Genomic DNA, 123,214 nt, shown 5'->3' with positions numbered 1-123,214 from the left:
ACGGCAGCTTTTAGCAGCTACATTTGAGCAGATACTGTTGTATTTGTTATCTGCAGACTTTTTATTTATCATCCTTTTTGTTTGGCCTTGCTCCACTTTACTGTCCTCGGTTGGTGTTGTGTTATCTGACATTGCTCTTATCCAAAGCCACTTTCATCCCCCGAGCCTACAGGTGGAAGCTGGGGTGGAAGCTGGGGTGGAAGCTGGGGTGGAAGCGGGTGGAAGCTGGGGTGGAGGCTGGGTGGAAACTGGGGTGGAAACTGGGGTGGAAACTGGGGTGGAAGCTGGGGTGGAAGCTGGGGTGGAAGCTGGGATGGAAGCTGGGGTGGAAGCTGGGGTGGAAGCTGGGGTGGAAGCTGGGGTGGAGGCTGGGGTGGAAGCTGGGATGGAAGCTGGGGTGGAAGCTGGGGTGGAAGCTGGGGTGGAGGCTGGGGTGGAAACTGGGGTGGAAGCTGGGATGGAAGCTGGGGTGGAAGCTGGGGTGGAAGCGGGGTGGAAGCTGGGGTGGAGGCTGGGGTGGAAGCTGGGGTGGAAGCTGGGATGGAAGCTGGGGTGGAAGCTGGGGTGGAAGCTGGGGTGGAAGCTGGTGGTGGAAGCTGGTGGTGGAAGCTGGTGGTGGAAGCTGGGGTGGAAGCTGGGGTGGAAGCTGGGATGGAAGCTGGGGTGGAAGCTGGGGTGGAAGCTGGGGTGGAAGCTGGGGTGGAAGCTGGGGTGGAAGCTGGGGTGGTGGTGGGGTGGAAGCTGGGGTGGAAGCTGGGGTGGAGGCTGGGGTGGAAACTGGGGTGGAAGCTGGGGTGGAAGCTGGGGTGGAAGCTGGGATGGAAGCTGGGGTGGAAGCTGATGGTGGAAGCTGGGGTGGAAGCTGGGGTGGAAGATGGGGGTGGAAGCTGGGGTGGAAGCTGGGGTGGAAGCTGGGGTGGAAGCTGGGGTGGAAGCTGGGGTGGAAGCTGGTGGTGGAAGCTGGTGGTGGAAGCTGGTGGTGGAAGCTGGTGGTGGAAGCTGGGGTGGAAGCTGGGGTGGAAGCTGGGGTGGAAGCTGGGGTGGAAGCTGGGGTGGAAGCTGGGGTGGAAGCTGGGGTGGAAGCTGGGGTGGAAGCGGGTGGAAGCTGGGGTGGAAGCTGGGATGGAAGCTGGGGTGGAAGTTGGGGTGGAAGCTGGGGTGGAAGCTGGGGTGGAAGCTGGGGTGGTGGTGGGGTGGAAGCTGGGGTGGTGGTGGGGTGGAAGCTGGGGTGGAAGCTGGGGTGAAGCTGGGGTGGAAGCTGGGTGGAAGCTGGTGGTGGAAGCTGGGGTGGAAGCTGGGGTGGAAGCTGGGGTGGAAGCTGGTGGTGGAAGCTGGGGTGGAAGCTGAGGTGGAAGCTGGGATGGAAGCTGGGGTGGAAGCTGGGGTGGAAGCTGGGGTGGAAGCTGGGGTGGAAGCTGGGGTGGAAGCTGGTGGTGGAAGCTGGGGTGGAAGCTGGGGTGGAAGCTGGGATGGAAGCTGGGGTGGAAGCTGGGGTGGAAGCTGGTGGTGGAAGCTGGTGGTGGAAGCTGGTGGTGGAAGCTGGGGTGGAAGCTGGGGTGGAAGCTGGGGTGGAAGCTGGGGTGGAAGCTGGGATGGAAGCTGGGGTGGAAGCTGAGGTGGAAGCTGGGGTGGAAGCTGGGGTGGAAGCTGGGATGGAAGCTGGGGTGGAAGCTGGTGGTGGAAGCTGGGGTGGAAGCTGAGGTGGAAGCTGGGATGGAAGCTGGGGGTGGAAGCTGGGGTGGAAGCTGGGGTGGAAGCTGGGGTGGAAGCTGGGGTGGAAGCTGGTGGTGGAAGCTGGGGTGGAAGCTGGGGTGGAAGCTGGGATGGAAGCTGGGGTGGAAGCTGGGGTGGAAGCTGGTGGTGGAAGCTGGTGGTGGAAGCTGGTGGTGGAAGCTGGGGTGGAAGCTGGGGTGGAAGCTGGGGTGGAAGCTGGGTGGAAGCTGGGATGGAAGCTGGGGTGGAAGCTGAGGTGGAAGCTGAGGTGGAAGCTGGAGTGGAAAGCTGGGGTGGAAGCTGGGGTGGAAGCTGGGGTGGAAGCTGGGATGGAAGCTGGGGTGGAAGCTGGGATGGAAGCTGGGGTGGAAGCTGGGGTGGAAGCTGGGGTGGAAGCTGGGGTGGAAGCGGGTGGAAGCTGGGGTGGAAGCTGGGATGGAAGCTGGGGTGGAAGCTGGGGTGGAAGCTGGGGTGGAAGCTGGGGTGAAGCTGGGGTGGAAGCTGGGGTGGAAGCTGGGGTGAAGCTGGGGTGGAAGCTGGGGTGGAAGCTGGGGTGGTGGTGGGGCAGGCGAGCAGCAGCAACATGAAACACAGCAGCAGGAACATGAACGTAACAAAGCAAGTGAACACAGCAGTGCAGCAGCAGCATGAGCGAGGCAGAGGCAGGAAGACCTGGCAGCTTAAATAGAGTGGCATGTTTAGGAGAATGTGTTTGGTTGGTTGTAAGAGGGACGAGGTGCGTCACATGTTAATGTATGATTGGTGCTCGAGTTGACTGCCTGAACTAAACTACTGTTTTATGCAATAAACATGATTTGAAGTTGTAGAAATATAATTAACTGTTATTTAAATAGCAATGTCATTCCTAGTATTAAATCATTGTATCATTATAATAGACTGTATAAAATATGGAGGTATAAGTCGCATCACCCATAGCTTTATGAAAAGCCATTGTGAAGCTCAAAATAGGCGGATTCGGTCTTGGGGTATATTATAAATCTTTACAAACAATAAACCCTTACTCAATATTAGAATAAACAATCTCAAGCATGTGCAGGCGTGTTTTAGTAAAAAGTTGTGTGTTTGTGAAGGAGTGCATAGACTGGATATATGAGACTCAAATGATTCTGCAATACACATATCTTTTCATATAGTGTTTATGTTGTTAAATGCGGACCCAATTACTTCAATTCATTCAATTTTTTACAACACTTGAATGTACAAATGATCAATTTAAGGGTGAACTTAATTTTCAATGTTAGTGAGACTCTCTTGTGGGTAAATAAAATAAAGGTTAATTTATCAACAAAAGTCTTTGCCTTTCATTCCACTCGACCAAGTGTTTTCTTGGACTTTGTTGCACCAGTCATTCAGACCAGAGGAATTGAGGGTGGCTTTTCTTCCTCCTTTTGTCAGCATGGTTACAATTAAGACTCCCAAATTCCTTTATCTGACCTCTGAACCCAGCGTATGATGAACCTATAAAGCAAAGTATTGATCTCTTTATAAATGTTTTACCCTTTTAATAAGATTACACACACGTTTACCCCTTCTCTACTATTACACGGTCACTGAGTGTCAGCCACATGGAGGAAAGTGAACATTTTGATTATCCGGACACTGGGAGGATGGGCTAGAGAAAACAAAGCCCCCCCACCCCCACACCGACCCCCGTGACCCCGCTGTAGGCGAACACTGAGTGGATCTACTCACTGCAGAGTTATCTTCATAATGACATCATAAACACACATTCAGGGACCATTCGTTGTGTTCAGTATTAAAGCCATATTTCACACTGTAAGAGCATTTTAACATTAAGGGATGCACTGTCCATAAATAAATACTGCGGTACGATGAACGTCTGAACACACAGCCATCAGAGTCCAGCCTTTTGGCCTCATCTCTAACCATTTACTCACATTATTATTATAGCTTGAACATAAATTCAGACACACACATTAACCCCTGACCTCTTCAGTGACTCTCAGTACCCTCCTCTCTAAAGCTCACATATGACGGAGATGGGAAATGTTAAAGTATAGGCCTTTAATTATTGTATTATGAGGAAAATCCAATATAAAGAAGTGTTGTCCTGTGAAGTTACAATATATGATATGGATCGGGAGTCAATGGGTCACATGACATGGAAGCTTTGATAAAAACTGATATCATTTTCTATTCAAATATTTATATCAAGCAGTAATCAAAAAATGTTTGCCACAAAAGATACTTTTAATTTCTTTTTGCATAGTTTTCACTAATATGGGCAAGCACGGAGGTATTGAAAATAACATCAGTTTTGGGTCATTTAAATTGTAATTTATTGATGGTCTTTTAGTGAAACCCTGTATGTAACAGCTAGGGGATGTACCATCCTCTGACTGCTGACAATCTGTAAAACTGCTGGTGTTTGGCGTTAAATGCCAATCCTAATAGCCTACCAGGTTTCTAACCAGTAGGCCTACTGTATCATAGCCTAATGCCCAGACTAATATTTAGTTATTTCTAAATCGTCTTTATTATCATGTAATTTAAGACCTAAAAGCAAACTCTGACGTGTAACTGCGCATGTCAAATGTTGTTTGAAGGGTCTAAATGAATACGGGATGATAATAAAGGAACTTTTATAATTAAAATTAGTTCCCTAGGAGGTTTTCTTAGTATTTTTTGTATTCATGTTGAAATCAGAAATCCTTAAAATGCCTTAACAAAATGCTAAATTGTTTTAAGAAAGGGCTTATCAGTCAAATAAATAAATATATACTTAAAATAGGCTTAAATAGACAGTTTAGGCCTGAGCGTCATGTTGTTTGACTCTAGGTTCAGATTATGAAATGGCTTCTTGTCCTTTCACAAAATGGCCCAATAGGCGCCATATTGTCTGCGCAGGGTAGCTTTATATTCAGTCATTTATTTGTTGACAGTAATACGAAGATGTCGGTTCATATTTTGAGTCCGCGACCGCGACCTGTTTTGTTATTAATAAGGTAAAAGCCATCTTGTTGATCGTTATCTGCTGTAACAGTCCGTCCCCCTGTTGGTCTGAAACACTGCCGCCGCCATTACTCTGTTACAACGGTCGAAAGAAACAGACCTTGTATCAAAACGACTACCGGAACAGTCGTTAATTAATGTGTATAAAACTGTTGTCGTTAAACGGTAACCGTCGTCTTAATCTAGAATAAGTAGGAGGAAGTCACCATTGTTTTATATTCCATTTTTCAACAGGCGACATATCCACCACTATGATCGAAACTAACCAAAGCCGATAGGCCTACTCAGTTTAAGGTTCGCTTAAAAAGTCGCCATTTTTGTGGCTATAAAACGTCTCTACGTCCACCTGTTGGTCTGAAACAGTGCCGCCGCCATTACTTCGTTACAACCGACGGTCGACTCGGTTCATAATATGGACAGTTTAGAAACAGACCTTACGAACGAAACTGCCGTTAATACAGCCGACTTTATCTACAGTCAGGAGTCGGAAATCACCATTCATTCAATGTTTCATTATGCGTCATCCCAACCGTTAATTAGCTAGTTTGATCAAAACTAACTAACCATAGCTGTTCGATATCCAGGTTAAGGTTCGCTTATAGCATCCTTTATATATACCATCTATGATAACATCCCATTTTGTGGCAAAAGATCGTCTCTCCGTCCACATTTTGTCCCGAAACAGCGCCGCCGCCATTACTGTTATATCGGTCGGTTCATGCGATAAGGAAACATACCTAATATCAGCCTAATATCCAAACAACAACCGTTACTGCCATTATTAATGTGTGTGAAAACTGGTATCGTTAGACGGACACGGCCGATCCGTATTTATTTTATATTCAGTGTTCAATATGTGACATATCCACCACCATTAATGAGCCAATATGACCGAAACTAACCATAGCCGATATTCAGGTTAAGGTTCGCTTATAACATATCGCATTTTTTGTGGCTATAAAAAGTATTTACGTTCACCTTTTGGCCTGAAACAGCGCCGCCGCCATTACTCTGTTACAACTGTCGGTACATAAGATGGGCCGTTAAAGAAACAGCTGTTATTACGGTTTGTGAAAACTGGTATCGTAAAACGGTTACAGCCGACTTTATGTAAAGTCAGCAGGCAAAGCTAACAATCATGTAATATTTAATATTTCAACTGGCGACATATACACGGTTAATTCGCTAGTAAGACCGATACCAAAGCCCCTCCGATTATAACATCGCATTTGTGTTGCTATAAAGACTTCTCTTCCGTACTAACAAAAATGAAGGTAGAATCAACTATTGTGCTTATCACCATGATATAATTAATTGAAATGCTATTCGTGTAGAGGTGTTATATTCAACATGTTAGGCGAACGTTAGTTTGTATTGGAAGCTGCGAACTTTAAAGTACTCCAACAGCTAGCTCGTTAGCACGTTTGTCAGTTCTGACAATCGGTGTTAGATCAGATGACCGTAAGCTAGCAAAGTATGGACTAGTTCATTATTAATCGGCATCATTGTTAGGGGAGTAACTGCACCTCGGCGATATTTATTTCTTGTTAAGCTAGCATTAACATACATTTGATTAATTATTAAGCAGGCTGTGTTCTTGTTGGGGGCGGGTTGGGAGGGGGGTTTCGTACTCCCGGACGGGGACGTTAGCTAGCGGGTCTCTCTACGGGACAGCCTCCTGCCTCGGTCGTCCAATGGATCATTCCCGGCTAGAGAGGACGTCACAAGGAAAATGTGCTTCGGGAGGAAGCTAATGTTCAGCATCTGTTTCTACGAAACGGCGAGGTGAGTTACATTCGATATTATCTGCTATGCATGCACACAACAAAACCATATATTAAACCGAGGCTCTCTCCTCTTAACGCAGTTTTTGCACGGGTTACGAGCGCAGGATTGTGTTGTTACAGCCTTTATTGTCCTGTGTTGTTGTAAATCCAGCCTTTTGTAGGGTAAAAAAAACAAAGAGCAGCTCAAAGGCGATACAAAAGCAGATTGGATCATTTGACTTCCTAATAATGACGGCAATTTACTTTTAGTTCATTGATTTCCAGTGCTGTAATAACGTGCATATGCAATGATAATCAGCTGTTATTACATTATCTTAAACGGCTGTTTGATTGTGTGACTTTTGGCTTCTTGCTTCCAACGTAAATATTATAAAGACAGGCTACAGCCCCTGCACCATGCATGCAATGTGATCTGCTGTAGACAAACCGGGATTATTGAAACTAACATGCCGGTCGACATGGCAGTTACTGTAAACCTTCCGGTGCATTGCATTTGTTTGTTATTTCTGCACGAAAAGTAGCAGGATCTTATGTTAAAGCTCCTGTTTCCTTGTAAGTGAAAGTTGATTTCACTGGGGGATGTTCGCGGCAAAAAATAGACAACGCGAGATTTCATCTTCTATACATTGAGGAGGAAGGGGAGGAGAAACAGCAGCAGCGTGGCTCTCTTAACACCCAGATCGCTGTTTTAATGTACACACATGGCGAGGAAACAAGATACAACCAAACCACTGAAATTAGATATTTGACAGAAAGCACCCAGTCTTTGTCCTCCACAATCAGACTAAAGGGGATTAGAATAACCCATCCACTGTCCCAGTCTCACCCCCCACCCTATCCCTGGCAGTCAGGCATGAGGGGGGGGGGGGTAACACTGGCTTTGGTAATAATGACAGGCAGCCATGTTTTACGAATGAATAACAATGTGGTGGTGGCCTTTTGTAGTTTGGTTTGAATCACAGAAAGACTCAACTGAAGACTAATGCCTGTCTGTGGGTGTTATATTAATGATATAGTTGCACAGAGATCCGAGTTTGATGTGCTTTACTTCAGTATTTCCATGTCCTGCTACTTTAATCTTCTATTCTACTACATTTCATATGGACATATTTTACGTTTTATATAACTACATGTTCTGCATTGAGGTAAAGCTACCTTTTTTACATCTCCATAAATTATTACTATGCAGTATTACAGATAATAACACAAATGGTAAACAATGGTTTGAGTTTATTAATTAAATACACACATTTTTCTCTCTTCTTTCACTTCATGCATCCACAATCTTGGCATTTTTGCAATCCTGGCTTCAGTAAACATGTAAATGCAATGCAAAACAATTATTTACCAACAAATCCATGATATGAACGGACAAAAAGAAGACTATTAATGTAAAAAGTCTCACAATGGATGGTAACGGTAATATTAATCACAGGAACTGGTTACAGGTTAAACTGGGATTTAATAATAGTAATTGGAATAAAATTGGCAAAACTCCTGCCTGCTGAACTACAGCTGAGCCACAGCCAATGTACAACATTTCGTGATTTAAATTATACCTCACTTTCAAAGTCATGAGCATGTTCAATCGTTAATCTAAGCTTTCTTTTTTCTCAGAGAGCTGCGAGATGGCGAGTCCAGTGCTTGTGACTCCGGAGTCCAACAACAAAGATAAAAGCAGCCGTCACTATCTGGTGGTCTGGATAAACAACCTGCTGAAGACCCAATTCAAAGATGTGCGACAGATGGGTTCAGGTAACTCATCAGTCTGAGCAGATATTATGCCAAAATCAAAATCTTTCTTTGGGGTTAGCCCTTGTTCAGCACAGCGTTATATCCTCACTGCGATGAAAAAACACCAGAGGCCTGTACTACGAAGCTGGATGTTCTCTTAGCGGCTGACTTCAGGGAAAACTCGGGCTTTCCGGTCCTACGACGCTGGTTCTCTTTTTAGCGGGCTAGATCTCCATGGTAACTTATGCTGAGCGGCTAACCTGCTCCGGAGCAGGTTAGGTTGCAGGCTAATGGCGCATTTCCATTGCAGCGCGTAGCTCGCTTTAAGCGTGCCGTGTCGTGCCGTCCCCTTTTTTGGTTGTGCTTCCACTAGGCCTCGTTCCGGCGCGGCACGGCGCGGGGCCACTTTTTCCCCTCTTTTCTGGCCCTAGAAAATTGTGGTTCTATCGGGGCCAACAAACAGGGCTGAGTCGGGCTGAGTATGCTAAACTAGAGAGAGGAGCGCTGGCAAGAGGGCTAGAACTACAACAAGATGGACATATTTGACCGTGATTTAATTGTAATACACGTTTCAAAATGATGCCCGAAGTAACAACATACTGATACCGGTTAGTAAAAACCATGAATTAATGCTTTGTCAAGTCTGCAGACAGACGGCAGGCGAAAAACCTTTTAAAATTCGTGTTTTTCTAGATGGAGATTGGCTAAGCTAACGCAGTATATGCCCCGACCGTCCACACTCACAACAACGGCCTATACAGACATAAATAAAGCAGCGACTGTATTCACCATGACACAGGCAGTCTGTGGTGTGTACTTGTTTAACTTTTGTCGAGTTTCTGAACATATATGAGGAGCTGTGAGCTCTGAGTGCTCACAGCTAACAGCTGTGTTGTGTTTCTGGATTTCTCATTGAAGATGACGTCACGGCTCCGCCTACACTGCGTTACTATAGTAACTACCCCAGTTCCTAAACTGTAATGGAAGCGCAGCATGAAGTGAGTCGGCCCTGTTAAGGCCCAACGCGGCCAAGCCGTACCGAGCCGTACCGAGTGTGGCCGAGGCCGACCGTGTAGTGGAAATGCGCCATAAGAGATCAACTCAGTGAAAGCACCGCCTGCTGACCAATCAGAGCTCCGTGTGCGGAGTTTAAAGCGATCAAGTCATATTACAGGATAGAGGAAATACAGAAAAACTGCCGTTGCAGGAAAGACGGCCGGCAAAAATCAACTGACAGTGTGAACGTGAAAATGAATAGAATATCCCCTCCCATCTTCAGAGCAATCTGACTATTATAACATTAGCGTTAAGAAAGCTTACTTAAATATCTGCCACGACATAAGTAACCGGATCAGAGTAACATTAAGTACAGTCCGCGGCACTGTGAGTGCAGACGTCGATGTGTCCCATTATCATTCATATCATATCACATCATAATGTATCATATATTTCCTTATCTGAGTCAGCTGAGCCGTATCTGGCCGTGCAACACTCACAGTGTCACATACTGTATGCAGAAGTATTATTTTAAGCAACACATTAAATTGACGAAACACTCGAGTCAAATGTAATTAAAGTCAGATCCACTCGTGTCTTGGACGGGGCAGTGATTTCATAAACCTGTTAATGTACGCATTCAAACACTTTTTCTTTTACCAGCTGTATTCACCTTGCAGGTGCAGCTATGTGGCTTTGATCCTGGATAAAGTGTTTAAGTCATGGATGTTTAAAGTTTAACTTCTTCATATTTGACTAATATTAAAGTTCACTTTTCATTCAGGAAGTATGACGCTGCGCTGTCAGAACGCTTGTCCGTGTTTGTGATTGGTCGAATGCTCCAAATACCACCCCTTTCATGTGAACGCGCACCTAACTAGATAGGACACGGCTGGCTTGAGCGATCCACTTGATAACCAGCGTCGTAATACAGTTTAGCGAGAGCGCGTATGTTTTGGATTGGGCCAACCGGCTAACTCAAACATATCCAGGTTAAGTTGAACCAGCTTCGTAGTACAGGTCTCAGTTCTACCGACACCTCTTTCTAACCCATCTGTGTTTATTCTGCAGGTGCGTGCCAATGTCAGATGATGGACTTGGTCGTTCCCGACTCTGTGGACATGACCCAGGTGAAGTTTGATGTGCAAAGTGACGACGACTGTATGCACAACTTCGGTCTCCTCTGCAAGGCTTTCGACAAGAGCAGCATCTCTAAGGTATGCTATCTCTTATTAGTAGAGACACATTACAGTTTCTTGAGACGTGCTGATTGGTAGATTTCATACCTTTGAACCTACAATCTAGCTAACTGTTTCCTCCAGTTTCTAGCCTTTTTGGTGTGGGCAAAATGTCAAACTATTTATAATTTGTTTATTTGTCTTTCTATATCTTATCGAGGGCACCAAATGCTGAAACCATATCAGACTTTAACCCAACAAAAAACAAGAAAAGTGTTCACCTAAAAGTGGGCTACTTGGAGTTCAGGCTTTCTGTTAACCAACATGACAACATATTTTGTTATGTTACACAGAAACGCGTGAACACAATGTTTTGTTTGTGGTCACAGTATCTCTGTGTGTACAATTACGGTTAAATGAGGAATAAAGTGATTGACGGAGGAGCTGTGCATTCCCCCAGATCACAAATAAAACAATACTTGGTGCAGAAATATGAGTTGCTCTCATCTAATGGCGCATTTCCACTACAGCGCGGTTTAAGCGTGCCGTGCCCGGCCCGTTTTTGGTTGCGTTTCCACTTGGCGTAGTTCCGGCTAGCGGGTACTTTTTCACAGTTTTCTGGCTTTCCAAAATCGAGGTTCTTTCCGGGCCAACAACCAGGCTGAGTATGCTAAACTAGTGAGAGAATCGCTGGCAGCTACAACAAGATGAACATATTTGATGTGATTTAATTGTAATACACGTTTCAAAATGATGCCGAAGTAACAACATACTGATACCGGTTAGTAAAAACCATGAATTAATGCTTTGACAAGTCTGCAGACAGACGGCAGGCGAAGAACCTTTTAAAATGCGTGTTTTCTGAATGGAGATCGGCTAAGCTAACGTTGTATATGCTCCGACCGTCCACACTCACAACAACGGCCTATACAGACATAAATAAAGCAGCGACTGTATTCACCATGACACAGGCAGTCTGTGGTTTGTACTTGTTTAACTTGTGTCTAGTTTCTGAACATATATGAGGAGCTGTGAGCTCTGAGTGCTAACAGCTAACGGCTGATGTTGGTTTTGTGTTTCGCATTGAAGATGACGTCACGGCTCCGCCTACACTGCGTTACTATAGTTACTGCCCCAGCTACTAAACTGTAATGGAAACGCAGCATAAAGTGAGCCTGGCCTACCAAGGCCTAACCATACCGTACTAAGCAGTGCGAGGCCCTGCAGTGGAAATGCGCCATAACTCTCTGCTACGAATGCTACCTGCAATGTTAAACTACACCCTTGATGTGCAATATGGAAGTTGTTTTAATTCCTAAATGTTGTCTTTTTGTCTTGGTTTAGACAATTCCAATCGTGGAGCTCATACGAGGGGAGTCTCAAATCAACTTCGAGTTCATAAAGTGGTTCAGAGCTCTCTACCTGGCCAATCAGAAAAGGCAAGGGTACGACCCTGTGAGAGCTCGGGGGGGAAAGAACATCAGCCCCACTGTCGCAACCACTAACCTGCTTATAGGTAACTTATACTTTCTTTCACTGTGTCACCTGTTTAGATAGAGAAGCACTTCAGAGTTTAACTGATGCAGCAGCACTCACAATGGTCTGCTTGTTTAAATAGAATAGAATATATATTTATTGTCATCATACGAAGTACAACGACATTTCTTTGGCAACTCTCACTGCAGTAACAAATAGACACAATAAATGAATGAGAGTGGTAGAAGCAGAGGTCGTAGCGATGACAGCGCAATGAGATCAAATTCAATGTCAATGTGCATATTTACACTTACAGTAGGGCTGTGCGATTATGGCAAAAATCATAATCACGATTATTTTGGTCAATAATTGATATCACGATTATTAAATACGATTATTCATTGACTTTGAAAACATCCATTTATTGAACTTTAAAACAAATACAAATAATAATTTGAACAGTATCTTATAACTGTTGATTACCCTGAACGTATAATTCAACGGAAAAACTTTAAATAAATAATATCAAAATAATAAATACCAATAAACAAGATCAACAAATATTTAGGAGCGCACTTCCAAAAGCTACTTATCATATATAAAAAATATGGTAAATACAAATAAATTAGACCAAAATTAATCAAATATGTTGCACTGTCACAACCTAGCAAAGCAAAATAATTGTTTAATTCGATTATGTTGTTTTCGTAATTGTGCCAGGCCAAAATCGTAATTGCGATTAAAATACGATTAATTGCACAGCCCTAACTTACAGTCTAAAAAAGTGTGTTCATAAAGGGTTTTAGTAACCAAGTGAATATGTCGGCACTGTTCTCGTTGTCCTTAGAGTCAGATAAATGCAATTTAAATGTACTAATTATAACATGACGCAGCACATTGTGGTTTTCACATTAACCGAAATGTTTCTCTCTCGCTTTGTCAGAGGATTTCCAGAGCTCATCCGGTAGTTTCCTTTTCAATGAAAAGTGGATGTATATTTACGACTGGGCCGACCAGAGTCCTCTCGGAGATAACTACACCTACTGCCGCTCCTGCAAACGCAGCCTGAAGACATTAGCGAGAGGCCCTGTTGAACTCCGGCGACATGCGGACACTAACAAACACAAGAAAAGGACTCTAATCTACCAGAGGACCGCGAGGCAGAGCCAGCTGTCCGAAACGCTGCCGTGTAGCGACGCCGCCATTAGCTTCATCAACAAGCACTGCTACACCGGCCCTGCTAAATCTGAACACAAGGCTCGACTCTTTGCTCGCTGTCGTTTGGGGTCTCAGTATCCCAAAGATATCACCTCCGCCTGCCAGCACACGCCTTACTGCCTGTACATCTTCGGAGGGGAACCGCTGGGAAAAGACGACACCGTGTCCGTGGTCCTCGTTGGGTTTTTTGACGTCGACGCCTCCGGGCACTGCTTCCAATTTCTAGATGCTCTTCAGTCGGAGGATAGCGCCGGAGAGAAAAAAACAGCCGCGGCGGTGGTGGAGACGGTGAAGAAGTTCGGGTTGCACACGGATAACCTCGTGGCTGTTTATTCTGATGATGATTCGGAGCAGATCTGCACACAACTCAGGGAACTCAACCCCAATATAGTTGCTATAGGAGGGCTGTACGCCATCGCTGATGCTTCCTGCCACGCTGGGATCAAGGAGCTCTCCAATCAGGTCCAAGAGTTGATGGTAGACATGCACACCCACCACTCCTCCTGCTCTACGAAGAACGATGACCTCGCGGCTGTTTTCGGCTCAGACATCAGTGCAGACGATCCGTTTGATCTCAACTCCGGCTGCCTTAAGTTCTGCCTGTTAGTCACTAAAATATTGGAAGTATGGACGGATCTCATCGTATACTTTAAGTCTTGTGACGGCGAAGATGAGAAAGTCAAGTCCGTCTGCTCCCAGCTGCAGGATCCCAAAGTCAGAGCCACGTTTCTGTTCCTGCAGCACGCTTTAAAACCTCTGCACAGTTTCCAGAGTCGCCTGCAGACGGAGGAGGAAGTGGACCGAGCCGACATGCCGCTCATCCTGCAGGAGGCCAGTAAACTGCTGAGCACCTACACCTCATACTTCCTCCGTCCTGAAGCTGCTGATCGATTCCTCAAGGAACGAGACGCCCAAATCCTTAAAGACAAGCGTTTCCATCTGTCTGGTGCTGAGATCAATCTGGGAGGGAAAGCAGTGGAAGACTTCCTGAAGGAGTCTGAGGCTCTGTTCGAGGAGGAGGCGCTGTCTTTCTACGCCGCACTCACAGGTACGGATCAGATGATTTGTTATCTTATTGCAGATCGCCATAAAGTAATAATAATATGTTTTATTTACAGAGCGCTTTTCGGGCACTTAACATGTTAAAAATCACAAAAACAACACACTTAAAATATATAAAACACAGCAACAACCAAAACTTCACATTTTCTATTGTAAAGATAATCATTAATATGTTCAAGATTACAAATCCGACTTGTCTTTTATTTGAGCATTAAACAATTGATATAGTACGGCCATTGTAGCTTTTTTTTCACATAAAAGGATGTCCACTAAAAAACAGACAATTTGTTTGGAAAATTCAGATTGGCGTGGTTTGCAAGAAAAATAATTATGTCTTTCTAAGTTAAAGTGGTACCAGTGGGTTTCAGTAGTTTTGTTTAAAGGGGACCTATCATGCAAAATGCACTTTTGTACGTCTTTTATACATGAATATGTGTCCCCGGTGTTCCAGGGAACTCACCAAGTGTCAGAAAACACAACCCTCTCTATTTTCCTCCATACCCAAATCTCTAAAAAAGGGGCTGCAACGGATCTGATAAAAACTGATCCAGATTTGAACACTTTCCTGGCGTCAGGACGGTGGCGCTACGGCTATTTGGCCAACTCCACCAATCAGGAGGAGACAGCCACGGCCATTGCCGTTCGAAAGCGCTGGAGACGCTGTAGTACATATGCCAGGCCTGTAGGTGGTGCTGTTCTCACAGAATCAGCCCTTGCTAAAACAGATCTAAAAAATGTCAAATTGAGCAAAATGAGGCATGGCTAAAATGCATGATCTGTTTGGTATTTTGAAAAAAAAAAAGTATAAATATGCCTTATATAGGTATGGTCCTACCCTATATTATTCAAATATAGCATGATAGGTCCACTTTAAAGAACAGTATTCTGATGATTTTCAGGTTAACACTGTGAGTTGCATTTCTTTTCTTTTACATAGTTGTGACATTATACAGTTTTATTGGTAAAGCACTTTAAAACCTCCAGACCAACAGATATAAAATACAAATAAGACCAACAGAATAAAATACAAAAATCACAAAGCTCAGCTCACAAACCATAACGGTACGTCCACACGGCAGCGTCACGTGCTTCAACGGAGACGCTTCCCCTTCACTTTGAATGGGGTGACATCAGGCTTTGCCGAACTGCGTTGTGGTTCCGTCGCGTTGCTTTGCCTCCGTTGCTCGCTTCGAAATCTGAGAAAAGTTCAACTTTTCAAGCTTCGACGGAAGCGCCAGCCAATCAAATCATATGCCAGTACAAGCTCTAGCCAATCAAACCGCATGCTTGTGTGTCCGGGGCGGGAGATTAATGTGATTGGTTGTTGGTCGCACGCCCACCGGCAAGCTTCAACGCACGCTGCCGTGTGGACGTACCGTAAAATAAGTAAAACCACAACAGCCAGATAGTAAAAGCAATATACAATTTAAAAGCTAAAAAGTGTTGAACGCTAAGGAGAAGAGGCGGGTTTTAAGAACAGACTATGTAGAGGCGTCTCTTATTATACATTATAAATGTTCCTGTTACCTGCAGGTTGCATTGCAGAGAAGCTTCCTCTCGGTGAGGAGACTCTCCGGAGCATCTCTCAGCTGCTGAACCCTCGGAGCAGACGGGAAGTGACGGGGAAATCAGTCGGGGAACTCGGGACTTCGCTGGGAATCTGCAGCTCCGAGGAGGAGGTGGAGAAACTCATCGCTGAATTCCTGGAGTACCAGAAGGCTGAGGAGGGGGAGAACTCTGCAGAGGTACACATACTTATGTATATATAATTCATTGTTCAAGGCTTTTATTGTCAATCTCAAAATATGTTTGGACACACAGAAAGATCAAAATACTGTTTCCCACAGTCCCGAGGTATACAAAACTCAGGGCAGATTTTTTTCGGCTGCATACTTTCAAATTCTAGCGCACTCGAGCTGGTTTCTCCATTCTTACCTACCCTACCTTTAAGAAACAAACAAATATATATGTTAGTAATTTAGTTTTTGGGAGAAAGGGTGGGATTAAATAAGTGTAAACTTCTTCCCACCCCTTCTCGGATGTGTAATTAAGTAGATCATCTGTTTATATATAATTTAGAATCAGTCATATTTTTGTATATCAATTTGACACTGATTGATTTTGTATTGTATAATAATTCTCATGTTAGATTTTTGTGTTATTGTTTTACACATTCGAAATAAATCAAATCAATAAAATAGTGCAAGTAAATACAAATAAAAATGTGTAATTCAACATGTATATTTTCTACTTTTTTTTCATAATGCTATTTTATTTCTATTGAGATATTGTACTCTTAATTTCGATTGTATGCTGCTGCTGCTGCAACTGCAAAAATGTCCCAAATGGGTATCATAAAAAGTACTTCTTATCTTCTGATCTTAGGTTCCTCTGGAGGAGCACTGGGCCAGCGTACTGAAAGACACCAAGCCCGGATCAGGGTTCAGGAAGCTGGTTCTGACCCTGCTGTCTCTGCCCTGTCCGCCCCTGGAGGCTCAGCAGGTTTTTACCCAGGTCAGTGAACAGAGGAGCCGTGTCAAAATATATGTTGTTGTCTCATGAATACTTCAAAGCTGTACTCTTAGCATGACATTCGGATGTTAACATTTGGTTGATGGAGCTTTTTCTGTTCTTTTTTGCATGCTTATTCATTGTGTTTCAAAAAAGAAATTCAACCTTTTTCCAGAAACTCTCAACCTCAAAATCTGAGGATTCTCACTTTTTTTCAGAAAAATCTCAAAAATCTGACTTTTATCCAAAAATCGCAAAATTGTCACTTTTTTTCAGGAAAATCTCAGATTTTCTGACTTTTATCAAATATCTCAAAATTCTGATTTATCAGAAAATCTCAGAATTCTGACTTTTATCAAAAATTATCACCTTTTTTCAGGACAATCTCAGATTTCCGACTTTTATCAAAAATCTCAGAATTCTGACTTTTAGCAAATAATCTCAAAATTCAGATTTATCTAAGAAATCTATAAAAAAAAAAAGAATTCTCACTTTTTCTGAAAATATAAGAATTCTCCCCTTTTTTTGTGGAAAATCTCAGAATTCTCACTTTTATCAAAGAATCGCAAAATTCTCAACTTTTTTCTGAAATCTCAAAATTCTGACTTAATTTTTAAGATAGAAAAAAGCTTAGTTTTGATGACGTTGTGTAATACAGCCCATGTTGTGATTGTGTTTATTTTAGTTAATATTGTGCCCTTGCTGTGTCTCAGGCTCTGGGAACTGAAGAGGCCACGCTGTTCTCTGAGAGTGAAGCTTTGACAGAAAGTGATTCTGAGCTCACGTCCGACGGATTTCTCTCTGATAACAACCGCTGCAAGGACCCCCAAATCCACTCTGAAGGTGAGAGGAATCCTATGATCCAGATAATAAATACGCATCTAATTTGATAACTGTACCACGCTGGTATAGTAATTATTCATTTGATGTATATGTTATGCAAAAGTGTTTGAGATCTGGAAATGCTAAAAGAATTTCTGAAATTCTCAGAATACAGTCGCTGCTTTATTTATGTCTGTAGGCCGTTGTTGTGAGTGTGGACGGTCGGAGCATATACTGCGTTAGCTTAGCCAATCCCCATCTAGAAAAACACGCATTTTAAAAGGTTTTTCGCCTGCCGTCTGTCTGCAGACTTGACAAAGCATTAATTCATGGTTTTTACTAACCGGTATCAGTATGTTGTTACTTCGGCATCATTTTGAAACGTGTATTACAATTAAATCACGGTCAAATATGTCCATCTTGTTGTAGTTGTACCCCCCTTGCCAGCGCTCCTCTCTCGTTTAGCATACTCAGCCCGACTCAGCCCTGTTTGTTGGCCTCGATAGAACCACAATTTTCTCGGGCCAGAAAAGACGTGAAAAAGTGGCCCCGGGCCGGGCCGGGCCGTAACTAGGCCTCGTGGAAGCGCAACCAAAAACGGGCACGGCACGACACGGCACGCTTAAAGCGAGCTCCGCGCTGTAGTGGAACTGCGCCATTAGTCTACCTTACCATCATTCAAGGGTAGTTTTCACTATAAGTAAAAAATAATATTTGGACGGACACTATAATTTACAGTTTTTTACTATGTAAAATCTGAATTTTCTTTAAAATAAAAAACATCTATATTGATTCTGACTTTTCTACATCCAACTCACAGGTTTATCATTACTTTGAGAAAAAAGATTATTAATTTAACCCTTTTAGAAGGGAAGATATGGTCATTTGTTCTGGGAATGGCATTCTCGAGCCTGAGACCTGAAAAACAGGCTCAGAGCTTAACAGGTTAAATCTCGAAATTCTCACTTTTTCCTGAAATTTCAGAATTATGACTTTTTCCGGAAAATCGCAGAATTTTTACTTTCTATGGAAATTCTGAAAATGAAAACATTATTTTTTCGAGTCTGAAGATAAATAAATCTGAAAATCTCAGAATTCTGAGTTTTGTTTCTGACAAATCTCCAAACATGTTAATCACACGTTCCTCTCTTTCTCCAGCAATGAATGGCCTCAAAGTAAAGCATTGTGAAGTCCGCCTCACAAAGATAAACGGTACGTAGCATTTCTGTATCAGGTTCAGGATGGCCATCATATTTCTGAAGATTTCAACGCTCAAACTTACTTTATATTTTCTTCAACAGACGATGAGAATGGAGACGATTGCAAAGAGGTACTTCACACATTTTGAGAAAAAAGCTAAAATGTTAAAATTTTTATTATTTGAACATGAAAACTGTCAGCTTTTAGTACATTGCTTTCCCGTACATTTACCACTTTAATCTCAGAGAACTTTCTAGGAGATTTGTGATTTTCCTCCAATACTTTTTCCACAAATAATTACGTTTTTTTTACCACTTTAATCTCTGAAAATATTTGTTCTTTCTCATACATTTATGATTCCCCCCCCCCCCCTATATTTACCACTTTAATCTCAGAGGATTTTCAAGTATTTATCTTTTAAATTTGTGAAATATTTCCGTATATTTACATTACATTTAGCTGACGCTTTTATCCAAAGCGCGTTACAGGGACCAGGGTTCTTACGGTCATTAAAAACCTGGAAAAGTCATGGAAATTCAAAATGCTAATTCCAGGCCCTGGAAAAGTTATGGAAAACAATATTTTCCCCAAAGTTTTGGAAAAGTCATGGAAATTTAACTAAAGTTGCATCAAATATAATTTATATTTGATCTAATCGCCAAAATAGTAATACTATAATGATAATAAATACTGTATCGTATAGTAATGAAACGTAAAATGGCATTTAACTGACGAGGTGTTTTGCTGGTGAGAGATTTTAGTTGCTTTAGCGTGTAGAAGCTAGTAAGCCTATTTGATTTGTTTTCAGATAGGCACAACATGTTTCATATGCAGACCTTATTTTCCTGTTCCATGTTAAAATAAACCATTTTCAGTGGTACCGCTGAGAAAGAGTCATTTCTTTGGTCATGGAAAATTAGGTAAAGGTCATGGAGAAGTAATGGAAAAGTCATTGGTGAATAAGTATATGAACCCTGAGGGACATTCTCCCTGGAGTAACTAAGGGCTAAGTGCCTTACTCAAGGGCACACTAGAGGTGGTGGCGGGATTTGAACTCACAACCTTCCGATCTTCAGCCCACCTCACTATCCATTAGACCACCACTTACCTCTTGAATCTGAGAATTTCAACGTTTTTCTTGAGTTTCTTTCTCATGAAATCCCGCTGCCGTGCTTCTGATTTTTTTTAAAACTACAATCAAGATGCTTTTCTCAGCTTTACACTCAACTAGTAAACAAAGACCAGAACTGTTCAGAAAAAGTATTGTTTCTCCTGCATCATATTTGTTGTTTCCCTCATCTACTGACATACTTTTCCCTTTACTAACCTCATATATTTTCATTGATACGGCCATCATAACCACTTGCATGATAAGGTTACGTTTTCCCTTTATGACGGTGTGTTGTGATGATTGATACGGCCATCATAACCACTTGCATGATAAGGTTACGTTTTCCCTTTATGACGGTGTGTTGTGATGATATTTGAGTGTGTAATGGGAGTGTGTTGTCTCTCAGATGACCACTAGGGGAAGTTATGGCTGGGAGAGCAGCTTGCGGCAGAAACCTCAGGCCCGCGCAGTGTTTCAGGCGGGTGTTAGCACCTGGTCCGCCCCCCAACCTGTTGATCAGGACAGCAGAAAGGGTCTGGAGTCCCAGGAAGAGGGGGTAGGTGTACTCAAGTGTACTGATGTCTCTGACCTCTGAAACACTACAAAATAACTAGCTAAAAGCAGATACTTGTGAGCTCCTTGCACAACAACACATATCTGATAGCGTAATAGAGCCCTGCAGTTATGATGTTTTTCTGTTAGCATAAGATTTCTCCATGTGATTTGATTTATTGAAGAAAATAATCTCTGACAAACAAATATTTATGATACAGACATGTTTTGTTTAGCAGGATAATCTCCACATAGTATTTACACCACTTTATGATTTCTGAAGTAAAAAGATAACCTGACATTTAAAAATCTATTTAGATAATTTAAATTAAAACTACAGTGAAATAGATTCTACTGTTTAGTTTTTTTCTGAAATCTCAGAATTATGACTTTTTACTTAAAAACTAAAAATTCTGACTTTTTACTTAAAAACTAAAAATTCTGACTTTTTTCAGAAAATCCCAAAATGCTCACTTTTTCGGAAATTCTCACCTTATTTCTAATAAATCTCAGAATTCTCACTTTTTCCAGAAAATCTCAGAATTCTCACTTTATTGGAAAAATTCTCACTTTTCTGAAAATCCTATTTTTTTTCCAGAAAATCGCAGAACTCTAGACTCTCTCCAGATGTCAGAATAATGAATTATTCGTAAAATCTATACAAGCAGTATATCTGTCGTCTAAAACACAACAGGGACCTTATCATCTGTATGCCAACCCCAACATTTAAAAATCTATTGAGATAATTTAACACAGGAAATAGATTCTACTGTTTAGTTTTTATTGGATATTTCCAGCTTGATTAGTTGATCAGAGGGAATTGATACATCTTAAGAAAAAAGGGCTCTCTTGTTTTGAACTAATTCTCTCCTCCATGACACCTGAAATGTAATATGTAACACAATGATTTTGGTGATTTGTGGTGCATTTTCTAACTAACTAACATCAGTTATGGCTTTTATTTTGTAAGTACGCAGATCCTCCTCACCTAAACTACTTTTTTTAAATGTTTGACTGAAATGTTTGACACTTATTTTAATGTTTTAAAGTCTCAGGCAGAAGAAACATCTCCGGTCAGTAAACCCACTCCAAGAAATCGCCGGAAACACGTCTACACGGTAATGAATAAAACAGAATCATGTCTTTTAAATTACATTAAGAAGGAAAACTGTTAGAAAAATATCCCTCGTCCCCGGCTTGAGCTTCAATCTCTGGATCCATGTGTCTGTGATCCTCTCCAGAATGGAAGTAGTCACTTTTTTTACTTTTTTTCCTCTAAATTCTGACTTTTTTTTCAAAAATATGACTTTTTTTCAAAAATATGACTTTTTTTCAAAAATATGACTTTTTTTTCAAAAATATGACTTTTTCTCAAAAAATTGACTTTCTCAAAAATTCTGAATTTTTTCTCAAAATTCTAAAAATTCGGACTTTCTCAAAAATATGACTTATTCTCACAAATTCGGACTTTTTCTCAAAATATCGGACTTTTCCCCAAAATATGACTTTTTTTCTCAAAATATGACTTTTTCTCAAAATTCTGACTTCTCAAAAATCAAAAAATTCTGACTTTTTCTGAATACTTCAAAATGTCAATAATCCCTGGTCCCCGGCTTGAGCTTCAATCTCAGGATCCATGTGTTTCTGATCCTCTCAAGAATGGAAGTAGTCATCACATACAGAGCATCAACTAGTTCCTGAACAGTGTCCTTCACATGCTGATATCCAAGAGAGGGAGTTACACAGTCACAAGATGGAGGAATAGAAAGCAGTATTCAATGTTTACTTCAGATTAGCTCCACGTCAGAAATGAGCATGCTTGTCATATGTCTATCTCCATAGAGGCTGAATCATCATGTTAATCACATAGCTATCATATGCCTCAAACAGTCCTGATGCTCTTCTAGGTAATCATACATCCTGTCATGTTCACAGCTACAGTTGGGATACCTTTGTTATCATGCTACTCTCATGTTGGAAGAGTACATTCTGTATTTTCCCAACAAAAAAACGTTTATGATAATCCACGTTTCCCCTGCAGGATGGGAAGGGGTTCCTGCGCGGAGAGTTGATCTGGGGGAAAGTGAAGGGTTTCTCCTGGTGGCCCGGGATGGTGATCCCCTGGAAAAGTAAATCCTCTCCTCCCGGGATGAGGAGGGTCGAGTGGTTCGGAGACGGGATGTTCTCAGAGGTAAGAAGAACGCTTTTCTTGGTTTTTAAACCTATGAACAGAGATGGCAAAAGTACACACATCCTTTACTCAAGGAGAAGTACAGATACTCGTGTTTAAAATACTCTGGTGAAAGTAGAAGTACTGACTAAACTTCTTTACTCAAGTAAAAGTAAAGAGGGCTTTGAAATGTACTTCAGTAAAAAGTACCCATAACTACCATCTGTTTTAAAGAGTACCTGGACAACAAAGTGCTATCTTATCTATGTCACACAGTGTAACATTTGATTGATTGATTGATTGATTGAACACTAAATGTGAAGAAAACTCCACATGTGTTGAATTGCATTTTCCCATCATCTTTGCTTCCTGTTGCAGAGCTACACGGAGGGTCTCATGGTCTTCAGTGCCTTCAATAAGTGCTTCTGCAAAAACTCCTACGCCAGCCTGCCCGTCTACAAGGAAGCCATTTACCAGATCATCGAGGTAAGACCCCAAATGATATCTGTCGCTATCATCTTTACAGTAGGTCGAATGATCTGTTTCTATCACATCCTGTTACTCAAGATTGATTTTGATATCTGTAAATGTTCCCTTCTTACTACGGCTGTTGATTTTGATTCCATAACATGTTTTCTTTCAGGCTTTTGGAAGGAAAACATACAAAATACACATTTAGGTGTTTATTTGACTAGATTGTCTATTTGCGTCTGTAAGTTCACCAAAAGTTAGCAAAATGTCCACTTCAGTAGCACTAATGGCGCGTTTCCACTACAGCGCGCAGCCCGGTTTAAGAGGGCTGTGACGTCAGCGGCCCGTCTTTGGTTGCGTTTCCACTTGGCCTAGTACCGGCCGGCGGGTCCTAATTCACAGTTTTTCTGGCCTCATAAAATCGCGGGTCTAGGGCCAGAGACAACGAGGCTGAGTCGGGCTGAGTATGCTAAACTAGAGAGAGCATCGCTGGCAAGGGGGCTACAACTACAACAAGATGGACATATTTGACCGTGATTTAATTGTAATACACGTTTCAAAATGATGCCGAAGTAACAACATACTGATACCGGTTAGTAAAAACCATGAATTAATGCTTTGACAAGTCTGCAGACAGACGGCAGGCGAAAAACCTTTTAAAATGCGTGTTTTCTAAATGGAGATCGGCTAAGCTAACGTTGTATATGCTCCGACCGTCCACACTCACAACAACGGCCTATACAGACATAAATAAAGCAGCGACTGTATTCACCATGACACAGGCAGTCTGTGGTGTGTACTTGTTTAACTTTTGTCTAGTTTCTGAACAGATATGAGGAGCTCTGAGTGCTAACAGCTAACGGCTGTGTTGTTTCTCTGGGGTCCTCTGAAGATCACGTCACGGCTCCGCCTACACTGCGTTACTATAGATACTGCCCCAGTTCCTAAACTGTAATGGAAATGCGCCATAAAGTGAGCCAGTCCTAACGAGGCCCAGCCATACCGAGCGGGGCCGAGCGAGGCCGTGTAGTGGAAACGCGCCATTACATACACCAAACCTTCCAGTTATATTCCTATCAATATTCTGAAGGTTTTTACTGAAGGGTTTGTTTATATATCATTCATAGTCTGAATTATATAACATTTTATACCTAAAAACATGGCGAAAATAGATATTTTAGGATTGTTGACAGTATTTTCTGATTTATGGAGTGATACAAAGAGATATCCAAAATCCCTTCTGTAAAAACTTTAGCTTCTAATATGACTACAAAATGAAACAAGAATTTTGAACCTGGCTTCATCCAATGTTCAGATTTGTGTTCCTGAAATGTATTAAAATATGCGCATATATAATGAGAGGATGGCTCATTTGCATATTTAAACATGCTATTTCAGAATACTTGTAATACAAAAAACAATTGCCTTAATATAAGTAATTAACTGGAGAAATGTCTTGCTGATATCTTTAAGTTAAAAAACGTACCCTATTCACCTGTAGTGTCTCGCCTTAAACCCCGCGGGCGGGGGCAAAATGCAACATCTTGCAAGAAACAGCGTCCGAGGGCAATCGACTAAATCAGATATTTTGAACCAATTGTCATTACTACTTTGTACGCTTCCCCTTGGTAACTCTTGTCTGTTACTTAACCTGTAACCAATACCTTCTGCTTTTTCGGACTATTCTCCTGTTTAAATCTACCTACCTGTGTTGTGTTGACTCAGATAATGTTTGTGTTGACTCAGATTTGTTTTTAAATATTGAAGTTAAATGCATCAATCTGGTGCACTTTGAGAGCAACATGAAGAGATCTATGGATACCTCTCTCAACACCCATATGAAGCAGAACTGTAAACAGATGTACTTTTTCTTTATGGATATTTTACTAATCACTCCCCTTTTAAACTCTATTCTTGTTTTACTGCCATATAGTATTTCATAACTGTTTTTCCTTTATTCTCTTATTTTTTAATAACTATAATGATCATATGAACGTGTGCCACGGAAATAATCTTTTGAATAATTTGTGACCAAACCGTTTGAGACCCACTGAGATAACTCAGACTAAAGTTAACTATCTAAACACTCAGAGAGTCCTTTAGCTCACCTGAGTCTCTCAGTCTGAGAGGAGAGGACTCTCCTCCAGCTTCTTGTGGAACAAACAGCTCCTTATGTCCGTTAGTGCAGCTAGCTAACCAGATGCTAACAACACGGTCCATGCTGGCACGGTCCCTCTCTCTCTCTCTCTCTCTCTCTCTCTCTCTCTCTCTCTCTCTCTCTCTCTCCTCTCTCTCTCTCTCTCTCTCCTCCTCTCTCTCTCTCTCTCTCTCTCTCACACTAAATGCGCTATTGCCACACACACACACACACACACACACACACACACACAGAGCCGAGCTTGAATGACACAAGCACACGTTTATTTTCCATGCAACTCTCTGATTGGTCTGGTGTCATGCCTCTGTTGCATTCACTGAACACGGGAAATTACAGTGCTGCCGTCCTCTCTTGTGTCGTGATGAGGTTCACGTAAAGCACGGTTAATGTATTATATTATTGGAGGGAGAATTGTCCGGGGCTACATAAAAAACATTCGGGGCTAAAGCCCTGAATGCCCAGGCCAGGCGACGCCACTGGTGTTGACTCAGATAATGTTTGTGTTGACTCAGATAATGTTTGTGTTGACTCAGATAATGTTTGTGTTGTGCAGCTGGCTGGTGAGCGCTGTGGGAAGTCTTTCTCTGGAAAAGGAGGAACTAAGGAGAAGGAGCTGAAGCTGATGCTGGACTGGGCCTCTGAGGGTTTCCTGCCCTCCGGCCCTGAGGGACTCCTGCCTCCTGGTATGAGCACTGTTATCAACATTTACTTTATTTCTCTACCTATAGAGCGGTGCAGGGATGACGTATTTTTGTAGGCCGACCCGGAATTAAACTGCTCATGGGTTCCCTCGACAAAAAGCAACAGGATCTCTCCAGAGGATTTAGGAAAATAGCTCGAAATAAGATCTGTGGAAAACGAACCTGCACGTTTTGTTCAGCCGGATAATCTCCACATGTCTACGCTACTTTTATCATTTTCAAATCATAAATCGAATCTCCAGAAGCAAAATGCTAACGTCATGCTATAAAGGAACTACAGGCGAGTACAGCAGCACGACTTCAACGTCACGCCAACTTCAGATCCATATTCAAACACACAGATTCTAAATGGTACGAGTTGAAGCGTTTGTTTGAACAGTTAGCAGGAGGCAGGTACTTGCTTTCAAGCAGAACAGGGCAAACTAACTTAGAGGAGTGTTTACGTGTTCGGCGTAATGTCGTACAACGTCCTCCACGACTTCTGTAGTCCTATTCAGCCACTTGGTAACAACCATCGTTTCTCAGACACGTCAACTCTTCAGAAATCACCAGTGGGGTCACTGCTGATGGATTTAATGTCCTAGAACAAAACGTGACCCGTCTCTTCAATGTGTCTCAACCTCAGACCTTATTTACAGATATTTTACAAAACTAGTTCAAAAAACCCGTTGACTCTGAGACGAGGGGACAGGAAGTGGTAACATGCTGACTCACTTCCGGGTTTTAGGACTCATTCCTGCACCACTTTATTAGGAGTTTAAAGGTCTCCTATCATACAAAATGCAGACCCAGAATCAGCACTTTAGTAACAGGGCTGAAACAGAGGGATATGAGGGATTTCTAAAATGCTGTTTGGTATTTTGAGCAAAACACATCATAGATATGTTTTTAATATATTTGTATATATCTAAGACCCATAATATATGCATAAAGATAGTAAGATGATCCATAATGTTTTGTCTTTGCTCTGTTAGTCGTTACATATCCAGCTTTTTCTTGATTTTCTCCTTATTTCGTCTCTTCCTGCTTCTTCAAGATGCCGCCGCTCTTCAGGAAACTTCTGACTCGGCCCTGTCCGACTACCAGCCTCCGCCAAAAAGGAAATATGTTTTTAAAAACAAGGCAATCACACCCGCCATCATCTATAACCGAGGTACACAATATACCACATTTAGTCCAAAACACATGTCTTCAAGAGTAAACGTTCCTCACTAGATTTGGTCACAGAGTATAATCTTTTTCATTCCTTATGTGTGATTTGTTTTTCTACTTTTCTACAGAATTGATAAGAGAAAAGGTCAAAGAGGCGGGCAAAACAATTGAAGGTAAGTTGTGTGTGAGTGTGTGGAAGACGTGTGATTTTATATAAACGAACAATCCTTCATTTTAACTTAATGGTTTGTTATTTCAGATTTCTGTTTGTCTTGTGGATCCACTGAGCTTCAGGTGCAGCACCCGTTGTTCGAAGGTGGTCTTTGTCTCAGATGCAAGGTAATTTAATGATAAATACGTCTTTTTGACGTGTTATTTGGTCTGCTTCCCTCTAGGGCTGTATCCGAATATCCGTTCGTTGGAGTATTTCGGGTTTCAATTTCGTTATTCGGATATTCGTTTTGTTTGTTTTTTCGTTTTCTTCCCGTTTTTTTTTTTCAAATTGAATTTATTGAAATCTCCAATATCAACGTAAGAGCTTGTGCCTCTTCGGGGGGTGCTAACACTTAACCATAAACGTTATCGTTTACTTTCTCCGTCTTTATATGTAGATATTACTTTTTCTCCGTTAATCTCCGTCACGTTGTTTCCATAGCAACAACAACTTCCTGTCAACAGCGCTAACTCTCCTTCAAAATAAAAGCATGTCCATACAAAATAGGAAGCCATGCCAAATTACACTTAAGACGTATACAACTGCAACGAAAGTAACAAACACAATGCGATATCCTTTTCAATTTCAAAGAACACAAATTGGGTTACATTAACAAATAACTATAAAACAACAATACTGTAGAATAACAAAATGAATGCTGTGAATAAACCGAAATACACGTGTTGAAGGGGTTCGCTGCTGATTACTACACCCCCCCCCCAAGTTTTGTGATGCCGCCATTGTATTTGCTGGCATTAGCATTATTAGCATTAGCATTAGCCCCGTGCACCAATGGAGAGAGAATAACTTATGGCAACACAAAAGAAAACATGGGAGCGGTGGAGATGAGGAGGTGTCGGCGCTTCTGGCGATTTACTCGGAAGGCTTCAGTAGAAGCTGCTGGGAGTCCCAGCAGCTTCTACTGAAGCCTTCCCCAACTCCGGGGACTTCCGGCCGGGGACTTCGGGTGGCAGTATACGCCGTGAAGTTGTTTGCGGCCTGCCAGTAAACCCAAAGCAGAAGAAGACGAAGTGACGTCAGCGGCTTCATTTGCCTAATCCTCCCTCAGGGAACTTATTCCGGTGTGAACGCGATCTGCTCTTTAGTGCCATGGGGGAACTAAGTGCTGGCCACTAAGTACGGCAAAGTACTTGGTGTGAAAGCGGCTAATGTATTTTCCAATTCCCAATGTCTAACCTCCATCTGAAACTCAGCTGCTCCTAACACCCCTTCACGTCTCTTTCTGCAGGAGAACTTCACAGAGACGCTGTTCCGTTACGATGAAGACGGATACCAGTCGTACTGCACCGTGTGCTGCGCCGGACAGGAAGTCATTCTGTGTGGAAACGCCAGCTGCTGCAGGTAAACGTCACCTTTACTTTCGAATAATTTGACCTAAAGTGCATTTTCTTTTACGCTCTGAACTCTCTGCTCCACAGCTTCTCTTGGACTTAAAATCACCCTTTACATGTATATATTCAGTTTAATTGGGATCAATAAAGTACTTCTTATCTTATCTTCTTATCTCCTCCAGGTGTTTCTGTAAGGGCTGTCTGGAGATCCTGGTGGGTCTGGGGACCTTCGACATTCTGAAGGATATGGATCCGTGGAGCTGCTTCATGTGTAAACCCTCTCTGTGTGCCGGGAACCTCAAACTGAGGCCGGACTGGAGCGTCAAGGTCCAGGACTTCTTCGCCAACAACAGCGCCATGGCCTTCGTACGTGTTAGAAATATCTCCCTGGTCCCCGGCTTGAGCTTCAATCTCAGGATCCATGTGTTTCTGATCCTCTCCAGAATGGAAGTAGTCAAAACAAAAAAAGAGAATTCGTTGGTATTTTTCTCAAAATCTCAAAATCCTGACTTTTTCCTCAAATATCGGACTTTTTCTCAAATATCTGACTTTTTCTCAAAAATCTGACTTTTTCCCTCAAAATCTGACTTTTTTTCTTTAAATTCTGACTTTTTTTCAAAAATATGACTTTTTCTCAAAAAATCTCAAAAATATGACTTTTTCTCAAAAATGTGACTTTCTCAAAAATTCTGAATTTTTTCTCAAAATTCAAAAAATTCGGACTTTCTCAAAAATCAAAAAAATATTACTTATTCTCAAAAATCTAAAAGATATTACTTATTCTCACAAATTCTGACTTTTTCTCAAAATGTCTGACTTTTCCCCAAAATCTGACTTTTCTTTTCTCAAAAATATGACTTTTTCTCAAAAATGTGACTTTCTCAAAAATTCTGAATTTTTTCTCAAAATTCAAAAGATTCGGACCTTCTCAAAAATAAAAAAAATATTACTTATTCTCAAAAATCTCAAAAATATTACTTATTCTCACAAATTCTGACTTTTTCTCAAAATAACTGACTTTTCCCCAAAATCTGACTTTTCTTTTCTCAAAATATGACTTTTTCTCAAAATTCTCACTTTTCTCAAAAATCTAAAAATTCTGACTTTTTCTGAATACTTAAAAATGTCAATAATCCCTGGTCCCCGGCTTGATCTTCAATCTCAGGATCCATGTATCTGTGATCCTCTCCAGAATGGAAGTAGTCATCGCATACAGAGCATCAACTAGTTCCTGAACAGTGTCCTTCACATGCTGATATCCAAGAGAGGGAGTTACACAGTCACAAGATGGAGGAATAGAAAGCAGTATTCAATGTTTACTTCAGATTAGCTCCACGTCAGAAATGAGCATGCTTGTCATATGTCTATCTCCATAGAGGCTGAATCATCATGTTAATCACATAGCTATCATATGCTTCAAACAGTCCTGATGCTCTTCGAGGTAATCATACATCCTGTCATGTACACAGCTGCAGTTAATACACGCACAACTTAATGTGAAATAGAGTATTCTTAACACTTTTATCCCCTCATTAAATAGTGAAACAAACCTCCGGTCGGTTCACAACAACTGTCTCTTGCACAAAAATGCTGAACACTCAGTCTTTACTGAAACTTGTGTATTTTCTATTTAATCCCAGGAGCCTCACAGAGTTTACCCCTCCATCCCCGCTGATCAGCGCCGACCAATCAGAGTGCTCTCGCTTTTTGACGGCATCGCAACAGGTTGGTTATCTTTTTTTGTCTATACTTACTATTGAAGAGGAACCGGGAGCTCCAGTCTGAATACAAATGAGACTTTTATTTGAGTTACAGTGCATGTAATGCGTTTATTCTTCCCCACAGGCTACCTGGTGCTCAAAGACCTGGGCTTTAAGATCGATCGCTACATCGCCTCAGAGATCTGTGAGGACTCCATCGCTGTGGGGCTGATAAAGCACGAGGGAAAGATCGAATACGTCAACGATGTTCGAACCATCACCAGGAAACACGTGAGTTCACCCTGACCTTATCTAGAGTTGTTTTTATTGCTTGTTCTTAACAAAAGAGTTTTCTAAAATATGTTTTTTTTAATTCTGGTGGAAAATAGGTTTTGTCTTTTAAATATGGAGATGTACTGCTTTATATCTTAATAAAAGTGACTATCTTTGGACATTGAAACACATACTTGGACTTTCAGAAACTGAATGTGACATTTTTCAATATGTTCTTACGGTTTACAGATAAAGGAATATTTAGAAAGTAAACAGGGCTTCCCCTTCTCCTCTGTATGCTGATAGCTTAAAGGGGACCTATCATGCAAAATGCACTTGTGTACGTCTTTTCTACATGAATATGTGTCCCCGGTGTTCCAGGGAACTCACCAAGTGTCAGAAAACACAACCCTCTCTATTTTCCTCCATACCCAAATCTCTAAAAAAGGGGCTGCAACGGATCTGATAAAAACTGATCCAGATTTGAACACGTTACTGACGTCAGGACGGTGGCGCTACGGCTATTGGGCCAACTCCACCAATCAGGAGGAGACAGCCACGGCCATTGCCGCTCGAAAGCGCTGGAGACGCTGTAGTACATATGCCAGGCCTGTAAGTGGCGCTGTAGTCTGCCACAAAAGCAGCGAAGAAGACTTCCCGCCCATAGTTACCATGGTTACCCTTCTGTTTATTCTCCGCTGTGGCTTTCTTTCTCCCTCCCCGAGGCAAGCGTTTGCTCCCGCTGCTTTAATTCAATGCAATCCCTCCCCGTCGAGGCAAGCACTGTAATTCTCTCCGGTTAGTCCACCAGCAGATGACAAACACCCACCTCTCCGCCTCTTCCAAGGAACGAGGGGACCGTGCGGCAGAGTTTTAGTTTCAGTTTCTTTCGCGGGTCAAGATGTCCGTTAAAGTTTAAATCTTCCGGACAAAATTAGAAAAGTGCCGGTCAAATGTCTTCTTTGTTATTTATTGAGCTTTAAAACAAATGAATAACAACTCTATATAATAAAACACGGAGGACGGAGATCTCTTTTTCTCCCCCTCTTCTGACAGCCCAGCAGCTGATCAGAGCATGGCTCCCCTCTACTGCAGGGGGGCGTGGTCAGCAGAATCAGACCCGTAGACAGCAAACAGCACATAGAGCGAAATGAGGCATGGCTAAAATGCATGATCTGTTTGGTATTTTGAAAACAGAAACGTATAAATATACCTTATATAGGTATGGCCCTACAATATATCATTTAAATATAGCATGATAGGTCCACTTTAAGTTAAAAGTGTGAATCTGAGGAAAACAAAACAACACAGAAACATGAAGATAATTGTGTGTGTGTGTGTGTGTGTGTGTGTGTGTGTGTGTGTGTGTGTGTGTGTGTGTGTGTGTGTGTGTGTGTGTGTGTGTGTGTGTGTGTGTGTGTGTGTGTGTGTGTGTGTGTGTGTGTGTGTGTGTGTGTGTGTGTGTGTGTGTGTGTGTGTGTGTGTGTGTGTGTGTGTGTGTGTGTGTGTGTGTGTGTGTGTGTGTGTGTGTGTGTGTGTGTGTGTGTGTGTGTTGCAGCTGGCTGAGTGGGGTCCGTTTGACCTTCTGATCGGAGGCAGTCCATGCAACGACCTCTCCATGGTCAACCCGCTGAGAAAAGGATTATTTGGTATGTTATTCCAGACATGTTGGTAGCAGTGCGTGTGGAACAGGAAACAAGTGGTTGCTGATGAGTTACTGGAGAACAATTATTATAAATCTGGCCTTTTTAGGGCATTTGTGGGTAATAAAATAAGTAATTAGAGCCGGGTAAGATTATTATTCCCAGATAAAACATTAAAGAAAATAGACAAAATTCTGAGATCGAAGTGGTAGATGTAAGACAATAAACAACGTACAACATTTTACAATCAAAGTATTTGATTATTCTCCAAGATTATGAATTCCCTAATGAATGAAAAAAAGGTAATTTTTAGGAGAAAATGTTAATTGGTTTGTTGTTTTCGTCTCAATAGTTTCAATTCAAGGAGACATTTATTAAAATCTGCAGAGTTATGATAATATGGTGATTCTGGGACTAAATCAGGAGTATTCCCCCATTGCCAAATATATATTATTGTACATTTTTGTACAGAGAATTCTTAGTTTTGTCTTTGTTTTATTTATTTTCTGAATATAACCCCTCCTGTTCACCGGCATTGAGAGCGGCTGAGTGCATCCTCTTCACACATTATCTCTCCCTGGTGATAACCCTCTCTGTGTTCCTCTCTCTCTCTCTGTGGTGCAGAGGGAACTGGACGTCTGTTCTTTGAGTTTTACCGCCTGCTGACGCTCATGAAGCCGAAGGACGGCGACGACCGCCCGTTCTTCTGGCTGTTTGAGAACGTGGTGTTCATGAGTGGCCACGATAAATCCGACATCTGCAGATTCCTGGAGGTGATTATATTATTTATTATAGTTAGGATAATCTCCCTGGTCTCCGGCTTGAGCTCCAATCTCAGGATACATGTATTTGTGATCCTCTCCAGAATGGAAGTAGTCAAAATCTAAAAAATCTGACTTTTTCTAAAAAATCTAAAAGATCTGACTTTTTCTCAAAATCTCAAAAATCTGACTTTTACACACAAATCAAAAAAATGCTGACTTTTCTAAAAAAATATGACTTTTTCTCAAAAATCTCAAAAGATTTGACTTTTTCACAAAAATCTCAAAAAATTTAAATTTTTCTCAAAATTCTGACTTTTTCTCAAAAATCTCAAAATTCTGACTTTTTCTGAATACTTCAAAATGTTAATAATCACTCGTTCCCGGCTTGAGCTTCAATCTCAGGATCCATGTATTTGTGATCCTCTCCAGAATGGAAGTAGTCATCACATACAGAGCATCAACTAGTTCCTGAACAGTGTCCTTCACATGCTGATATCCAAGAGAGGGAGTTACACAGTCACAAGATGGAGGAATAGAAAGCAGTATTCAATGTTTACTTCAGATTAGCTCCACGTCAGAAATGAGCATGCTTGTCATATGTCTATCTCCATAGAGGCTGAATCATCATGTTAATCACATAGCTATCATATGCCTCAAACAGTCCTGATGCTCTTCTAGGTAATCATACATCCTGTCATGTACACAGCTACAGTTGGGATACCTTAGTTATCATGTTACTCTCTATTGGAAGAGGACGTTCAGGATTTTCCCAACATTTATTTACGGGTGTGTGGCAACTAAACTCCCAATAGTTGCTTATAGGCTTAACTTTGCTCTTACAATATCGTATGGATTAAATTACCTTCGTCACACCCATGTGATACGTGCCAGAAGTGACCAATTACGACTATAGGATGTAAACAAATAATGATAATAAAATAAATAATAAGCAATGACAAAATACGCTTTTTGGCTCCTACATGTTGTAAGAATCCTCTCAATTCAATGGCAGAGTTTGTTCTTATTATTATCTTCATTTCTTCAGTGTAATCCGATCCTCATCGATGCAGTGAAGGTCAGTCCTGCTCACAGAGCGCGATACTTCTGGGGAAACCTCCCCGGCATGAACAGGTAAATAATTCAAATCAATATTCCCTTTCTTCAGTATATGCTCCTTAAAAACAGTTCTTTTGTTTAAATGCCTCTGTGTGTGTTTCTCTTTAGACCTCTGGCTTCGGCTCTGGATGATAAAGTCGGCCTGCAGGACTGTTTGGAACGCGGACGCATGGCAATGGTAGGAGCTTAAAGTTTCCTGTGTGAGAAAGAGGATATGATATAGTGCTCTATAGATATATTTGGTAACATTTTTGCATTTAAAATGTCTTAAAGGGGCCATATTGTAGGACTCTTTAAAGTCTCTACTTTAAAGGGTCCTCCCCTGCTGATGTTCAGGTGTATATCAGCAGGGATGCAAACTTGTCACCTTTCGGCGAAATTCGCCGTTTTGATTCCAAAATAGGTCGTTTGTGTGATTCATGTAGATCTGCAATAAAAATATTTTTGGGGTATGGGGGGGGGGGGGGAGGGGGGTCTGGGACCCGGAGTAATCTGCGGCCGCGAGCTGTTATGTGCCATCATGACACGCATGGTGTTCTTTTTTTATATATTATAATGAAGCGCGAGCTGTGTGCTCGAGTCTTCCTGCCTGTCGGCTCTGCTCATGGATGTATAATAAGGCTCTGCTGCTCCGTGATGATGGTCTAGCTTCAGCAGCTACATTACCTACGGGTGCGTTCGTTAATATTAACTGTGCAGTCCGGAGTCACTGTGGCACAGACTGCACCGCTGGTGAACAGCTGTTAGAACGGGCCGTTCAGGTGTTCAGATCAGAGCTCCCTGTCGGAGCGGCAGAGCGTGATGTGCACTGAAAAGTGTTCCTGTCGCAATATTATCGTTGAGCTAGCTAACTAGCATACATTGTCACTATCTGCTAACGTTAGCTTTAGCCTTCGTTTTCCAATAGTTTTTTTCATAGGCTATAAACAGAGGTGGTATAAGTATAGATCTTGTACTTGAGTAAAAGTAGAAGCACTCAGATCTTGTACTTGATTAAAAGTAGAAGTACTCAGGTTTGAGTAAAAGTAGAAGTACCAGAGTGTAGGAACAATCCTGCAATCAAAATGTTCCTCAAATAAAAGTACAAAAGTATTATCATCAAAATATAGTTAAAGTAGCGACAGTAAAAGTAGAAGTACTCAGATCTTGTACTTGAGTAAAAGTAGAAGTACTCAGATCTTGTACTTGAGTAAAAGTAGAAGTACTCAGATCTTGTACTTGAGTAAAAGTAGAAGTACTCAGATCTTGTACTTGAGTAAAAGTAGAAGTACTCAGATCTTGTACTTGAGTAAAAGTAGAAGTACTCAGATCTTGGACTTGAGTCAAAGTAGAAGTACTCAGATCTTGTACTTGAGTAAAAGTAGAAGTACTCAGATCTTGGACTTGAGTCAAAGTAGAAGTACTCAGATCTTGGACTTGAGTCAAAGTAGAAGTACTCAGGTCTTGTACTTGAGTAAAAGTAGAAGTACCAGAGTGTAGGAATACTCTGTTACAGTAAAAGTCCTGCATTCAAAATGTTCCTCAAGTAAAAGTAGAAAAGTATTATCATCAAAATATAGTGAAAGTAGCGACAGTAAAAGTAGTCGTTGTGCAGATTGGTCCATTTCAGAATAATATATATGATATGTTTTATAATGATTGATCATGAAAGTGTTCTCAAAGCTGGTAAAGGTGCAGCTAGTTTGAATGACTTTGTATACTGCAGGGTAGCTTGTGGATTTACTCCAGGTGGAACTAAAGTCTGATTTAACACTTGATTATATTTCACATCATTCATCCACATCTGTAAAGTAACTAAAGGTATTAAATACATGTAGTGGAGTAGAAGTACAACATGTACCTCTGAACTGTAGAGGAGTAGAAGAACAAAGTAGCAAAACATTGAAATGCATAAATAAAGTACAAGTATCTCAAAATTGTACCCAAGTATAGTACTTGAGTTTATGAACTTAGTTACTTTACACCACTGGCTATACAGATATAAAGACTAAGCTTTGCACAGAGGCATGAAAATACATTTTCAAAATGCTCAACAGTGCTGCCAAAATTATAAACTGACTGCTACACAATTAAAATAAATGCTTTTATATATTTCTATTAGATGTGACTCTTTGGCGTTTCTGTTATTATTAACTGCTTTAGTTGTTCTGACTGCTATAATCCTGTTATTCCTCATTTTAAAGCCGATATTCCGTGGGGTCGGTGGGCTTGGATCCTTGTCACCTTTTTCATACCTGATGAGTTTGCATCCCTGATCAGTATGTAGTGTCTCTACTTTAAAGAGTCCTCTCCTGCTGATGTTCAGGTGTATATCAGTATGTAGTGTCTCTACTTTAAAGAGTCCTCTCCTGCTGATGTTCAGGTGTATATCAGTATGTAGTGCCTCTACTTTAAAGAGTCCTCTCCTGCTGATGTTCAGGTGTATATCAGTATGTAGTGTCTCTACTTTAAAGAGTTCTCTCCTGCTGATGTTCAGGTGTATATCAGTATGTAGTGTCTCTACTTTAAAGAGTCCTCTCCTGCTGATGTTCAGGTGTATATCAGTATGTAGTGTCTCTACTTTAAAGAGTCCTCTCCTGCTGATGTTCAGGTGTATATCAGTATGTAGTGTCTCTACTTTAAAGAGTCCTCTCCTGCTGATGTCAGGTGTATATCAGTATGTAGTGTCTCTACTTTAAAGAGTCCTCTCCTGCTGATGTACAGGTGTATATCAGTATGTAGTGTCTCTACTTTAAAGAGTCCTCTCCTGCTGATGTTCAGGTGTATATCAGTATGTAGTGTCTCTACTTTAAAGGTCCTCTCCTGCTGATGTTCAGGTGTATATCAGTATGTAGTGTCTCTACTTTAAAGAGTCCTCTCCTGCTGATGTTCAGGTGTATATCAGTATGTACTGTCTCTACTTTAAAGAGTCCTCTCCTGCTGATGTTCAGGTGTATATCAGTATGTAGTGTCTCTACTTTAAAGAGTCCTCTCCTGCTGATGTTCAGGTGTATATCAGTATGTAGTGTCTCTACTTTAAGAGTCCTCTCCTGCTGATGTTCAGGTGTATATCAGTATGTAGTGGTCTCTACTTTAAAGAGTCCTCTCCTGCTGATGTTCAGGTGTATATCAGTATGTTGTGTCTCTACTTTAAAGAGTCCCTCTCCTGCTGATGTTAGGTGTATATCAGTATGTAGTGTCTCTACTTTAAAGAGTCCTCTCCTGCTGATGTTCAGGTGTATATCAGTATGTAGTGTCTCTACTTTAAAGAGTCCTCTCCTGCTGATGTTCAGGTGTATATCAGTATGTAGTGTCTCTACTTTAAAGAGTCCTCTCCTGCTGATGTTCAGGTGTATATCAGTATGTAGTGTCTCTACTTTAAAGAGTCCTCTCCTGCTGATGTTCAGGTGTATATCAGTATGTAGTGTCTCTACTTTAAAGAGTCTCTCCTGCTGATGTTCAGGTGTATATCAGTATGTAGTGTCTCTACTTTAAAGAGTCCTCTCCTGCTGATGTTCAGGTGTATATCAGTATGTAGTGTCTCTACTTTAAAGAGTCCTCTCCTGCTGATGTTCAGGTGTATATCAGTATGTAGTGTCTCTACTTTAAAGAGTCCTCTCCTGCTGATGTTCAGGTGTATATCAGTATGTAGTGTCTCTACTTTAAAGAGTCCTCTCCTGCTGATGTTCAGGTGTATATCAGTATGTAGTGTCTCTACTTTAAATAGTCCTCTCCTGCTGATGTTCAGGTGTATATCAGTATGTAGTGTCTCTACTTTAAAGAGTCCTCTCCTGCTGATGTTCAGGTGTATATCAGTATGTTGTGTCTCTACTTTAAAGAGTCCTCTCCTGCTGATGTTCAGGTGTATATCAGTATGTAGTGTCTCTACTTTAAAGAGTCCTCTCCTGCTGATGTTCAGGTGTATATCAGTATGTAGTGTCTCTACTTTAAAGAGTCCTCTCCTGCTGATGTTCAGGTGTATATCAGTATGTAGTGTCTCTACTTTAAAGAGTCCTCTCCTGCTGATGTTCAGGTGTATATCAGTATGTAGTGTCTCTACTTTAAAGAGTCCTCTCCTGCTGATGTTCAGGTGTATATCAGTATGTAGTGTCTCTACTTTAAAGAGTCTCTCCTGCTGATGTTCAGGTGTATATAGTATGTAGTGTCTCTACTTTAAAGAGTCCCTCCTGCTTCAGGTGTATATCAGTATGTAGTGTCTCTACTTTAAAGAGTCCATCTCCTGCTGATGTTCAGGTGTATATCAGTATGTAGTGTCTCTACTTTAAGAGTCCTCTCCTGCTGATGTTCGGTGTATATCAGTATGTAGTGTCTCTACTTAAAGAGTCTCTCCTGCTGATGTCAGGTGTATATCAGTATGTAGTGTCTCTACTTTAAAGAGTCCTCTCCTGCTGATGTTCAGGTGTATATCAGTATGTAGTGTCTCTACTTTAAAGAGTCCTCTCCTGCTGATGTTCAGGTGTATATCAGTATGTAGTGTCTCTACTTTAAAGAGTCCTCTCCTGCTGATGTTCAGGTGTATATCAGTATGTAGTGTCTCTACTTTAAAGAGTCCTCTCCTGCTGATGTTCAGGTGTATATCAGTATGTAGTGTCTCTACTTTAAAGAGTCCTCTTCCTGCTGATGTTCAGGTGTATATCAGTATGTAGTGTCCTCTACTTTAAGATCCTCTCCTGCTGATGTTCAGGTGTATATCAGTATGTAGTGCTCTACTTTAAAGAGTCCTCTCTGCTGATGTTCAGGTGTATATCAGTATGTAGTGTCTCTACTTAAAGAGTCCTCTCCTGCTGATGTTCAGGTGTATATCAGTATGTAGTGTCTCTACTTTAAAGAGTCCTCTCCTGCTGATGTTCAGGTGTATATCAGTATGTAGTGTCCTCTACTTTAAAGAGTCCTCTCCTGCTGATGTTCAGGTGTATATCAGTATGTAGTGTCTCTACTTTAAAGAGTCCTCTCCTGCTGATGTTCAGGTGTATATCAGTATGTAGTGTCTCTACTTTAAAGAGTCCTCTCCTGCTGATGTTCAGGTGTATATCAGTATGTAGTGTCTCTACTTTAAAGAGTCCTCTCCTGCTGATGTTCAGGTGTATATCAGTATGTAGTGTCTCTACTTTAAAGAGTCCTCTCCTGCTGATGTTCAGGTGTATATCAGTATGTCGTGTCTCTACTTTAAAGAGTCCTCTCCTGCTGATGTTCAGGTGTATATCAGTCTGTAGTGTCTCTACTTTAAAGAGTCCTCTCCTGCTGATGTTCAGGTGTATATCAGTATGTAGTGTCTCTACTTTAAAGAGTCCTCTCCTGCTGATGTTCAGGTGTATATCAGTATGTAGTGTCTCTACTTTAAAGAGTCCTCTCCTGCTGATGTTCAGGTGTATATCAGTATGTAGTGTCTCTACTTTAAAGAGTCCTCTCCTGCTGATGTTCAGGTGTATATCAGTATGTAGTGTCTCTACTTTAAAGAGTCCTCTCCTGCTGATGTTCAGGTGTATATCAGTATGTAGTGTCTCTACTTTAAAGAGTCCTCTCCTGCTGATGTTCAGGTGTATATCAGTATGTAGTGTCTCTACTTTAAAGAGTCCTCTCCTGCTGATGTTCAGGTGTATATCAGTATGTAGTGTCTCTACTTTAAAGAGTCCTCTCCTGCTGATGTTCAGGTGTATATCAGTATGTAGTGTCTCTACTTTAAAGAGTCCTCTCCTGCTGATGTTCAGGTGTATATCAGTATGTAGTGTCTCTACTTTAAAGAGTCCTCTCCTGCTGATGTTCAGGTGTATATCAGTATGTAGTGTCTCTACTTTAAAGAGTCCTCTCCTGCTGATGTTCAGTGTATATCAGTATGTAGTGTCTCTACTTTAAAGAGTCCTCTCCTGCTGATGTTCAGGTGTATATCAGTATGTAGTGTCTCTACTTTAAAGAGTCCTCTCCTGCTGATGTTCAGGTGTATATCAGTATGTAGTGTCTCTACTTTAAAGAGTCCTCTCCTGCTTGATGTTCAGGTGTATATCAGTATGTAGTGTCTCTACTTTAAAGAGTCCTCTCCTGCTGATGTTCAGGTGTATATCAGTATGTAGTGTCTCTACTTTAAAGAGTCCTCTCCTGCTGATGTTCAGGTGTATATCAGTATGTAGTGTCTCTACTTTAAGAGTCCTCTCCTGCTGATGTCAGGTGTATATCAGTATGTAGTGTCTCTACTTAAAGAGTCCTCTCCTGCTGATGTTCAGGTGTATATCAGTATGTAGTGTCTCTACTTTAAAGAGTCCTCTCCTGCTGATGTTCAGGTGTATATCAGTATGTAGTGTCTCTACTTTAAAGAGTCCTCTCCTGCTGATGTTCAGGTGTATATCAGTATGTAGTGTCTCTACTTTAAAGAGTCCTCTCCTGCTGATGTTCAGGTGTATATCAGTATGTAGTGTCTCTACTTTAAAGAGTCCTCTCCTGCTGATGTTCAGGTGTATATCAGTATGTAGTGTCTCTACTTTAAAGAGTCCTCTCCTGCTGATGTTTCAGGTGTATATCAGTATGTAGTGTCTCTACTTTAAAGAGTCCTCTCCTGCTGATGTTCAGGTGTATATCAGTATGTAGTGTCTCTACTTTAAAGAGTCCTCTCCTGCTGATGTTCAGGTGTATATCAGTATGTAGTGTCTCTACTTTAAAGAGTCCTCTCCTGCTGATGTTCAGGTGTATATCAGTATGTAGTGTCTCTACTTTAAAGAGTCCTCTCCTGCTGATGTTCAGGTGTATATCAGTATGTAGTGTCTCTACTTTAAAGAGTCCTCTCTCTGCTGATGTTCAGGTGTATATCAGTATGTAGTGTCTCTACTTTAAAGAGTCCTCTCCTGCTGATGTTCAGGTGTATATCAGTATGTAGTGTCTCTACTTTAAAGAGTCCTCTCCTGCTGATGTTCAGGTGTATATCAGTATGTAGTGTCTCTACTTTAAAGAGTCCTCTCCTGCTGATGTTCAGGTGTATATCAGTATGTAGTGTCTCTACTTTAAAGAGTCCTCTCCTGCTGATGTTCAGGTGTATATCAGTATGTAGTGTCTCTACTTTAAAGAGTCCTCTCCTGCTGATGTTCAGGTGTATATCAGTATGTAGTGTCTCTACTTTAAAGAGTCCTCTCCTGCTGATGTTCAGGTGTATATCAGTATGTAGTGTCTCTACTTTAAAGAGTCCTCTCCTGCTGATGTTCAGGTGTATATCAGTATGTAGTGTCTCTACTTTAAAGAGTCCTCTCCTGCTGATGTTCAGGTGTATATCAGTATGTATGTGTCTCTACTTTTAAAGAGTCCTCTCCTGCTGATGTTCAGGTGTATATCAGTATGTAGTGTCTCTACTTTAAAGAGTCCTCTCCTGCTGATGTTCAGGTGTATATCAGTATGTAGTGTCTCTACTTTAAAGAGTCCTCTCCTGCTGATGTTCAGGTGTATATCAGTATGTAGTGTCTCTACTTTAAGAGTCTCTCCTGCTGATGTTCAGGTGTATATCAGTATGTAGTGTCTCTACTTTAAAGAGTCCTCTCCTGCTGTGTTCAGTGTATATCAGTATGTAGTGTCTCTACTTTTAAAGAGTCCTCTCCTGCTGATGTTCAGGTGTATATCAGTATGTAGTGTCTCTACTTTAAAGAGTCCTCTCCTGCTGATGTTCAGGTGTATATCAGTATGTAGTGTCTCTACTTTAAGAGTCCTCTCCTGCTGATGTTCAGGTGTATATCAGTATGTAGTGTCCTCTACTTTAAAGAGTCCTCTCCTGCTGATTGTTCAGGTGTATATCAGTATGTAGTGTCTCTACTTTAAAGAGTCCTCTACCTCTGCGATGTTCAGGTGTATATCAGTATGTAGTGTCTCTACTTTAAAGAGTCCTCTCCTGCTGATGTTCAGGTGTATATCAGTATGTAGTGTCTCTACTTTAAAGAGTCCTCTTCCTGCTGGATGTTCAGTGTATATTCAGTATGTGTGGTACTCTACTTTAAAGAGTCCTGCTCCTGCTGATGTTCAGGTGTATATCAGTATGTAGTGTCTCTACTTTAAAGCGTCCTCTCCTGCTGATGTTCAGTTGTATATCAGTATGTAGTGTCTCTACTTTAAAGAGTCCTCTTCCTGCTGATGTTCAGGTGTATATCCGTATGTAGTGTCTCTACTTTAAAGAGTCCTCTCCTGCTGATGTTCAGGTGTATATCAGTATGTAGTGTCTCTACTTTAAAGAGTCCTCTCCTGCTGATGTTCAGGTGTATATCAGAATGTAGTGTCTCTACTTTAAAGAGTCCTCTCCTGCTGATGTTCAGGTGTATATCAGTATGTAGTGTCTCTACTTTAAAGAGTCCTCTCCTGCTGATGTTCAGGTGTATATCAGTATGTAGTGTCTCTACTTTAAAGAGTCCTCTCCTGCTGATGTTCAGGTGTATATCAGTATGTAGTGTCTCTACTTTAAAGAGTCCTCTCCTGCTGATGTTCAGGTGTATATCAGTATGTAGTGTCTCTACTTTAAAGAGTCCTCTCCTGCTGATGTTCAGGTGTATATCAGTATGTAGTGTCTCTACTTTAAAGAGTCCTCTCCTGCTGATGTTCAGGTGTATATCAGTATGTAGTGTCTCTACTTTAAAGAGTCCTCTCCTGCTGATGTCAGGTGTATATCAGTATGTAGTGTCTCTACTAAGAGTCCTCTCCTGCTGATGTTCAGGTGTATATCAGTATGTAGTGTCTCTACTTTAAAGAGTCCTCTCCTGCTGATGTTCAGGTGTATATCAGTATGTAGTGTCTCTACTTTAAAGAGTCCTCTCCTGCTGATGTTCAGGTGTATATCAGTATGTAGTGTCTCTACTTTAAAGAGTCCTCTCCTGCTGATGTTCAGGTGTATATCAGTATGTAGTGTCTCTACTTTAAAGAGTCCTCTCCTGCTGATGTTCAGGTGTATATCAGTATGTAGTGTCTCTACTTTAAAGAGTCCTCTCCTGCTGATGTTCAGGTGTATATCAGTATGTAGTGTCTCTACTTTAAAGAGTCCTCTACCGCTCTTAATCCTAACTTTTTATATCAGAGAGAGCAGGAGACCCGTATTTGTAGAAAATGTAATATTGTGCATTTAAATGTCCTTCTCATGTCCTTCAAGTCGTCTCAGTTAAACTCGGTGCTTCCTGATTCTGATTGTCGTTTCTTCCTGCAGTTTGAAAAGGTCCGCACCATCACAACAAAGTCCAACTCGATCCGGCAGGGGAAGATGGGCCCGCTGCCCGTCACCATGAACGGAAAAGAGGATTACCTGTGGTGCACGGAGATGGAACAGTAAGATATTCTGAAGATGTTTTTATCCTGGGTCTAGTCCTTATACCCAGAAGTGGGAAGTAGTGGAGTACAAATACTTTGTTACTATACTTAAGCACATTGTTCTGGTATCAGTACTTTACTCCACTACTTATTTTTTGGACCACTTTTTACTTTCTACTTCTTACATTTTCAAAACAGGCTGGTTACTTTAGTTTTTTGAAACCACAAAAATACATTTGGTACAGCCCTAATTTCTACGACTAACCAATCCGACTTTACACCACAAGTTCCTGACCAAGGGAAGTGGTAAAAAGCTGACTCATTTAGGACTCATTAGCCGCGTTCACACCGGAGTACTTTTCGCGTTTAGTTCCGTTAGTACCCCTTATGTCGCGTTCACTCCAAAAAGAGCACTTCAAGCCGGGAACTTTTACCCCCATTTTTAGTGCCTGCTGAGAGATGGTACTTTCCTGGGGGAGAAAAGTGCCCCAGTTCTGATTGGCTGGGCGAATTGCAAACCACGCCCGTACAACTCTGAAATGTTTTGAAGAGCCGCCATTTTATTATGCTCGCATTAGCATTATTAGCATTAGCATTCGCCCAGCGCAGAAACGCAGAGAGACTAACTTATGGCAACACAAAATAAAACATGGGAGCAGTGGAGATGAGGAGGTGTCGGCGTTCTGGCGATTTACTCGGAAGGCTTCAGTAGAAGCTGCTGGGAGTCCCAGCAGCTTCTACTGAAGCCAGTCCCCAACTCCGGGGACTTCCGGCCGGGGACTCCGGGTGGCAGTATACGCCGTGAAGTTGTTTGCTGCCTGCCAGTAAACCCAAAGCAGAAGAAGACGAAGTGACGTCAGCGGCTCATTTGTGTAATCTTCCCTCAGGGAAAAGTACTCCGGTGTGAACGCGATCTGTACTAAGCACCCTGGGGTCATAAGTGCCGGGACTAAATACGGCGGCTATTCCTGCACCACGGGTTCAAATATCCTAATTGTGGGAATTGAAAAGAAAAGTGTGTTTAAAGATCAAAGATGGGTTCAGGTAACAGTAAAACAGGAACATGTGTTGTCTGGGGATGCAACATGATTGAAAAAGAAGGATGAAAGGAATATAAAGAGGTTAGAAAAGTGTCAGAAGAACTATAATTTCACAGGAAGACTAGGGGTCAGCGTTTCCGCCAGGGGGGCGTCTTGCCGTCATTTGACGCCCTTATTCAGCTCGGAACGCCCTGAACTCGAGCCGAGGGCGTCCAAAAAAAAATTCGAGAGAAGATCGAGAGTTTTTATCGCTTGTAATGACGAAAAGGAAAAAGGACAAGGACATCCCTCTGTTGGAGCAAAGGAGTCTGGTGGGATGCTTTTCGCCGCCAGCAAAGCGTGTTCCTGTGACGGAAAGTGTACTGCCGGCGAGCCTTGGCGGGGGGTGCAAGTGGAGCACGCGCGTGAACGTCGGAGCCTCGCAGCGGCGAAACTGAGGCTCCGTGGTAAACTGTGGTAACATGAAGAGCTCTTTAGGAGCCGAAAGATTCCCATCACTAATACGTAAAGAGATCGTATCTATAAGGGACGGCTCAATTATGATGTTTCTAATGTGCTCTTAATGTCTTTCATTGTTGTAAAGCACTTTGAATTGCCTTGTGTTGAAACGTGCTGTCTAATTAAACCTGCCTCTCACTCACTCTGTATTTCTTCTTCCTCCTCCAGGATCTTCGGCTTCCCCAAACACTACACCGATGTGAACAACATGGGTCGAGCTCAGAGGCAGCGAGTGCTCGGGAGATCCTGGAGCGTCCCGGTGATCCGACACCTGTTCGCCCCGCTGAAGGACTACTTTGAATGTGAACAACAACTGTGAACAACAACTGTAAACAACAACAACTGTGAACAACAACAACTGTGAACAGCTGATCCTGCCTTACAAACACCACAGTATTTAATCTGTCCTGATTCACTGTTTGACTTTTAGACGTGTTTTTATCATCGTTTTTATCCGCTCTCACCAGCAGGCACCGACATTTCCGGTTTTACTTACCTCCTCTCGGTGCGTTGATCAAACTATAATCTACTCCTGAACCACAAGGCGAGATTAACGAGGGGTTAACTATCTTTCTTTTGGGCTAATCTCAGGTTATCTGTTGTCACAAAGATGGTTAAAAAAAACTTTTCCTGACCGATCAGCTCAGGTGTAAAAAGTCACAATTCCTACAGGAATCACTCGGTTTTTAACGAAGCAGTTAAGAAATGTTTTTGCCTACCATTATAATAAATAATCAGGTTAATTGAGGCAGAGCTTTACTTCTATCCATTATTGTTGGATCATCATTAGAAAAAAGCCTTAGTAATACTTATGCGTCTTGGCCATGTGTCGCACTGGAACACACCGCAAAGACTTCAGCCGAGCACGTACGAACTGCGCATGCGTGAGTGGCAATAACTCTCCTTACCAGCAGGCGGCGGTAGTGTGTATTCGTCATTCAAAATAGGCAACAACCGGAAGACAGAGAAGAAGAACAGACTGCGTGATATATACAAACAACAAATAGCGTGTGCGTTCCATTTTCACTCTCGTCCATCGAAAACATGTTTCGTGCGGTACTGGAGCTATCAGCCATTGGAGTGTTGCTTGTGGAAGACATTCTCAAGCAACCGTTTCGCTTCTCATGCACTGATTCGCTAGCTGAACAGCCAATCAGAGTGATTTCTTTGTCCGACTGCCTGCCACGGCCGATTCAACGTGTTGAATCGGCCGTGCGTCGGCCATGAAAGGCCAAATAAGGCGTGTCACGGCCGACGGTGCGGGACACACCAAATTGAGTTTGGGCGACAGGGCACGCTTCGTCGTCCGACTAACGGAAACGGCCTTTTTTTAAGACCTCATCGCCACTTTGAGTTTTAACCGGTTACCTTGGCGACACACTTTACCTCACATTTACTATATACAGTATTGATTGTCTTTCCTCCTTATCTTCCAACCATTTGGACGCAAACTTGCATTTCCCCATAACGATGTTGTTTACAGGCAAACTGTAGAATACAACCTCTTTGGACAATTTATATACTTATTGAAAACAAGCTACAAAATGTAATACCTTGGAAAATTTCGTTTAATACTTTTTAATAGCCTTCATTTTAAACTTTTAATGCTTGTTAAGACCCCGCGGACACCCTGCCTAAAACCCTAAAAAACAACATTTTCGTTAAATAATTTGTTTTTTTAAAGCTTGTAATGTTAAAGTAGGAACTTGTGTAACCATTCATAGCTGGATATTTGGATTATAAATTAACATTTAAATGCTGCAAATGTCTATTAAATGTGCTTAATGTAGATAAGACTACACTAGTATTATTTGTTGACATTTAGCCTTTTTAAAACAACATTTTCTTTAAATACATTTAATTTGAGAAAAACCTTTCAAAGAATCATTTGAATGTGAAAACTAAAAGACATTCAGTACAGCCCTCATTTCTACGACTCCCTATTTCATTCTCAAGCCGATCACGTTGAATACATATAATATATATTTAGTGATTATCTGGTATTCAGCATCATGTTTTATCCCGTTGATCTCGCTCTGTGCTTCAGGCTCTACCTCAACATCCATCAGTCAGTATTTCTGTATTTTTACCGTAATATTTGACCAGGTTTTGATCCAAACATGTTCATTATCAGCTGATTTTTGTATACGTTTTATGCAAATGACATTCATCTCTCTGGTTCTTTACAGAATCACTCACTGGTTGGTGCTAAACTCTTATTATCCTCCATTATTCTATTATAATGTCTGCTTTTAATACCAAAAATATGTTCTGTCTAATCATGGAGAACAAACCAAGGCGTGTTAAAGAGCTTTTTTATTAAAGTGAATATTAAAGACCAGCTCGGTTCCACCTCAGGAACAAACCATTTCTACTGGAAGATACCAACTAATACAGTCATGTGTCTCTTTTTGTTTTTTTGAAGCCATTTGGCACGATTGATTTTGTTTTAGATAAAGAGGGTGAAATGTAAAAAAATTAATTAAAAAAAAACACAATATGAAAAAGAAAGGAAATAAAAATGAGGAAAAATAATGAATAAAATGCTAAAAATCTCGTAAAAAAATATTATATTAGTTTCATTTTTAGAAGTAGAGAAACACCAGCAGCTACTGTAATAAAAGTACAAGGTAAATAATCTGAAGAAATAATTGAAATAACAATTAACGCATTTAACTTGACCTCTTTACGTTCAGTTTTCAGTCATTTCTGGCGTTAAATTAACCAATAATGTGTAAAACTACAAAAGATACGGCTCAAATATGTCTATGCTCGTTGGACAGCATGAAGACATCTGATGCACATTTGTTATTAAAGTAAAATCCCCAAAATACTTTGACTATTTGCAGCTTTGATACAAACAAAGTAGGAGCTTCTTAAGGGCCGTGGCCTTATTCGCACTGAGAATCACAATTGAATGTTGATTTAAAGGTGGGGTAGGTAAGTTTGGAGAAACCAGCTCGAGATCGCTAGAATTTGAAAATACACAGCCGGAAAAAATCTGCCACTTCCTTTCAGAGCCGGGCCGGCTAAAATGATTGGTCGTGCTTTTTACAGTACTACAGCTTCCACAGATGACATTTTTTTATGGATTTTTTTGTCAAAGCACTTCAGATATTCGTTGCTATCGGGATGTTAAGAGCATTCCATGGAATATAACAAAAAGTGTATCTCGAGCCGGTTTCTCAAACTTACCTTTAAATGCAAAAAAAGACTTAATTGGATCCCCTGAATGCCTTTCATTCAAAATTAAGGATTTTGATATGATGACAGTCCTTTATAGAAGCTTTGAATGTGACATCCAAAGCCTTAATCTTTGTTTAAACCCGTAATAACGTTTATTTAGCAAAAACAAACACTGATATGGTCTGTGAGAAATACAACATGTGTGTTTTAACTAACTAAAAGTCTTATTTTAGCCTTAAAATTAACTCTTAAATCATCAACAGTGCTGCTCATCTGTGCCTGATTTAGGGTTTTAATGTCACTTGTGTTTTTGTCGTTATATTAAGATATTTGCGCTGCCTTCAGTGTGAATCTGGGATTTCCCCTGCAGTGTTTTCAACATTTTAACTGGAGTCAAATTTCTGAGTCTCTTTTTACCTCATTCTTTTGGGTGTTTTAATTCCTGATGGTGCTAAGCTAACGGCGCTAAGCTAACGGTGCTAAGCTTGCATGTACAGTTTGTTTTTTAATGGGCCGCAGCTCAAAATGAATTTCTTGTAGTTTGTTGTTGTTTTTCTGTGTGTTGATTGTTTGTTTTTTATGAAATGATAAAGTGATATCAGTAAATATTAGTGTGATGTAAACAAATTGATGATTAAAAGTGCAAGAGGGATTTTCATGGGATCTGTTTCCTGTTCAGGACTTTATTGTTTTTACTGTGACTAATTAAACACATACATGCAAGATGGAGTTCCCCCAGATGTTTTTTCTTATTTCTCTTTATCATATTGTTCATGGAGTTAATTTATGTATCAAGTGCAATGTCATGATTCCACCACAAGAGGGCGCCGTTGTGCTGCAGTATATCATTGTGTCATCTTCCGGTAGATCGTGTGGATCCGGGGTGTTTCTCAATGTCGAGGAAGGCTGCTCCAGAGCCACTATTTCAAGCATACAGTGGCGACTGGTCATTAGGGGCAGGTGGGGCACAGCCCCACCTAGTGTCAGCAGAAAGTATTACAAATAATGATTACAAAAATGCAAAAAAAAAAAAAAAAAAATATATAAAATATATTTTAAGATCATGTTTAATCATCTGATTCGTCTGTACATTGCTGTTTTAGTCTGTGTTCTTCTAATTAGTGTCTACAGTCACAGTGTGTGCCTATTGAGCTGTTTAGAGCCATGTGGGACAAAACCTGATTATGCCCCTTCCTCTCGCTGTGAAGTCAACGTGACTGTAAAAACTACACTGCGCATGCTCAGAGTATTTTGTAATGTAATGTGTGTGGCAAAAAAATAATGACCAGAGGGGCATGGAGCTACCATCCCCACCATACGTCATCTCAAATCATTCAGAGCTGATTGGCTGTAAGTACGTGTGCCGCGAAAAGTGTGCTGTGTGAAGAGGAGACGAGAGAGCTGCAGTGACGCGTCCTAAAACCAGGAAGTAAGCACAAAAAAGCAATGAGATTTCTCCAGAGGATTTTAGAAAATAGCTCAAAATAAGATCTGTGGGAAACGTACCTGTTAGATAAATGCACGTTTTGATTAGCCGGATAACATCCACATGTCTACCCTACTTTTATAATTTTTTTATCATAAATCTATGGATTAGATTTATGATAGACTTTTGAAACTACAAGAAGATAAGGAGGACTTTTACAAAAAAGTAATAGAAATGTTTGTCCAGAAGGATAGGAAAATGGACTTCATCTTCAAGTCAAGGTAAGACCGCCATTTTATTGAAAATGGGATCTTACTAAGAGAGAACAATTCAATATTTAAATGATAAAATTACATTTTTTGGGTATCCTTTTGTTGAACTGTCTGTTTAAAATTAATCGAAGCATCAGACAAAAAAAGCTTTTGAAAATAATATTATATTTTGGTTTAGGTCAAAATATAATATTTGTAAACCTGAAGAGTCAGTGCCAGTGCCTCACCAGCCATGAACCTCACTGCACGTCACTGCAGAAGCTTATATATAGACATCTAAGTTTTTTGTGCCCCACCACTTTTGTACATATAAAAACGCCACTGCAAGCATACTACGTCATCGAGTCCCGCCGAAGGACTGTTCCAATGTCCAGCATACTTGGAATTCTACCGAGGCCGGCGTACTTCGTAGCGAGAAATTTTGAGGCTGCAAATGTGTAGACTCTGCGGTCTTAAAATCCCCACAATGCTTTGCGCACGGACCAATTTCCAAATCTTTGGCGGAAATCGCGCTCCATTCAAGGCGGGGCCTCGCATATGACGCACACCTGCTAGCCTGTTCCACCATTCTTTGTTTTCCGAGGCTAGGAAGGATTCTTGCCTCGCTTCTGAAGCAAGTGACTCGGAAGCAGTGGCGAGCCGTCAGGGCCCTCTAGGCCCTCTGTGAGGGCCTAAGATATTCTAAAAAATAATATTTAAAAACATTTTAAAAATATATATTTTTTTTAAATATATATTTTTTTAATATTATTTTTGTTATATTTTTCATTAGTTTTACCGAAAAAAAACTTGATTTAATTGTATTTAAAATAACATTTCCAAAGAAATAAATCCTTCGAATCTGCCTGTTCAGTCTCTGTTGAATGTGAAGACATGAAAGAAGCTCGTCTGGCCCTCTCTGCGATTCACAGAGGGCCCGCTATAGTAACTGAACGAGAGAGTAATGTCAAATGACAGTACAATTGACCAATCATATCTTCCCTCTAAATGGGTGGGTTTTATTATCGCGGACTTTATGACTAGTTCCGCCCGCTGTGAAACTTTTCTTGTTTCCATAGCAACAACAACTTCCTGTCAACAGCGTGAACTCGCCTTCAAAATAAAAGCATGCCAAATTACACTTAAGACATACAACTGCAACGAAAGTAACAAACACAATGCAATATCATTTTCAATGTCAAAGAACACAAATTGGGTTCACAGGTGTTGTTTTGTGTGGTAGAGGGTCGCTGTCGTTGATGCGTTTTGCACCCTGGGCCGTTGTTTTGATATTTCGCTGAAGTATACGCTGTGACGTAATAACTATTTTTTTCTTCTTTTTTTCGAGGGAATTGGTGGGGGTCAGAGGGCCTAGGTATAAAGCTCACGGCTCGCCACTGCTCGGAAGACATGTGCTACCAAGCAAGCGTCCTCGACATTGAGAAACACCCCGAGTCACACCAAGCCCCCAGGAAGTGCGCCGGACTCTGATGAAAATATTCGTAGTGTCCAAACGGCGGTACTACAATTTGACGTCACTGGGCCCAGAAAGACTTTTGCCCATTTACTAACATTGGGAAAGAGACGTCTGTAAATCAGCGGATACTTTTTTTTTTAACTAAATAAATTACCCAGTATGAACTATTTTATATCCCTTATTAGAATCATTCGGTCCTTAAAGTTGTAAAATGCACTAAAAGCCGAATCTAGATTTATTTTCTGTCTCCATTCATTCCACTGAGCCGAGAGTGGGAGCTCGGGGGGCGGGGCTTAAGGGGCGCATGCTCTGTGAGCGCACATACGGGTTCTTCTGCTCTGACAGCTAGGCATGATGGGTAATCTGTGACGTTTCGCTCTCTCAAAAGTGCCTTCATGCGCCAATGAGCAGCTCTCATAGGCAAGAACGAGACCCCGCCTCTGACGTTGTATCCAGTTCTTATTAAACATCCATGAGTCACACCTGCAAGTGTTTAAGATGGAAGCATGATTGAAGGGAAACGCGTTTGTTTGAAGCGTCTAACGGGTCATTTGGTCTCTGAATAGTCATTTTGTGTTATTTTCTAGTCATTTTCTGTGCCTTTGTCAGTTTATTTGCTTTATTTTCTCTTCAATGTAGAAATATAAGGTTGCATGAGACAGACACACTCGTGTAAAATACAAATGGAAAGTAGAAGCTCAATTATTAGTCAGTAAATAATTATTCTGAGGTGACATTTACCTGGTTACTGATCTCTATTTACATGTCATTGAGTCGGAGAAGTTCACGCTTCATAACAAAAATACTGATTTTAAAGTTCAAAGTCACTCAAACTGTTTACGTCTCCCAGGGTTTGAGCCTCCTCTCCATCTGAGAGGCAGTGGGACTCTTGTTCGTTGGTTTTATTTCCAGGTTGGCGGCTCCGGGCACTTCCTGTCCCGCCTGAACGAATCGCATCACCTCGGCAAAGGAGAGCTGCTTCTCCTCCTTCGGTCCAGATGTTTCTGTGGATCTTTCTCCTGGTTCTCCAGATGTTCCTGTGGATCTTTCTCTTGGTTCTCCAGATGTTCCTGTGGATCTTTCTCTTAGTTCTGCAGATGTTCCTGTGGACCTTTCTCTTAGTTCTGCAGATGTTCCTGTGGACCTTTCTCTTAGTTCTGCAGATGTTCCTGTGGACCTTTCTCTTAGTTCTGCAGATGTTCCTGTGGACCTTTCTCTTAGTTCTGCAGATGTTCCTGTATATGTTTCTCTAGGTTCTCCAGGTGTTCCTGTAGAAGTTCCTGTGGATGTTCCTGTAGTAGATGTTCCTGTAGTAGATGTTCCTGTAGGTTCTCCAGATGTTTCTCCTGATGTTCCAGTAGATGTTCCTGCAGATGTTCCTCCTCTCTGCTCCTCGCTGTTCTCAGAGTCCTGGTGTTTCCTCCACTCTCTGTATCTCGTCCGGTCGATGGGCTCCACAAACCTGCAGACAAGCATCACATTTAGTCAGGTACTGCACCGTGTGTGTGTGTGTGTGTGTGTGTGTGTGTGTGTGTGTGTGTGTGTGTGTGTGTGTGTGTGTGTGTGTGTGTGTGTGTCCAATTTGAGTTGTATAAAGAAAAAAAACAGTATTTGCATCAAACTCTAATGTTCATCTAGTCTTTTTTCTCTATAGTTATGTCCTTAAATGTTGCATTACCTCGCCTCTTATTTGTTATATTTGTATATATATATATATATTGTTAAGCACTAAACACCAAGGTAGATTATTTGCAAGTGAAGACATCTGAATGTATAAAGTAACTGAAGCTGTCAGATACATGCAGTAGAGTAATTAAGACAGAACTATACATGTGTACTTATTGGCAGTACTTTAGTAAATGCAGGTATTTCCTCTCAGGTGCAGAAGAGCTTCTCCTCTCTGCAGTTTTCATTGTTATTGTAGTTTTCTTCTCTATAGTTAAGTTCTATTTGTATATGTATGTTATGCAACAAACACCAAGGTAGATGAAGGATTTAAATACATTTCAGCCAATAGATTCCTTGCAAGTAGAAAGTATTTTTCTGCATCATTCTGAATGTATAAAGTAGCAGCAGCTGTCAGAAACATGCAGTAAAGTAGATACAGTGCATGTGTACTTAAAGAGAGTACTTGCAGGTGTTTCCTCCCAGGTGTGTCCTACCTGTTGTAGAAGAAGAGTTTCAGCTGCAGCAGTTTCTCCTCTCTGCAGGTTTTATTTAAATCCTTCAGTCCCTCCTGAAACCTCTGATCAGACTCAAAGTCAAACGAGTGAAACCTCAGGAAAACCGGCTCCATTTCATCTGTGAATTACTTCAATTTATGTGATAATGTTTCATCAGAATCCGGTGTCTGTGTGCAGCAGCCTGGCTCTGTTGTTATTCCGCTCTAACAAACGTGTTAAAGCAGGAAAATCAGCGGAGAGAAAAGTATGCAGCGCCCCCTGCCGGACGGGAGGGTAATCACACCCTGTATTTTAATTAAAAAAATAAATGTCGTTTAAACATTTTATTTCTTAATCGTGGAATATATTTAAAAACACACACAAAAATTGAAATATGTTCTCTTTTAGTTTCAGGACTCATAATGAAGTTTGCATGTTAAAAAACAGTGAATATTGTCAGCCATTGTTGGTAACTTTTGCACATCCATTATTCTTTAAATACAAGTAGTATTTCTCAGAGGTTGTGCAATTTAAGTTGTTCTTTAATAGTTTAATTATTGGTTTTCAGTTTGCAAATTGCACTAAATTAAACAGGGAAACCAGTTATATAAAAGAAAGCAAACATTTCCCCCTTTCTGCTCTCCTTTTTACCATTTTTAATTAAAAACATCTATTGTATATAATTGAGTATACACAAAAAAGGAGTCCATAAATAATGATAACAATATACATAATGTTTTTTCAGATCAATGTGCAAGATCATAATGCTAAAAATATATGTGTGTGTGTGTGTGTGTGTGTGTGTGTGTGTGTGTGTGTGTGTGTGTGTGTGTGTGTGTGTGTGTGTGTGTGTGTGTGTGTGTGTGTGTGTGTGTGTGTGTGTGTGTGTGTGTGTGTGTGTGTGTGTGTGTGTGTCTGTTTCTCTGTGTATGTGTGTGTGTCTGTGTGTGTGTGTTTCTCTGTGTATGTGTGTGTGTCTGTATGTGTGTGTTTCTGTGTGTATGTGTGTGTGTGTGTCTCTGTGTATGTGTGTGTGTCTGTGTTTGTCTGTGTGTGTGTGTTTCTCTGTGTATGTGTGTGTTTCTCTGTATGTGTGTGTGTCTGTGTGTGTGTTTCTTTGTGTATGTGTGTGTGTCTGTGTGTGTGTTTCTCTGTGTATGTGTGTGTGTGCATTTCTCTGTGTATGTGTGTGTGTTTGTCTGTGTGTGTGTGTTTCTCTGTGTATGTGTGTGTTTCTTTGTGTATGTGTGTGTGTCTGTGTTTCTCTGTGTATGTGTGTGTGTGCATTTCTCTGTGTGTGTTTCTTGTGTGTGTGTGTGTGTGTGTGTGTGTGTGTTTCTCTGTGCGTGTGCGTGTGTGTGTGTGTGTGTGTGTGTGTGTGTTTCTCTGTGTGCGTGTGTGTGGCAGAAACTTGACACTGTGTTATTGTGTGACAGACAGCTGCTGCCAGGCGCCACCAAAAGATATTTCAGCAGCACTCAAAGAAAAATCTTTACCATCTCACATTTAAAATCACAAAGTCAGGAAACTACTTCAGGTTTATTTATATATGTTTTGAGAGAAAGTGGAGAGGCTCGTGATCTCAGAGAGGATCTGACAGGAGAGGAAATCTCATCTCATTATCGACTCAGCCCTCACTCTTCTTTTTTGAGCGTTTGACGTAACAGCTGATCTCTGCACGGTAAACAAGGCTCTGCAGATTAGCTTAAGAGACAAAGGGCCCACACACACACACACACACACACACACACACACACACACACACACACACACACACACACACACACATTCTGTATCGCTCTATAGTTCTTATGTGAGTCTTTAGTAATTTTGTGGTAATTTTGAGTCTCTTTGTAGTTATTTTGTGTGACGTGGTAGTCGTTTTGTGTCTCTTCTGTCATTTTATGAATCTTTTCTAGTCATATTGTGTCTCTTTCTGGTCATTTGGAGTCTCCTTGTAGTTGATTTGTGTCTTTTTCTAGTCATTTTGAGTCACTTTGCCCTCGTTTTGAACGTTTTGGTAAAAAAATGTGTGTCTTTTTCTGGTAATTTTTAGTCTCTTTCTAGATGGTTTTTTTGAGAGTTGGGTTTGTGTGTTTTTATGGTAATTGTATGACCCTTAATAGTCCTATTCTGTCTCTTTCTGGTCATTTTGAGTCTCCTTGTGGTAAGTTTGTCTATTTTTGTTGTTGTTTTGCTGTCATTTAAATCATTTTGAATGCATTTGGAGTGTCTTTTAGGTTCGCATGTGTCTTTTTTAGTGACATTTTGAAGGTGAAGGCCAGAGGGTCCCTGACATTTCTTTATCCATCCACGATGAAGATGAATAACATCACAGTTCATTTTGTTAATCAGATGTTAAATGTTTATTCAATAAATACATGAGGTTACTCTCTATGAAATACTACAAGGATAATATAAAGTACATTTGCAGTTTACAATATAAGTGCAAAAGCAGTTTTAGAAAAAGTTGAAACACTGTGTTATGCATTGCCATTGAAGATTTGTCCATTTGTAAAGAGATAAAAGTATAAATTGCACCAAAACATAAATACTGAGATATAATTCCTAAAACATCCCACACAGTTCCACCATCCTGAGAAAAGCAGGTTTACATTTGGATATTATATTTATATTTAAATTTCCTTCCCGCTCTCAGTTTTCCAGAAGTTTCCGTGTTTCTCATTCAGTCTGCAGCGACGCTCGATGGCGGGGAGAATCTCTGTCTCTGCAGTTTGTTCTGAGTCAACGTTTGTTTCTGAGACGAGCGGGACGGACGAGCGAAGCAGAAGGTCAACGAGCCGCCGGAGCTGCAGTCGTAGTTTCCCTCCTGGTCAGAAAGAAATATATTAAACAAATGTTTTCATACATTTTTGATGTTCACAAACATTGTCCCCAATGCTAAGCTAAAGGCAGCTAATGTTGGGCTATAAAGGAACTACAGCACGGTCACATGACTTCACGTCACCACCGCTAAGCTAAAGGCGGCTAATGTTGGGCTATAAAGGAACTACAGCACGGTCACATGACTTCACGTCACCACCGTTAAGCTAAAGGCGGCTAATGTTGGGTTATAAAGGAACTACAGCACGGTCACATGACTTCACGTCTCCACCGCTAAGCTAAAGGCGGCTAATGTTGGGTTATAAAGGAACTACAGCACGGTCACATGACTTCACGTCACCACCGCTAAGCTAAAGGCGGCTAATGTTGGGTTATAAAGGAACTACAGCACGGTCACATGACTTCACGTCTCCACCGCTAAGCTAAAGGTGGCTAATGTTGAGTTATAAAGTAACTACAGCACGGTCACATGACTTCACGTCACCACCGCTAAGCTAAAGGAGGCTAATGTTGGGCTATAAAGGAACTACAGCACGGTCACATGACTTCACGTCACCACCACTAAGCTAAAGGCGGCTAATGTTGGGTTATAAAGGAACTACAGCACTGAAAATGACTGTCTTGCTCACCTCTGATGTCCCGGTACTCGGACTCTGTCGGACGCCGTGGTTTATCCCACCACTTTTCTCTTCTCGCTGCGTCATGAACCTCTGGTTGACGATCCGGGTCACGCTGTCGTTCCTGTGCAGCGAGGCGGCGGCTGGAGGCCTCGTTGGGATCCTCTCCAGGTTTTTCAACCCGGTCTTCGTCTTCTGTGCTAACCCTGGCACCGGTTTCTCCACCCGGCCACTCACCCTGCGCAGGAACTCTGTCACCATGCCGTACCTGCAGAGGTGGGAAGAAGTGGAGTACAAATATTTCGTTACTGTACTTAAGCACATTTTTCTTGCATTTTCCAAACAGGCTGGTTCCTTTAGTTTGAATGTGTGTTTGGTGGCGTGATCATTATCATTTAGAGTAATTGCGTGCCTATTGATTTGAACACGATCCGTGTATCCATCATTTCCTGGTCTTCTCTAAAGAAGAGGGACCAATGAAAATGAGCATCTGTACTTCTACTTGAGTAAAGGATGTGTGTACTTTTGCCATCTCTGCGTACCTGTTACCAGCTGCAGGTTTAGTGGGAGGCTTGGCCCCGGGGTTATTTCCTGATGCGGGTTTTTGTCTGGTCCACGTGAGGCTGGTGTTGCTTTGCGAGTTCGGGCTCCACAGGCCTCGATCTCTGGACGAAGTACACGAGGAGTTGGCGGAAGAAGACACTCCGGATGTAGAGTGTCTCCGGTAGAGTTTTGGTGAAGAGGACGATACGGTGGATCTGATTCTTCCCGGGACTCCATCCAACGAGGTGGAGATGTGGTTCGATCTGTTGGAGACCAGAGAGGAGCTCAGGCCTCGAGTCGGACTCCTAACGCTAACCACACCCTCCGTTTGCAGAGCGACGCTCACCATCTTCGGCTTCTTGGTCGTCTGAGTGCCGGAACAAGCAACATCGACATCCTGATACTGAACCTTCCTATCCGACCTCCAACCTGCCGTCATCTCCTTCATGTCGTCGCTGAGGTTCGAGCACCAGGGCGAGATGGAGGTCACGGACTCGGGGTTGTGCTTTAGCTGAGACTGATGGACCCTTCGTGCCGACGGCGGGCTGAAGTAGATGCGTTGAGTCGACTTTTCCGGGGCGGTGTGGCTTCTCCCCGCAGATATCTTCTCGAGGTCAAAGTCTGGGAAGCTACGCGGCATGATGAGGTGATCCCAAGTCTTCACGGGGTTTTCACGGTCCAGCTGCTCGGCATCCGCACTCAGATAACACCAGTTCTTCTTCTTCTTGCAGCCGCGTGGAGAAAACGGACGCCTGAGTCTTTTAGAGATGCAGGTTCTGTGAAAAACACGAATGGATCAGAACTGGAGGACTTTAGGGACTAAAGAGATGTGAACGCTTGATAAACACTCACCTGATAGCTTCATGGTGAGAGATGCCACCCTGAGGAAAGACAGAACACATGTTAGGTAGGTAGGTAGGTAGGTAGGTAGGTAGGTAGACAGGTAGACAGGTAGGTAGACAGGTAGACAGGTAGACAGGCAGGTTGACAAGGCAATGTACATAAGAGAGTCCAACATATTTCTGATATAGAAATGAAATAGCATTACAAAGTTAAAAAATATATATATACATGTGGAAATACAAATGTCCAGTAACAAGTATAATGCAGAATTATATTATATTATATTATCAAATTTAAGACCTTTTTACGACTACATTTCATTGTAAACATCCTAACACTTTACCCAGAAACCCAGCATTACATTGACGATTATTTTAGTTTTTTTTGGCTGTTCTGTATCATTAGAGTGCCAACTTTGATTTATCGGAGATTTATGAGAAATATTTTAGATGGATGTTGATATCAAGGCTACACCCTGTAATATGCAAACTAAAAGATAAGCCGATCTACAGGGAAATAATCACAAAAACAACATTTAAACGGGAACGCCGGACGTCCGGGAGATCTTCACCAACCCCGACCTCATAATCCAGAATGGGTGCCCAGTGTGAAAGCTGTAGTTACAAACTATTTATTAGCACTTCTGACTACTTTGTTTACAATTATATCAGTCATTTCAACATCTCTGTCCCACTATCTATGGACATGTTTCTACGGTGCGTTATGCGTTGTTATCCACTTACATTGCAAACATTTTTTACGACTTGTTGTACTTGAACAGGTTCATTTCTAGCTCTGATTGCAGACCTTTGATGGAAAAGCCACCCACCATTTGTACAGACTGAAGACTCCTGGCATATTAAATGTGCCTCAAGACGGATTACAGTCAGTGGAATAAGGAGGAAAAACACACATTAAAGAAATAAATCCGGCCCTGATCTGATCATGCTGTGCAAAGAAAGAAAAAGACTAAAAACTTGACAGTGCTGACATCTCAAATATGAGATTAAATTGACTTTTTGTCGTGCATTTGAACTTTTGCATTTACAGCTTGACACACTGTTCTCACTTCTCCCGCACGGTGCGATGCAGAGAGTGTTTTCCTGCAGCAGATCTGATCACGCCTGACCCGTTTGGCTGCAGCCCCGACGAGAGATTAGCCTAAATACTCCGTCCTGAGTCTGTTTCATGATGCCCGAGTGAGACGAGGCCAGGGAGACGGATCATCGTGAGAGCTCTACAGATCCCTGCAGGAGAAACACACTCCTGCCGAGTCAACAGTGTGTTTACCTCGGCTGCCCTGCTGTGTGTCGCTTTCGCCTCGCCGTCCAGATCAATCAGCTCGTCCTGAAGCTCTGCAGCGAGGTCCTGAAGAAGACCCTGCAGCACAAACCTGGTTCTGTCTGCACCCTGTAAAGAAAAACAGATATATTTAGAGACGGTGTGCTGATTTAAAGGTCCCCTATTATACTGTTTCTCATCAATATCTCACAGGTCTCAGATATATACAGAGCCTGTCTCTGATTGGCTGAAACACCAAACAGATCATTGCAGCATTACCCATAATCCCCTCTGTTTCAGCCCTGTTTCCAAAGTGCTGATTCTCTGTCTGTTACTTTAGATGAAAATAAGGAGCCCCTCCCCACGCCCCTCTGAGAGACATTTGGTTACAAAGAACACAATGGTGCTCTAGGAGGAGATCCAGGTGATAAAGGGGGGGGGGGGGGGGTTACCTTGGTTGCTGATTGGCTAATGGTTACACAAGACAAAACATCGTTATGACATCATCAAGTGGCCAAAATCTGATCAGCTCGTTTTCTGACAGGTTTTTATATAAATGGATCAAAAAGAGAGAGAATCTTTGTTCCTGAAACTTTCAGAGTCTCTTTCCACAGAGGGGACACATGCTGATGAAGAAGAGACATGAAGAAGAGGGGACACATGTTGATGAAGAAGAGACATGAAGAAGAGGGGACACATGTTGATGTAGAAGAGACATGAAGAAGAGGGGACACATGTTGATGTAGAAGAGACATGAAGAAGAGGGGACACATGTTGATGAAGAAGAGACATGAAGAAGAGGGGACACATGTTGATGTAGAAGAGACATGAAGAAGAGGGGACACATGTTGATGTAGAAGAGACATGAAGAAGAGGGGACACATGTTGATGAAGAAGAGACATGAAGAAGAGGGGACACATGTTGATGTAGAAGAGACATGAAGAAGAGGGGACACATGTTGATGAAGAAGAGACATGAAGAAGAGGGGACACATGTTGATGTAAGAAGAGACATGAAGAAGAGGGGACACATGTTGATGTAGAAGAGACATGAAGAAGAGGGGACACATGTTGATGAAGAAGAGACATGAAGAAGAGGGGACACATGTTGATGTAGAAGAGACATGAAGAAGAGGGGACACATGTTGATGTAGAAGAGACATGAAGAAGAGGGGGACACATGTTGATGTAGAAGAGACATGAAGAAGAGGGGACACATGTTGATGAAGAAGAGACATGAAGAAGAGGGGACACATGTTGATGTAGAAGAGACATGAAGAAGAGGGGACACATGTTGATGAAGAAGAGACATGAAGAAGAGGGGACACATGTTGATGTAGAAGAGACATGAAGAAGAGGGGACACATGTTGATGTAGAAGAGACATGAAGAAGAGGGGACACATGTTGATGTAGAAGAGACATGAAGAAGAGGGGAAACATGTTGATGAAGAAGAGACATGAAGAAGAGGGGACACATGTTGATGAAGAAGAGACATGAAGAAGAGGGGACACATGTTGATGTAGAAGAGACATGAAGAAGAGGGGACACATGTTGATGAAGAAGAGACATGAAGAAGAGGGGACACATGTTGATGTAGAAGAGACATGAAGAAGAGGGGACACATGTTGATGTAGAAGAGACATGAAGAAGAGGGGACACATGTTGATGTAGAAGAGACATGAAGAAGAGGGGACACATGTTGATGTAGAAGAGACATGAAGAAGAGGGGACACATGTTGATGTAGAAGAGACATGAAGAAGAGGATTTTGCAGAATAGGTGAGCTTTAAGAACCAAAATGTAACTCAACCCCTTCCAAAAAGTATTTTCAAAGAAAGTCCAATGCACTTGTCAAGGTCTTTCTCAAATGCATCAAGAACACTTTGTTCAGGTATTGTGGAAGAAGTTAAATCTCGCAAAGAAACTTATTTATTTAGTTTGTTTCGAAAATTTGAGACACAATATAGCATGCAGTTGAACCTCCTCATGTTTCGTCTGTCGGTTTGTCAAAAGATTACATAAAAACTATTGTCCCGATTTTCATAAAACTTGGTGGATGGGTATATCTTATGCAAACAAAGAACCCACAACAATTTGGAGCGGATCCAAATTACGGTGGGGAAATGTCAACTAAGTTTAGCTTTCTTTATCATCAGGGGGAACAGATGGGACTCTAGTGCATTCACAAGACTCAGAAACTGGACTTGGAAATGTAAGGAAACAGATCAATAATCTAAGCAATGAAATACAACACATCTTCTTTATAGCGCCTCGTTGTTTCCACATTAAAGCTCAGGAACACACCAACTCAGAAAAAAGACTTCCCAACTCTGGAAATGGGACTATTATGGCGCATTTCCACTACAGCGCAGAGCGCAGTTTAAGCGTGCCGTTCCGTGCCGTTCCGTGCCGTGCCCGTTTTTGGTTGCATTTCCACTAGGCGTAGTTCCGGCTAGCGGGTACTTTTTCACAGTTTTCTGGCTCTCCAAAATCGTGGTTCTTTCCGGGCCAACAACCGGGCTGAGTATGCTAAACTAGTGAGAGAATCGCTGGCAACTACAACTAAATGAACATATTTGACCGTGATTTAATTGTAATACACGTTTCAAAATGATGCCGAAGTAACAACATACTGATACCGGTTAGTAAAAACCATGAATTAATGCTTTGACAAGTCTGCAGACAGACGGCAGGAGAAACACCTTTTAAAATGCGTGTTTTCTGAATGGAGATCGGCTAAGCTAACGTTGTATATGCTCCGACCGTCCACACTCACAACAACGGCCTATACAGACATAAATAAAGCAGCGACTGTATTCACCATGACACAGGCAGTCTGTGGTTTGTACTTGTTTAACTTTTGTCTAGTTTCTGAACAGATATGAGGAGCTGTGAGCTCTGAGTGCTAACAGCTAACGGCTGATGTTGGTTTTGTGGTGCTCATTGAAGATGACGTCACGGCTCCGCCTACACTGCGTTACTATAGTTACTGCCCCAGCTACTAAACTGTAATGGAAACGCAGCATAAAGTGAGCCTGGCCTAACAAGGCCTAACGAGGCCTAGCCATACCGTACTAAGCCGAGCGAGGCCCTGCAGTGGAAATGCGCCATTAGAGGAGTACCTGAATGCACCATTGGTTGGATTTTCATTATGCATTGCCTTTTGAAAGAGTTGCACGAGTAATTGAACATGCTTTTAGCTTACCTCAGTTAAGTATAAACAATGGTTTGCAATATTGATGTTTACAATGCGTACTCCGATCATAGAAACCATCACATGGATGCATCATTGGGTTTGGGGGAAGTCATTCTAGCTATTCTGTTCTTTAATTGCTTTCCAGATTGCTGTTTCCCGACATAACACATAAAAATAATTCTTGTCTTTGTACCAGCCTATTTTAAAAGGAGAGTATATTTGCATTTGACACACATGTTGAATACTTCTGCAAAAGGAGAGAAGAATTACCTCGTTCCCCTCCTCCAGTCCTTTGACTTGGCACCACTGATGGAGGATCCTCAGAATCTGAAGGGACAGTCGCATCTTCGGGTCCCTGCAGCTTTGCATCAGATCCAACTGGAAACAAGTCGATTGTCTCGTTTGTTTTTCCCTCTCCTTAACCTCCGAGGTGCGGAGATCTTCTACGAACTCCTGCTTACTTTGAGACTCTTGGATGTCAAAATCTCCACAGAGAAAGGATAACGTCTGGGAATCCCAAGCATCCTTTTTCCCCAAATCTTCTGCTGACAGAAGCGTCTCCACGTGTCCGATGAAAGCCGACAGCATGGCCTGCAGAAGCTCCAACGCATCGTAAAAACTCTTCATGTCGAAATCCTCCGTCTGAGAAATAAAGGTAGGCGATCGGTGGCTGTTCTTTGGCGTCATGAGCAGGATGGCCGAGCCCAACATGGAGGAATGATCCCTGAGAGCGAGAAGAGTTTCATATTCCTTCACTATCACCCCTCGTCTGTCGGGGTTTTTCTCGTTTTCCTGAGCGTCTGCCGGGTCCCACTCCCCTCCCACAGGACCCTCTCGTGTAATCTGAATATTCTCCTCATCGCTTCTACCTTCCTCTACCTGCTTCAAACTTTCCTCTCTTTCCTTCCACGCCATTTCCTCCTCTTCCTCGCCCCCTCTTCCTGTTTTCTCCCTCATGTCGCTCATCTCCGCCCTCAGTCCTCGGTTCTCCACCTCCAGCTCCACGATGCGTCGGCTCAGCAGCGTGGCCTCCTCCTCCACCAGCCTCAGGTGAACTTTGACCTCGGCCTCCCTGCTGTGAGCGGAGGTTTGTCGGCCCTCTGGTGATTGATATCTGCAGAGCTCCTCCCGAAGGATCTCGCTCTCCGACACCAGCTTGGAGAGCTTCTTGCACATCAGAGATAATTCCTCTTTGGCAAAGTGTAGCTGGCAGCGGAGATCAGCGCTGTCGTCCTGCAGCGAAACAATAAAGGATATATGAGTCAGACGAGGAGGATAAGTACATTTACTGCAACTTTAAAGGTGGGGTAGGTAATTCACTTCAGAAACACTTGTTGTTATATTCCATGGAATGCTCTTAACATCCCGATAGCAATGAATATCTTAAATGCTTTGACAATAAATCCATTAAAAAATATCATCTGTGGAAGCCGTGGTACTGTAAAAAGCACGACCAATCATCTGAGCCGGCCCGGCTAAAATAACTGGATGGCCTACCTGCCTGTCAGCCTTCCATCTGTGCACAAACTTATCTCGTGCCCTCATTGGTCATGTGCGCGTTCGTGTGTGTTGGAGGAGGGGCTCTATAAGGAAGTCTGAAGGAAGGGGCAGATTCTTTTCGGCTACGTACTTTCAAATTCTAGCGCACTCGAGCTGGTTTCTCCATTCTTACCTACCCTACCTTTAAGGGTTTAACAATAAAAGATATCAGGATAAATACATTTACTGCAACATTAAGGGTTTAGCAATTACTTTAATATGCGTCAAAGAGGCCCTATTATGCTTTCTTAGCGTGTTCCCTCTCCTGTTCTATAGATGTTAGTGCATGTAAATGGTCTGTAAAGGCTAAAATCCCTGTGTTTCCTCAAGATGGAGTTTCTCTACAGCTTCTATTGGCTAGGATACAAATTTGTCACATTGTACGTGATTGGCTAAGGGGCGGGACATCTGTCTAAGCGGTTGACCAATCCCAACAGAGCCGGCCAGCTAACCAATCAGAGCAGACTGGGCTCTGGTTTCAGATTGTGACAACCCAACGCAACATGCAGCTTTAATTTATTTTCCATATTTATACTTACTTGTACATCAAAAATGTCCCAACTTGTGATCAGTAAAGTACATCTTATCATCTTATCTTAAAAGGACAATAGTGTTCCAACAACAACAACAACAACAACAACAACAAAATAGATTCAAACTGCTTTGCCACAAGATTTGCAATCAGATTGAAATAAGAAACGTATCAAACCTCGATCTGCTGAGAGAGCCTCTTCTCTGCTCGGCTGGATGAAGATCGGAGGCTCTTCCTCTTCAGAGTGCTCTGAGGGATCAAAACATATTCAATTATTTATAAAGAATCCTAAAAACTAACAACACAGATCCCAAGGTCATCCATTATGCCCAAAAAGTATACTGGAGTACAATTAAGTCAAGAAGACTTCATGGATCAGCTCTACTAGACTCGGCTCTTCTTTGGGGGGTTTCCACTAGTATGTCCTTTAATATATATACATATAGTAGAAGCATATTAAAGGTCCCGTGTCATGGCCATTTCCACTGATCATAATTCCATTGTTGAGGTATACTAGAATAGATTTATATTGTTAAATGTTCCAAACTCACATTGGATTCTCATACAGCATCTCTGTATAGTATGTGTATTCACTCTCTGTCCTAAACGGCTTGTTGGAGCTCCCCCCCCCTCCCTATGAGCCCAGTGGCCGTCTGCGAGACAGCGAGACACAGCGAGACACAGCAAAACCCAGCCCGAACACACACACCGACTCACAGCCTCGCCGCGTCCCGCCGTCTCAGGGAGGAGAAATCGGCGGAGATGCAGCTGAGAAAAGATTGAGTGTGTGTGTGTGTGAGGAAGTCTTAACGGCTCTGCGGACGTAATGTAACGGCTCCACGGATTGGTCCATTTGGGTATGGGCACGTCACTGTACCCAGGAAGAAAACAATGGAAAAAGAGAAATCTCCAACGAGGCGTTCTGAGGCAGCATAGACCGGTATTTTCTGTGTTAGAGTTGTACTCGCTACAGGGTGTACTTTGAGGGTTTGAGACTCTGCAGACCGTTTACATGCAGAAAAAGCTACATAACACAAGGGGACGGGTAATAACCAGAAAAGCATGACATGGGACCTTTAAGTACACCTAAAACAAATTAAGAATGTGTTTTATTGTTGAGCTTCAGAGGTGCAAAGACTAGCTGTTTCCCAGTCCTTATGCTAAGCTAAGCTAACGGACAGCTGGCTTTCTCACTACACGCAAAAGTGTATTTCCCAAATTATCAAACGATTCCTTTAAATTAATATATTTTGAGCTGATCATCATGCCCTGGTGCTTTCAGAGATGCTTAAAATACCCAAAACAGTCCTAACGTTTCCTAACATCCGAGCCCTTCTGGTCTGAGCATGAGAGGAATGTGAGTTTCTATCTGCAGCTTTGTGTCCAGACAGGATGTCACAGCGTTAATAATATCTCCTCCAGACGAGAGGTGGGAAACGTAAAGAGTGCACGGTCAAATTCTAGTCATGGGTTTTCAATTCAAGGTCAGTGGGCTTCACTGTGGTCAATCTGGGTCTCCTAGTGGTTGATTTTCTGACTTTCTTAAGAGGTTTTTTACTTTTTTGTGGATGTTTGATGTCTCTCTATGCTCATTTTGCGTCTCTTGGTAGTTGTCTTCCGTCATTTTATATCTCTTTGTAGTCATTATTCCTCTCTTTAGTTGGCTTGTGTCTTTTTGTAGTTCTTTTGCCGTCTCTTTAAGGTAATTCTTACGTCTCTTTTAAATATTTTTGTATCTTGTGCCTTTTTGTGGCCAATTTTCGTCTCTTTTTAAAGTGACAAACACAAAAAGTGCCAACAGTGTTTTCTAAATGAAAGGTCAGTGAGCCTGCAGGCTGTATAGTTACTATCTTGTGACCTTAGATGTGATAAAAGTAAGAGAAAGAACTCCATATCGGCCTTTCTCGAACTAAAATGTCCATAAATTGTGTGGATTATCAAAATAAAAGTGCGGTTTGAGTCTTATTTGATAGGTTTCTGATTATTCATGAATCTGCAGGTCACAGACAGTCACAGACGGACATGTTTCAGTTTCTGAAGCGTCCCTCCCTCTCCACATCCATCAGACGTGTGTTTTCTAGCTCTAGATTAGTCAATCTAAGTGGATTTCCTCACTGGGATCAAAGGGACGAGCAGCTGAGCCGAAGTCTGAGCTCACGCCAAGGCAGGCAGCGAATCCTGGATTAAACCGAGTCACAGAGTGCAGAGAGGAGGGGGCGCGAGAGTGGCTGACATTCACTGCTGGGGTTTGGTAGTTTCATCAAAGCAAAGGACGGCCGTGGGTCAGTGTGTCTGAGCATAAAAAACACTTTGAATGCCAGTGATGTAATGTCACTAAGTTCATTTATATTTGTGTTATAAATTATCTTCACATATTAACACCACTTTATTAATTCTGAAGTAAAAAGCTGACGTTAGGCTATAAACAAAACTACAGCAGGGGTCACATGACTTCACGTCACCACCGCTAAGCTAAAGGAGGCTAATGTTGGGCTATAAAGGAACTACAGCACGGTCACATGACTTCACGTCACCACCGCTAAGCTAAAGGAGGCTAATGTTGGGCTATAAAGGAACTACAGCATGGTCACATGACTTCACGTCACCACCGCTAAGCTAAAGGAGGCTAATGTTGGGCTGTAAAGGAACTACAGCACGGTCACATGACTTCACGTCACCACCGCTAAGCTAAAGGAGGCTAATGTTGGGCTATAAAGGAACTACAGCATGGTCACATGACTTCACGTCACCACCGCTAAGCTAAAGGAGGCTAATGTTGGGCTGTAAAGGAACTACAGCATGGTCACATGACTTCACGTCACCTCCGCTAAGCTAAAGGAGGCTAATGTTGGGCTGTAAAGGAACTACAGTACGGTCACATGACTTCACGTAACCACCGCTAAGCTAAAGGTGGCTAATGTTGGGCTATAAAGGAACTACAGCACGGTCACATGACATCACTTCACTACCGCTAAGCTAAAGGTGGCTAATGTTGGGCTATAAAGGAACTAGAGCACGGTCACATGACTTCACGTAGCCACCGCTAAGCTAAAGGTGGCTAATGTTGGGCTGTAAAGGAACTACAGCACGGTCACATGACTTCACGTCACCACCGCTAAGCTAAAGGCGGCTAATGTTGGGCTATAAAGGAACTACAGCACGATCACATGACTTCACTTCACCACCGCTAAGCTAAAGGCGGCTAATGTTGGGCCATAAAGGAACTACAGCACGGTCACATGACTTCACGTCACCACCGCTAAGCTAAAGGCGGCTAATGTTGGGCTATAAAGGAACTACAGCACGATCACATGACTTCACTTCACCACCGCTAAGCTAAAGGCGGCTAATGTTGGGCTATAAAGGAACTACAGCACGGTCACATGACTTCACGTCACCACCGCTAAGCTAAAGGCGGCTAATGTTGGGCTATAAAGGAACTACAGCACGGTCACATGACTTCACGTTACCACCGCTAAGCTAAAGGCGGCTAATGTTGGGCTATAAAGGAACTACAGCACGGTCACATGACTTCACGTCACCACCGCTAAGCTAAAGGCGGCTAATGTTGGGCTATAAAGGAACTACAGCACGGTCACATGAACCCTTTTACTTATAGAAATATCTGAGTACTTCCTCCACCCCTACACAATACGCAATGATCCAGATTTAGCCTTTAGCTTAATAAGAGCAGAAAGTCTATTTAAGATTCTCTGTTTCTCTGAGGATGTCAGCTGCCCCCCCCAACCCCCTAATATTTGACCCGGGTCATGTGTCTCTGAGGCGACAGCTGGCTGCAGCTGTGGGTCAGCAGCTCTTTGTGAAGCATCTTTGGGTGTGTCTCATTTCAGTTTGAGTTTGTGGGGTCTCGTTTTGTGATTTGGTTTCTGTCCCTTGGCATCTTATTCTTGTGTTATTCAAGATAAGATAAGATAAGAAGATAAGTAAAAGTACTTTATTGATCCCAATTTGGGAAATGTTTGCATTGCAGCAGCATACAAAGACATGGAATTGTACAATACAAATTAAAAGACTAGAAATCACAATAATTTCTTTTTGAAAATATACATGTAGGACATTATATATACATATATATCTTGTTTTGCGTCTCTTTTTGCTTTCCTTTCTGTATGTAATAAAGTGTATTTCACCTCACTGGAAAAAAATGCTGCTCCAAAAACAAGTTAAACAATAATAAAAACAAGGTGTTTTCACTTGAAATAAGTAAAAAAATCTGCCAATAGAACAAGTGAAAGTTTGCTTGGTAAGATTTCTTGAAATAAGAAGGGATATTTAGATAAATCACATCTTGTAATCAGCTGGAGAACTCATTCTGAACTATATTTCACCAGAATCAGGAATTGTTGTGTTATAAAATAAGCCGCTAATGCTCAAAGGTGTTTCTGTGTTCTGATGTTAGTTGATGATTTTCTAATAAATACGTTAGTAAATATGTGTTTCATGTGAGATACGACTCAAAATAAGATTTTTTTGACTTAACAAGATGATGCATTGTCTAAAAACAAGACCTGATATCTCACTGCAGTGTTACTTCTGAAGTTATGATGTCTTACGGTACGTCCACACGGCTCCGTCACGTGCTTCAACGGAGACGCTTCCCATTCACTTTGAATGGGGTGACGTCAAGCTTTGCCGAACTGCATTGTGGTTCCGTCGCGTCACTTTGCCTCCTCCGTTGCTCGCTTCGAAAGTTGAGAAAAGTTCAATTTTTCAAGCGTCGACGGAAGCGTCAGCCAATCAAATCATATGCCAGGACAAGCTCTAGCCAATCAAACCGTGTGCTTGTGTGTCCGGGGCGGGAGATTAATGTGATTGGTTGTTGGTCGCACGGCAGACACGCCCACCGGCAAGCTTCAACGCGACGGAGCCGTGTGGACGTTCCGTTATAGCAAGTGTAGAGACATATTCTGACTAGATATTAGACAAATGTACTTTGTAAGATTTCGAGTTTTTGTAGTACTTACTTTCAACTCATTTTACATCTTGTTTTGTGTCTAGCTTGGGTCACGTTTTGAATTTCTGAATCAATAAACAGATTGACTTATCACCCCGTACAAAAACCCTCATCATTCTTCATTACAATGAAGCACATTAAAGTGTATGGTGTCTTCCCATTTCGCCCCTTTCCATTTCGCCCCTTTTTTACATTAGGCCAGATAAGAAATGATACTTGTTTTGCTTGGTCGTGGGTCTTCGGGTTAGGGTTACGGTTAGAGTTTATAGATCTAATGATGCATCCCATGAAGCATTGCAGGAAGTCTGTTGACGAATCAGAGGCTGTTGTTGGGGCTGCATGGGACAGGGGGCGAAATGGGAAAGGGGTGAAATGGGAATAAACCAAAGTGTATTTACCTCTCTGGTTTTGTCCACCTCGGCTTGCAGCACTTGTTTAGCGACCTCCAGCTCTTGAGTTTTCTCCCTCAGCGCCTCGTTCTCCCACTGCAGCGCCGCCTCCTTCTTCTGCAGCGCCTCCAGCTCGCTGTACAGCCGCAGAGACACGCTCTTTGCAACCTGACAACAAAACCAGCAGACAGTGGAGATTATGAGACTACGAGCACCTTGTTGGGAACATACTGAACGGCCTCTTCCAATGTGAGAGTAACATGATAACAAAGGTATCCCAACTGTAGCTGTGTTCATGACAGGATGTATGATTACCTAGAAGAGCATCAGGACTGTTTGAGGCACATGATAGCTATGTGATTAACATGATGATTTAGCCTCTATGGAGATAGACATATGACAAGCATGATCATTTCTGACGTGGAGCTAATCTGAAGTAAACATTGAATACTGCTTTCTATTCCTCCATCTTGTGACTGTGTAACTCCCTCTCTTGGATATCAGCATGTGAAGGACACTGTTCAGGAACTAGTTGATGCTCTGTATGTGATGACTACTTCCATTCTGGAGAGGATCACAAATACATGGATCCTGAGGTTGAAGCTCAAGCCGGGGACGAGGGAGATTTTTCTAACAGCCCTCGAAACAGAATAACTTATTTTTTAGTCTTTTTGAGGAAGTTTTGAATCTCTAGTCTTTGATGTCTGACTGATGTTTTGTATCTTATTGGAGTTTCATTTTGAGTCTTATTTAGCCTTTTTGTAATGCTTAATGTTTCTTTGTAATGTTTGGTCTCTTGTTTTATGTCTAGTGTCGTTTTGCAGCTCCTTTTGAGTCTCTTTTTGTCTCACGTTGCCATTTCTAGCTATTATGCATCCCTTTTTAGTCGTTTTGCATGGTGTCTCTTTGTCTCGTTTTGCTTCTCAGATTGCACCCCGTCAGACCTGTTCTTTGTTTCTTTTGTGGCCTTTTGCTCCTGGTTTGGCCTCTCGTTTTGTATATCCTTTACGATGTTTTCTGTTTCTTACGTCTGGTTTGCCGCCTCGTTCTAAACCATCTCTTTTGTTTTCCTTTGTGACTAGTTTTGCTTCTCATTTTGTACCTCTTCATACCTTCTTTCTGGCCTCATTTTTTAGTCGTTTTGCCCCTTTTTTGTATCTTGCTTTCTCCGTCTCTATTTGCATCGCTTTGCAGCTGAACTGTGTTTGTTCGTGGCCTTTTATCACTGGTTGTATATCTCCTCACTGAAGTTCTTTGATGCCTCTTAAGTAGTTGTTTGATCTAATTTCCTATAGAGATGTTAACACTCACTTCAAACACACACACACACACACACACACACACACACACACTCCTGATCTCTGGCTCCAATCAGGCAAAAACATCAGCACAAGGCTTTACAAGGACAAGCCTGTGACAGGAATTCACCATATGAGTGTGTGAGAGGGTGAGGCTGTTGGGAATCCTACACCACACACACACACACACACACACACACACACACACACACACACACACACACACACACACACCACACACACACACACACACACACACACACACACACACACACACACACACACACACACACACACACACACACACACACACACACACACACACACACACACACACACACACACACACACACACACACACACACACACACCCTGAGTCCGGCTGCCACCTCAGAGCTGCCGTGATTCAGATTTCTCTTTCCATTTTAGTTTCCTGCTGAGGGAGAAAGCTCACCACATAATTACACCAGAGTACGACTAAAATAAAAGCAGCTTGCGTGATGAAGACACTTTGAACTAATGGCGCTTCTGTGGCCAGCGGGAAGTGTTTTACAGCTCAGTGAGTCAGGCTGCTGTCGAATAAATACAGTCCGACGGGAATCGCAGTCATTCAGTCCAAAGCCAGACATTAACCCTTCGTGGCCATTTGGCCTCTAATTTTCCGCCTCTTGCTCGATCGCTTCATTTCGCATCCGTTTGTACTCGTTTTGCTACCTTCTTCTAAACGATTTGTTACTTGATTTGCGTCTCTTTTTCAGTCCTTTTGCATTTTGTTCTTCAGTCTCATGTGAGCTTAGTTTTGCCCATTCTTCTAGATCTAGAAGCTTCTCATTTGCCTCCCTTTCTGGTGGTTTTGCATCTTGTGTTGGAGTTTAGGTTTTTGAGTTTTGCGTCTCATTTTGCTTTTGTCTCATTTGAGTCCCCGTTTTGCGTTTTTTTTCTAGAGGTGTTGCATAATATTTTCTACTTATTTCTAGACCATTTTTCAACTAGTTTGCGTCCCTTTTCAAGTCAGTTTGCAACTTGTTTTTTATTCTCATCTGAGTCACATTTTTGCGCCTTTTTTCTAGATATTTTGTGTCAACTTTTCTTTGAACACAAATACCTGTACTTTCTACTTCTTACATGTTGAACACAAATACCTGTACTTTCTACTTCTTACATGTTGAACACAAATACCTGTACTTTCTACTTCTTACATGTTGAACACAAATACCTGTACTTTCTACTTCTTACATGTTGAACCCAAATACCTGTACTTTCTACTTCTTACATGTTGAACCCAAATACCTGTACTTTCTACTTCTTACATTTCCCAAACAGGCTGGTTCCTTTAGTTTGAATGTGTGTTTGGTGGCGTGATCATTATTATTTAGAGTCATTGCGTGCCTATTGATTTGAACACGATCCGTGTATCCATCATTTCCTGGTCTTCTCTAAAGAAGAGGGACCAATGAAAACGTTGTCATGTTGCCGTTGTTCAGCATGGAAACATTCATTAGCTAACAATGACATGATTGTTCTATTAATATAAAGGGAGGTCAGGTACTCTTTAAAACAGCTGCTAGTTATGGGTACTTTTTACTGAAGTACATTTCAAAGCCCTCTTTACTTTGACTTGAGTAAAGAAGTTTAGTCAGTACTTCTACTTTCACCAGAGTATTTTTAAACACGAGTATCTGTACTTCTACTTCAGTAAAGGATGTGTGTACTTCTACCATCTCTGTTTGTTTGTATTAAGTCCTTTGCAGAGGATAAACTAATGACCTCTGACCTTGTTGTCGTGCTCCAGGCTGCGCACCAGCTCCCCGTCCGCCCCCCCGCTCTGGGCCACTCGGAGGCTGCGGCGCTCGGCCTTGCGGAGCCGGTACTGCAGGACGCGGCAGGTCTTGCTAGTTTGGTCCAGCTGCAGCTTCAGGCTCTGCAGCTGGTAAACCTCCTCCTCCTGGAACAGGTCGCGCATCTCCAGCATCTCACAGCGCAGCTCCTCCACCTCATCCTGCAACACAACAACAACTTTCATTACTGCACACAAGACCTGAGGGAGAAAGAGGAAGATTCAAGATTCAAGGCTTTTATTGTCATGTGATCATAGCTACAGATATAGCAATGACAATCTGAGGTCACAGGCTCCTCCTCCAACAGTGCAACGCAATAAAACAGATACAATAGAGCAAGGAGAGTCTATATACAAGTAATTGGAATATGATATATTAGATAAATAATGCGACCAATTGGACTCAAAATAAAGGAAGTTTTGCTTCTTTGTGGTTATTTTTTGCGTCTCATTTTGCATCCCTCTTTCGAAATTTGATCTACTTTCTTTGAGTCTGTTTTGAATTTGTTTGGTATCTCCTTTTGTGTCAAATGTTGCTTACCTTCCCTTGGTGGTAGTTTGTCTAATTGTCTTCTCAATTCTCATCTGGTTTTGCAGCCCATTTTGTGTCCTCTTTTCTTTTGTATCTCATTTGGCATCCCATTTGGGTGATTGTCTCATTTTGCGTCCATTTATGCTAATTTCTAATTGTCTGGTGTCTTGTTTTGAGTCAAATGTTGCTTACCTTGCTTCAACACAGTCTCGCGGCATTTCGTGTTATAGTCACGAAATTAATCTATTGATTCGTGTCCACCAACACGATTTCGCCATTTTTTTCGTGTCACACAGAACGATTTTAAAAGCAATGTAAATAATAACAAATTAGAAGGAAAAACAGATACAAAAAAATACAGATTTAAGTATTCTGACACAGAACGATTTTAGAAGCAATGTATTTATATTGGTAGTATGTTTCGTGCCTGCATCAAATAATAACAAATTAGAATCTAAAAAAGATGACATAAAATACAGATGTCAGTATTCTGAGGCTCTGAGCCATTTCTTTTCCTCACTGACGGCAACAAAACTCAGACATTATACAATTTAAAATAAAAGGGATAGGGTTAGGCTTAGGGTAAGATATTGAGTAAGAACATGTTTTTATGAACCACACAGCTTCTGGTCTTCCAAGACCCGACCGGACAAAAAGACGTGTTGCAGGCACGAAACATACTACCAATAGAAATACATTGCATTTAAAATCTTTCTGTGTGACACGAAAAAAATGTGAAAATCGTGTTGGTGAACACGAATCAATAGATTAAATTAATTTCGTGACTAATACATGAAATACCGTGAGACTGGGTTGCTTGCTTATTGTTTTGCTATGTGGTAGTTTGCCTCATTTTCTTCTGAATTCTCGTCTCATTTGTTTGGCCATTTGTTTTCTTTTTTGCAGCCCATTGTATGTCCTGTTCTGTATCTAATTTAGCCTCCCAATTGGCGGGTTTTTGTGTCTCATTTCGCGTCCCTTTTGGAAATTAGATCTAATTTTGGTGGGAGTTTATAGTTTAATTTTCTTCTTACCTTAAAGGTGGGGTAGGTAAGTTTGAGAAACCGGCTCGAGATACACTTTTTGTTATATTCCATGGAATGCTCTTAACATCCCGATAGCAATGAATATCTGAAGTGCTTTGACAATAAATCCATAAAAAATGTCATCTGTGGAAGCTGTAGTACTGTAAAAAGCACGACCAATCATCTGAGCCGGCCCGGCTAAAGTAACTGGATGGCCTACCTGCCTGTCAGCCTTCCATCTGTGCACAAACTTATCTCGTGCCCTCATTGGTCATGTGCGCGTTCGTGTGTGTTGGAGGAGGGGCTCTGTAAGGAAGTGGCAGATTTTCTCCGGCTGTGTATTTTCAAATTCTAGCGATCTCGAGCCGGTTTCTCCAAAATGACCTACCCTACCTTTAAGGCTCATTTTAAGATAAGATAAGATAAGATGGTACTTTATTGATCCCAATTTGGGACATTTTTGTGTTACAGCAGCATAAGAAGACAAGGCAATGTACAATACAATAACACTTCAAAGAAATAATCAAGAAAGTACAAAATATATATGTTGAATGGTATTATATATACAAATATATATATACATAAATATATGACAGAAGGAATATTAATATTAAATATTAAATATTGAACAGATTTCTCACCTCTTTCTAGTCTTTGTGAGTTTTGTTTTGTGTCCATCAGTTGTGTGACTTGTTTTGGGTTAGGGTCATTTTGCATCCCTTTCTGACTGATTTTGCATTTGATTCTATGTATTTTATTTGGTAACCTTGGTTGCTCATGTCCTTTAACCCTGCTGATGGTGTCAGAGACAAATATACATACTTCATCTTTTTAACAGAATCATTGTACTCGTTAATTTAAGTCAAAACTCTAAATACTTCTCCCACTTATATTTACGCAAACAGAATAAACACCTTAAATCAAACTCACCTTCAAATACTCGTTCTCTGATCTCAAATCCTCCACCTCGCGCACCAGATCCTCGGTGGTCTCCCCCATCATGAGATCCATAAAACCCCCCGGAGACTGGAGCATGCTGAGCGGCTGGGAGTCTCCCTTTACGCACGGGTTCCCATCACTCCTCCACAGATAAGCTCCTCTGTCGATCCAGCTTAAATCTCTGCTCGGAGACTCTTTACTGTTTCCCTCCGAGGGGGAAGAATCCGAGATCTCAGAGCTGCTGTCCGAGGAGGAGGAGAGTTTCCCGGACGCACAGCCGGAGTCTTTGCTCAGATCCTCCGAGGTGTTGGAGGCGTCGGACAGCTTCCTCTCTGCGGGGCAACCGGAGGACTCTTTCCCCTCTTTCCCTGGTCCTTTCCCTGGTCCTTTCCCCGGTGCTTTCCCCTCTTTCCCCTCCTGAGAGCCACTGTGAGCTTCTCTGGAATAATCTTTCTTCTTCCTCTGCGCGTAAACCGGCTGCTGCGCCTTGGGTTGTTTCTGACTCCGGAGCGCAGACATCACGACTTGTTCCTACTTCTTCTTTTAAGTTATTCAGTTACTTTAGTTAAAAAATGATCATTATGGTTCCACAGCTCTATAAAAGGTGTTGAATCAGAAGCTTAAGCGTGACTGAGAGACATCCGACTGGTTGCTCTCCATCCCGAAGACTAAAACTTTCCCAAAATGCGCAGAGAGTCACCGGCAGTGTGGGAGTAACCTGGCTTTTTAATGACTTCCGGTCCCCAATTCCAAAATAAAACTCTGTCATTCACTCTGGATGACGCTGTCTAACTTCTTTATTGTTTTCACATTAAACCACATTTCCCGCACTATTCTTCTTTTTCCAAACTGTTTATTTTATAAGATAATAAGAAGAAAACAACAAATTATTTTCATTTCGTTTTCTAGAACTGGACCAATTTGAACAGAAACCAACAGGTTGATTGTTGACATCTATGGTAACTTAAAATGGAATCCTATAGTATAATGTTTTCTATATTTGCCAAGCATCTTTATAATGTTACAACTTAATCCCTAAATATTGACTCGTGTAAGTAAGGGGTAATTGTTAAAAGGTCCAAAGCTGCCACCTTGTGGATTCATAATGGAACTACAGCTAAATACAAAACCCTCTGTAATGGTCACACATGCAGAGCACCCAGCACACAGTGACATGTGTTCTCTGCATTTAACCCATCCTAGTACCAGGAGTCTAGTAAATCGCGAGTAAAGCTGCTTCAGAGCCACTATTTCAAGCATACTACGTCATCGAGTGCCGCCGAAGTACTGTTCCAATCTCCAGTATACTTGGAAATCTACCGAGCCCGGCGTACTCCGTTTGGAGAAATATCGAGTGTGTGCACATGAGTAGACTTCGCGGTCTTAAAATCCCCACAATGCTTTGCGCACGGACCAATTTCCCCAAATCTGTGACGGAAGATGTAAGGCACACCTGCACACTTGCTAGCGTGTTCCTCTCTTTGTTTTCCGAATGTCAGGAAGTATTCTTGACTCGCTTCTGAAGCAAGATGCTCGGCAGACATGTGCTACCAAGCAAGCGTACTCGCGATTGAGAAACACCCCATATTTAGGTCTGGTCGGGGGACTTGAACCGGCGACCCTACGGCTCACAGTCCAAGCCCCTACTGAATGAGCCACTGCCTACATTTGTTACATCAGTGTGTTCAGACATAAAATAAAAAATAGTTAAAAAGTGGAACAGAGAATTAATAACAACAAATTAAAAGTACAAATAAAATGAAAAAGATTATATCAAATATTAACAACAGTATAGAGAGGCGAAGTCCCTCCCTTTCCCGGGGACCTCCATGGGACCTTATTTCAGAAAAAGTATGTATTGAAGTCAATGGGGTGAAACGATCCCGTTTGAATTGTGCCACGAATCACACATATGATGTTTGTCAATTTAAAAGATAATTTTACAAGTCAAAAAAATTAAAATGTGTCGTAAAACTGTGAAGTAACACTTTTTTGTGTGTGAATCCGCTCAATGAACTACATCTCCCGTCTCGCACCACACACCAAGACGGCCGTCACGTTGGCACATTTCACTTCTTTCTTTCAGAATGAGGCGAAAAGTATTAAAAGAGGTGAAAATCACTCCAAGTCTGGGCATGTTGAGAGCTGTACATACACACAAGGGGAGTTAGTCGGTTCCTAAGAGCCAGCATGCAGGACTGGGATTCTGGGATTTGTAGTCTTTCTAGTTGCGTATTTTTCATAGTCTTATATTTCAACAGTTTTACGACAAACTGTGACTTTTTTGACATGGAAATTATTTTTTAAATTGACAAACATCATATGTGTAATTCATGGCACAATTCAAACGGGATCGAAAGATAATCTTTCTCTCTCCAGACTTCAATACATAATTTTTCCGAAATAAGGTCACATGGTGGTCCATCGGAAAGGGAGGGACTTCGCCTCTCTATAAACATTCTGGATAATTAAAATGTTCAAAACAAGTCAAAAATACTGCAGTTAGTAGCAAGAGTAGAACATAAACAATTATACACATCTCAAAATAGAAAAAATAAAACAACTAAAAGTAAAAATATGTAAATTATCTGACGAATAAAACTCTATAGACGGTTAAATTAGAGCCAACACAATATAAAAGTGGGATATTATTCACATTTAGTGTGCAAGACCATGCAATGAAGCAGATGCTAGTTTATAGGACAGAAAACTGATCCCAAAGCTTCTTTATTATAATAAACAAACATAGTGTAGACATAAGAAGAACACACAATAACAACTAATAATACACTCTTTTGTCAGGAATCCTCAGCCTGTATTTAACTATTGTTTGTATATCTGATTTAAGGTCATATTATTGAATCTGATTAAAAAACATCTATTTTTAGAACTTTTTTTCATTTGATTCAGTGACATAAACAATGGAGAACAAGACAGGCCGGAAGTGGGCGGAGAGGACGCGCTGATTGGCTGCTGGATCTGTCAATCACGGTGTCCTTCCCGCCCACTTCCGCTCTGTTAGACACAGTTTACTCTTCGATTGAGTTTACTCTTCGATTGAGCAATAATTTGACCTTTATTCACAGGTATATTAAATCAAACGATGTTCAAATCTTCTCTACAGTATCTATGTGTATATTGTTAGCTTTGTTTGCAGCACTTCCTCCAGCTAAATGTTTAATTTAGCTTAGAAGCAGCTATGCTAACGGCTGGTTAGCTAATCCGAGCTAGCAGCTAGCTGGTTTTGTTTTGGTTAGCAAAGCTGCTGACAGGGAGCCAAACAGCTGCTTTTTGTTAGTTTTTTAACATGCATTTGCTGGTGTTTTGCTGCCCCTGCTTGTGTGTAACGGGTCGCTGCTGTTGCAGGTGTTTCTGGCCGGATGTGATGCTCGGTGCTGCAGAAACAGGTGACTGATTTACTGTCAGGATGAACAGCGAGGAGGAGTTTTACGATGCTGAGACAGGTGAGAGGCGTCTGCATTCAGGAACATAATCACATCCTTGTGCCTGTGGTGTCTTTCCTTTCTTTTATTCACACTCCCGCTTCATATTGTATCACTGGTGGAAACTGAGTAACTAGGTACTTTAAATTACAGTGGTTTAAAGTAACTGAATACATGTACTCAAGTACTGTACTTAAGTACAATTTTGAGATACTTACTTTAACAGAGGTGGAAAAAGTACTCAGATCTTGTACTTGAGTAAAAGTACAAGTACTCAGATCTTGTACTTGAGTAAAAGTAGAAGTACCAGAGTGTAGGAATACTCTGTTTCAGTAAAAGTCCTGCATTCAAAATGTTCCTCAAGTAAAAGTAGAAAAGTATTCTCATCAAAATATAGTTAAAGTAGCGACAGTAAAAGTAGTCATTGTGCAGATTGGTCCATTTCAGAATAATATATATGATATGTTTTATAATGATTGATCATGAAAGTGTTCTCAAAGCTGGTAAAGGTGCAGCTAGTTTGAATGACTTTGTATACTGCAGGGTAGCTTGTGGATTTACTCCAGGTGGAACTAAAGTCTGATTTAACACTTGATTATATTTCACATCATTCATCCACATCTGTGAAGTAACTAAAGGGATTAAATACATGTAGTGGAGGAAAAGTACAACATGTACCTCTGAATTGTAGTGGAGTAGAAGAACAAAGTAGCATAACATGGACATACTCAAGTAAAGTACAAGTATCTCAACATTGTACTTATATTAAGTACAGTACTTGAGTAAATGTACTTAGTTACTTCCTACCTCTGCTTCTGACACTGTTGTAATTTTACGAGTAAATTATCTCACCACTTTATCCCGTAGTGTGTACGGGTCTGTTGCATTGAGTCATCCTTCTTTTCTATCTATGTAGGTAATATTTAATTAATGATAATGCTTTTTCACTTTCTTTTACACACAGTGCTTTTATAAATATATGTATGTAGGGCTTTATATATATTTAGATTAAAGACATACCGACATCCTATTGTCATTTTTTAGCTTTCGTTGTAACCCTAAGTAGGACAGTGAAACTTAAACAAACAAAACATTTTTATATTTCCAGGTTTTGTGTATAAAATATCGAAAAATAGTGAAATCTAACCTCCCAGTTTCTCAAAGTCCAAGGTAATGTCTTCAGAAGTCACTTTTTGTCAGTTCAAAACCCAAAGAAATGTCATTAAAAATGATATTTAACAGAGAAAAGCAACAAATCTTAATATCTGAAGGTGAAAACAGCATTTCAAGGCCTTTTTATATATAAAAAATGACCAAATAATGTGTCTCTCAAAGAACTAATTACAAGTCAACCTGTTCCAGTAAAACGTATCTTGTTTTCTCCGTCAGGGCTGGAGTCCGATGATTCCTGTGAGGTCAGTTTTAAAGACGCCCTGGTGTTCGAAAACAAGCAGGTGACGGACGGCGAACAGGAGAATGGAGTTTGGGAGCGCAGGTGAGGAAACGTGCACAAACTCACCTCTTCAGTCTGGCTTCTAACGTGTGGTTGTTGTATCGCTTGATTTTAATTTGACTTTAACTATATTTATTTGTTGTTTCTTTTCTTTTCACTATCTCTGTAAAGCGGTTTTAAATAAATGTTCCGTCATGTTCAAAAGGAGCAAGAAGAAGAAGCTTTGCTGGTCCTCCCTCTAGCGTACATTTTTCTTGAAAATAAAAGATTAGGTCATCGTCATCCGTGATATTGGCTTCATTGTCTTAACCCATAAGAAGCCGGACCCATTTCTACTTTTTGGGAAATTAAGAGGAACTTAATTTAGACTAAATAGACCACGTACAACACATTTCTGACAAGTAACCCCCCCTAGGGTCAAATATCTGAAAAGTGACGTATATGTCCCATTGGGCTTTAAGGCGAGACACTACAGGTGAATAGGGTCATTTTTGTAACTTAAAGATATCAGCTAGAAATGTTTCCAGTTAATTACTTACATTAAGGCGCCGTTTACACGAGGAGAAAACTGCTTGTATCTGCATAGTTTCGCGTGCGTATAGCCCTATTATTTACACGAGGCCGATAGAAACTGACCCCACAAACAATAACGGGTCCCAAGGTGGATAGATTTGCAAACGAAACGCTCTGGGGGGTCAACCGAGTCCGTGTAATCACCTCTATACGAATATTTCCTCGAAAAATAGGATAGCCCCGCCTCTCCTGCTCACTGCTGTAGCAACTATCAAAAATAGCTGTGTTAATTAAACGCACAAGGGATTCTTGAATGAAATAATATTATAAAAGGCAAACCAGAATTGTTAACGCCCAATATACTCCTTAAACAAAATAAACAGAGTCAGATTTCATGCATTGATCCATTATATTGACAAAGGTGCATCTCACCCGGTGTTTGTAGAGAATATCTCTCTTTCTGAGCCGTCCTCTCGATGCAATATCCACAGAGACGTGCTTCTTGGTTTCTTTCAGTTAACTTCCCCGTTGCATTTATCCATATGCTGAGGAAATGACTATATCCCGCTGAATACCAGCAATCGCCACACACACTGACTTCCTCCTGTCAGTAGCTACTGCTAGTGCTACTGCTACTGACCATGCTACAGATATTAGTGCAAAAATATACAGCTCCTCTACCACAACCATCAGCAACAACAGATTCGGTTTCTTTCAGTTTCAGTTTCAGGGCTTAAACAGAAGGGTAGCCATGGCAACATTGCTGCGGGGCTGCTCCAGGCTGCTCTTCTTCGCGGCTTTTGGTGTATTTTGGCGGAAGTTACAGCGCCACTTACAGTCCCAGCATATGTACTACAGCGTTTCCAGCAGCCTCGTTTAAACAGACACGTTAAATGAAACAAATGCATGTGAACGGAAGACTTTTTTGAATACGCATACTGTGCAGAAACGCAAACGGTCCCGTGTGAGCGGGGCCTAAGACAATTGTTTTTTGTATTACAAGTTTTCTGAAATAGCATGTTTAAATATGCAAATGAGCCATAATCTCATTAAATATGCGCATATTTTAATACATTTCAGGAACACAAATCTGAACATTTGATAAAGCCAGGTTTAAAATTCTTGTTTCATTTTGTAGTCATAATAGAATCTACAGTTTTTACAGAAGGGATTTTGGATATCTCTTTGTATCACTCCATAAATCAGAAAATACTGTCAACAGCCCTAAAATATCTATTTTCGCCATGTTTTTAGGTATAAAATGTTATATAATTCAGGCTATGAACGATATATGAACAAACCCTTCAGTAAAAACCTTCAGAATATTGATAGGAATATAACTGGAAGGTTTGGTGTATGTAACTGCTACTGAAGTGGAAATGTCTCACTCCGAATAGGAGAAAAAACTCATTTTGAGAAAACCATGGTAAAATAACTCTTATTTATAACTTCATTAATGATTTTTGAATTGAAGAATAAAGAATATATTAACTAAATATAATTGAATCAGCTAAATTAACAGATCGTAATCATATTTCTAATTGTGCATATATGTCACTTTGGGTTTACTGTGAAAGTCCCGATCAGTGTCACAGCGATGTTTGTCTCATTTGTTTCATATCAATTTGATCAATAAATGTTTCCACAACAGGTTCAATGTGATAAAGGACATGTTATGTAAGCATTTTAATTATTAAATAGCTTGAATTTGACCTTTAGCAACAAAAAAAAGCTTTTGAAATGTTGCTCGTTCGGTCACATGTGTTAGCATCGCACATGGACATCTTGGACATGTTGTCATGGGAACACAAAGTCACATGACCTGGACCAGGACCCAGCTGACTGTTCAGTGTGTTGGGACTTCATGAGATAAAATAAAGACTAAAGCTGTAGAAGGAACTTTCCAGAACATTGAAAGGTCATGTGACACCTGTGGGTCCTTATGGGTTTAAAGTAACAAATACTTTCTTTGGTACAAAACAACCAAAAATAAATAACTTTTACAATGACAAGAAATAGCAAGCATGAGTTCACCGCTCCTGCTCATAACTGTGGGGGAAACTTCTGAAGCAATGGAGACTCAGAGAGACACGAGGAGAGCTGGAGCTTTGACGTCAAACATTGAGGGTTTACACAAGACATGTCACGGGCCAGAGGTCTGACCACACGGTAGAGATGCCACAATCAATCCTCAAGAACCCCCCTGTAGCTCCAGGTTTGAACTAGTTCAGAGTAGTGATGGAAAAATGAAGCTTTGAATGAAGCATCGAACCACTTGGACAATTGAGTCGGAAATAGGTTCATTTCTCGAAGCTTCAGTTACAGCGACCTCTCCTGGCGAAGTGCAAGGCTGCAGTGGGTTTAACGTATCTTTGCCTTGAAAAATATTCGATGCACACACACAAGACTGAATATCATGTTCTATTTGCAATTAAAGATTGATAATTGTGTGTATTGGGTTATTGAGAAGAGACTAGAGAGTGCTGGACATTTTTTTTTTTGGGCGGAGAGGGCCTTTTATCAGTTATTAAAGTATTAAAGTTGAAAAGGAATGATTAAAAGTTCATCTGTTCCGGGCTTTGAACCAGCTGCGCGGAGGACATCGCCGCTTCGGGCCGCCGGCTCTATCCACTGGGCTATCTATACCTTAAGTTATTTACATGTTTTTTATATTAGTGTTAACTGTCTTTTTGTTCACAAGTTCTCCACATTTCGAAGTGTTTCCCGAGCCAGAACGACCTATCTTTCTTCCTGGCTTGCTCTCTAATGATCCAATTAAAATGCAATACCAACAACAACTCAACAGCAACAACGCAAACAACCCACACATTGCGCATTGTTTAGAGCGGTTATAAAGTGTTGAAGCGCTCAAATTCTAAACTGTTTCAACCTGTCACCTGTCAGAATAGAGACGAGGCAGTGCATTGAATCGCCTGATTGGACCGCGAACCAGTCAAGTGATTCATTCAGGAAATGAAGCAGTTGCTGGTTCGGACGTCACATGTCACGTGATTTGAAGCAGTTGCTGGTTCGGACGTCATATGTCACGTGATTTGAAGCAGTTGCTGGTTCGGACGTCACATGTCACGTGATTTGAAGCAGTTGCTGGTTCGGACGTCATATGTCACGTGATTTGAAGCAAGCTTCGAAGCACTGCTTCTATGGAATAAGAAGTCCAGGGTTGAAGCTCCGTTCAAAGCTTCAGTGTCAAACTGCCATCACTAGTTCAGAGTGTAATAATCAACATTCTTCAATAGAGACTAAACAGCTGAGGACACTGAATCACATTTGTTGTCTCTTATGGCTCGGGGTCATCTACACCCCGAGAAGGATGTGTTCCAGGTGTCCCACAACAATAACTATCTCTGACCGAGAGCTGCCCGGTCACAAACTGGTAACATCAACAAAATGCTAGGGCAGCCCCTCCTTATGGGAGATAGCGGCTGCTCAAGGGTTAGGGCATCTGCGTCAGAGGGCGAAGGAGGAGGACATGCAGGGCAAAGGATTCCCTGCTCATAACCATTCAGGATTTGGTTTTTAAATAATAGTTTTAGTTTAGATAAAGTTGCACAGTATGTCAGCTCATCGGTTCAGTTACTCATCAACACCTTTTGATGAGATGCAATGAAGTTTGGAATTTGTTCGTATGGGTGGTTTTTAAAAGAAATGCAGTTTCCTCTCAACACGTGTATGTTTTCTCTCCGTGTGAAAAGTCCCTGGACATTATGAGGTAATCGTTGATTTGCAGCTTTGAACATCATTTGGATAGTTTTATAGCATCATGCTTTAGGGTGAGGGGCTTCAGGGGGTTATTGTGCCTGTACTAACACGTGGGAGCAGAGCGAACACATCTCTGTGCACTGCCTCCGCAGAGCATTTGTGAAGCTAGTCAGGACTTTGATTCAGCTTTAGAAACATCTGGACTTTGATGCGGCTCTGTGCTCTGTGATGATACTCTGCCACTTTCTAATGGAGTAATAATGAAACGTTTGATCTTATTTCACATTATTTTTTAATCTCTCTCCAGGAAAACCCTGCCTGCTGAGATGATCTCCAGAAACAACTTCAGTGTGTGGAGCATACTGAAGAAATGCATCGGCATGGTGAGTGATGATACCTGCGTCTAATTTCATCTGAATGACAATCTTCATATCTCCCACCAACACGCTGAGGTCTGATTCTGGGTCCAGTTGTTTTATAATTAAATAAGTGCCTAAGCTTTCATCGAGCTGAGACAAGATGAGTCAGTTCTTCTCTCTGCGATGCTGGCTATTATTAGATTGCATTTTCTTTGTCATCTGAAAGAAAATAGCTTACATAAACATAGGGATGGGTATCGTTAAGGTTTTAACGGTACTACTACTTATATCGATACCGCTTATCGATCCGGTCCTTTAACGGTACTCTTATCGGTTCTTTTGAAGACGTGCGTGCGTGCGTGCGTGTGTGCGTGTAAACTGCCCCTACATTTTGCGTATTAGAAACGGAGTTGGCGACACTAAAACTGCAATATAATGTTTGTGTAGCAATAATACATATGACATATATTTGAAATGTCTCCAGTACCGATAAAAAGACCGATAACGTCAGAGCTTAACGGTACCACTGTCTTTAATAATTCAGCCCCGGGGCCCGTTTAATACCGGGGCTCGGTAACCACCCCTACTCAAACATGACACTTACGTTTATCTGAAACACTTGTCTTACAGCTGAAAGGCAGAGAATATTTGTTTTGTATTTTGTCCAACATTGTCACACTTTAAATCTGATATTGAGATATATGTGTCCGTTCTTCTCTGTGTTTGTTCCCCTGTGCTCTCGCAGGAGCTTTCTAAAATCGCGATGCCGGTGGTGTTTAACGAGCCGCTGAGTTTCCTGCAGAGAATCTCAGAATACATGGAGCACACGCAGCTCATCCACCAGGCCTGCAGCCTGTCGGACTCCATGGACCGCATGCAGGTAGGACTCTGAATGGATATCTCAAACTGCCTTGTTATAACACACCTGGGCAGCTTGCATTGATTTCATGGCTAAAGATACATATATTTTCTAGGTTTTGTGGATAAAATGTCCAAAAATAGTGAAATCTAACCTCCCAGTTTCTCTAAGTCCTAGGTAATGTCTTCAGAAGTCACTTTTTGTCAGTTCAAAACCCAAAGAAATGTAATTTAAAATTATATTAAACAGAGAAAAGACACAAATCTAAATAGCTGAAGTATTTTTATATAAAAAAAGACCAAATAATCGATTTTAAAGATGGAAAGATTGGAAATGACTATCTCTCAAGCAACTAATTATAAGTCAACGTGTTGCAGCAGCTCCTCAGCTAACAATTATCTTCTTTATTGATTAATTGGTTCTTAAATTGGTAGAAAATTGTGATCATTAAACATAAAGTCTCCTATAAACTGAGCGGGACATATTCAACCAAGTTCAGAATCTAAATATATTCAGTAAATCTGCAAATCATCCCATTTGAGAAGTAAGAACATTTCATATATATCTCAAACTGCCTTGTTATAACTCACCTGGGCAGCTTGCATTGATTTCATGGCTAAAGATACATATATTTTCTAGGTTTTGTGGATAAAATGTCCAAAAATAGTGAAATCTAACCTCCCAGTTTCTCAAAGTCCAAGGTAATGTCTTCAGAAGTCATTTTTTGTCAGTTCAAAACCCAAAGATATTCACTTTAGTATGATTCAAAACACACAGAAACAGGAAATCTTTATATTTAAGAGGTTTTAAGCGGCATTCTTTTCACATTTTCTCATGAAAAATACATTTAATTTATTGATTAGTCTGTGATTATTAGATTAGATTGGATTAGATTCAACTTTAAGTACATTGCACAACGAAAGGCAGTTTGCCAGAAAGTGCAAAGAGTAGATCAAATGCATGAGGAAAACTTGAAACTAGTAAGCCGATAACCAACTATTAATTTAACAGATAATAATAATAATAATTCTTTATGGAGTAACTGGTCGTTAAAAGCTCAGAAGTAAAACAAAATGAAGCATAACCTTTCTATAAACCAAGTTCAAATAGCCTGCTTTTACATTAGAAAAAAGGGTACCACTTTACAATAAGACTACCCTAATAAAGGGTTTATAATTAGGTTATTAATTAGGTTGTAAACACTTTATTGATCATTAAGAACCATTTATGAACCACTTCTAACATAGTTTTCATACATCAACACAGGCTCACTATTTGGCAAGATGACTAAGCCTTATATTGGCTACTTAGCGAGAATCAACTCAGTGAGCAACAGATACCAAGGATGCTGGCTGATGACGAAGTAGCTAGGTAGCCAATATAAGGCTTAGCAGTACAGATAAATGTGGGTTCACTATTTGGCAAGATGACTAAGCCTTATATTGGCTACTTAGCGAGAATCAACTCAGTGAGCAACAGACACCAAGGATGCTGGCTGATGAAGAAGACGAAGTAAGCTAGGTAGCCAATATAAGGCTTGGCAGTACAGATAAATGTGGGCTCACTATTTGGCAAGATGACTAAGCCTTATATTGGCTACTTAAAATGTTTTGCTTGGTTCTGTTGCATCTTACTTTGCATTTCATGTGAAAAATGTGTATTAGGTAAGCGTGAATGTTATAACTCATTCATAAATGGACATGTGTATTAAACTTAAAAACAACGCACCCTTTCAGTCGTTATAAATGTTAGTAACTCATTCATAAATGGTCATAAGAGATGTCAAGAAACATCAAGATGGATGGGGGGGGAATCAACTTAGTGGACAACAGACACCAAGGATGCTTGCTGATGAAGGAGACGAAGTAAGCTAGGTAGCCAATATAAGGCTTAGCAGTACAGATAAATGTGGGCTCACTATTTGGCAAGCAACCGGTCACAGTCGCCCTGTTTATCTCATGTCTTATAAAAGCTTATTAATGATTTATAAAGTGTTCACAACCTAATTAATAAATGAATTACTAACTATTCGTAAACCCTTTATAAGGGGCTTAGTGTAAAGTGGTGCCGAAAAAATTGATAAGATACAAGAAGGACATCTTTGGTATTTCAGGGTCCATGAAAACGATTATTAATGTTATCTCTTGATGACTGTGTGACAGGTTGTTGCTGCGTTTGCTGTGTCGGCAGTAGCATCTCAATCGGAACGGACTGGAAAACCATTTAATCCTTTACTGGGGGAAACGTACGAACTCATGAGGTATCCGAGAGCACTTCTTAACACTTTATAGAACATTATCTCATTGGCTTCTGTTACTACTTGAGATGTGTGTGATGTGTTCTGCTCTTATGTTTGTTCCTTTCGGGAATCCACGTGGTCTGTGTTTTGTTTTTATGTTAACCTTCTGGTCTTAATTTTAACTTTTGTTCTTACTTGTGAAGCACTTTGTGAATTATATGTCAAAGTCAACTTTAATGTCAATCTTTCAGTTTGTGTGTACAGACAGAGAGATCGAAATAAAGTTTCCAACAATCCCGAATACAAAAATTCAATTATACAAATATACAAATATGTATAAAATATGTATAAAATATGTATATCCTATAGGGGTGGGAATCACCAGGCTCCCCACGATACGATAGTATTGCGATACTTAAGCCAAGATACAATAGTATTGCGATTCTTAAGCCACGATACAATACTATCGCGATACTTAAGCCACGCTACAATAGTATTGCGATTCTTAAGCCACGATACAATAGTATTGCGATTCTTAAGCCACGATACGATACTATCGGCCACGATACAATAGTATTGCGATTCTTAAGCCACGATACGATACTATCGCGATACTTAAGCCACGATACAATAGTATCGCGATACTTAAGCCACAATACAATAGTATCGCGATACTTAAGCCACACTACAATAGTATTGCGATACTTAAGCCACAATACAATAGTATTGCGATTCTTAAGTCACAATACGATACTATCGCGATAATTAAGCCACAATACAATACTATCGCGATACTTAAGCCACGATACAATAGTATCGCGATACTTAAGCCACAATACAATACTATCGCGATACTTAAGCCACGATACAATAGTATTGCGATACTTAAGCCATGATACAATAGTATTGCGATTCTTAAGCCACGATTCAATAGTATTGCGATTCTTAAGCCACAATATGATACTATCGCAATACTTAAGCCACAATACGATATTATCGCGATACTTAAGCCATGATACAATAGTATTGCGATACTTAAGCCACGATACAATAGTATTGCGATTCTTAAGCCACGATTCAATAGTATTGCGATTCTTAAGCCACAATACGATACTATCGCAATACTTAAGCCACAATACGATATTATCGCGATACTTAAGCCACGATACAATAGTATTGCAATACTTAAGCCACGATACAATAGTATTGCGATTCTTAAGCCACGATTCAATAGTATTGCGATTCTTAAGCCACAATACGATACTATCGCGATACTTAAGCCATGCTACGATGGTATTGCGATTCTACGATATGCTAAGTATTGCGATACAATATATTGCGATATTGCAAATCACATGGCTCATATCCATGTCAGTCTTCCCTTCCTGGTTAAAAAATGTATTTGCAATATGAATAGTTTATGTAAATGTGTTATGTTTATGTTTAACCATCTTTCGGAGGGATATGCTACAGTTTATATAATAAAATATCGATACAATATCGCCACGCAAAGTATCGCGATACTATGCTGTATCGATTATTTCCCCCACCCCTAATATCCTATATATATATATATACAATCAACAGACACATATGCACACATTAAGATGAAAACACAACAATCAATATATACAAAATAACAGTCACTTCCATATCTTTGGGAATGTACGTTAGTGCAAGATTGTCCATAGCAGCGTAGAAAAAAGTGTCTGGTGCTGGAATTGAGTGTCTGAGTGTGTGGGGAGTTATAGTCCAGTGGGGGCATTATTTCTGTGAAAAGGTAATATAATAATAACACTTGTGTTTTTCACAGGGAGGAGGAGGGCTACAAGTTGATCTCGGAGCAGGTGAGCCACCACCCCCCCCGTCAGTGCTTTCCACGCTCAGTCTCTGAAGCACGAGTTCGAGTTTCACGGATCCATCGACCCCAAACTCAAGTTCTGGGGAAAAAGTGTGGAGGCCGAGCCCAAAGGCACCATGACCCTGGAGCTGCTCAAGTGAGTGAAAAGTACACGCATCCTTTACTCAAGTAGAAGTACAGATACTTAAAAATACTCTGGTGAAAGTAGAAGTACTGACTAAACTTCTTTACTCAAGTAAAAGTAAAGAGGGCTTTGAAATGTACTTCAGTAAAAAGTACCCATAACTAGCAGCTGTTTTAAAGAGTACCTGACCTCCCTTTATATTAATAGAACAATAATGTCATTGTTAGCTAATGAATGTTTCCATGCTGAACAACGGCAACATGACAACGTTTTCATTGGTCCCTCTTCTTTAGAGAAGACCAGGAAATGATGGATACACGGATCGTGTTCAAATCAATAGGCACGCAATGACTCTAAATAATAATGATCACGCCACCAAACACACATTCAAACTAAAGGAACCAGCCTGTTTGGAAAATGAGAGAAGTAGAAAGTACAGGTATTTGGGTTCAAAATGTAAGAAGTAGAAAGTACAGGTATTTGGGTTCAAAATGTAAGAAGTAGAAAGTACAGGTATTTGTGTTCAAAATGTAAGAACAGACAGGTTTGCCATCTGTCACTTCAGAGGAGGTGGCGTGGGAATTGTAGTCTTTTATACTCTGGTTGACTACAGACGTCACGATTAGGTGGCCTTTCTTATAAAAACAAAATACTGGCTCTAACGGTATGTATTTCCTGCAGACATAAAGAAGCGTACACGTGGACGAACCCGATGTGCTGCGTGCACAACATCATCCTGGGAAAACTCTGGATCGAGCAGTACGGAACCGTGGAGATAATCAACCACAGGTGAGCAAAGATAAATGCAGAATCACACACTGGTCCGATTATTGGTTGTTTACATGACATATTTTCATTTTGTACTTCATCAGCACGGGAGATAAGTGTGTGTTGAACTTCAAACCGGTGGGCATGTTTGGGAAAGAGCTGCACAGAGTGGAGGGTCACATCCAGGACAAAAGGTAACGGCACAACAACACATGATCTGCACAACTCTTAACGTCAAACGCACAGCGATGCAGACAGAAAACAATAAAGGTCGAAGCGACTCACACACAGTGCTAAGCATCTCAAGACATTCTGAACAAATGGAAAAGATTTCATGTAGATCTGAAAGATATCAATTCACTGAGCTGGTCTGCAGAGGAGATGAAGTTTATAAAACATAAAAATCACAAGTTAAATACCAATTCATAGAAGGTTGACAGCAACTACTTAAAGGGGACCTATCATGCAAAATGCACTTTTGTACGTCTTTTCTACATGAATATGTGTCCCCGGTGTTCCAGGGAACTCACCAAGTGTCAGAAAACACAACCCTCTCTATTTTCCTCCATACCCAAATCTCTAAAAAAGGGGCTGCAACGGATCTGATAAAAACTGATCCAGATTTGAACACTGTCCTGACGTCAGGACGGTGGCGCTACGGCTATTGGGCCAACTCCACCAATCAGCCACGGCCATTGCCGTTCGAAAGCGCTGGAGACGCTGTAGTACATATGCCAGGCCTGTAGGTGGTGCTGTTCTCACTGAATCAACCCTTGCTAAAACAGAGCTAAAAATTGTCAAATTGAGCAAAATGAGGCATGGCTAAAATGCATGATCTGTTTGGTATTTTGAAAAAAATATATATATAAATATGCCTTATATAGGTATGGTCCTACACTATATTATTCAAATATAGCATGATAGGTCCACTTTAACCTAATAATTCACATGTTGATGCAAATGTACTTGCCGCTTGCATGTTGTCAATGATGTGCCATTTCAAACGAAACATGGCAAAGGTGAGCTTAAAATCAAATCAAGTAAGTGCACAGTTGATTTAGAAGTTCCAGTTTGAATTGAAACCAAGCGTATCTATTGATGTCCGTTTTTTTGAGCAACAACAAAGGCAATTAGCCTGCAACTGAATAGGTTTGCTTGATATTAGTTTAGTTAATTGCCAGAAATATGTTTTCCTACAGAAAGCATGTGTTGATCACTTAAAGGTGGGGTGGGTAATTCACTTCAGAAACACTTTTTGTTATATTCCATGGAATGCTCTTAACATCCCGATAGCAATGAATATATTAAATGCTTTGACAATAAATCCATAAAGAAATATCATCAGTGGAAGCCGTAGTACTGTAAAAAGCACGACCAATCATCTGAGCCGGCCCGGCTAAAATAACTGGATGGCCTACCTGCCTGTCAGCCTTCCATCTGTGCACAAACTTATCTCGTGCCCTCATTGGTCATGTGCGCGCTCGTGTGTGTTGGAGGAGGGGCTCTGTAAGGAAGTGGCAGATTTTCTCCGGTTGTGTATTTTCAAATTCTAGCGATCTCGAGCCGGTTTCTCCAAAATGACCTACCCCACCTTTAAGGAGAAAAGACTGAGGAGTCAGCATTCACTTATGGTAAAAAAACGATCAATTAAAATCTTTTTTTTACCAAAAGTTGATATTTATACCATAAATCAGTGCAATATCAGCTGCGGACACAATCAGTGCATTTGTAATTCATAGCCAATGGTTGAGATGAATTACCTCCTAACTGATGTTGCTCTCTGCAGTAAGAAGAAGAGGCGAGTTCTGTACGGGAAGTGGACAGAGTGCATGTACAGCATCGACCCCAAAGTGTACGACGCTCACAAAAAGTCTGAAAAGAAAACGGCGGCAGACTCGAAGAAGCTGAAAAAGGTGAGAGACGCTCTGAGATAAAGCTGCTCAGTCTTTAGGATCCCTGTTAGCATGAGCTATTCTTCCTGGGGTCCGCACACACACAGTCACACATCAATAATACATATTCCCACAGACACATTTTAATTATGCTTTATGATAAGAGGATGTTTTTTAAGCAAACTTTTGAAATATACTTGGGGGTTTTTCCTGAGTCCAGCTGACCATGTCTCTGATGTGTTTATCTGTCCTCATGAAGTCAATGTGTGGCTCTAAATCCTTTCTCTCAAATGGTTTTCCTTCCACGATAACATGCAGTGCATTAGTGGAAGATAAGGTGCAGTTTAGTGTGTGTGTGTGTGTGTGTGTGTGTGTGTGTGTGTTGTTATCAGTGCTGTTAGTGTAGAGCATTGCACTCAGCCGTCCTGCAATGACTCGCACTGTGTTGAGTCTGTGGCAAAGTTGTAGTTCTGCACATACTGTGAGACACACATCGTTAGGCCGTTAGACTCATTGTGTGTGTGTGTGTGTGTGTGTGTGTGTGTCTGGTGTGTGTGTGTGTGTGTGTGTGTGTGTGTGTGTGTGTGTGTGTGTGTAGGGACGTAGTTGTGAAGCTGAGGAGGCGGACGAGATGCCGGACGTCCAAGAAACTGTGACTGTGATACCAGGAAGTGCCTTACTGTGGAGGATATCACCGAGACCTGCTGACTCTGCACAGGTCAGTATCCAACACACACACACACACACACACACACACAGACAGACAGACAGACAGACAGACAGACAGACAGACAGACAGACAGACAGACAGACAGACAGACAGACAGACAGACAGACAGACAGACAGACAGACAGACAGACAGACAGACAGACAGACAGACAGACAGAGGGGACACATGTTGATGTAGAAAAGACGTGAACAAGTGGATTTTACATAATAGGTGACCTTTCATGTCAAAAAGAGAGTTAAAAATATCACCGTTATTTGGATCGGTTGATTCTCCCTCCTGCTCGTTCACCTTCTGATCCTCCATCTTGTTTCTGTGTAGATGTATAACTTCACGAGCTTCGCCATGACTCTGAACGAGATGGAGCCGGAGACGCTGCTGCCGCCGACCGACTGCCGGCTGAGACCGGATATCAGAGCCATGGAGAACGGAGACATGGGTAACACATTTGAATACTTTATTTGGTTCCACAAATTATATTACATAAGACAGGGAATCAAATATATCGGGGCTAAGCAGCACAGAACACTTAAGGGAACACATAGCATCTCCTTCTCCACACGGCTAAGCTGCCAATAATAGCTGAAACAGAGCAATATTTGGCAATTTGTTTGGCTTTTCTCTTTGACATTCCAGCAATTCTCAGACCAATCATGGTGTATTTATATACATGGCCAAGACTTCCGAATATGAGTATGCTATATCTACACTTGTACCCAAAGCTGGTTATGACATGGAGCAGTGGTTGGTATTTGATATACTTGTCCTGGAAAGCCTGGTCCATGTACAGGTCAAAGGCACAGCCTACTTCTAATATTAGCACCTCCCTGTGGTTGGTGTCAACAAAAACAACATCAGGTGTATTTGGGATGTTAGCAAAGACATCATTGGTAAAACCAAACCATTCTGGTAACACTCTAGTGTGCTTGTACATTGCTGCACTAGATGGTAAGATGTTTTGTACCGCATCAGACACAATGTCCACAATGCGGTCAAGACGGGCTATGTACAGGCGTTTGTATGCATGACATCCATTTGTTATGTGTGCAATGGATTCTCGGTGTTGTTGTGAATCCTGGTGGTTTAAACAGAATGGAGTGTGAATGTGAGGGTACCAGGTGGACAGATTGTACTTAGTGGGTAATACCTGCAGTCTTGCTTTGATGGTAAATGTCAGAACATCCTCACCAACAGCGGCGTTCTTAAACACTGAGTGTGAGACTGAGTGGTCAGCAAACCCCAAACAGGCTAGCTTTCCCTGTAATCTGAGTCCACACCAGTGCTGCTTGATCTCAGACTGCTTCATGCTGAGCAGAACCCTCCTTGCAGACACACACACACACACACACACACACACACACTCACTCACTCACTCACTCACTCACTCACTCACTCACTCACTCACTCACTCACTCACTCACTCACTCAGACACTCAGACACTCAGACACTCAGACAGACACTCCTTACACACTTGTAAGTGTACGAAGCAACACGAAAACCTGTTGTTCTTAAAATAAAGGTGGTTTAATGATATCTCAAATGATAGGGCATACAAGCAGCATTTAAATACAAAACAAATGGGTTGCATTGTCTCTGAATATGAATTCTTACAAATGTACGTTGTGTTTAATGTCTGTTACCCTGTCTTAATATTTGTCTTTTGTTAATGTTGCAAATGGAGCTGCTGTGATGCAAGACAAAACAGTACTACACAGACTATAACGTGTCGTCTCATATCAACATATCATTTCATAGAATTATCGAATTCAGAGAAAGAGCGGCTAGAGGACAAACAAAGGACGTCGCGCAGAGATCGCTCCGTGGAGGAGGAGGAGTGGTGCACCAGGTGAGAGATTGATTCTTATATGAAATGAATGTGTGGTGTCAACAATCTGTAAACTCTGGAAGAGGATAAGAGCCCGTGTGACTGTTATTTTGAGACCTCGTGGACAGTCCCCATTAATCAACTGTCTGTAATATTGTGTTGCATTGCTGGAGAAGCCTGTGACTTAAGAATTTCATCGACATAACTACTCTGTAGCTATGGTGGTATGACTAATAAAGAACCTTGAACCCCCTTGTCACAAAAAACTGTAAATGGGGCATTAGCTTTAGGTGCTGTTTACACGAGAACGCAAACGGTGGTATCTGCTACTTTTCTCTTTCGTATAGCCCGTTCGTTCACACGAGGCCGTAACGGAACCGCGGAAACGGACCCCTCAAACGATAACGGGTCCCAAGGTGGATAGATCTGCAAACGGAACGCTCTGGGGGGGGGGGGGCTCCGTTTGTACTCCCTATAAGCAGGGCTCGAGCTTAAGGACGTCCCGTCGTCCCGGGGCCGAAAAGAATCGGGTCGGGGAGGATACAAATGAATTTTGGGACGAATTTGGGACGAGAGTTAAAATAAAAATACCCTGCTAACTCTACTACGAACGGCGATGAAAATGAAACTGACTGCACGTTTTGTGTAGCACACAGTTATTAAACCTCCTTGTCAACATAAACACACACAAAGCATTTAGCAACCCGCGAAATACACACACACACAGTACTTAGCTACAGCTGTCAGCCAGCCGCACAGCTGTGATGTAACTACCATTTTTTTACCCCGGAGTGGTGCGGAGAAACGAAACTTAACTTATGAAGCAGCTTTTGACGGCGCGCTATGCATAGGGCACCCGAGAGGGGGTTTCCAGACATGTCATTGCAGCTGAGATGAGAACTCTCCATCGCATTTAGTCCTTAGCAATATGCTGCGCCTCTCCCCATGTAGGGATGGGTACCGAGCCCCGGTATTAAACGGGCCCCGGCCGGAATTATTAAAGACAGTGGTACCAACAGTGGTCTTTTTATCGGTACTGGAGACATTTAAAACATATGTCATATGTATTACTGCTACATGAACATTATATTGCAGTTTTAGTTTCGCCCGTCTGTGTGCGAGGGGGTGGTGCAGTTTGTAAAGGTCTCCTGACTGTGTTACAGACTGTCATCCTGGTTAGTGGTTACTTCTGGGTTCTGTCTTCAGGACAGAGTGTTGGATTTTGTTGTTAATCGGATGGGACTTGATTGGATTCAATATTAGAGCAACTTTCTCGCTTGTGTGTTTTTTTTTAATATATTTGGCCTTTGTTTATGTGTTTGACTGATTTACTCAAATAAAAAGGTTGATGAATTATCATCTAATGATTTGTATGATGTTTTATTTATGTTAAAGGTCACTTTGAATGATTTTAACTAATGATAATGTAGAAAAACAAATATTTTAAATTCGGGACGGTCCACATTAATTTCGGGACGGTTCCGGGAGGATGGTGAAAAAAGTTAGTTGAGAGCCCTGCCTATAAGATCATATCCTGATAACGATGAAGCCATAGCCCCGCCTCTCCCCACCTCTGCTGCTCACTGCTGTAGCATGGTCAGTAGCTACTGTCATTAGCTACTGCTAGTGCTACTGCTACTGACCATGCTACAGATGTTAGTGCAACATCTACAGCTCCTCTACCACAACCATCAGCAACAAGTGGACATGGAGAACTACATGAACTACATGTTGCTAAATCCACCGCGGGGCATAAACAGAAGGGTAGCCATGGCAACCATACTCGGGGGGTCTTCTTCGCTGCTTTTGGTGTATTTAGTGGCGGAAGTACAGCGCCACTTACAGGCCCGGCATATGTACTACAGCGTCTCCAGCGCTTTCTGTAAAGGATTACTTTTTTGATATCGTATTCGGTTCGTTTGCGTTTGCGTTTGCGTGTAAATGGGGTCTTAGCCAACATTGCTAATTTCCAGCTGTTGTCCCCGGCCCAGATGATAATAAACACCTTTTTAAAATCACAAAACATCAACAGTTAGTTAAAGAGAAAGAATGAAAGACAAGTAGATAGAGGCGAAAGGATAAAAGAGAACAATAAAATGCAAACAACACACGTTACTACACACATGTCAGGATTCCTACTTTCTAAGAATTAAATAATATTTGGGGAGGGCAAAAAAAAAGTTTATGATTGACGATTTCTTGGCTGACGGAATAGGTGGAACTAACGCTATTTGTTATTCTAGTCGGACCCATTAGAGCGTAAAACTATAAGTATCTGAAATAAATATGTGTACTGAAACAAATAGCAATAACTGTATTGCATTGTTTTCTTATGCGCAATTACTTCATACTGTCTTTGTCTTATTCGTCCTGCATTGATTGTGCCCCCCTCAGAAAACAACTGGTCCCAGCCTGGCCCCCCCAGTCCAATTGGTCTGGAACCGCCACTGCTGCGCTCTCAAACCAAAATGCAGATTTCCCCTGTAAAATGTGCTGCCAGAAAACAATATTTCTGTTCGTTAAAAACTGTATAATTAAAATATGAAGATGGTGAGAGCTCCGCCGTGTTGTTGTTGTTTACGTTAGGAGACATCTTGTTTACGAGCGTCATGTTCTCGGCAGAATTGATATATCTTATGAACAAGATCAGCGCCACAGTACTCGTACTATATCATCGAGAAAAAAACCCTGATATATAATAAGGTCTGGATTCTGACTTTAATCCCAAATGTCTTCTCTGAACATCTCAGAACCCAGTGTGTGTGTGTTTCCTCCTCAGGTGGTTCCAGTTGGGAACGAACCCTCACACGGGAGCGGAGGATTGGCTCTACTCAGGTGGATACTTTGACCGAAACTACTCGGACTCTCCCAACATTTATTGACACACACCTCCTCCTCCGCAGATCTAATGTGTGTGTGTGTGTGTGTGTGTGTGTGACGTCCAGACGCTCACGGTTCTGTGTGTGTCCTGATTTCAAATCGACCGACTGTGAACCACGGGAGAAACGTTACATTTAGTTTACTTACTGTACATGACATCTTTAATAATGATAATAGTCCACATGTGTGTCACTCACAAACGAGGGGTTTTTAAACAGTCACCTGTGTGTGTGTGTGTGTGTGTGTGTGTGTGTCTGTGTGTGTACGTGAACGCGTGTGTGTGTGTGACGTCCAGACACTCGGTTGTGTGTGTGTGTGTGTATGTGTACGTGAACGTGTGTGTGAACGTGTGTGTGTGACGTCCAGACGCTCACGGTTCTGTGTGTGTGTGTGAACGCGTGTGTGTGTACGTGTGTGTGTGTGTGACGTCCAGACACTCTCGGTTGTGTGTGTGTCTGTGTGTGTGTACGTGAACGTGTGTGTGAACGTGTGTGTGTGTGTGTGACGTCCAGAGACTCTCGGTTGTGTGTGTGTCTGTGTGTGTGTATGTGAACGTGTGTGTGAACGTGTGTGTGACGTCCAGACGCTCACGGTTCTGTGTGCGTGTCCTGATTTCAAATCGACCGACTGTGAACCACGGGAGACACGTTATATTTAGTTACTCACAAACGAGGGGTTTTTAAACAGTCACCTGTGTGTGTGTGTGTGTGGACGTGTGTGTGTGTGTGTGTGGACGTGTGTGTGTGGACATGTGTGTGTGTATATGAGAGAGAGAGTGTGTGTGGTGACCATGCTGCTGCAGAACACAAAGCTCTTGACTGTCAATCCTTTTTGGTTCGGGTTCGTCGTCTTTCCAAACACTTCTCACCCGTTAGCGTTCAGATTTCAGGGGTCGTTTAAACACATCTGCTTCTTGTATAGATATATAAACAACAACAATTTGAATATTAGATGTGTATTTTCACCCTTTCTCTGAATGGAGACGTAGGGATGAAAGCTGCTTATAATAATAATAATAATAATAATCATGTTTACCGACACAGTAAACACCGTATTCTCCACTGTTACATAGATACTGTATAATAATAATGATATTTGGTGCATGCATGAAGAGGATTATTTAAAGCCATATTTTCTGCACTAAATATAAATCTGTAAACACAGGAGCATTTTGTGTTTTTCTAACACTATGAGAATATTGATGCGACACTCTGAGCCATACAGTCTAAATAATAATGAATATATTAACAATATTAAAGCATTTTATAACTCCTATTATTATTCTTTGTCTATCTCGAAAACACACTAACTGTAAACAGGAAGTATAATACTCCCAGGAAGACACTTAGGATGTGTTATTTTAACGTTTATTTGCTTATTTTGGCAAATGTACTCCGTTATAGGTTGCCGAATTCCCTTCGTGTTTGCATTGTACGCGTAAACATCTGCAGATATCTTTCACTGAGTGACTTTTATACTCGAGAGAAGTGGAAAACATGATGATTCTCAGGCAACGTTTATAAGGAGGGTCTTTTTACTTTAAGCGTAATTTATATACAAAATATATATATTTAATTTGATTTTGGCTTTTTTGAGGGATCCAGAGGCCCAATGCTGATGCACATTTAGATAACTTCTTATTTAACCCTTTTGTGCCCAAATACTTCATTAAAGGTGGGGTAGGTCATTTTGGAGAAACCAGCTCGAGATCGCTAGAATTTGAAAATACACAACCGGAGAAAATCTGCCACTTCCTTACAGAGCCCCTCCTCCAACACACACGAACGCGCACATGACCAATGAGGGCACGAGATAAGTTTGTGCACAGATGGAAGGCTGACAGGCAGGTAGGCCATCCAGTTATTTTAGCCGGGCCGGCTCAGATGATTGGTCGTGCTTTTTACAGTACTACGGCTTCCACAGATGACACTTTTTTATGGATTTTTTGTCAAAGCACTTCAGATATTCATTGCTATCAGGATGTTAATATAACAAAAAGTGTATCTCGAGCCGGTTTCTCAAACTTACCTACCCCACCTTTAAGTATGATCATCAAAAACGTGGTTTAAAAAGTCTTTAAATCTGGTACGGAAATACTCGAGGCAAATATTTAACTGTACATTTTTCTTTACATTACAGTTCAGTACAAAAAACACCATTAAGGGAAAACGCTTTTTTGAAGGTGTTGCATTTAAAATAAAAAATGTGTGAGAAATACAGAAGAGGTGTAGAGCAACATGTGAATATATTACATCTGACAGAAAGTGATTTTTTTTTGTTTAGTTCTGAAATTAAAGTCAGAATTCTGAGATTTTCCGGGAAAAAAAGAGAGAATCTTTTTAATTCATTTTTGGGAAATGATGCAGATTCCTTTCCTCTTTAAGGAACGTTTTGGGTACACATGGGTTAAAGAGAAGTCTGTGTTTGCTACTGACTCTGGATCAAGAGGGTGATTGTTTTCACACATAGTGAGCAACTCATTTAACTCATTTCTCATCCGTCCAAAAATCATCAAAACCCAGGACTCTGAACTATGCAAATGATCCGTCCATTAAAAGAAAAACAGGAGAGGAAAATAGTGAAAATAATTCTGGTGATCCATTTTGTATGCGTGTACTTTTGGGTCCAGCTGTCGGCTGTGCGTGGTGATGAAAAGCTGGTTCGAGGGGCCCCCAGTGAATGTTTGCCTAGGGCCCCCACCGACTCTAGGATCGCCACTTGGTCCACCACTACGCCATGTTCAAAATGAGACTAAAAGACGCGGATGACACTCGATTACAAATAGATTTCTAGCTGAAAGAAAGCTTGCATCTTGTGTTTAGAGATCATGGAGATAACATGAATCTTGTTTAATATTTAAAACATGGAGCCTCTTGTGACGAATATGCTAGTTTTATTGAATTCCTAAACACAGGAGAGCAAACTCTTTGGATCAGATTTCTGAAATGGATCACCAGATGTGGTTTTATCATCCTCTCCTGAAATGTGAAGCGTAGTCTGTATCCTGTTTGTGCTGCAGACTCACCTGCGCTGAAGATAAGACGCTCGTTAGACGGCGTAAAAAGGTGTGTTTTAACCACGTTCAATTAGTCCACATCTTGATTGATTGATTGATTGATTGATTGATTGACACCTGTAGATCGATATGAACCCTCCGTTGTGTTTGTACTCAAAGCACCTCCTGCTCTGACTTCACCCTCTCTCCCCTCGTGTTTAGCATCTCAAATGTTTACATGTTTGTTCGCTGATCTGACCTCTTGTTGTTGTTGTTTATTTGTTCTCTCCTCATTCTGTTATCAACGTACAAACATACGTGCCATATTTGAGAAATAAATTATGGACTATTGAAAAGAACCAGCCCTGTCGTTGTTTGAAGAATCTCTTTTAACTCTTTAAGAGCCCGATTATTCTGCTTTTTGGGGGGGTTTTCCCCCTCTCTCCTGTGGCGTGTTATGTTTGGTGTTAGTGCATGTAAACGGTCTGCAGAGGCTAAAATCCCTGTGATCCTCCAGAGGGAGTTTCTCTGGGATATGCAAATGGTATAATAGAACCCTTTTAACAGCCTTTTCACATGGTGGTGCTTAAAGAGTAGAAAACAACCCCACATTCTCCTTCTATAATCTTATTTTATCTCTTGTGAAAACTGGGGACCTTTTACCTCTTTGGACCTCAATAGAGAGGTGCAGGGAGGACGTATTTACCCCGAAGTAAGCTGCTGGTTCCCTCGACTAAAAAGCAACGGCATTTCTCCAGAGGATTTTGGAAAATAGCTCAAAATAAGGTCTGTGGGAAACGAACCTGTTTGATAAATGCACGTTTTGTTCAGCCGGATAATCTCCACATGTCTACCCTACTTTTATAATGTTCGAATCATAAATCTAATGAACAGAAAAAATTCTAATGTTATGCTATAAAGGAACTACAGCCGAGTCCAGCAGCACGACTTCAGCGTCACGCCAACTTCAGATCCATATTCAAACACACAGATTCTAAATGGTACGAGTTGAAGCGTTTGTTTGAACAGTTTGCAGGAGGCAGGTACTTGCTTTCAAGCAGAACAGGGCAAACAACCTTAGAGGAGTGTTTACGTGTTCGGCGTAATGACGTACAACGGCCTCCACGACTTCTGTAGTCCTATTCAGCCACTTGGTAACAACCATCGTTTTTCAGACACGTCAACTCTTCAGAAATCACCAGTGGGGTCACTGCTGATGGATTTAATGTCGTAGAACAAAACGTGATCCGTCTCTTCAATGTGTCTCAACCACAGACCTTATTTTCAGATATTTTCAGAAATCCTATGGAGAGATTGGCTCTGAGACGAGGGAACAGGAAGTGGGGAAATGCTGACTCACTTCCGGGTTTTAGGACTCGTCACTGCACCACTCTAATATTCTCTGATTTGGGAATATACACCATTAAATCACAATGTCCTCTGACATGATATGAGCTTTAAAATGTCTCCTGCTTTGCCACCTCATGATTTTATCCTAATTTGAATGAGAAGCAAAAGCTGGAAGAAAGACCCTCGTTATAATACCACATTTTGACTGTTTCCTAATCTATTTAGCTTGTAAACATTAATGTACAATAACCTATATGACTGATCACATAAAATAGAAAAGTAGTATATTTTTAATTAATAATCATTAAAATAAATCTGAAATATTGAAGCAAATATATAATTGAATTACATATAATAGAAATAGGTTTGTACTAAAAAGCAAGAGAAATATTAAATATAAATAATATTTATTAATGTTGTCATAACATTTACCATAACTAAAACTATTTAAAAAAATGACCTTAATCATAAAACAAATATGTAACAAATATATAATATATAATTACAATTACATTTAATTGTATTGGTATAACTGTTTCAAAATGTATGAAAAACAGAGCCTGCTGAAATAAAAAAAATGCATTCAGTAGAATAAACCTGCTGTGTCATCTCTACCGAACATACTCATGGACATTTAAACCCCTCCCGATTGACACACGGTTCGACCAATCACAGTCAAGCACCGGAGCCAGTCAGCCAATCACAATCATCCTCCGCGGGTTAGCTTGTTCTCCGGCGGAACGGCATCTCACTCAGTAAATGTAAGTATTAATATCTTTATTTCTGGTTCATGTTTATCCTTATTAACATATTGACCAGGTGTGTGTTTAATCCAGGTGTGTGTGAGGTTAAAACGAGGCTCTGTGTGAGCTCGTGGAGCATTTAAACCCCTCCCGATTGACACACGGCTCGACCAATCACAGTGAAGCCCCGGAGCCAGTCAGCCAATCACAATCATCCTCAGCGGGTTAGCTTGTTCTGCGGCGGAACGACATCTCACTCAGTAAATGTATGTATAAATATCTTTATTTTTGATTCATGTTCTTCATTATTAACATATTGAACAGGTGTGTGTTTAATCCAGGTGTGTGTGAGGTTAAAACGAGGCTCTGTGAGCTCGTGGAGCCGGAGAGAGGTTCATCTCGACAGGATGCAGAGTCATCTGTTTATCATGGAGCGTGGTGCGCTACAACCTGCCCTTATTATGGTCTCTGTTTAATACAGACTAATAAACCCTGAGTAGCGCGTGAGAAAATAACATATGATTACCTGTACATATTTAATATGTTTCTTTCTTTTAGTATTCTATTTTTCTTTGTTCTATATTATAATTTAGTAAATAATTCATTATAGGAGCCGTGTGCTTTTATTATAGGCTCTGCTTTATTTGTTATTTATTAAGAGCGTACCCACTCCCTGGAAGCCAATCATATAGCTATGTAGACATTGCTATTGTATTTTATTGTCATTTTTCTATATTTCTTTTGGCTTTTGCAGTGTTTTGCATGTATTTGTATTGGCTGTATATGTTAATATGTTAATTACACAACAGCCCTCGCCTAACAATAACAACAATAACAATAACAACAACAACAAAATAGACAAAAAACGTATACAAAGAAAACAATACAATAAAACAAATAAATATGTTAAAAAAGTAGGAAATAAATCATATTAAAGTATGTATACAATATAATAATTTCCTCTCCCTCTATCTCCTCCTCCTCCTCCTCCACCCCCCCCCTCCCCCCTCCTCCTCTTCCTCAGCATGGCGTCAGGTGCTCTGTTCCCCTCCATGGTCTCTGGCTCTCGAGGTTCTTCCAGTAAGTACCTGGTGGAGTTCAGAGCGGGGAAGATGACGATGAAGAGCAGCACGGTGACTCCGGACAAGAGGAAGGGTCAGGTTTACATCCAGCAGACGGACGACTCGCTCATCCACTTCTGCTGGAAGGACCGCACCACGGGGAACGTGGACGACGTACGTGTTGTTATAATTATCATATATTAACATCCCTTTTTTAAATAAAACATATTTCAACATATGGGTTACCATAATTAAAGGTGGGGTAGGTAAGTTTGAGAAACCGGCTCGAGATACACTTGTTGTTATATTACATGGAATGCTCTTAACATCCCGATAGCAATGAATATCTGAAGTGCTTTGACAAAAAATCCATAAAAAATGTCATCTGTGGAAGCCGTAGTACTGTAAAAAGCACGACCAATCATTTGAGCCGGCCCGGCTAAAATAACTGGATGGCCTACCTGCCTGTCAGCCTTCCATCTGTGCACAAACTTATCTCGTGCCCTCATTGGTCATGTGCGCGTTCGTGTGTGTTGGAGGAGGGGCTCTGTAAGGAAGTGACAGATTTCTTCCGGTTGTGTATTTTCAAATTCTAGCGCACTCGAGCTGGTTTCTCCAAAATTACCTACCCCACCTTTAAAGGATACAAGACAATACAAACACGGACAACCTAACAAAAACAAGACAAAACACATTTATTTGCATTATTTTATTTATGATATATACAAAAATTTAATTTCTGGAACCATACAGCTTGTTGTTTTAAAAAGTTTTATTTTCATTCTCTGTTAGTGTTTCTGCACTAACTGTATTTGGCCACACAAGACAACATTTAACTGAAATGAATCAATAGTAATAACACTAGCATATCAATATAAAACAAAACATTGGTTGCATGTCAATTATATTGGATATTCAGTCCAATATATAAGAATATATACATACTGTGAGGGAAACTTCTGAAGCAATGGAGACTCAGAGAGACACGAGGAGAGCTGGAGCTTTGATGGCAAACACTGGCGGTTTATTTGGAGCTTCGGCCGGAGAATTCACAAGACATGTCACGGGCCACGAGTTGACCACATGGTAGAGATGCCACAATCAATTCTGAAGAGCCCTCCTGTCGCTCGAGGTTTTAACCCTCCTGTTATATTCGTTTTTTGTAACAGCAATAATATTCGTGGGTCAATTTGACCCAGTGCATGTTTAATTATCCAAAAATGGTCAGAAGCCCCAAAATCCAGATTTTTTTTGGTACATAGTTTGTACCTTTTATTACTATCAATGAAATCAATATTTAGTGCAATTGTGTTATTCACCTCTCACAGATCATGGTTCCATTAGAATAAGTCACTCGTTTTTCACAAAACATATACATTCAAACACATTTTTCTATTTTCTTTTTTACATTGGAAAAACCTTGATATAAAATACATTAGTTTTGCATAACATAACATTTTTTAAATTACTTTTAAAATGTTCCAACTTTTTTTTCCAATTGGTTGATGTTGATAAATAGAGACGAGACACCTCTTCTGTTCAGGGTCAAATTGACCCGTTCACTTAGAATCAAGCCAAATGAGTCATAAGGATTTGTAGTGTGTGTGTGTGTGTGTGTGTGTGTGTGTGTGTGTGTGTGTGTGTGTGTGTGTGTGTGTGTGTGTGTGTGTGTGTGTGTGTGTGTGTGTGTGTGTGTGTGTGTGTGTGTGTGTGTGTGTGTGTGTGTGTGTGTGTGTGTGTGTGTGTGTGTGTGTGTGTGTGTGTGTGTGTGTGTGTGTGTGTGTGTGTGTGTGTGTGTGTGTGTGTGTGTGTGTGTGTGTGTGTGTGTGTGTGTGTGTGTGTGTGTGTGTGTGTGTGTGTGTGTGTGTGTGTGTGTGTGTGTGTGTGTGTGTGTGTGTGTGTGTGTGTGTCCTTTTAGCCTCCACTTGCACTGCCGGGTCAGATTGACCCAAATACCATCTCTGTGATATAGACATGTAGGGGGGGGTTCCAAATGCATGACATGAACCATTTTAATTGTACTTGTTTATTGCACTAATTAAGGTAAGGAGAAGAAGTTTCATACAAAAAAATACTTTAAAGTATTTTTCGTAGATTTTCAAACTTTCAAACGGGTCAATTTGACCCTGAATGTAACAGGAGGGTTAGTTCAGAGTGTAATAATCAACATTCTTCAATAGAGACTAAACAGCTGAGGACACTGAATCACATTAGTTGTCGCTTATGGCTCGGGGTCATCTACACCCCGAGAAGGATGTGTTCCAGGTGTCCCACAACAATAACTATCTCTGACCGAGAGCTGCCCGGTCACAAACTGGTAACAACAACAACTTGCTAGGGCAGCCCCTCCTTAAGGGAGATAGCATGCTGCCCAAGGGTTAGGGCATCTGCGTCAGAGGGCGAAAGGTAAACATGCAGGGCAAATTATTCCCTGACACATTATTTATTTAAGATATGATATCTATTTTGTTTCCAACTCACACTGTATGTACTTCACGTGCAGTCCAAATGATCCTTAAATGACCAATTCCAATGTTCCCCCATGAATGTGTGTTTGAATATAAAGTTATTGTTTCTTAACTGTTTAATATTCCCTCTTCTCCTCCAGGACCTGATCATCTTCCCCGATGATTGTGAGTTTAAACGTGTGAGCCAGTGCACCACCGGACGGGTGTTTGTTCTCAAGTTCAAAGCTGGATCCAAGAGACTGTTCTTCTGGATGCAGGTACACACACACACGCGCGCACGCGCGCGCGCGCGCGCACACACACACACACACACACACACACACACACACACACACACACACACACACACACACACACACACACACACACACACACACACACACACACACACACACACACACACACACACACACGCACTGAGGGTCCGCCACATTAAGTGCTGTTCCAAACCAACGAGTGTGGAGCGGTGTGGAGGGGGAGCCCTCAAACAGCGAGTCTGCATCGGTGCTGACTGGAGACCGGTCTCTACCTGACCGGAGTCAACACACACACACACACTCACTCACTCACTCACTCACTCACTCACTCACTCACTCACTCACTCACTCACTCACTTTCAGAGTCTCTGAAGGGGACACATCGTTTGTGTATAAAAGACATGAAGAAGTGCATTTTGCACAAAAGGTGTCTTTGAGTTGATTTCCTGAGTTTTGTGTTTCTGATGCTCAGGAGCCGAAGAGTGAGAAAGACGAGGAGCACTGCAGGAAGGTGAACGAGTTTCTGAATAACCCACCCATGCCGGGCGCTCTGGGCAGCGGGGGAGGCGGGGGGCATGACCTCTCCGCCCTGGGAGGTAAAACACCATCACATGAATCATATAAAGTGTTGGGAAAATACTGAATGTACTCTTCCAACATCAGAGTAACATGATAACAAAGGTATCCCAACTGTAGCTGTGAACATGACAGGATGTATGATTACCTAGAAGAGCATCAGGACTGTTTGAGGCATATGATAGCTATGTGATTAACATGATGATTCAGCCTCTATGGAGATAGACATATGACAAGCATGCTCATTTCTGACGTGGAGCTAATCTGAAGTAAACATTGAATACTGCTTTCTATTCCTCCATCTTGTGACTGTGTAACTCCCTCTCTTGGATATCAGCATGTGAAGGACACTGTTCAGGAACTACTTGATGCTCTGTGTGTGATGACTACTTCCATTCTGGAGAGGATCACAAATACATGGATCCTGAGATTGAAGCTCAAGTCGGTGACGAATGATTAGAAAAAGTCATAATTTTGAGAAAAAGTCATAATTTTGAGATTTTGAGAAAAAGTCAGAATTTTTTGATTTTGAGATAGTCAGAATATTTTTGGAAAAAGTCAGAATTTTTTGAAAGTCAGATTTTTTTGAAAGTCAGAATTTTTTGAAAAAGTCAGAATCTTTTGAAAAAGTAAAAAAAAAATGAAAAAGTCCGATTTTTTTGAAAAAGTCCGATTTTTTTGAAAAAGTCAGGATTTTGAGGCAAAGTCGTCAGAATTTTGAGAAAATCAAAATTTTGCGAAAAATTCAGAATTTTGAGATTTTGAGGCAAAGTAATTTTTTTTGAAAAAGTCCACATTTTATTGAAAAAGTCAGAATTTTTTGAGAAAGTACGAATTTTGTGAATTTCAGAAAAAAAGCACATTTTCAGGAAAAAGTCAGAATTTTGAGATTTTCTGAAAAAAGCCAACATTTCGACAAAAAACTCTTTTGAACGTGACAGGATGTATGATTACCTAGAGAAGAACCGGTATTCCTCCATCTTGTGACTGTGTAACTCCCTCTCTTGGATATCAGCATGTGAAGGACACTGTTCAGGAACTAGTTGATGGATCCTGAGATTGAAGCTCAAGCCGGGGATATTTTTCTAACAGAAAGGATGCAATTTAATTTGTATTCATTTCCAGGTCTCAATCAGATCGGAAACACGGATCAGCTTCAGAATTCCTGTTTAGGTTTTCATATAAGAGCTGTTTTTAGAGCGAGCTTGTTTCAAATCTAAGCCGAGCTGCCGTCCTCAGAGCATAAATGAACTAATATAAATCCATCTTTTTACTTGGTCTGAAAAATCTTCCAAAAAAGTGACAGAAATAACCCTAACCCTAACAAAACATGTACACTTATACTGGTTGTTTTTTCAGTTTAGTTTTTATAGCGCATGGTGGAAAGGAGCAGGGAGAAGTACATCTTATTTTACCTGCCCCTTCTTAAAAAAGAAAAAAATGAAATAACCATAACAAAGTAAAATAAAAGCATTATTATGTCACAGTTACAAATACTGAAACATAAAACCATCAAAAGTCAACTTCATACTGTCTAGTTACGCTTTCTTTATACATTTTCTTAATTGTCATGCTGGATTTTCTTGTTCTCCCGTGCAGGTGAGGGCGGCCTGCAAAGCCTTCTGGGTAATATGAGCCACAACCAGCTGATGCAGCTCATCGGACCGACTGGACTGGGCGGGATCGGTACGGAGGAGAAACTCACAGAGTGTATCTGTCGTGGCTTCCTTCCTTGTTTATCTATCAAGCCACTAGACGCTTTAAACAGACATTTTATAACTTACATTACTTACAGTTGAAGAGACGAGAGATGTGTTTGCTCAAAATAAAATAACAAACTTTTACACATGCAAGAAAGAAAAGAGGGCTTTACAATAGTCAAAACAAAGAGGCAAATAAAATAACAAACAACTTAGGTATTCTTTCTGTCTTGATAAGGCTTATATAACTTCATAACTTAAAGGGTAATCGAACGGTTAGAAACTGTTCCTCGACGCCGTCCTTCTGACAGGTTTCCCATCTCTGTCACTTAAAGGAGGCGACGTGGGAATTGTAGTCTTTTATACTCTGGTTGACTACAGACGTCACGATTAGGTGGCCTTTCTTATAAAAATGAAATACTGGCTCTAACAATATGTCATGAATGTTATTTATGTTTAGTTTCTCTCAGATGATAACGTGATGTTTCGCCCTCAGGGGGCCTCGGGGCCCTCGCTGGCCCAGGATTGGCTAACCTGCTGGGCAGCAGCAGCTCCAGCAGCGTCCCTGCAGCCAGCAACTCCTCCACCAGGTCACTTTAAATACACATCTTTTTATAACACTACATTTACTCCAAACAGCTGCTGACGGTGTGTGTGGACTACTTGGTGGCATATTATTATTATTTTTTAACGTACACGGTTTTGATTTAATTATGAAAGTGTGACCTCAGCTCCTATCAAAAGTCCATAATAAGCGTTTAGCCGAATAAAATATGTTCCATTCTAGACCCATTTTTATAAAATCCATCCCTGTATAATAGACTTGCTTTATATCTTGTTATTGTTCATTTGTAAATTCAACATGTATTTTTTCTACTTTCTTGTATTTTAATTTGTATTGTACAATGCCATGTCTTTTTATGCTGCTGCAACACAAACATGTCCCAAATTGGGATCTATAAAGTACTTCAGGGCCCTGGCTTTAGAAATGAACTTGCGACTATTCTCCACCAGAGGGAGACATTTTCCCATATTACCTTATGGGGGAAAATACATGCTATGGTTTCCTGCACAAAATAATTAAATGCCAAATAAAATTAAGAAAAGTGTTCAGAAAATACAGAACATTTTTATAATTTGAGTTATTTTATTTTGTTGAAGTGTGTGGAAGTTAAAAATCCTAACAGATGTTTGTTAAACATTTTATTCAGTGGATATTATAGTGATAGGGATAGTGGTGGTCTAATGGATAGTGAGGTGGGCTGAAGATCAGAAGGTTGTGAGTTCAAATCCCGCCAGGAACACCACCACTAGTGTGCCCTTGAGTAAGGGAGTTACTCCAGGGAGAATGTCCCTGTAATTGGTCATTGTAAGTTGCTTTGGATAAAAGCGTCAGCTAAATGAAGTGTAATGTAAAATATTATATATTTATTTATAATGTCATGGCAGTATTTGATGCAGATAATACACAGGAGAATAATAAAAGTAAATACATTTAAAAAATATAAAAAAATGTACCAGTGATGTTCAAGTAAAAACAGTTGCAAGAATCCTGACAAACATCAGATGAAGCCATACAAATTACAATAATATAAATAATAATGATGGAACAAAATTATAATAATTAGTACAAATACAAAAATAATACATTGGTGAATAAAGAAAAAAAATACATTTAAAAAAATAATAATATGTAATAAATATAATAGAAATACAAGATTACATGGGTAAATAAATAAATAATATATATATATAAAATGACCCACTGATGTTCCTCTCTCTCCTCTCAGCCCGTCCACAGCCGTCACCCCCACCTCCTCCTCAGCCTCCAGCCGCCTCGGCTCCGCCCAGGTTCCCACCACCCCCATCACTCCCGTCACCCCCACCAACACCTCCGTCACCTCCCCCACCGCCTCCTCCCCCCCGGCCTCCTCCCCCGCTACCGCCGCCGGGACCCCCAACGCCTCGCAGCCCATCCAGCTGAGGGACCTGCAGAGCATCCTGGCCACCATGAACGTCCCCTCGGGGGGGCAGGGAGGTGAGCGAGTACACCAGAAGTACTGAGAGGAAGTAACTAAGTACATGTTGATGCAGGGGGGGGTGAGAGAGTACACCAGAAGTACTGAGAGGAAGTAACTAAGTACATCTTGATGCAGGGAGGTGAGAGAGTACACCAGAAGTACTGAGAGGAAGTAACTAAGTACATGTTGATGCAGGGGGGTGAGAGAGTACACCAGAAGTACTGAGAGGAAGTAACTAAGTACATCTTGATGCAGGGAGGTGAGAGAGTACACCAGAAGTACTGAGAGGAAGTAACTAAGTACATGTTGATGCAGGGAGGTGAGAGAGTACACCAGAAGTACTGAGAGGAAGTAACTAAGTACATGTTGATGCAGGGGGGTGAGAGAGTACACCAGAAGTACTGAGAGGAAGTAACTAAGTACATCTTGATGCAGGGAGGTGAGAGAGTACACCAGAAGTACTGAGAGGAAGTAACTAAGTACATGTTGATGCAGGGAGGTGAGAGAGTACACCAGAAGTACTGAGAGGAAGTAACCAGAGGTGGCAAAAGTACACACATCCTTTACTCAAGTAGAAGTACAGATACTCGTGTTTAAAAATACTCTGGTAAAAGTAGAAGTACTGACTAAACTTCTTTCCTCAAGTAAAAGTAAAGAGGGCTTTGAAATGTACTTCAGTAAAAAGTACCCATAACTAGCAGCTGTTTTAAAGAGTACCTGACCTCCCTTTATATTAATAGAACAATAATGTCATTGTTAGCTAATGAATGTGAGTACTTCTACTTTTACTCGAGTACAAGATGTGAGTGCTTGTACCTTTACTAAAGCACAGATGTGAGTACTTGTACCTTTACTAAAGCACAGATGTGAGTACTTGTACCTTTACTAAAGCACAGATGTGAGTACTTGTACCTTTACTAAAGCACAGATGTGAGTACTTGTACCTTTGCTAAAGCACAGATCTGAGTATTTGTACCTTTGCTAAAGCACAGATGTGAGTACTTGTACCTTTACTAAAGCACAGATGTGAGTACTTGTACCTTTGCTAAAGCACAGATCTGAGTACTTGTACCTTTGCTAAAGCACAGATCTGAGTACTTGTACCTTTGCTAAAGCACAGATCTGAGTACTTGTACCTTTACTAAAGCACAGATCTGAGTACTTGTACCTTTACTAAAGCACAGATGTGAGTACTTGTACCTTTGCTAAAGCACAGATGTGAGTACTTGTACCTTTACTAAAGCACAGATCTGAGTACTTGTACCTTTGCTGAAGCACAGATGTGAGTACTTGTACCTTTGCTAAAGCACAGATCTGAGTACTTGTACCTTTGCTAAAGCACTAATCTGAGTACTTGTACCTTTGCTAAAGCACAGATCTGAGTACTTGTACCTTTGCTAAAGCACAGATCTGAGTACTTGTACCTTTACTAAAGCACAGATCTGAGTACTTGTACCTTTACTAAAGCACAGATGTGAGTACTTGTACCTTTGCTAAAGCACAGATCTGAGTACTTGTACCTTTACTAAAGCACAGATCTGAGTACTTGTACCTTTGCTAAAGCACAGATCTGAGTACTTGTACCTTTGCTAAAGCACAGATGTGGTTTCTGCAGTGGATCTGTCCAGCGTGCTCACCCCGGAGGTCATGGCTCCCATCCTGTCTCACCCCGAGGTGCAGCAGCGTCTCTCTCCCTTCCTCCCCTCCGGAGAGTCTCTCCCTCAGAGCAGCGAGGAGCTGAACAACACTCTCAGCTCGCCTCAGTTCCAGCAGGTATCAATATCATCCTCAATACGTCTGATTGAGTTCAGTGCCAACATGTTGCTTCCTCATGTTCATTTAACACCGCCATGTTTACGAGAGATACGGACGTTTGTATATAAAATACTTCTACCTTTTTACTGTGTGTGTGTGTGTGTGTGTGTGTGTGTGTGTGTGTGTGTGTGTGTGTGTGTGTGTGTGTGTGTGTGTGTGTGTGTGTGTGTGTGTGTGTGTGCAGGCGATGAGTATGTTCAGCAGTGCGCTGGCCTCAGGTCAGTTAGGTCCTCTGATGAATCAGTTTGGTCTCCCTGCAGAAGCCGTGGACGCCGCCAACAAAGGAGGTGAGTTTCACATCTACTGAGGAAAATCACCTTCATGGTTTAGGTTCTTTTTGGACATTTATACTGTGACTTATTCTACGATTCTGAGGATTTAGGATCGTTTTACACTATACTACACAGTATTGCCAAAGCATTCTGCACAAAGCGTTATAACACACTACGATTATATGACTTTTTCTAATTTCTACACATTTTCTGGGATTTTTCACAACACACTACGCAGTGGCGTTTTTATATGTACAAAAGTGGTGGGGCACAAAAAACTTAGATGTCTATATATAAGCTTCTGCAGTGACGTGCAGTGAGGTTCATGGCTGGTGAGGCACTGGCACTGACTCTTCAGGTTTACAAATATTATATTTTGACCTAAACCAAAATATAATATTATTTTCAAAAGCTTTTTTTGTCTGATGCTTCGATTAATTTTAAACAGACAGTTCAACAAAAGGATACCCAAAAAATGTCATTTTATCATTTAAATATTGAATTGTTCTCTCTTAGTAAGATCCCATTTTCAATAAAATTGCGGTCTTACCTTGACTTGAAGATGAATTCCATTTGCCTATCCTTCTGGACAAACATTTCTATTACTTTTTTGTAAAAGTCCTCCTTATCTTCTTGTAGTTTCAAAAGTCTATCATAAATCTAATCGATAGATTTATGATAAAAAAATTATAAAAGTAGGGTAGACATGTGGATATTATCCGGCTGAACAAAACGTGCATTTATCTAACAGGTACGTTTCCCACAGATCTTATTTTGAGCTATTTTCTAAAATCCTATGGAGAAATCTCATTGCTTTTTTGTCGAGGGACGCCACGCGCAGCTTACTTCCTGGTTTTAGGACGCGTCACTGCAGCTCTCTCGTCTCCTCTTCACACACCACACTTTTCGCGGCACACGTACTTACAGCCAATCAGCTCTGAATTATGTGAGATGACGTATGGTGGGGATGGCAGCTCAGTGCCCCTATGGTCATTATTTTTTTGCCACACACATTAAATAGGAAAATACTCTGAGCATGCGCAGTGTAGTTTTTACAGTCACCGTTCACTCAGACAGTGAGAGGGAGGGGCATGATCAGGTTTTGTCCCACTTGGCTCTAAACAGCTCAATAGCATAGACTGTATATACAGTGGCGACTGGTCATTAGGGGCAGGTTGGGCACAGCCCCACCTAGTGTCAGCAGAAAGTATTACAAATAATGATTACAAAAAATGCAAAAAAAGAATTAAAAAAAATATAAAATATATTTTAAGATCATGTTTAATCATCTGATTCGTCTGTACATTGCTGTTTTAGTCTGTGTTCTTCTAATTAGTGTCTACAGTGTGTGCCTATTGAGCTGTTTAGAGCCATGTGGGACAAAACCCGATCATGCCCCTTCCTCTCACTGTCTAAGTGAACGGTGACTGTAAAAACTACACTGCGCATGCTCAGAGTATTTTCCTATTTAATGTGTGTGGCAAAAAAATAATGACCATAGGGGCACTGAGCTGCCATCCCCACCATACGTCATCTCACATAATTCAGAGCTGATTGGCTGTAAGTACGTGTGCCGCGAAAAGTGTGGTGTGTGAAGAGGAGACGAGAGAGCTGCAGTGACGCGTCCTAAAACCAGGAAGTAAGCTGCGCATGGCGTCCCTCGACAAAAAAGCAATGAGGTTTCTCCATAGGAATTTAGAAAATAGCTCAAAATAAGATCTGTGGGAAACGTACCTGTTAGATAAATGCCCGTTTTGATTAGCCGGATAATATCCACATGTCTACCCTACTTTCATAATTTTTGAATCATAAATCTATGGATTAGATTTATGATAGACTTTTGAAACTACAAGAACATAAGGAGGACTTTTACAAAAAAGTAATAGAAATGTTTGTCCAGAAGGATAGGCAAATGGACTTCATCTTCAAGTCAAGGTAAGACCGCCATTTTATTGAAAATGGGATCTTACTAAGAGAGAACAATTCAATATTTAAATGATAAAATTACATTTTTTGGGTATCCTTTTGTTGAACTGTCTGTTTAAAATTAATCAAAGCATCAGACAAAAAAAGCTTTTGAAAATAATATTATATTTTGGTTTAGGTCAAAATATAATATTTGTAAACCTGAAGAGTCAGTGCCAGTGCCTCACCAGCCATGAACCTCACTGCACGTCACTGCAGAAGCTTATATATAGACATCTACGTTTTTTGTGCCCCACCACTTTTGTACATATAAAAACGCCACTGTGTATATATAAAGCTCAATAGGCACACACTGTAGACACTAATTAGAAGAACACAGACTAAAACAGCAATGTACAGACGAATCAGATGATTAAACATGATCTTAAAATATATTTTATATATTTTTTAATTCATTTTTTGCATTTTTTGTAATCATTATTTGTAATACTTTCTGCTGACACTAGGTGGGGCTGTGCCCCACCTGCCCCTAATGACCAGTCGCCACTGACACTACGTCATTTTACCGTGACCTTTTTTAGTAGATGCTATACTCTGACCCACTTCATTGACTGGTATTTCTTTAGACTGTGTTAATAATAAAACCATCAGTTCTCGCAGCAGTAATTCATGATCTCTTCTCTCTCTCTCTGCAGACGTCGAAGCTTTTGCCAAAGCCATGGAGACGGAGACAAAGTCGGACCAGGACGGAGACTCCAAGGACAAGAAGGACGACGACGAAGACATGAGTCTGGACTGAGAGCTTAATATTTAACTTATTTATTTAGCTGTTCAGCTGTTTTGTAACTATTACACATTAAGGATGAAGATCTAAGATGAATATAGAAACTGTCGCTAAGACCCTCCCTCCCCCCGCCGATTAATATAAACTGAACAGTTATTAAACCTGCATGACAACTGTACATCCTGAGAAATAAACTCTCTGCTGTGTGTTTATTGGTTTTGTGAAGGATTACTTTATTGTAGACTCAACAGCTTCATGAACTCTATTCACTATTAGACCCCATTTACACGGGAACGTTTGCGTTTACGCGCCGTATGCGTTTTCAAAAAAGTCTTCCGTTCACACGCATTCGATTCATTTAACGTGTCCGTTCACACGAGACCGCTCGACCCGCTGGAAACGCTGTAGTACATATGCCGGGCCTGTAAGTGGCGCTGCTGCCGCCACAAAATACACCAAAAGCAGCGAAGAAGACCCCGGAGCATGGTTGCCCTTCTGTTTATGCCCCGCGGTGGATTTAGCAACGTGTAGTTCATGTAGTTCTCCATGTCCACTTGTTGCTGATGGTTGTGGTAGAGGAGCTGTAGATTTTGCACTAACATCTGTAGCATGGTCAGTAGCAGTAGCTACTGACCATGCTACAGCAGTGAGAAGCAGAGGTGGGGAGAGGCGGGGCTATGGCTTCATCTATCGGGAAATGATCGTATAGGACGTACACACGGAGCCGTTTGGCCCCCCAGAGCGTTCTGTTTGCAGATCTATCCACCTTGGGACCCATTATCGTTTGCGGGGTCCGTTTCCGCTGTCCGCTACGGCCTCGTGTGAACGAACGGGCTATACACGAGAGAAACTATGCGGATACAACCCGTTTCGTCCTCGTGCAAACGGGGCCTTAGATGTTTACCTTAAAAACAAACACAAAACTCAGGACGACTGTGGTGTTTCTGAAGATTCATTTTACAATATGATGATGATGAATATCCACCCGTTTGACGCCATACAAGGAGAACAGAACCATGTATTTTGTAATTTAACACAGTATTTTGTACGATATACGATACAATAATAATGTAATGGTCAGATCAAGTCTGACATTTTACATCACAGCAGCTCCATTTGCAACATCAACAAGGACAGATATGAAGACATGATATTATTTAGATTCCTTGACATTTCGTTATACTATGTTGAAAAAAAGTCATACTGTACTATGACTTTTTTTTAAAAAATACTGTACAATGAGGTTTTTTTAAATACTGTACTACGACTTTTTTTTCAAATTGTATCGACACACAACACTATTTATTTTAGATACTTTATGAAGTCGCTTTTTCTGATATTTGAGACATACTGTACTATGACTTTTACATATTATATAATATGAGCTTTCTTTTACACACTCTATTACGGAAAATGTTCGACATACAATACTGGGACTATTTATTCGAGATACTATACTAAGTCGTTTTTGTCTGATATTTTCAACATACTATAGTATGACTTTTTAGTTAATAACATATGCAGTGATGTTTTTAAACAGACTTTAATATGGACTTGAAACACTATGATTTTTAAAATGTTTTTTTCAGACTTTTTTTATAGTTGATATACGATACGATAATATTGTAATGGTTAGATCAAGTCTGACATTTTACATCACAGCAGCTCCATTTGCAACATCAACAAGGACAGATATGAAGACATGATATTATTTAGATTCCTTGACATTTCATGAAAAAAAGTCATAGTATGTCACGGAAGATGATTGACTTTAGATCAATGTTTCAGACATACTGTGTTTTTTTTTCTTGGAATTTTCATAATATTTTCTGAAATGTCAAGGAATCTAAATCATGTCTTCATATCTGTCCTTGTTGATGTGTCATAAATTACAGAGTATAGTACGTCTAATATTTAAAAAAACGACAGAGTATAGAATGTTGAATATTTCTATATCCCTTACTTATAGAGTTTGCTAAACCAATATCCTAATCCAACCTAGAATTAGAGTAAACCGTTGTTGTGTATTTTGGGTTTGGGATACCTTAGAGATCTAGAATTAGACACTATAGATACTGAAGCCATCGTTAGCATTACAGATCTCCTACCAGCAGGGTAAGGCTTCATAAAGGGTTACACTAGCAATGCTAATTAATGCTAACTGCTAGCTAGCTGGTGAATCTGATAACATTTAAATATTGTCCTCTTGCTGGAGCTTGACTCACTTTTTATTTGGATCATTCCAGAATTGGAGGACATTTAGTCAAAACATTGGATTAAATTAAGCCTTTTTTTGTTTTCTTTGTATTCAGTATATTTGAGAAAATATTAAGCCATCAGAAAATGGATCAGTCCAGCTCAGGCATCAATGGTTCACTTTTGTATCTGATGTTGTATTTGTTGCTTTTTAACAGCGCTCAATGGTGGGTTGAAATCACTAGAAATCTATGTATAAAAAGGTCTATTAAACTCTTGATCTAACATTTAAACACAGTTGTGTTCGTCTGGTGCCAATAACAAAAAAGTCCATCCATATTATGGGAAAATAGAGTAATATGCAATAAATGCAGCAGGGTTATTAATCCAGAAACAAATATATATATATAATAGGGAACAATTTAATGCACCATTACCACTAGAGTACTTAAATACCTACACACTTTAACTAAAGTAAGGTTTTGAATGCAGGATGTTTACTGGGTGATTTTCACACTGTGGTTTTAATATGTTTATTTCAATAACTTTGTTGAGCTTGTGTTTAGCTCTATTTCTATCTCACTGAACATAGTCCCTGTTTGTGAACTGGTTCAGCTGATAAGGCTGGTTATGAATCAAGAGGAGGAGCTGCAGACAGGGAGGGAAGTTGAAAGTGGAAGTATGAAGTCAGACTTGTCAGAGTGCCAGAAGCCATTTTACAGCTGGACGGAGCTGGAGGACAACAGGGTGAGTGTTAACACCAGTATCTGCTTTTTAACACATGATTTACTCTGTTTTACTGGATGTCAGAACATCAGCGTCCTAGAGTCCAATGAGACTTCTACAAGTGGTGTAAACTTTTATTATTTCCTGTTTTCTGATTCATCAAAGCAACATACCATGCGACAGCGCAGCGCAGTCAAAATGGAGAACGGCCTGTCTGAAGTCTGACTGATTTGATGTATTCTAACCTAACCAGGCCCGCCCCTCCCTACACGCAGATCACGCAGACTGCGTGGGGCCTCGCCTCACCTCGCGGAGGGGACCTCACCTCGCGGAGGGAGCCTCATCAATCTCAAATGCGCCACAATTAGGCGCGTCGCAGTTGCTCGCAGTTCACGCGCGTGCTCCACTAGCGCGCCCCCCCCCCCCTCCCCCGTCGACGTTCGCGACACAGAGGGCCTCATCACAAAACTTTGGCCCAATTCCAAACCACACCCTACCCACTCCGTGACGGAGTGAACTCCGTGGCGGAGTGACACTCGCAGCTCAACGAGGCTCCCTCCTGTCAGATGGAGGGAGTAAATACAGCAGCAAGCTTTGGGACAAACTCCCCTCTCCGGCAGAAACAGGAAATGCCGTAACTGTATGTAACAACGGTTTCAAATCAGCTCTTGGACAAAAAATAAAAAATAATAACTCAAATAAAACTCCAAACATCTTTAATTGTGTTACTTTTTTGTAAAGCTCTTTTAGTTTTAAACCTGATGTTTATAAGCTTCTTAGTTTTTGCAACAGTCTGTAAATATACACAACTTTATAACAGGGTTGCCAACTCTCACGCATCTGGCGTGTGACACGCTTTCACTCTCAATCTCACGCTCTCACGCTGTCCAAACTATTCTCACGCCAAAAACAAGAATACCGAAGACTAGAAACGGTTTTGAAAACTTTTGTCACGTAGTGATCGTCTTCTCAATAGACCATCTTTGATAATGTCTTCTGGCCAATCAGAATCACGATAACGGCGTGGTGTTGTTGCAGGAAGTCCCGACGGAGAATACTTTTGCGGTAGTACATCTCTATATAACATTACGTGTTGATAGAAATCAACACGTAATGAAAAAAGACCCCACGGTTTGATGATAGGTGTGTGGGCTGTCTTTCATTTTGACACACAGAACAATGGGGGCTATCCACCCTTATCCACAATGTAAAGTAATTCACACAGCCTCTTCCCTCTTCTCTCTGTGAGGAGCAGGTTCAGCTTTCAGAACAAAGTAACACAAAACTAATATGGCATTCATTTTTTTAAATATGTCGTGTAGTAATAGATTTATTTATTTTTCTTCTCAAGAGTGTACCAGAATGTGTATTTTATGTTAGTATTTCAAAAAATCTCCTGGGGTAGAATCCCCCCAGACCCCCCTGCAGGGGTTGGGTTTTCAGCATGTCAACTCTTTCACCTGTGGGGAAATTGCAGGATTGGCTCCAGGTCGCCCTTTTTATTTACTACAAGACAAATGTGCCTTTTTATTTCATACAGTTCAATTTGGATTGAGACAGGGAAATAATCTAAACCTCACGCGTGGCGTTTCACTGTCGGGGGGAGCGTGTATGTAATTACATTGCAAATACTGACTTGAGCCCCACCACTGTATGGGTTAGCCCTACCATAGATTACCCAACAAAAATACTCTGGAGCCGCAACTGCCGACCCGTATTGCGCATGCGCAGATCTAAGATCCAGTAGAAATGATAAAAAAGTAAAAGTCTGCTGCTTATTGTTCTACTAGGCCAAAATAGAGTCAAAGAGTATATGAGAGTGAGTGTGTGTTAATTAATATATTTGGCAGTTTGGAGTAAGTCTGTAGATTTGTTTGTGTGTGTGTTTCATGTATAGGCCTCTCACGATAATTAATTTTGTTGGATACATTTTCCCGGAAATTATTGCGATAAACGATAATATTGTCGGCACCGTTGTATGACCATTTTAGACCACTGACATAATGATAATATATAATAATAATTCAAGTACATCCTTTCAAACTGCTAGTCACATCCTCATGTAAATGGCAATTTATCGAGGTCAGAAAAGTTATCGAGTTCATTTTTATTTATCGTACGATAAGTCAATTAATTGCTTATCGCGACAGGCACACAATAAAACAGTGGAAACAAACATGTTTGACTTTCATTAGTGAATGAAACTGTGTGCCCTTTATAGTCTGTGTCCATTATTGTGTATTTGTATATATTGTATATATATCCTATTATATGCTAAGGTCCCGCTGCTGACACGATAGCAGTCATTTCGTGTGCATATGTGCAATTAAACCGAATTAAACCCATGATATCAAAATCTCACTCCAGCCAGGTACCCAAAGTTGGCAACCCTGGTGAAATAGATCGCTGCAGTGAACACGACTTTATGTATTTGTTTATGGTTTATTTTATATGGAGGGATGCAGTATACATAGAAGTTCAGAGAAGAAGCAACCCCTATATATTGTTTATTTCATTTCATTTTGGCACCATGGCAGAGGCAAATATAGAGTTAATGTGCGGAGATTATAATGTCCCTGGAGCAGAGAGGAGCTGTGGATTATTGTTATTGTAATCGTACAGTAACAAAGTATTTGTACATTAAAAAGTAATAAAGTACAGTGCAGAGTCCCTGTTAGAATATTTTTTTGGCGGTCAACATGTCCGTTAAAGTTGAAATCTTCCGGACAAAATGAGAAAAGTGCCGGTCAAAGGTCTTCTTTGTTATTTATTGAGCTTTAAAACAAATTGAACTGATTCGATATTAAACAAACTAATTATAGTAGATTAACTACATTATTCAAACGTGTACAGTAATTTACAATAACACGGGAATAATAAACGGAGCCCTCTCTCCTTCTCCTGACAACCCGTCAGTATCATGCAGCTCGCGGATCCAGTAATGAGTGACCCGACTAACTAAACATATCTATACTGTAACTAGTTTAGGTAGTTTGAGAGGTCATTAAAATAGCTACGTGTGATTTTCTAACCTGAAGTGTGTTTTGCTCTGCTCGCCGCTGCAGGGGATCATGCAGAGCTGCGTGTCGACTTGTCAGCAGCAGCTGATCTCTCTCTCCCGTCAGATTTCACTCGCGTTTATCTCCATATCGATCAGATCTAGCTAGTTCTAGCTAATGATATGACTACCTGCTTATTAAAAGACACCTAAACAATAAGCGTCGCTATGCAACCGGGTGAGGCCACAAAGTGTAGCGCAGCATTATGCATTTGTTTACATGCCCACCGGAACCCCGAGGCATTACCAACAGATCAACGCGCAATCAACCCATACAGGACATCTCTTTCTCCACATTAAGTGTTAGACATTAGAATTGACTATTCTTGTCTGTCACATACTCTTCTTGTCTGTCACATAAGTGGCGCAACTGATGCGGTATTGCGCTAAGGGAAAATTATTTTGACCGGACATTTTGACCGGAGAGATTTAGATTTGCCGGTCTTCAGCATATTTTACCGGTCATAGTCCGGTAATTACCGGCTAACGGGAACTCTGGTACAGTGTTACACTGTACTGTATTACTTTTATTCAAACTGTATTCCCTTCTTATCATGTAGCCTACACTTCTTCCTTTCATTGATACATTTAAATCACCTGACTACAGCATATAACATACCTGCTGCAACCCTGTGCTGCTGCTGCTTCTCTCTGCCTCATCCTCTATTGCTGGAGGCAGCTCCACCTCATCTGATCTCTGATATGAAAGCAATCGTGTTATGATCATATTGAGCTATTGGTGTGAGTCTAACATTAAACATGCAGTCTGCTTGTCATACATTGCTGACGATACATTTTAAGAGGCAATTTGTTGAGTCACTGCCGCTAAATGCCGGTAGCATCA

The 123,214-nt window shown here is 41.1% G+C and overlaps 5 protein-coding genes across 8 annotated transcripts; 3 read left to right on the top strand and 2 right to left on the bottom strand.

Moving 5' to 3' along the window:
- Window positions 1-6,411: 6,411 nt before the first annotated feature.
- On the top strand, window positions 6,412-45,717 carry LOC117483700 (DNA (cytosine-5)-methyltransferase 3A-like). Of its 2 annotated transcripts, XM_034132056.1 has the most exons (28): window positions 6,412-6,492; window positions 8,112-8,249; window positions 10,296-10,441; window positions 11,747-11,918; window positions 12,822-14,144; window positions 15,692-15,903; window positions 16,544-16,672; window positions 17,383-17,512; window positions 18,650-18,703; window positions 18,793-18,821; window positions 20,209-20,358; window positions 21,404-21,472; window positions 22,396-22,545; window positions 22,903-23,010; window positions 25,707-25,836; window positions 26,891-27,007; window positions 27,135-27,179; window positions 27,266-27,345; window positions 28,470-28,582; window positions 28,755-28,938; window positions 30,213-30,297; window positions 30,418-30,563; window positions 32,104-32,194; window positions 32,813-32,961; window positions 33,998-34,083; window positions 34,177-34,246; window positions 43,226-43,344; window positions 45,033-45,717. In XM_034132056.1, exons 2-28 carry the CDS (start codon window positions 8,123-8,125, stop codon window positions 45,181-45,183), a joined length of 4,365 nt encoding a protein of 1,454 aa, XP_033987947.1. In that variant the 5' UTR covers window positions 6,412-6,492; window positions 8,112-8,122; the 3' UTR covers window positions 45,184-45,717. The 2 variants fall into 2 exon arrangements, with proteins under 2 accessions (XP_033987947.1, XP_033987948.1); XM_034132057.1 differs by lacking the exon at window positions 20,209-20,358.
- A 5,891-nt stretch (window positions 45,718-51,608) lies between these two features.
- Window positions 51,609-53,578, bottom strand: LOC117483708 (protein SPT2 homolog). The gene is made up of 2 exons (XM_034132066.1): window positions 53,367-53,578; window positions 51,609-52,666 (listed from the first exon to the last, which is right to left on the bottom strand). The coding sequence occupies exons 1-2, from the start codon at window positions 53,498-53,500 to the stop codon at window positions 52,042-52,044; spliced, it is 759 nt and encodes a 252-aa protein (XP_033987957.1). The 5' UTR covers window positions 53,501-53,578; the 3' UTR covers window positions 51,609-52,041.
- Window positions 53,579-55,771: 2,193 nt separating this feature from the next.
- LOC117483720 lies at window positions 55,772-76,276 on the bottom strand. Its single transcript, XM_034132073.1, has 10 exons — window positions 75,749-76,276; window positions 73,199-73,423; window positions 70,136-70,294; window positions 64,940-65,011; window positions 62,962-63,924; window positions 59,504-59,623; window positions 58,223-58,251; window positions 57,370-58,146; window positions 56,840-57,095; window positions 55,772-56,196 (listed from the first exon to the last, which is right to left on the bottom strand). Exons 1-10 carry the CDS (start codon window positions 76,274-76,276, stop codon window positions 56,053-56,055), a joined length of 3,273 nt encoding a protein of 1,090 aa, XP_033987964.1. The 3' UTR covers window positions 55,772-56,052.
- A 2,482-nt stretch (window positions 76,277-78,758) lies between these two features.
- Window positions 78,759-98,714, top strand: LOC117483704 (oxysterol-binding protein-related protein 2-like). Its single transcript, XM_034132060.1, is given in 15 exon segments — window positions 78,759-78,843; window positions 79,124-79,221; window positions 80,590-80,695; window positions 85,194-85,269; window positions 85,991-86,125; window positions 88,267-88,364; window positions 90,157-90,202; window positions 90,204-90,340; window positions 91,010-91,117; window positions 91,201-91,290; window positions 92,883-93,009; window positions 93,587-93,706; window positions 94,038-94,155; window positions 95,473-95,563; window positions 98,322-98,714. Coding segments are annotated over 14 exon segments (1,392 nt in total). The 5' UTR covers window positions 78,759-78,843; window positions 79,124-79,184; the 3' UTR covers window positions 98,425-98,714.
- A 4,748-nt stretch (window positions 98,715-103,462) lies between these two features.
- Window positions 103,463-116,602, top strand: LOC117483707 (proteasomal ubiquitin receptor ADRM1-like). Of its 3 annotated transcripts, none has more exons than XM_034132065.1 (11): window positions 103,463-103,528; window positions 103,604-103,776; window positions 104,535-104,745; window positions 107,180-107,296; window positions 107,769-107,892; window positions 109,472-109,558; window positions 110,069-110,162; window positions 111,363-111,610; window positions 113,209-113,366; window positions 113,593-113,695; window positions 116,302-116,602. In XM_034132065.1, the coding sequence occupies exons 3-11, from the start codon at window positions 104,536-104,538 to the stop codon at window positions 116,403-116,405; spliced, it is 1,245 nt and encodes a 414-aa protein (XP_033987956.1). In that variant the 5' UTR covers window positions 103,463-103,528; window positions 103,604-103,776; window position 104,535; the 3' UTR covers window positions 116,406-116,602. The 3 variants fall into 3 exon arrangements, with proteins under 3 accessions (XP_033987956.1, XP_033987953.1, XP_033987954.1); XM_034132062.1 differs by having other exon boundaries at window positions 113,194-113,366; XM_034132063.1 differs by lacking the exon at window positions 103,604-103,776 and having other exon boundaries at window positions 103,499-103,528; window positions 113,194-113,366.
- Window positions 116,603-123,214: the final 6,612 nt, after the last annotated feature.

This window comes from Trematomus bernacchii, unplaced genomic scaffold, assembly GCF_902827165.1.
Source record: "Trematomus bernacchii unplaced genomic scaffold, fTreBer1.1, whole genome shotgun sequence".
NCBI classification, from domain to species: domain Eukaryota; kingdom Metazoa; phylum Chordata; class Actinopteri; order Perciformes; family Nototheniidae; genus Trematomus; species Trematomus bernacchii.
The sequence above is the reverse complement of the archived record's forward strand: the minus strand, read 5'-3'. Positions and strand labels throughout refer to the sequence as shown.

What these genes read in the sequence shown, in the direction of transcription:
- LOC117483707 (XM_034132062.1), top strand. Translation starts at nt 104,536, where the DNA reads ATGGCGTCAGGTGCTCTGTTCCCCTCCATGGTCTCTGGCTCTCGAGGT. An exon ending in CCACGGGGAACGTGGACGAC is followed by an intron (nt 104,746 to 107,179) that starts GTACGTGTTGTT and finishes CTTCTCCTCCAG; the next exon opens with GACCTGATCATCTTCCCCGA. An exon ending in TGACCTCTCCGCCCTGGGAG is followed by an intron (nt 107,893 to 109,471) that starts GTAAAACACCAT and finishes TCTCCCGTGCAG; the next exon opens with GTGAGGGCGGCCTGCAAAGC.
- LOC117483720 (XM_034132073.1), bottom strand. Translation starts at nt 76,276, where the DNA reads ATGTCTGCGCTCCGGAGTCAGAAACAACCCAAGGCGCAGCAGCCGGTT. An exon ending in GGCTCTCTCAGCAGATCGAG is followed by an intron (nt 63,925 to 64,939) that starts GTTTGATACGTT and finishes GTTTCGCTGCAG; the next exon opens with GACGACAGCGCTGATCTCCG. An exon ending in TCTCACCATGAAGCTATCAG is followed by an intron (nt 58,147 to 58,222) that starts GTGAGTGTTTAT and finishes TGTTTTTCACAG; the next exon opens with AACCTGCATCTCTAAAAGAC.
- LOC117483700 (XM_034132056.1), top strand. Translation starts at nt 8,123, where the DNA reads ATGGCGAGTCCAGTGCTTGTGACTCCGGAGTCCAACAACAAAGATAAA. An exon ending in AACGCGGACGCATGGCAATG is followed by an intron (nt 34,247 to 43,225) that starts GTAGGAGCTTAA and finishes TTCTTCCTGCAG; the next exon opens with TTTGAAAAGGTCCGCACCAT. An exon ending in TGGTGCACGGAGATGGAACA is followed by an intron (nt 43,345 to 45,032) that starts GTAAGATATTCT and finishes TTCCTCCTCCAG; the next exon opens with GATCTTCGGCTTCCCCAAAC.
- LOC117483708 (XM_034132066.1), bottom strand. Translation starts at nt 53,500, where the DNA reads ATGGAGCCGGTTTTCCTGAGGTTTCACTCGTTTGACTTTGAGTCTGAT. An exon ending in AAACTCTTCTTCTACAACAG is followed by an intron (nt 52,667 to 53,366) that starts GTAGGACACACC and finishes GCTTGTCTGCAG; the next exon opens with GTTTGTGGAGCCCATCGACC.